Below are 142588 nucleotides of genomic sequence, written 5' to 3' on the forward strand. Positions count from 1 at the left end.
CAAAGTTCAGAGCAAACAATGTTTCCTGGGACTTAGACGGTGTCTAATACTTTGAAGATTCAAAGTTAAGCTTAGTTTTCCAGTCCAGAGGCTTCTGTGCAAGAGACTACATCCATCAGCCAGCAGCAGACGCACACTGCATCTGACCGAATACCTGCTTCCCTTCTCCTGAGAAGTACAGGAGCACCGTGTGGGGTGGATAATGAAGGAGATGATGTCCTGGTGTGTGTGTGTGTGTGTGTGTGTGTGTGTGTGTGTGTGTGTGGTTTAGTTATAGGTGAATAATTAGATTACGTGATTTCAGGAACTCTTTGGGAAATAGAAGAAGGGTGGCACAGTGAGAAGAATGAAGCTGGGGTCAGTAAATGCAGGGTCTTGACTTCAGTCTGTGTCTAACCATTGCCATCTCTTGCCTGGACTATTGTAGTCTCCTAACTGGTCTTCCAGCTTCACCCTCGGCCACCACCCTGTGTTCTCCATTCAGAGCCAGGGTGGGCCTTTCAGCCCAAGTCAGCTCATCACATTCCATCACTCAGAGTCCTCTAGGGACCCACCCTCTCATGCAAAATAAAAGCCAAAGTCTTCCCCATGGCCTGCAAGGCCCTCCATGGCCTGACCCCTCATCCTCTCTTCAACCTCCACCCCTGCCACTCCCCACCTCACTCCCCTGCTGCAGCCACATGGGCCTCTGTGCTGCTCCCCCAGCCCCTTGAGAACCCTCCTGCCTCAGGGTCTTTGCACTTGCGGGTCCCTCTGCCAAGGCTGCTCTTCCCCAGATATCTGCCTGGCTCATCCTCTCACTCCAGGCTCTGCAGATGTCACCTCCTCCAAGAGGCCCTCTCTGGTGCCACCTTCTAAAGAGCACCCTGTTGCTGCGTAATGACTCAGTTTACCCTATGCTTTTTCTCAATATGCATATATATGTCTAATATCTATGCGTCATTGAGTAAATGAGGGGAAAATGTTCTCAGAGGATGCAGAAGAACCTGAGCATGATACTGGCCTGTGTTAGCGGTGGGTGGGGAATGAAGCGCTTTGTGTTATTTAAATCTTTAAAGAACAACTGTATTACTCATGTAATGAAGAATATTGGGGGACGAGTCAGAGAGGGGAAAGAAAACAGCCTAGAAACAAGTAAATCTGGGTAAGAACCAAGATGAGCAAGGACTTCCTCCCTCCTCCATGCCTCACCCCCGAGGAGCAGCACATTCCATATGGCAGAGCCTGAGATGCTCACGTGGAGGCTCTGGGCAAGGACTCGCCTCTCTCTGCAGCAACCACAAGTGACTCTGAATATAAAACAAGGTCACAGGTGACTCACAGATCCAAAGAAGTGTTTTGCTGGGTCTCTATGGTGCTTTAAAAATTAGATGTCACCCAAACATCTGGATTTCTGCTTTCTCTTAGACAAATGAGTAGCCACAGCCACTGAGAAGTAGCAATGCTCTTCAAATGGGGCCTGGGCTCCCCGCTTCGCCATAGCCCCCACCTCTCCCCACTGCCTTCTCAGCCCCGAGACTGAGTCAAAGTCACCTTTGTTATTACACTCAGCTTGCTGCATTCCTTCTTGTAAAGTTCAGAGGGAGTCGGAGTATTTATTGTACTCATGTCTTTATAAAAAAATGGGAAACTAAGAGGACCACGTGGTTCTAGATTTTTTAGAATTCTGGAAGACCAGGAGTTTTCTGCTTGGGCTGCCTGAGTGACTCTGAGCCAAGCCTCTCCAGGCCTGTGAGTCTGCCACTGTTAGGTCAACCAGCCAGGATGCTAATGGGGATGAAGTCAGCACAAGCTAGTTTTCTACTGGTGGCCCAGAAACCCAGGAGACACTCTCAGCTTTGGCCCAGAATTCATCTGCCACATTTTTCCTTGATGTGCTCCAACTTTGCGGGGGGTTCCTTGGGCCTAGGATTCCTACACCGTGTTTTCTCCTCTCTCTTGGATTAAGGAGCAGGATCTCAGGGGCAACCTGGCATGGGGCAGGCAGAGAAAGAAGAAAGCACAGCTCGAGGCCTGCTTCTTTCCAAGCATTTCCTTTCTTACCCGTGTTCTTTAGTTTCCTCTTAAGGGTTGAACTGTTTGCTTACTCTGTCTGTCTCTTTCTTGCTTGTTTGCTATTGCTCCATCTTCATCTCTATCTCGGTCTCTCATATAGAGAGAGAAACAGGCTCGCAACTGAACCACCAGCCCCACCCTCATCTTTGTACTTGCAGCGTGCCAGAGCACTGGATTAAGAGTCTGAAAAATAAGGCAGGACACACACACCCCAGCCCCCAACCACTAGCCATTTCCACAGTCTTCAATAAGCCACGTACTTCTCATCTACAAATGTATATGTCATAGGTTACTTTAGGTCTAACATTTAACTATACATTTCTAGGATAATTCCAGAATATTCTAAGTCACCAAACCTAGGTCAGTGGAGAGGTCAGGGCATGGGCGCTCAAATTAGAAGTCCCGGGCTTGAATCCTGACTTGCTACTCTCTTTGGGACCTGTGCAAAGGACTCAACCACCCTGTGCCTCAGTTGCCTCATCTGTAATATGGGGAGAATAACAACATCACCCCTTCTGAGGTTGTTCTAAATATTGTGAAAGAGGCAGAATTTTACCTCCACCCGGTTTTTAGCTGGGCCTGAGAATGAAATTGACATAAGACTGATCAACAGAAGAAACACACACACATTTACTCTATTTAATTCAAGTTTTACATGGTACAGAAGACCCAAAGATACAATTAGTTAAATACTTATATTTCGTATTGGACAAAGAGCAGTAATTGGTAGAAGAGCAACTAAATTATGTGGGAGGCTAAAAAAAAATTATTATAACAAGGTCTGTAGGGAATTCTCTAATCTCAACTTGCAGCCCTTGTTGATAAGAATGTGACTTTCCAGCTGGGCGTGGTGGCTCACGCCTGTAATCCCAGCACTTTGGGAGGCTGAGGTGGGTGGATCACAAGGTCAGGAGATGGAGACCATCCTGGCTAACAGGGTGAAACCCCATCTCTACTAAAAATACAAAAAATTAGTGGGGTGTGGTGGCGGGCGCCTGTAGTCCCAGCTACTCGGGAGGCTGAGGCAGGGGAATGGCGCGAACCCGGGAGGCAGAGCTTGCAGTGAGCCGAGATCGCACCACTGCACTCCAGCCTGGGTGACAGAGTGAGACTCCGTCTCAAAAAAAAAAAAAAAAAAAAAAAAGAATGTTACTTTCCTTCTAGGGATATAGGGAGGGCATCGCTCACATAGGAATTTCACCTCCTACTTTTACAAAACAGAATGAAGGTCAGGATGATCTTCTTGTGCCTGCTGTGTTGGAAGCACCTGTAATTCAAAATAGCCAACATGCCAGAGCAGCATATTTCAAGGCAGCATATTCTTAACTGCTTCGATACCAATTCAGAAAATACACATAAAGCCTATGCATAGTGCAACGCTGTGCATAGCAAGCACTTAATATATGTTAGCCTTCTAGAAGTTTACATCTTGTAGTTCACACATATAGTGCAACAATATAACAGTCTGCCATCGGGATCCTTTCTACAGATGAGTTTGTTTTGGGTCCTTCCCCCAAGATGTTAACAAATTTTTTTCTTTAATTAGCTACCAACTTCTTTTTTATTTTATTTATATATTTTTGAGACAGAGTCTCACTCAGATGCCCAGGCTGGATTGCAGTGGCGTAATCTCAGCTCACTGCAATCTCTGCCTCCCCTGTTCAGGCGATTCTCGTACCTCAGCCTCCTGAGTAGCTGGAATTAAAGGCACGTGCCACCACACCAGGCTAATTTTTGTATTTTTAGTAGAGATGGGGTTTCGCCATGTTGGCCAGGCTGGTCTCGAACTCCTGCCTTCAGGTGATCCACAAGCTTCAGCCTGCAAAAATGTTGGCATGAGCCACCATGCCTGGCCCCAACTTCCTTTCTAATTGGGAGATTTTACTTTTGGCTATGCTCAAAGAGTTGGAAGACCTGCTCATACTGTTTCCCTTTCCACATGGGGAGTGTGTAGTGAGGGCTGCTTTCTAGACTGAGCACATCCTCACCTGTCCACCATAATCCCCTCCACACCCAATTCTCTAATTGACATTAACCCCACTCCCAGCCCCTGTAGATGCTGAGTTTGCAACCTCTGGCTCCAGCTCAAGAGATGAGATAAATAAACCTGCAAATAGAACTTTCGAGTGTGGCACAGAGAGAAGTTCCAAAACAAGCCTGCAGGTGTTCATAGGAGAAGAGGGGCTGCAGGTCTGGCGTGGTGAGAGGTGGTCTCAGGTAGAGGCTGGGGATAGACTATGAAGTGGAAAGGCAGGGGTGAGGGGCAGTGAGCACCTGTGGGGAAGCAGGAAAGCACCTGTGTCCTGCACCATCCTCCTGCCCTGTTGTCCTCCTGCCAAGCTAGAATTCACTCAGCAGCGCTTGCCCAGCCTCAGGTGTCCCTAGAACATCCACAGTCCATGGGATCGGCTTCTGAGCTGTCCACGGTGCCCATGGCCACACCTGCTTACCAGCCGCAGCAGACTGGGCCCCATCAGGCCTGACCACCCACCCCAGAATAGCACTGTCCCCAGCAGGGGTTTTGAGAAAGGGCTGGGGGACAAACAACAGCAATCAGAAACCACATCTGGGCAGAGCAAATCCATTGTTTTCCACACAGTAACGTGCTCACTGATGTGGTGGCAACTCTTGGTGTTCCTGTAACTCAATCCAGAATGAGGACACTGGATTCCCAGGACCCACTTATCAGATGAGGCTTCCTCCCAACAGTGCCAAGGCAAACCATTCCTGACTCTCAGTTATTACCAAATCAAGTCAAATGTCATTGCTAGTTTTAGCTCCAAAAAGCCAAGGCTCAAAATTGGTTCCTAAACTCAAAATCAATTAAGCAGATGTCGAAGAGGGGGAATTGAATTTCATTAATGAACATTGGACTGAAAAATCGTACTGTGAATTTTTTCTCCTCCACCTTCTGCTGGCTGTAGTTGTAGAAGCTTCTGGGAGAAAATTCTGATATGGTCATTGTCACTGGAAGGGAGATGGCAGCAGGCCCCAGGGAAAGGGCAGGACACAAAGGACACAGGTATAATCAATGGGACTCTGAAGCCATTGCTCATCTCCTCTCTGAGAAGCTCCACCCAGAAACTGTCCTTTCCTGACGATTTTACTTGTGATCCAATAACGCTTTGTCCTTGGCAGCAGGTTTTCTGTTCAACAAGGCATGGCCTATAAGGTGTGTTTCCAAGTTTGGGGAGTTGGCCAGATAGAGCCAGTAAACCAGCCACTGGCCTAGGGGGCAACGTCTGCAAAGCAGCTTAATATCCACCCTTCCCCACCTCTCCCAATCTGTTCTTCCTCCACCTGCCTTCCCATCTCTGTAAATGGCACCACCATCTGCCCAACAGCTCAGCCAACATCCAGGAGTCATCCCCGATTCCTCTTCCCTCACCTGCCCACCTGAGATCCATCAGCAAGCCCTGCCGATCTTCCAAGCAGCACCGCAATCCACTCACCTCTCTCCCTCTGCAGCGCCCCGTCTGCTCCGCGCCATCAGCCTCTCCCACCTGGCCCACTGCAAACACCACCTGATCTCCCTGCTTCCACTCTTGTCCCTGGGCCACCCTCTTCACCCAGGGGGTGGGCCTTTAAGAACATGAAGGGCATATCCTTCACTTACTTAGAATGCATCAATGGCCTTTCATCGTTCTTAGAATTAAATCCAAGCCCTCTTGCAAGGCCTCCTGGTCCTCCATGATCAGCCTTTGTTGCTCCTCTGTTCTCATCTCCCATCCCTTGCTACACACGCTCAGAGGCTCAGAGGCGTGTGTGCCTGGGGAGCAGTGATTGATCAGGCCCTGATCACGAAGTCAGTGTGTGGCCTTCAATATAATAGATGGAGATGTTCTCATTCAACAAAATTCTGAATGGCAAATAATTTTTTTTTTGCTTTTAATCTAGTTTGGTGGGGGCACACTTGAAATGCAACAGTCTGGGATATTCTCTAAAAAGCACCTGATTTCTACCTGGTGTGGACCCTCAGGGCAATGAGCAGTGGCGACTCCACCCCTGATGTTCCGGGGTTTGAGGATTGACTGTATCCTTAAGCCTCAGACACAAGAGCCACTGACTGCCACATAGCACTCCTTAAATGTCATAAGCATGGCCCCAACATTAAATGCCTGGGACTCACTCTTGGCAATGTTTTTCCCTTTTCCAGCCTCCATCCTTAACAGTCAGGGAGAAAGTCTCAGGGGCTCATTGCCTTGAACGCCTCTCTCCTACTCACGCTCGGAAATAGGCACTTACAAACCACCGTGAAGGCAGCAATGTGCTGAAGTTTAATAACTGCACTGTGCTTGGTTTTACAATGGCCTCTTACTTACGTCAGTGGATATTGCTTTCCTATTCACAGTCCAAAATTACTCAACCATAGAAATACAAACCTCAGGTAATTCTACAGATGGCATTGCGTTATTGAAAAATGGTGCAACTGTATGTGCATAGCTGATATTGGGAACCCCTGAGCTACAGCGGTTGCTCCTCAAGGCAAGAACCATGAATTGCCATCTGGGTGCCCCAGAGCCTGGCCAAATCCTGACCTCCAAAGAGGCTCACCAAAGGTTTGTTTGGGTTGAATTAAGCCAGTCACACCTGTTCACAGTGTATTTCTAAAAAATCCATTCCTGCCATAGACTTTCTAGCCAAAGGACACCGTTCAGACAAGGTCCCGTTTTCACTGCGTTTCTCTCCCCGTAGAGAAAGGGAGAATCTATACAAGGTACCACTCTCCACCTGTACCCCACAATTTGGAAACAGAATGGGCTTCTCACCTTGCTGTGTCCAGCCCGAGTCCTCCCAACCAGATGCAAGTTAGGGTTGTGAAAGTTGTCAGAATCAAAATGGAGTCACTGGTGTTTAAAAAACAAACCAACAAAAAACCTGGACAAATAGAGCTGGGGAAGGCCGTGAAGAGAGGGTTCTCAGGCTTGTATGCCTGATAACAAAACCATCACAAAAGACTGTGAAAACCACAACCTTGCAAAAAGGTCACCGCAGCCTTACACAAAAAATACTTCTGCAAGGACATCTGCCTAGAAACTGCCTGTCCAACCTTGGACTGAGGTCACCCTTGTTATTGGTCTTTGCAGTCAAGGATAATTATTTCAAAACAATTCTTTAATCTTTCTCATTTTTCCCTCTAAAAACCTCTGTCTGCCTTTACCTCCCTGAATTCGCACATCGTTTACAATGGCATCCATATTCTCATTGCAAGGCTTGATTCCTGAATATGTATCTTTTCCTTTTAGAGAACTTCTCTCTGTAATTTAGGTTGACAGGGTGGACACCTATACACCCTCTCTAGGACAGGGAGGAACCCTGGGATTATCTTGGTGGAGAAATCTCCAGCACAGAGAACTGTCAGAACAGTTGCATGGATGAGCAGAAAAGAGCAGATGCTAAGTTTTTCCCTGACCCCCACTGCTGCATGTCGGCTGTAATTGGATGCAAGAAAATGTGTTAACTTTTTTGTGGACAAGCATCATTGACCTGGGTTGAACCAGACATACAGAAGGCCCATCCCCCTTCTCATCCACCATCTCTTGGAAGGAGCTTGGTCACCTTCAAAGGCCAGTTTCTTAGTTGGAGAGGAAGGTCTAGTTCTTTGCAGAAAGAACACACACTGTGTGTGTGTGTGTGTGTGTGTGTGTGTGTGTGTGTGTGTGTGTGTGTGTGTGTGTGTCTGTCTGTCTGTCTGTCGGTCTGTCTTGCTTTCTGTAAAGAACTAAGGCTCCTTGGTGCTGATCTAGTAGGGAGAGTCACCAGGGGTGGAAGCTGACAGAGGCCACAGATGCCAGGGACTCTCAGACCACTGCATCCACTCCCTGGCATTCATCTCCAGAAACACTCACTCAGGGTGCAAGGTGCATGTAGAAAGACATCTAGCAACATTATTTATAACAGTGAAAAATGAACTTTCAAATGGGAACAATTCAATGTCTTCTCCCAGAGACTGGCTAAATAGCACAGTCATTAAGGACCTGGGCTCTGAGTTCAAATCTTGTTTCTTCCGCTTACAATATATGCATACCATATACACACATAAATTCACCTACACATCTACCTATCGTACGTCATAAACACACATTCGTAGAGTCTCCACTTTCTATGGCCTTCCTAGCTCTGCCCTCCCCTGTGTCTTCATCTCACCTGTAGCTTCCTTTCTGATGCCAGCATATTCTGTTGGTTTTCATCAAGATTCATCAATACAAAATTATAATCCAGGCCTAACATTTAGCTGACTTCAACCAAGGATTCTACAGTAAGCATTTATTGATCCCAAGTGAGAAGTTCTGGGGTTCAATTACCAACCTGGTGGTTCAGGTGAAAAGCCTGGAAACCTTCCCCTTCCCTTTCCCCTTGACCTCAGTCCCCATTCTCCCTGGAGTGGGGCAGTGGCCCCAGCTCTACACAAGCCCCTTCATCATCTCTCTCCTGATTATCACACTGGCTTTCTCTACAGTCTCTGGGCTTCTACCGTTGCCCCTGACTGCCTGTCATCCACATGAAGCCAGAGGGTCTTACTGGGACCTAAGTCACATCATGCCTCTCCTCTGCTTAAAGCCACCTGATCCACATCCCTAGGAAAAAACCCAAACCCTCACCACAGCCTATGAGGCCCCATATAACATAGCCCTTCCCGACTTCTCTAAGCTCAAGTCCACCTTGCAAAGTTCTGCCTAGAAACAAGACTCCCTTAACAGTATCCACAATCTGGAAATGCCCATCCGTGGCCCATGCGACCCATTCTAAATGCCACCATATTCCCATGTGTCAAATCGTCAACGCAAGCCCTGGGCTCTGTTTGCTGCCTGGATGAAAATTCTTTTTGAAAACTGCCTGAAAATCATCTATATGCCTGATGATTAATGCACACTGTTACACGAGGAGCAACTTGGTTTCATCCAAATTATCTATTCTTGGCAACGAAAAGACTGATTCATGTTTCTAATAATGAATTCCAAAAGGCTACAGATTTGCAATTGGATCATCACCAATTTAAGAGTCGATGGCAATTGGATCATCACCAATTTAAGAGTTGATTGCAAAGTCTTGCCTTGAAGATCTTTATATTTGCTTCTAGCAACAATGTTCCAAACTCTGTTGTCCTTTGACAGTGGACAGAGGCTTAGGCCCACCCCTAACCTGATCAATGGCTGGCACTTCTTAGCAGAACCCTTGAGAGCCTCCAGGATCCGTATCCCACCTTGCTCTCCAGTCTCAGGTCCTGCTGCCCTTCCCCAGGGTCACTATGCTCCAGCCACACCTGCCGCAGGCCCTTTGCACATGCAAAGCTGGTCCCTCTGGAATCTGCCTTTTAGGCAGTGGTGTGACAGGAGCATCTAAATTCCATTTAGCAGACAGAAAATAGTGTGGAGGAGATAAAGAAGCCAAGCAAAGAAGAAGGCTGGGAGAGAGGGAGTGTGTTTGGTGATCTGTTGCTTCTTTCAGGATGCAGGATTCGTGCTTCATGCTTTTATTTTTTTCCTCTTGCCTCTAAATTCACAGATCTGAAGGAAAAGAATTAAGTGGATATTTACACAAAGGCAGACCCGATGCCAGCTCACAGATACTGATCTGTATAATGTCTCCTGGCATGAACAATGAGAGCGTTTCTTTGAACAGCAGAAGCTATAGCAGAGCAAAAACTTAACTGTGTTGAAGTCAAAAGAAAAATATTTGCAATTTGCTCAGCCAATAGACCGGCAGGAAAGCCCTTTGAGACCGCTTCTGCAGATAGAATTTCTCCCATGGGCCCAGCTGAGTGTGTTGGTGGCAGCCCAGGACCCGAGTCAGATAATCAGCCTGTCTGTAAACAATCCTTCCAATTCAACAGACAACCTGTCCCCAGGGAAAGGGACAGCCGCAGCCCAATCTGAGGGAGTGAACATTTCTGGTCTTCTCCTATCTGCCAGCACACTGGGCTGCAGAGGTGGGTGAGAGGAAGTTCCAGCTCTCAAGCCATGGGGGACTCAATGAGGGCTTTGTTTTGTTGTTGTTGTTGTTGTTGTTGCTGCTGTTTTGAGACAGAGTCTCACTCTGTCGCCCAGGCTGGAGTGCAGTGGCACAATCTTGGCTCACTGCAACCTCCACCTCCCAGGTTCAAGCCATCCTCCCACCTCAGCCTCCCAAGTAGCTAGGATTACAAGTGTGTACCACCCATGCCCGGCTAATTTTTGTATTTTTTTTTTGTAGAGGTAGGATTTCACCATGTTTGCCAGGCTGGTCTCAAACTCCTGACCTCAAGTGATCTGCCCTCCTCGGCCTCTCAAAGCGCTGGGATTACAGGCGTGAGCCACTATGTCTGGCCTCAGTGAGGGGTTTAAACCAGCTGGGGGCTGGTGCTTTGAGCTGTTTCAGTCCCAGATCCTCCACTCACTAGCTCAGTTTCCCCATGAACCAGCCAGTGAGGAACCTCTGTTTCTTCCACTATGAAATGGGGAAATGGGACTGCTATAAGAACTCAGTCTAATAGGGATGTGTGTGAAAGCCTCTTGTCAAAGGATCCCATAACAAAAATTATTCATGTTAGTTTTAAATGGCAAAATAAACAAAATGATAAAAAAAAAAAAAGAGAGAGAGAGAGAGAGAGAACATTCCACTGTGATGCCTGAACCATAAGAAAGGGTGGGTGAGGGAGGCCGGGACAACCAACCTCCCTCTGCTCTTTGCTCTCTATGGTAATTTTTCTAGTTTTTGGGCGAAGTGAGCCTTCAGGTCCTGCGCAGATATAGACTTTTGGTGGCAATTTGTTTTAAATGAGAGAGAGAGGCGTTGTGAGCAAGCAGGGCCTTGGCTGCGTCACTGTCGCTGTGGCCTTGAAAGAGCCTGTTTGTTGCTGCCATCTGTGGGGGAACCCGGACACCACCCCAAAGTCATGATGCAAGGACTCAGAGAGGACTCCAGTTTCTTCAGGGGGGGATGGGCTGACTGTGGTATCTCTCCTGGGAACTGTAACAGCAGCCTGAGGGGTCTCCCCATGTCCCCTTGCCCCCATCTTCCATTCTCCTCCGATAGCTGGAGGCCTCTTCCTAAAGTGGCAAATCACATCACAGCACTTAGCAAGGCTGGCACTGGGGGAGAGCAGTGAAGAGCAGGGGGGACCAAAGTGAAGGAGACCTCGCTCCCAGATTGTGTAAGTGCCAGGCACTCACTTTGCCTTAGGTCCAGTCCGGTACTCACCTGCTCATACCTCCCCGGCTTCTCAAGGCTCTCAGAATAAAATGCAAACTCCCTGCCAGAGCCATCCGGGGAAGTGATACCTGGTCCCTGCCCACCCCTCTCCTGCTTCTCAATTCCCCTCCAGTCCCACCAGCTTCTTTCTGTTGCTGGGACGACTCAAACTTTATCCTGCCCAGAAGGAAAAAAGTGTTTTCCTGTATTTTTCCTGTATACGCACAATACTTCTGATACCAAATATATGGGTTTTCCGCTGGCATTCAGCAATTCTTCAGCTCCCTGGTCACCAACTGGGCATCCTACAATTTAATTCTGGCACTAACTACCTACAGTGAGTGCAGACCCACAGGGTAAGGGCTCAGTCCCACAAGACTGCCCCCTACTTCAGACACCAGCCACAAGTCCTGGATTGTGATCCACGCTTCTGACCAAAAGGCTGTAAATCAGGAGTTTCCACGACCCACTCCTTTCAATAATTTGCTAGGACAGCTCACAACACTGGTTTATTATGAAGGGAATCACGAAGGATACAGATGAACAAACAGATGGAGAGACAACCGGGGCAAGTGTAGATAGAGGCCCAGAACTTGCTTGTCTTCTCCCAGGTGCCACCCTTCTAGCACCTGGATGTCGTCACCAACCAGGAAGCTCTTGGAATCCCATTGATTAGGGTTTGTATGGAGGCTTCATTATGTAGCCATAATTGACTAATTCATCGACCTTCAGTGATTAGTCAATTTCCAGTCCCTTTCTTGGACCCTAGAGGTTGGGGGGGATGGAACTCTCCTGGTTGGATCCTCCGGCAACCAATCCCCATTCTCCAAGGGTAACCTCATTAGCATAAAGTCAGGTATGGTTGAAAGGAGCTTATTATGAAAAACAAAAGATACTCCTCTCACCTCTATCACTTAGGAAATTCCAAGGGTTTAAGACCTCTGTGACAGGAACCTGGAGAAAGACTAAATATACATTTCTTAATATAATATATGTCAGTATCATTGCACCAGGGTCTTTGCACTTTTTCTTCCTTATCCCTGGAATAGTTTTTCCCCAGATTTTGTATGATGAGCTCCTTCTTCTGTACTAAATCTTAGCACAAATGTCACCTCCTCAGAGAGTCCTGCCCTGGCTACCCTACCTAAGATGATGCCTCTAACCCAGGCACTCTCTGTATTTTATATCCTGTTTCATTTCTCTCTTAGTCCTTACTGCAGCCTACAATTATTTAGTACCTGTCACCCCCACTGGAAGGTCAGCTCCACCAGGGCAGAGACTGGGTCTGGGTTGTGCACAGCTCTCTCCCCAGCACCTTGTCCAGCACTTGGCACATAGTAGGCACCAACTAAATATTTAGATAATTAAAGGAATGGAGATTCTGTTAAGGTCCTTTCAGTTCTGCAGTGAGGGAGGCTCAGCTCGGCAGGGCTGGGCCATAACCCAGGTCTACACGGCTCAGAGGCCTCTATCACTGACACCCTTCCCCAGCCACCCTCCATGGGTCACCAAGGAGTAGCTGACCTCTCTGAGTTTTCTGTGCCAGAAGCTCTAGCAGCAGGGGTGCTATTTGGAAGACCATGACAATGGCCCTAGGGTATGATGCTCTGTTTCTCCCACCTCCATCTCTTTTCCATATTTTTGGCTCTGCCCTAGCATTAAGATAGCCAGTCACCCAGTCTCCCCAGGCCTGTGCTTTCTGCTGTGTTTGGCCAATAAGAGCAGAGAGGGGCAGTAGCCTCCCACCCTCCTTGCTGGGTCCTGATGCAGCTGTGGCTGTTGCTATGGTTTGAATATTTGCCCCATCCAAAACTCACATTAAAATTTTATCTCCAATGTGACAGACAGTATTGACAGGTGGGGCCTCTAAGAGGTGATTGGGTCATGAAGGCTCTGCCCTTGTGAATGGATTAATCCCTTCATTGATCATGTGAGTGTGACTGATGGTTTTATAAGAAGAGGTAAAGAGATCAGAGCTAGCACATTAGTTTGTTCAGTTCTCCATCCCCCATGTGATGCCCTGCATACCTCAGGACTATGCAGAGAGTCCCCACCAGCAAGAAGGCCCTCACCAGACACAGCACCTTGACCTTGGACTTCTCAGTTTCCATTATTATAAGAAAGAAATTCTTTTTCTTTATAAATTACCCAGTTTCAGGTATTCTGATATAAGTATAAAGCAAAAATAAAATCCAAAGCTTCTCCAACCAACTGAACAGACCCACTCTGGGCCAAGGGGACCCTAGAGAAACCTGAAAAACTGAATTCCTGGCCATTGGAAAAAGAGGTTGAACATACCCCATTATACTCGCTGCCTTTTGGAGTTTAGGCACAATTGACTAGCATTAACATTAAAATAGAGATCATAAAACTGACAAAACAGACTCTTTGTGAAAAAAAGACCAAATTCAAAGCCTGACTCTAGTATAGCATCACATGACAGATAGCAAACTCTGAAGGAAATCAAAATATTTTACCCCAAAATATATTTCATTGACATATTTTGAGATGGCCTTGCAAGGCTGTCTTTTGTGGGGGAGATTTGTATGTGTAGAGTATCTCCAGAAATGCAGCCAGGCTTTTCAAGGATCTAGGAGAGATTAACTAAGAGTCTGACACATTTTAAGGTCCAAAAAGTGATATTTACCATCTATTCTCTCTGAAGCCCATTACCTGGAGGCTTCATCTACATAACAAGAACCTTGGCTTCCACAAACCCCTCTCATCTTTTTTTTTTTTTTTTTTTTTGAGATGTCTCGCTCTGTCGCCTGGGCTGGAGTGCAGTGGCCTGATCTTGGCTCACTGCAACCTCCACTTTCCAGTTCAAGCAATTCTCCTGCCTCAGCCACTCAAGTATCTGGGATTACAGGTGCCCATTACCATGCCCAGATAATTTTTGTAATTTTAGTAGATACAGTGTTTCAACATGTTGGTCAGGCTGGTCTTGAACTCCTGACCTCAAGCAATCCTCCTGCCTCAGCCTCCTAAAGTGCTGGGATTACAGGCATAAGCCACCGCACCTGGCCCCTCCTCTTATCTTAACTCAAGCATTTCTTTCTACTGACTTTAAGTGTTTAGACAAAGCCTAACTTTTTCAACTAATTGCCAATCAGAAAATCTTTGAATCCACCTGTGACCTGTAAGTCCTCCCTCCCCTTCAAGATGTCCCCACCCTTCCAGGCCAATGTATACCTTACATGTATTGATTTATGTCTTTGTCTGTAACTTCTGTCTCCCTAAAGTATATAAAACCAAACTGTCACCTTACTGCCTTGGACACACTTTCTCAGGACCTGTTGAGACCGTTCTCCAGGCCATGGTCACTTATATGGACTCAGAATAAACCTTTTTAAATATTGTACCGAGTTTTTTTCTTTTAACATAAGCAACAGAAAATGGACGAAGACAGCAGTGTTCCTCTTCCTGTGGTCTCAGCATCTCATGGGCAATCCTCTCTTACAGCTGCAGTTCTCACAAGCTCTAGTAACTCCCTTGCTCCCAGCGCCTCCAGTCCCAGGGCTGGTAAGGGTTCCCATCTGTTTCTAGTCCCTGGGGTTCTGGGAAAAGTACTTAACCCCTCTGTGCCTCACAATCCTCATCTACATAACAAGAACGATAATGGCACCTACCTCACTGAGCCATTGGAACAATTAAATGAGATAATATGAGGTAGTGCCTAGAATAGTACCTGGTATATAATAAGCATGATTATTATTGTTGTTATTATTTTATTACCATTATTGGCTATTGCTGTTATTATTTTATTACTGCCATTTCCTGTGTTAAGCACTAATCTCATAGTATCTCATTGGATCCTCTTATTATTTCAATTTTACACTTGAGGCAACGGCAGCTTAGGCAAACCCAGCCAGTTTTCCAGCATGATCCAGTTAGAACATAGCAGAATCAGGCCTCAAGTTTTCGTCTGACTGCTCAGCCTAAGATCTTGACCACCAAGACAGGTTTCCCCCTGCCCCTTTATCTATTCAAAGTCCATAGTTGCGTGAGGGGGCTGGCCTGTGCATTGCAGGATGTTTACCTATATCCATGGCCTCTATCCACTAGATGCCAGCCATCCACAACAAAGAAAGATCTAACCAAAAATGTCAGTAGGGACAAGGTTGAGAGATCCTGGTATGACGCTTATGCAGATACAAGAAAAGCCATAATTATGGAGGTAAGTGCTCTACATTTGACTCAAACTGATGAAATGATGACATCAGTAGACTAATTTACATGTATACCTAGAATAACCACTAAAAAAGCTACCTGGAGAGATACACTTAAAAATACCATAGATATATCAAACCAGAACTCTAAAAAATATTCAAATAACTCACAGGAAGACCACAAAAAAAGAAAGGAAAATAAAACAGAAAAATTAAAACCAGAAGAAGCAAACAAAAAATAAAATGGCAGACTTAAGCCCTAGTATGGTAACGACATTAAATGTTGATAGTTGTATTAGTCTCTTCTCACATTGCTATAAAGAAATACCTGAGACAGGGTAATTTATTTTAAAAAGGGGTTTAATTGGCCTACAGCTCTGCAGGCTGTACAGGAAGCATGGGTGGGAAGGCCTCAGGGAGCTTTTACTCATGGCAGAATGCGAAGCCAGAGAAAGCATCTTACGTGGCTGGAGCAGGAGGAAGCGGGGTGGGGAGATGCTACACACTTTGAAACAACAAGATCTCATGAGAACTCACTCACTATACAGTACCAAGGTGTATGGTGCTGAACCACTCATGAGAACTCCATCCCCATGATCCAATCACCTCCCACCAGGCCCCACCTCCAACACTGGGGATTACAATACAAGATGAGATTTGGATGCGGACACAGACCCAAACCCTATCAATGATCTAATTAAAACAAAAGATTGGCAGAGTGAGTTTAAAACATGACCCAATTATATGTTGTCACAAGAAACTCACCTCAAATGTAACTAGATAGGCAGTAACAAACCAGGAGCAGAATTCTTGAAATTCCAGAAAGAAAACAAGAATATTGTGAATGGATAAAAATAGGGTAAACATAAACGATTTTACTAGTTTTCACCTCATGAGTTTCTTATATTATATGTGTTGGTTGAAACAAAAATAATAACATCATGTGATGTGATTCTCAATGTATGAAAGCAACACTTAAGACAATTATATTGTAAAAGCGTGAAGGGGAAAGGGACCTAAGTAGCAGGAAGGCCTGGATGCTTCAGGCTAAGTGTTGAAACAGTGATAGCAGTATTTACAATAAACTGTGTATGTATATAGGCAGCCACTGAGCAAAATATACAAAGCAATATACTCTAATACATAAATAAATCAAAATGGAATTCTAAAAATCATTCAGAAACCCACAGGAAGGCAAGAAAAGAGAAACAGAGGGTAAACAGAGAAAATAAATAATAAAATCTCAGTTCTTAGCTCTAACATATCCGTAATTACTTCAAATGTCAATGGTCTAACTGTACTGATTAAGAGAGAGAGTGGATTGAGAAATACAAGTCAGGTACATCTGCATACAAGAAACTCACTTCAAATATAATGACACATAAGCTGAAACCTAAAGAATGGATAAAGTTGTATCATGGGCCAGGTCCAGCGGCTCATGCCTGTAATCCCAGCACTTTGGGAGGCCAAGGTGGGTGGATCATCTGAGGTCAGGAGTTCAAAACCAGCCTGGCCAACATGGTAAAACCCGGTCTCTACTAAAAACAGAAAAAATTAGCTGGGTGTGGTGGTGCATGCCTGTAATCCCAGCTACTTGGGAGGCTGAGGCAGCAGAATTGCTTGAGCCTGGAAGGTGGAGGTTGCAGTGAGCTGAGTTCGAGCCATTGCACACTAGCCTAGGCAACAAGAGTGAAACGCCATCTCAAAAAAAAAAAAAAAAGTTGTATCATGCGGATATTGATTTAATAAAATGGAGTGTTTATATTAATATTAGATTAAATAGACTTTAGAGCAAAGACATTAGTAGGGTCAATAAGAGACATTACATAAGTATAAAAGGATCAATCCATAGAGAAGAATAGTGATCCTAAATGTGTATGCACCAACCAATGGAGCTTTGAAATACATGAAACAAAAACTGATAGAGCTGAAAGGAGAAATAGATAAATCCACAATTACAACTGGAGATGTCAGGACCTAAGATATCAGCATTTGACATTTTCTATCAGTAATTGACACATCTAGTAGACAGATCTAACAGGAAGGAAATCAGTAAGGATACAGTTAAACTGAACAATATCATAAATCAACTGGATCTAATTGACATGTATAGTTTACTTCATCCAACAACAACAGAAATGTACATTCTTCCTAAGCTTACATGGGACATTCACCAAGGTAGATTGTCTCCTGGTTTATAAAGTAGAGTTTAACAAAGTTTAAAAAATTGAAACCACAAAGAGAACACTCTCTTACCATAATGAAATAAACTAGAAATCAATAATAGAAAGACAACAGGAAAATCTTCAAATGTATGACTATTAAACAGCTCAATTCTACATAACCCATGAGTAAAAGAAGAAGTCTCCAAGAAAATAAAAAAAAATACATAGAACTGAATGATAATGAAAATACGACATATCAAAATGTGTGAGATGTAGTTAAAGTCATGCTGAGAAATAACTTTGGAGTACTAAGTGCCTACATTAGAAAAAAAGGAAAAAGCTCAAATCAATAATCCAAGTCCTACCTCAAGAAAGTAGGTAAAAAGAGTAAAGTAAACCCAAAGTGAGCAGAAAGAAGGAAATAATAAAGATAAGAACAGAAACGAATGAAGTTGAAAACAGAAAAGCAAAACATAAAATCAATGAAACAAAGAATAGGTTCTTTGAAAGGCTCAATATAATTGACATATGTTTGCAAGATTGACAAAGATAAAAAGAGAAACAAATCATTAATCCCAGGAACAAAACAGAGGATATCACTACAGATTCTATGGTCATTAAAGGGATAAAAAGAAAATGCTATGAATAACTTTATACTCATAAATTCTATAATTTGTAAGAAATTGACCAGCTTTTAAAAACCATAAGCTACCAAATCCAATCAAGATGAAACTAATTACCATAGTAACACTATAAGATCCTGAAAAAGAATCTCCAGGCCAAGATGGTTTCACTGGAGAATTTTAGCTAACATTTAAAAAGAACATTTTATACCAATGTTACAGTGTCTTCCAGAAAATAGAAGAGAGAACACTTCCCAGCTCATTTTATGAGGCCAATACTATTTTGATACCCAATCCAGATAAAAATAGAAATAGAAAACTATATAAAAAGTAAAAAATTGAAAACTATAAAAATAGAAAACTATAGACAAATATCTCTCACAAACTTAGATATAAAAATCTTCAAATACATTACAAAATTGAATTCAACAATGTATAGAAAACACTACATGACATGACCAAGGAGGATTAATGCCAAGTATGCAAGGCTAGTTTAATATTCAAAACATCAATCAATATAATCCACCGTATCCACAGGCTGAAGAAGAAAAATCTTTTTAATTGATGCAGAAGAAACACTTATTCATGATAAAAATGCTCAGCACACTAGAATTGGAGGGTAATGTTCTCAATCTCGTAAAAATCATCAATGAAAACCTAAACTTAACATCATGCTTCATGGTGAAAAACTGAATGTTTTGCCTCTACCACCAGGAATGAGGCATCAAGATAGATAATATCCTGCTTGGATAAAAAGAAAAATGTCCCTTTTCACCCCTTTTATTCAACATAGTACTAGAAGTTCTAGACAATACAATAAGGCAAGAAAAAGAAATAGAAGGTAAACAGAAGAAATGCAGCAGTCTCTATTTGAAGATGACATCATTGCCTACAAAGAAAATCCCAAAGAATCTACCAAAACAAGGAACCCTCCTAGAATAATTTAGTGAGTTCAGCAAGATTGTGTGATACAAGATGAATATACAAAATCAATTGCATTTATATATCCTAATAATAAACAAATAGAACCTGAAATTTAAAGTGCAATACCACATACAGTTGCTCCAAAGAAAACGAAATACTTAGGTGTAAAATCAGCAAAACATGGAAAAGATTTATATGCTGAAAATTATAAAATCTTGATGAAAGAAATTAAAGAACTAAACAACTGGAACAACTTTGTTTATGGACTGGGAGACAACATAGTGAAAATGCCAATTCTCTCCCTAATTCATTGATGTTTAATGCAATTTCTGTTAAAATCCCAAATGGCTTTTTGGAGACATAAACAAGCCAATGGGCTTCTCACTCTATCTCTGCTGGTGCCACAGGGGAAGGAAGCTCCTACCTGGCCTTCTTTTGCTGCTGGGTAGAGAAACAGATGTTGAGAGGTCCCAGTAGGTGACTGCCATGAGTTGAGGGTGGAGACTCAAAGCCTGGTTCACCTTCTTCTGCTGGGTGGAAGCCTCAGGGACACCAGGTCTAAGTTACCCTCTGCCATTAGATGGAGGGGCTGGAGACTCCAGGTTTTCTGGTACCACAAAGAAGGGATGCATGTGTCCAGTGAGCATGGGGTGTGGGACAGGCCAACTAAGCCCTGGAAGCTTTGCTGGAGCCACTGCTGCTGCTATGTGTGGGCTCCATGACACTGCCCCCTTCCAGCTGTTGCATTTGGTTTTGAGTTCATGTATCCCTATTTGTGGTTCCGGGTTGCCGGCCTCTCCAGTGCCTAGTGTAGGGTGTATGGGAAGTTACAACAACAACAACAACAAGACAAGTAACTCAACTTAGGTGTCATTATCAAAGTCCTAAGGTTCTTAGCCAGTGCATCTTCTTCATTCCGTCTTTCAGAGCGCTTTATGCTTGTCTGTTAAATTATTTCTAGGGCATTTAGTTGTATTATGAGGGGAAGAGTAGGGAAAAGTGAACCTGTACTATCTTGTTCCATAACTATAGGACGGTTTCTTTTAAAGCTAAAAATAGACTTACCATAGATCCAGAAATTGCACTTATAGGCCTTTATTCCACAGAAATAAAACATATGTTCATGTAAAAGCTTCTACAGAAAATTTCACAGCAACTTTATTCATAATGGCCCCACACTGGAAACTATACCAATGTCCTTCAATGGGTGAATGATTAAACAAACCCTGGAACATCCATAATGTGGAATATGTCAGCAATAAAAAGGAGAAATTATTGCTGCACACAGCAACCAAAATGAACATCAAGGGAATGATGCTTACTAGAAGAATAAGCCAACACCAAAATGTTACATGCTGTATGATTCCCTTTATATAACATTTTTGAAATTTAAAAAATTCTAGAGATGGAGATCAGTTAGAGGTTGCAGGGGGTTAGGGACTGGCTAGTGTGGTCCTAGAGGGAGGCAGAGGGACCCTTGAAGTGACGGGACAGTTCTGTAGCTTGACTATGGTGGTGGTTACTCAAAACCGCATATGTGATAAAATTGCATAACTGGTGAAATCTACATAAGCTCTGTGGATTGCACCTATGTCAATTTCCAGCTTGTCATATTGTACTTTAGTGATGCAAGATGTGATGATTGGGGGAGGCTGGGTGAAGGGTACATAGGACCTCCTTAAACAGTTCCTTGCCACTCTCTGTGGATCTAAGTTATTTCACAGTAAAAAAAAAAATTTAAAAAGCCAAAACAAAACAATATTGCTAATTTCCAACCACAAAATATTCCTTTTAAACTACCCCTGGCCCCATCTTCTCTCTCTGTCTCTGTTTCTCCATCTCTCTCTTTTCAGGCCACTGTGAAGACCTATTTGCACCAACCTGGAACTTTCATTTTTACCTTTTTTTTTGAGACGGAGTCTTGCTTTGTCACCCAAGCTGGAGTGCAGTGGTGCCATCTTGGCTCACTGCAACCTCTACCTCCCAGGTTCAAGTGATTCTCCTGCCTCAGCCTCCTGAGTAGCTGGGATTACAGGCACACACCGCTAAGCCTGGCTAATTTTTGTATTTTAGTAGAGATGGGGTTTTACCATGTTGGCCAGACTGGTCTAGAACTCCTGACCTCAGGTGATCGGACTCCCAAATTGCTGGGATTACAAGAGTGAGCCACTAAGCCTGGCCCAACCTGGATCTTTCTATCTGAGGTTCTGGGAGGGCTGGCAGAAAGTGGAAAAGGGGATAACTTTTTAGTGCCTGATTTGGTGGTATTTCATGTGAACTACCTTAATCATGGAGCCGATTCTCTAATCCTTCTGTTTATCAGTGGCCCCTGCCCCATCCTTTGGGAAACGTTCCAGGATGTTTGGCACTTAACACTGGGTACAAACTCCCCACCCAACAGCAGCCGTTCCTGGTGCCTTCAAACAAAAGGACATGGAATGGGGTAATATTATTTGGATAATTTTCAAAAATGCCCTACAAACGATAAGTGGATCAACAGATAGATTCCAAGCATCATGGGTATCCCTTTGGGTTGGCAATTGCAGCTGCGCATTAACCAGGTCCTTGGGATGATGGTTGAATGTGAGTTGTATCCTGGGCAGATAGACTCACAGATGTGCACACAAATGCACACACACAGGACACACATATGGACGCTTTGTGCTCCTCCAAGCTGGGCATTTTACAGTCAATTCATGGATCAGTCAATACATTTGGAAACTTAGTAGGTTATTAGAGTTTCAGAAAAAGTCTCAAGTTCAAATAAAATGTGTGTATGTGTTTGTGTGTGCATCTACTCACAGTCTTATCCACCCAAATCTCAGGTGCAGCAGTGGTGCCAACATCATGACTTTATGTACATAAACTTGGCCAGGGAAGGAAGGGACCTTAATGTGCAAATGTCCCACGTGCCATCGGTCAAGCCCACCACCTTCACCTTTCAAGTTTCTTATTAGAACTCTAGACTACACGCCTGACAGGCTGTCAGGTTGAGTTTCCTCTTCTGTATGACATGGGACAAGCAAAGTGGGGAGAACATCTTCTACAGGGTGAAATGTCTTCATCCTGTCTTCCTCACCCCCTTTGCCACTTAATGATTAGCTTTAATCTAACTAGAACCTTTTGGGGTTTCTGTAATGGGAGGCAGAGGTGCAGTAAGAAATCCCCTTTACTACCCAGTGAAATACAGGGGCGTCTCCAAGGGAAGCCCGTCTCACCTGCTTCCTGTCTCCCGCCGAGAACCTGCTCCAGCACAGCCTCCCAGTCTCTGCCCCAAAGGTGAGGGTGGGCCCTGTGGGAAAGAGACAGGGGACAGATGGAGGGGCAAGAGGGCAGGGGTCCCAACCTGCACAGAGGAGCAAACCTGCACCAGATTGAAACGTAAGCTGAATGTAATTACTTGGTTAATTAAATACTGACTTTTAACTCAAAAAGTGATTAAAACAAGCTGCAGAAAGACTGTCCAGAAGCGGGGCAGGGAATGAATCAAAGCTTTCAAGAAGAGGGAGGAGGAAGAGAGGGTTGTCACAGGCAGGTCTGGCTTGCTCTTCCTACTGTGTACTGGGCCTACTGCATGCAGGGGGTGTGGTCTTTGGTCTCTGAGCAGGTGAGGAATTTTGGACTGAGGCCAACATGCAAAGTAGGATTTCAGACTTCTTATATCTTTCCACTTCAGACCCCATCTCTTTTCCCAGTTGTCTGAGAGTACCAGGAGCTGCTGGTGCCTAGGAACCGGGTCCTGTTCATCCACGTTTCCTTGGAACAGAATGCAGTACCCGGCACGAGGAGGTGCTCCAGAAATGCTTGCAGAACAAATGAACAAATGACTACACAGTAGTATTATGCACATGTGTGTTCCGATGAGCACGTGTGCGCGTGTGTGTGTGTTCACTGTAGGCAGGAGCTGTGGGTCATGTGTTGTAGGCTGGTCTTAACTCACCAGCTCAGACACCCATGATGTCAGAGGATCTGTAAAACTCCCTGAGCCGTGTTTCCTCCCCATAATTCCCAGCAAACTCCCTGGTCCTCTGTATTCAAGGCCTCAGCCTGTTTTCCAGGTCCTTCTAGGCAGCTGGGGATGGCTGGCCCCATTCCAGAGCTCGGTGTCTGCCTGGGAGACTTAGGACCTTTAGAGCCTCAGATGTCCCCAGCCTGGGAAGTCACTCAGCCATGACTCAGCCGGGCCTGGATGGGGCTCAGCAGAATCCTCAGGACCCCCACGGCCTCCCAATGCTCCAGTCCCTGCCACCTCCACCCACAGCCTTTCTCCTCCCGTGTCCTTCGTCACCCATGACATCATCTTGTGCGATCATCCTGGCTGCACAATCAAGCCTTTCAAGCTCCTCACGCCACCCCAACTCTCTCCTTATTGTTGATTTAACCTCAAGGGGACCATTCTCTTGATGCTTCCACACCTCGCTTCTTCAGCCTGCAAATTCCTTGGCAGCCCTTTTGTGCAGAACACCCCCTGGTTCCATCTACCTTGCAAAGCTGGAGTTGCTGTTTTATTTCCTTGACTTATAGGCAACAACAAAAAAAAAAAAAAAGGAAAAAAATCACTCAGTGTGTATTTTTTAATCTCCATCAAGAGACTATAATACAACCTGTACCATTTTTGTCTGAGCACTTTCTGGCTGAGTTTGGGTTGTAGCAGATGGGATTTTATGAAGGTTGTAAAAGTCAAGCTCTCAGCATGTCAAACAAATCAGTGTGTGAAGGAGAAACATTAAAAGTAGGAAAAATGGCTGTGGCCTGGGATGCATTCGGAGGCTTTGGAAAATAAGCCCACAGACCTGGAGCACAGGTGGCCCCGAAATTTGGCTGAAAATTGCCTTTCAAGAGCAAAAGTTGCTGCAGTCACCCTCAAAGGATCATGATCTAAATTCTCTACTCCTGAGTGGGGACCGTGGTGCTCTGGGTTTAAAAATACAAATTCCAGCATCAACTATAACTATATAGTCTTATGGTTAATTCTGCTTGAGTTTTCACCTAGGCATAAGCTGTCTTGTATGTAGAACTGCAATCGCATTAGGAGAAAGGGATCTGTGTATGAGTCTTGAGAAATTATGGTAATAAAAAATGGCAGCATAACCACCATTAAGTCAGAAGAAAGATAATTACTTCTCATGCTGCCTCCCTGGGTGAACACACTGACACGGAGATGAATTCGCTTCAGCAAAACAGGACTAATCTCTGCAGCACGGTATCTATTCCATTACCCCCTGCTTAATTACATGTGATTGTAGCGTCTAATTTATACTGATACCCAATGCCCAATAGAGCACCTTCATGAAGAGTGGGTTAGTTGGGAGGTGGGAAATTTATAAACTGGTTTAATTGCAGTCATCTTTGAGCTGTTTTATGTGTGACCTCAGGGAGTGATGGTGGTTACTCTAAATTCTCACTAATGAAAGACAAGAGGGTTATGGCCAGTTAATATCACGGTTCTGAGAACACAGATAAAGGTGACAATTTGTCTGTTTGCTCTATAATTCACTAATAGTTATTTTCTGGATAAGTGGGCAGGGAAGATTGAACATGGGGATTTCACTGTGTGATGCAACAGAAGCATACAAGCAGCATTAGTATACACGTAAGTGAATATTAAAATGACTAAGGTGCCTCCAGGAAGCACAGCTATAGATCTCTATGGACAAGGTAAAGTACACGGATTTTTGGTGGACGAGAGTTTTCTTATTTATTATTATTATATGTATATATTTTGAGACAGAGTCTTGCCCTGTAGCCCAGGCTGGCATGCAGCAGCGTGATCATGGCTCGCTGCAGGCTTAACCTCCTGGGCTCAAGTGATCCTCTCACTTTAGCCTCCCGAGTAGCTGGGACTACAGACATGCACCACCACACCCAACTAATTTTGTATGTTTTGTAGAGACAGGGTCCCACTATGTTGTCCAGGCTGCTCTCAAACTCCTGGGCTCAAGTGATCTGCCCACCTCAGTCCCCCAAAGTGCTAAGATTACAGGTGTGAGCCAAGCACCTGGCCAAGAGTTTCCTAAAGGGGAAAGGCAGGATCCATCCTCCCATATGTGCAATTCCATTTAGGGCTCTTTTTGGGACAGCACACCTGGTTTTACAACTCCTTTCTAGAAAGTTCACTTATGAGCTGATTAATGGCAGTAATGATTTAGTGTAAGCAGAGCGCAGTAGCCCTAGGGCTGAGGTTCTAACCTGGGCTCTGTTCCCACTGGCTGGTAAATCCTTGGCTGACCTCCCCAGGCTTCCATTTCCGCATCTTGAGAGTAGTGATGATATCAGCGACACTGCAGGGACATTGTGTTGGATTGAGTGAGATGAAGGAGAGTATAAATGCACAGCACAGACCGGTTCTGAGCCTCCCATTTCAGAGCAGGAAGCCGGGCCTCCCCCTCGAGGATGCACTGAGAGAGGCCACTGTGAGATCTGGCAGAGGGTGTCTTGATGTCAGGTGATCAGAACACATGGCAGCCTTGGACATCTCTGATACGACTCCTGCTCATGGAGTCATTCATTTGACAGATGTTATTAAGTTAAGTACCAGATCATAGCAACCACAGGAGTTATAAAGAGGACATGTCACCTGCTTCAGGGGAACTTAGAGCCTAGGAGGTGAAACAGATGTAACAAGTGAACATGACAAAGTTTGCAGCAGGAGCTGCTGGTTGCTTACCTCTTCTTTGCTAATAAAAATGGGATCTGTTTGGGCAGCAACAGGTCCAGTTCAAGGGGAGAGAACAACCCTGTCAATCATGACAATCCCACAGGTGGGCACTTGAGCACTGCTGGCCAAGGAGCTGGAAGGGCCAGTCAGCTGGAGGCTTCTGGGAATATTTTTGTCCTTGCTAAAATGGGAGAAAAGTATTCTGATTTCTTTTCAGAGTTATTGAAAGCTGGAAAGAGCATAGCTCCCAACCCTCCAAAGGAAAAAACCAGACAAGCAACAAGTGCATGCCTTTTCCAGAGCCCAACAAAATCCTGAGGTTGCAGAGCAAACAACAGTCCCCAAATTTACAGAGAGAGAGAGAGGCACTTGTGGGGAGAGAAGAGCCTGGCTTATGTGGGCAAGATGTAGCTAGAAACAGTAAGAACAGTCCAGCAAAGGTGATGGTTCCCAACAGGGGCCAATTTTTTTCCCTAAGGGGTAGCTGGGAGTATCTGAAGAAAGTTTTGATTGTTACAACTGGGTTAAGAGTGTTACTGGCATCCAGTGGGCCAGGGACACTGCTAAACATTCTGCAGTGCACAGGATAGCCCCTACGACAAAGAATTATCTGGCCCAAAATGTCCACGATGTTAAGGCTGAGAAACCTTGAGCTAAGTCAACATTGTCTCTAGCCTGGACAACTACAATACACTAACAGGTCCCCCAGGTCTGCCCTTGCTCCCTACCATCCATTCCCCACATGGCCGCCAGTTGGCTTCCATGTAAAAGAAACCAGATCGTGCCACTCGTCTATATAAAATCCTCCAATGGCTCACATCTTGAGACTTCACCATGGCTTCACAGCGTGCAGCATCTGTTCCCTCCATGGCCTTCTGATTTGATAACATGCTACCCCCTTCTGTCACTTCGATCCAGCCATATAGTCTCTCTGCATCCCTGGAAGACACCAAGAACACTCCCATCTCAGAGCCTTTGTACTTGCTCTCCCTGCCCGGGATGCTCTTTGCCCTTCCAATGCTCATGGCCACATCTCACTCCCATCTCTGCTCCAACATCTCATTTGCAAAGAGAAAAGAAAGAGCCCACCCACAGTCCCACACTAGGATAGTGCTTGGCACAAAATAGGTGCTCAAATAAATATTTGTTGAAGGAATCAATAAATAAAATGAAGACCTGCCCCCTTGAACTTTCGGTTAACTCACCCCAGCCTCAAATTGAAATCAAAGAAGTTATTAGAAACCTGGAAGAGAGCAGAAAAGGGAACTGAGGGAGTGAGTCTGGGACTGGGTGTTGGAGCTCTGGGTTCACATCTGGTTGGGTCAGCAGCTTTCAGATGTGTCCCTGGATAGGTATTTTCCTACTCTAAGTCTCAGATTATTTGTAAAATGGGCAAAGAAGCCATTCATTCAGTCATGTCTTCATTCAATAAAAATTTATTGAGCAACTGCTGAGCCAAGCACTGATGCAGGTGATGGGGATCCACTAGGAAACAAGACAGTTCCTTCTGGAATGAATGACCACACATTTATCAGCTTTAAACAACACACGTACATGTGACAAACTCCATAGTTCTGTAGGTCAGAAGTTCAACACAGCATGGCTAGATACGCTTCTCAGAATCTCATTGGCCCAAAATCAAGGTGTCAGCTAGAGATACGGTTCTCACCTGGAGCTCGGAGTCCTCTTCCAAGCTTCTGGTATTAGTAGAATTCGTTTCCTTCTCACTTTCCACATGGCCCAAACAGAAGGCACATTGAATCCTTCCAGAGCTTCAAATCTCTCTGACTTTTTGGCCATTCTTTTCTGTTATTCAAGGCTAATGAGATTCCATTGTATCCTCCGAAATAACTCAGGTTAATCTTATTATATTCCCAGGTTCCAGAAATTAGAGCATGGACATCTTTTAGGGGCCGTTCTCCTAATTTACATGTGGATGCATGTGGAGCCAGCATTCCAGGCAGAGGAAACAGCAGAGGCAAAGGCCATAAAATACTAATGGGCTTGATTTGTTCAAGGAGCCTCAAGCAACCAACATGGCTGGGCAGCAGAGCATGGAAGAGGGAAACAGGTGAGGAGGCCAGGGAGGTGGTGACTTCTAGGCCATGTGGTGCTTGGTAGACAGCAGGAACCAGAATGGGTTTTGTTCTAAGTACTTACGGAACTCATGGGAGCATTTTAAGCCAGATTGTAAAAATACCAAACCAATGTTTTTTAAGAAGATAACTTTGACTTCTGTATGGCAAAAAGTAAATGTGGAAGCAGGAAGACCAGTTTGGAGGACATGGCCATGGGGACAATGGCTTGGACTAGGACGTGGGGGTGGAAGTCATGAGAAGTGGTTGGGTTCTGGATCTCTTTAAATGATTTTTTTAAGCTGAATTTTCTGATGGAGTAAAAGATTTGTCAATTTCCTTCTAGCTGACAGCAGAAGGGGTGGCTTTGATCGGCTTTCATCTCCCTCTCCAGGCCTCCCCATATCGCTCCACCTGGAATAAAAATAAAAGCTAAGAAAAACCCATCTATCGGCACAAGCACAGCATCCAGACTAGTCACCTTGGCTTGTCACAGCCCTCGCCACACTGAGACATAGACATAGACATTGATAGATAAAAACTTGATTTTATAAAAATCAAAAGACAGTAATAATGAGGACATTCAGAAAATGGAGAACCATTTAGCTGGAATCTGAAATAGTATAATACAGCAGCAGCAGTTACCATCCTTTGAGTACAAAGTGTGAGAATGCTGCTTGAAGTTGGAGATTGGAGGCTTTGGGGAGCAGTTTCTTTACTTCGCTGACATCCTGGACATCACACATGGGCCTTACAAAGTTCACACACAAGCCTCTGCAGCCTCCGTCTGCTTGTTCTGAGATCAAACTGGGCGGCCTTCGGCTCTGGCTTTGATTAGCTATGCACAGCCTGACTGCCTGAAACTCATGCAATAGAGATGAATGGAAAATGAGGCTTGTAATTATTTTCAAAAGACGTGCAGCCTGACTTCAGCCCATGAAGACTTCCAGGCCCCTGGAAAAGCCTGGCTCTGTGGACATGCGAGCTGTGCAGTCTCATGGTGCCTCCGTTTAGAAGGGCCCCATGTTAGGTTTAATGCTTGGCTCTCTTGAAATTCTCAATAAGTTTTGAATGAGGGGCCCCATGTTTTCATTTTGTGCTTGGTTCTGCTTTGAAACTGCCTAGAAACCATCTTTCCCATTTTCATTCCAGTTGCTCAAACCCCTTTCTCAAACCTTTCAGAGAGGAAGGTAGCACAGGGGATATTCCTGGGACTGTGGTGTGGAGGGGTGTAGGTTGGTTACAGCAGCTCCTGGATGGTTGATGATGAGGATGCTGCAGATATGAGCAGGGCGTTAGCTGAGTGAGACTTCAGGATAAACCAACCTGGAGGTCCATCTTCCAAGGATGGAGGTATCATTTTACCCGAGTATGGATAATCTGGGGCAAAGAGCAGAAATGTCCCTAGCCCCAAACCTATCAACAGAGTAGCAAGGGCCCAGTGATAACCTCATCAAACCCATCTTGAAGTGGGATGGGCAGGGCCAAGAAATAAAAGAGGAAGAAACTAACCAGGAGCCTCGGCCACACTCCAGGCTTGTTCTGTGTCCAGCCGGGCTCACTGCAACTTGGTTTTCAGGGTATGAGCTGAGCGGCAGTACAACCTGTGTTGTTTAGCAACACAGTACCTTCCCCGTTTACTGCTGTAAGGTGTTAACGAGGAGGCAAATGAATTACAACTGACAGTTTACAAAGCAAAGGGGTCCAGGCATGGTGGCTCACACTTCTAATCCCAGCACTTTGGGAAGCCAAGGTGGGAGGATCGCTTGAGTCCAGGCATTTGAGATCAGCCTGGGCAACAGAGTGAGGCCCCATCTCTACACAAAAGAAAAACAACAACAACAACAACAACAACAATTAGCCAGATGTGGTGGTGCATTACTGTGGTCCCAGCTACTCGGAAGGCTGAGGTGGGAGGATTGCTTGAGCCAAGGAGTTTGAGGTTACAGTGAGCCGTGATTGCGCCACTGCACTCCCACCTGGGTGATAGAGAGAGAGAGAGAGAGAGACCCTGTCTCTAAAATAAAATAAAACATACAAAGCAAAGAGATGCCATTGCTCTTGCTGCTTCGTCCCCACTCCTCTGAGATGGAGGAAGAGTAGCCGCTGTTTTAATAGACGGTCACTAAGAGTTAGCTGCTCCTGGGTGTCTATCTTTGTGCACACGTGATTTCTTTAAGGCTCTGAATTTCCTATAGTGCTCTGCACAGAGCAGTCTTTAGGAGAAGAGACATCTGGATATCTATGAAATCAGTATTAAAAATATATTCTAGGTCACCCAATTCCCAACCGTAGTTCCCAGGTAAGGTGTCAAGGGTGGAAACATCCTGGTTGATGTCATACTGTCTGCAGTGAATGGAGCTAGGACTTGGACCTGGCCTTTGGGCACAAAGGCCACTGCTCTTTCTCCATCCCTCTTGACTGCTCAGGTGAGTGGCTGCTCTTACTGAACAATATCAGTGGGCAGAGGATGGGAGAAGTCATGGTTTTCCCCAGGACAGAAACTAGGGCTGGGGCTTCTCTGCTCAGAGGCCTTGTTGTTACTAGGCAAAAGGGGTTCACTGACTGATGCACTGGAAACCAATACTATAACACCAGGGTTTTGAGAAAAGAAAAGCTTTTCTATTGCAATTTAACCAGCAAGGACACAGGAGTCCAGCTCAAATTCGTCTCTCTGTGCTGGCTTTGAGGCAGTCATTTTCTATCAAAATAGAATTACTGCCTTAGAAAGGACGCCCTCCCAAGGACCCACTTTACTGTGTTTTGCTTTTCCTTACAACCCTGATCACCACCGATGGAGTGTGTTCCTCACCTGTCTTCTTCAACACAGCCCACTGAGGCGGGTTTAGGGGGTGGATTCTGGGATTAGAAGGTGATTGGTGGAAGGAAAGGAGAGGGCTGGAAGTCTGTGGGCATGCGCAGTTACCCCTTCATGCCGCCTCATGGGTTCCATATACAAATTCGAGGAGAGTTAGCGTGAAACGTGCGGTGGAAATTCATGCTGTGACATCAGCAAGCTCATTCTGTGCAAACTCCAGGTGGCCATATCGGTTCCAACCGATTTCAGCCAATTTAATCTCGCAAGCACGGGGAGTTTCTGCCATCCTGTAAACTCAAGAATTTGTGTTAGTTATTGGTTTCTTTAACTCTTTGGGGCACGGTTTCATTCCGTGACTTCAACACAGAGGAGTGGGGAGGCAATCCCATTGATGCACTCTGGAAAGCCTGTTGTGGGTGAGCCATGGCACAGGGCTGGACGGTCCAGGACCTTGGTCCCATGACACATGAGGTCTGTTCTGCGGAGCCCCAGCGTGTGGCCCTGTCCAGGCCCCGCCACTGTGTGTGTGGCGTTTTATTGTCAAGCTGTCCTTCTCTATCAAGGTCTTCATTTGCATTTGGCCAGGCACTGGCAGCTCCCAGAAGACACTGGGATTTTTCCAATTTGTTTGTTTATTTCATCAACAAAAGCTGGATTCCAGACTGAGATGTTAAGTCCTGGGGATGCTGCAAGGGGTAGGACAAACACAGGCTCAGCCCTCCAGAGTTTTCTGGTCTAACGTGGGCAATACATTCCCAGGGTCCATGGTGGGTAGGGGCCATCCACTCTGGTGGGGAGGAGTGTTTTACCACTGAATTGTAGCCAGTTTTATTATGGGCTTTAAACTTTCTATAGATAATGCACCCCCTTACTGCTTGCACCTGGGAAGACTGCTCGCCCCACCCCTTTGCTCTCTTACTGTACCCCTGAATGAAGGACTCCAGGAAGTACACACGTGGTCACTTGCTATTTCCCCCAACATGGGAGACATAGTCCTGCCTCAGGGCCTTTGCCCTGGCTGTGCCCTAGGCCTGGAGCTCTTTCCTCATCTCGATGCTCAGCTCACTCCTTGATTTCCTTCAGGTCTATACTTGAGCATCACTTCCCAGACAACTTTACAAAAAGGATCCTCTCCCAAAGATCCACTTTACTGTGTTTTTCTTTTCCTTACAGACCTGATCACCACTGATGGAGTGTGTATTGTTCCTTGCCAGTCTTTCTCAACACAGCCTACTTTGCAGTTTTGTTCATTACTGTGTCTCCAGTGTCTGTCCCTTGAAAGAAGCTCAAGACATTTTGAATGGATAAATGAACAGAAGAGAATACCTGTGTGTGAATCTTGTTCCTGCCCTGTGCCAGCTGTGTGACCTTAGGTGAATTATTGCCCCCTCTGAGCTTCAGTTTCTTTATTTCAAAACCACCAAGTGGCTGAGAAAATAAACCCAGGCAAGAGAAGAAAACACCTGCCCTGCCAGGGGAGCTGATGAATATCTCCTTCTTCCTTCTTTCTTTCTCCCATTAAATTTGACAGCCTCTGCTTTACTGCAGGGAGAGAGCCAGGAGCCTGTTTAGGCGGTAGTAGGACTCCTTTCCATTCACTGCACTCCCAGCCTGATCTCAGAGGCTCATGTAGTCAGCAGAGCAAGAGAAATGGGCTGGGAAACAGGCTGGATTTATTTCCTTCCTTTCCAGCAAAGTACTCTAAGGATGTGCCCATCCATAACCTCGTTGCTCACATGAAGACCGAGTGACGACTCAGATGGATGGAGATGTATGAACCTCTCTGCACATGTGAAAATCCAACCCTAAGCCATGCAGGGGAAATGGGCACCAAACTCAAGGGCAGGCACATTCCAGAGCATGGGGTCTGCGGGGGATGGCCTCGCCCAACCCAGGCATGGCTCACACACCATTTATTTCTTTACTGAGCTGGAAACTCAAATCCAAAGTTTTCCCGATGGCCCCGGAGGAATAAAAGAATTGGGGAGAGGGAAAAGGTGGAGAAGAAGGTGAAAGAAATGAAGGAAAAGAAGGAAGTGAAGAAGAAAAATAAGAGGGAAGAAAAAAATGAGAAAGAAAGACACATTTTAAACTAGAATAAAGTATATACCCTTTCTTAATTGACTGACCATGAACCAAATCAGAGCTTTCAAAGAGAATCTGACCAAATTGTTATTTCAGTTTACTTTAGAGTGTGATTTGATGTAAAGAAGTCAGTCTGTCTTGCCCCACTAAGCCTTGTTTAAATGAACTGCAATGTTCTGTAAGTTTCTTCTGGAACCTTAGCCCACCCATATGCTACAAATATGTGTTACTAGGGTGATCAGCCATCCCAGTTTTCCTGACACTGAAAGGAGTCCGTGGATGCAGGACTTTGGTGCTAAAACTGAGAAAGTTCTGGGTACACGAGGACAAACTTGTCACCCTAATGACAATGTCATGGCTTGAACTATGGCCCCTAGAAAGATGTATCTCAGTCCACATCCCTGGAAGGTGTGAAGGTCACCCTATTTGAAAGAAGATCTTTGCAGATGTGTTTAAGTTAAGGATTTTGAGATGAGATTATCCTGGGTTACTCAGGTAGGTCCTAAATTCAATGGCAAGTGACTATATAAGGAAGAAGAGAAGACACACACAGACAGAAGGGAAGGCCACATGAAGAGGGATGCAGAGATTGGAATGATTTGGCCATAGCCAAGAGATGCCTGAAGCCACCAGAAGCTGGAAAAAAATAGAGAAGGATTCTCCTCTAGAGCCTTCCGACAGACCATAACCCGGCTAACATCTTGATTTGGGACTTATGGCCTCCAGAACTGTGAGCACATAAGTGTATGTTGTTTTAAGCCACCAACTTTGTGGTGATTTGTTGGAACAGCCCTAGGAAAGCGATACAGGCAGTAAAGAAATAAAAGGCAAGGTGGACATATCTGGAACTCTCAGGATGCTTTCTGATTTGCTCTATCTCTAGCAAAGTTTCTAGAATACATTTCTGGAGAAGTAGAAGTAGCATGCATAATTTTCTAAAATTCTAAACACCACTCCCAAAACTTTCATATTTACTTAACTCCTGTAGGCAACGTGGCATGTGGTCCTAGCATCCCAGTTCCCTGGGAGATGGCCCTCCTGGCCAGGGTGGTGCCTTTCTTTAGCTCCCAGGTCCTGCCCCCTGGATAAAGGCTGTCTGCATGTCATGGTCCTAGAGCTGGGGGCAGGGAGGGCATTTGCAAGGAGGGAGGCCTGTTAGAACTGTGAGCACATCTCAGCACACAGATGGGCATCTCTATTAGTCCATTCTTGCACTGCTATAAAGAAATACCAGAGCCTGGGTAATTTATAAGGAAAAGAGGTTTAATTGGCTCATGGTTCTGCAGCTGAACAGGAAGCATGGCTGGGAGGCCTCAGGAAACTTACAATCATGGGGGAAGGTGAAGGGGAAGCAGACACATATTACTTGGCTGGAGGAGAAGGAAGAGTGTGTGGGAAGGTGCTACACACTTTTAAACAACCAGATCTCATGAGAACTCTTTCACGAGAACAGCACTAGGGGGTTGATGTAAACCATTAGAATCCACCCCTATGATCCAATCACCTCCCACTAGATCCCACCTCCAGCACTGGGGATTTCATTTCAACATGAGATTTGGGTGGGGACACAGATCAGGGTATATCAGTATCACATCTGATGTTGGATGAGCATCGCATAGTATATCAGCGTCACATCTCTGCTTGACACCCAGCGGGCACTGTGTTTTCTTAGATTCTGTGTTTGTCTTTTGGCATCCATTAATCACAGGGCCAAACTAATGCCCAAAGTTGTTTATGTCTCCCCTGCAATCAGCTTTGGAGGGTGTTTGAAAATCATATTACAAACTCTCCAACCAAGCCAGAGCACAACCCCCCAACTTCTTCCTTATCTAACTCCCACACACCAAGCCAGTATTTCGCCTGCCTCACATCACCCGGGACCAGGGACAAGACAACTAAGACCTCTCCTGTAGCCCAGAGCCTGCAACATTATTCACATCAGCCAATCTCAAGCTGTTTCCCCTGCCCTACCCTGCCCTACCCTGCTTTCCCCTTGAGAAACACAATAAAGGTTCCTGCCCAGACTTTTCTGTGGCTCCTTCCACTGACTCCTAGGTGGGCTGGTGTGCCCCTTTCTCTTGGGAAACGCAAGTAAAATATTCTTTTGATGGCACCTGCTTCTCCCTGCTGTCACTCAGTCACTTCCATAAATTGAAATCCATTGGATACAACTGGGACAGTTGGCATCACAGGTGACTCAACATTTGATAGAGCTGCATGCCCCTGGGCTGCTCTTGGCTTACTAACTGGCTTCGCCAACAATGAGCACCCCTGGCTGTGGACATACCTGCACTTTAGCGCCTCCACTCTATGCTATGTCTACCATGTGCTGCCATGATGTTCCACCCTAAATTGTAAGAGGACCTCAAAGGCACATGCCTCCATGGTACACCTCACTTTGTATAGTTTAGTTTTTAGGAAGGCTAAAACCATCATCTTGGATATGCAACAAGATCCACTGGGTCTGTTTGATACCCAGGCACCCAGGAAGGAGGGAGTGCATTGATTGACCAGCATACAAGGCTCCTCTCAAGGGAACAGGGAGAGGATTCTTCCAGAAGGACTGTATTGAATCTGATCCACATGCCCATCAATGCCAAAGTCAGTGTAAGGCTCATTCAGCCTGACTTGAGTTCTTTTCTCTGGGTAAGTGAATTATTGCACTAACCTGCCCTTTGAGAGAGCATTCCTGGCAAAATTCTAGGTGCAGTATCCTCTGGTAAACCATAGGGATGCAACACCAAGTACTCCTCTCATGGAAGCCATTGGCATCCAAAAATTTTCAAGGACAAATCTCTGTTGTTGCTTGCCTTGCTGCTGTTGCAATTCGTCTCCTAACTTAGCAGGATATAAAAGATCCCATCCATGGAGACAAGTGGCTAAATATTTAATGGAAAAAGGAAAGAAGGAGCATGTTGTTCCACTCCCCTTAAGACATCTGAGGACGTTCCTCAGCTCATGCAAGATTGTAAATCTCCTGACCAATGTGTCCGGGCACTCCTGAGTGCTGCTACCTAATCAACATGCGAACAGCCTCCTTCTTAAGAGTAAATTGTCACAAAATCAGGATGTGACATCATTGTTCTCTTGAATGTGGACCCCAGACCTTCTGAGGTTGATTGGGACACCCTAGAGAGGGAGGCTGCTGCTCACAGCAGAGGTCACTCAGGACTACCAGGAACTTATCAGGTAAACACCCAAAGGAAAAAAAATGTCTGGGGAAAGACAGGAGACATAAAAGGGGGGAAAAGTGGGAGAGGGAAGGATTTTAACCACTTAGAGATACAAGCCATTCTAAAAAGATTTAAGAGAAAAAAAAAAAAGCCAGGGGTAGAAAAGAGACTGATTAGGGTGGGTACATAATCAGTTGCAGGGGAGTGGCTGCTGCTAGAGGTCCTGTGTCACTTCCCTCACCCCCTTTTCTCTTATCAGCCAGAGACAAAAATAAAAAATAAAAAAAAATTAAAAAGCAGTTTCAGGTGGTCAAAAGCCTAAAACAAAACAAAAATAACAAATAAACAAGGATAACCCTTAGATACAGAGGGAGGAAAAAATGTCAGATTTCTTTTTTCTTTTTTTTTTTTTTTGAGATGGAGCCATACTCTGTTGCCCATGCTGGAGTGCAGTGGCGCAATCTTGGCTCACTGCAATCTCCGCCTCCTAGATTCAAGCAATTCTCCTGCCTCGGCTTCCCAAGTAGCTGGGATTACAGGTGTGCATCACCACACCTGGTTAATTTTTGTATTTTTCGTAAGAGATGGGGTTTCACCATGTTGGCCAGGCCGGTGTCGAGCTCCCAATCTCAGGTGATCCACCTGCCTCAGCCTCCCAAAGTGCTGGGCTTACAGGCATGAGCCACTGCATCCCACAAAATGTCAGATTTCTATCCCTGTCTGATCCTCTCCCACCTCTGCTTGCTGCTTCTCTAGTGTGGATAAATAGGAGATGCAGTGCTGCATCTACATACCACAGCTTCCAGCTCTGCAGGGAGATACTGTTCATTCAGGGACAGTGTATTAACTACCCTACCAGGACACTGACTGTGAAGTCACTGTAAATGGTTACTGTTGTGTAAATGTGAGAAGAAGCTGGGCATTAATGTGCTGGGTGACTCTGAACCAGGCCCCCACCTTTCTGAACCTGTTTCCCAGATCTGAGTCTTGGCTTGGCTTGGTCTAGATACAAATTCACATGTTGTTGTTGTTATTTCTATTTTCCTTTATTTTATCATATTCATTTATTTAACACAGCACTCTCTCTTCAAATAAAACTTTAGCAAGGGCCCAGGTATAAAGCAACTGAAGCAGAACCTCTCTGAGTGGGCCCTCATTCTTCTGTCCCCGTTGCTGGACACTGCTTAGGACCCCTGAGACAGAGATTTATAACAGAAAACCACCCTCAAGAGGGTGTGTCTCCTTGCTTTGCAGTTCAGAATCACAGTCATATTGGGTCACTATTTCTGAGTGTATATTTTTAAAGATCAGATCACAGCTGAGTGATCTGAAGGGTAATCACTCCCTGGCTTAAACCTTTCACCTATGTTCCTTTGCTTATTTTGTTAACTTCAGACCCTTCCTCCCATGAGGCCCTGTACCTCTATAGGAGCACTCAGGCACACCAGAAGACCCCTCTCCTCCTCTTCTGTGTCCTAGCCTGGTTGCCTCCTTTCTCTTCCTTGACTGAACCAGATACTTCCCTGCTTCAAGGTCTTTTCCCTGATTATACCCACTTCCTGAAACGCTCTCTTGGAGCAAATTCTTTGGCTGTCTCTTTCTACAGTGTCAGCTTAAATGTCCCCTCCTCAGAGAAGCCTTCCTTGACCCCCAGTTTGAAGTGGCCACTCCTATTCCCACTTCAGCTCACCTTTTGTCTCATTTCAATAACAGCATATGTTGAACCTATGCATTTGTTTGTTTATTTATCTATTTACTGGTCTGTTTATGGTCTCCTCTACCAAAATGGTCATACCATGAAGGCAGGAACCATGAATGGCTGCCTCATTAAATTCCATATCCCCAGCACCTACAACAATGCCTAACATCTGAGGGCTCAAAAACTGTGTTGAATAACTAAGAGAATTAATTAATTAATAAATGAATGAATGCACTCTGGGTTTGAGAAGAGGATTTTTTTTTTTAACTACTGCCCTTGGTATCTGTGAAGCACAATTTGAAAGCTCAGTAATTTGTCAGTTGTCACAAACCCAACTCAGTGGTAGTAATTCTTACATTCATGTATATTAACAATAAGTACTTATTCCTACATTCAGGTCCATAGGTCAAGCACGACTTGGCGGATCCAGGCTGGGCTCTGCTGGGCATGGCTGCAGGCTGTGGGTTGGGATCAGGTCTGCTCCATATGTGTTTATCTTGGGCATAGTCTAAAGGGAGAGCAGCTCCTCTCTGGACACACTCCTCATGGTGGATCCCTGGGGACAAGAGCAAGCAAGCTTCATGAGCACATTTAATGACTTTAGTCTCGTCACTTCCTCTGACACTCTGACCATCCTTGGTCAAAGCAAGTCACACAGCCAAACCCACATCAATGGACCAGGAAGGCCCATTATCTGCTGAACAATAACTCAAACTATCACTAAACTTATGACCACGAACAGTGATTCAAGAAACCAAAGTTTAATGCAGGATTGTTTGTGATCTAAGAGGCTGTCTGAACAGGGATGGCTGAGATTATTAGAGAGAGAAAGAGAGAGAGAGAGAGAAATTCTTGTATCTGAATTACTCTGAAGGAAAGGCTCTGCTGCTGGCAGTTAATGCAAACACACCCACAGCCACTGCCAGAAGCCTCCAGTCTCAATGTGATGACATAGTGAGCAAAGGAGCCTGGGGGTTTCTAGCCCAATTCAGTGCTGGGAAGCAAGAGCTCACTCACTCTCCCATCCCCCTTTCCCACTACCCACCCCTCCCCTCCTGCCAGCAAATGGAGGCAGCACATTTTCACTCCAATTTCCACTTAAAGCTGCAGCTGCTGTCGCCGCCTGGGAACCCCTATCTTTTTACATGTTATTGTGGATCAGTTGCCCGCTGCTGCAATAAAGAACTCTCAGTGGGTTGCCTGGAATTTCTAACTCAGTGCCACAGAAAACCTGGTGGATAAGGAAACAAGAGGCTGCGCTTCAGTGGTGGTAAGTGCTAGACTTAAGCAGGCAACCCTGGGTCCTAGCCTCTTCTGGTCAGTCCTCTCCCAGACATCAGCTCCAGGAGGGAATCTGCTTCCTCAGCCATGAGGGCAATGAGGACCCTCACCATAGCTATCTATATGGGATCCTCCAGCATCCTTTAGCCTCGATGGCAAAACACTCACTGGCTGTTTTCAGTAAGTTTTAGATTCCCAATATTGTTCTTGCAATCGTGGGGTGGAGGACAGAAGGGTGGATGGTCAGGTATTAGATCGATCAAATCAAATTGCAGTACTCAGACCCTGGGGGTACACAATGACTTTCTAAGGGTTCACAGGCAACAGGCCATTTTGAGAGAATCACTTTTCAGATTCTCAACTGACATGGGTACTCTGTGGGCTCTTCATTTCCACATCCTCTTTTGGTAACACTCTTCTCCCACTTTATAAAACAAAGATTGATCAGTCAATGTTCTGGCAGGAGACAGATAGCGTACTTACATTGGCTAATTGGAGGAAAGTTTCATAAAGGTATTATTTAAAACTTGTGATCCGGATGAAGGGAAATAGCAAACAATAGTGCCAGGCCCTGGCTAGTAACAGTGGGGCCCTGGGGAGGGTGAGGGGAAAGAGCCTTCTGGAATCTGCAGACAAAAGGAGACTCTAGGCGGGGGCTGTCAGACAGGAGCTGTGACCTTCTGCAGTGGAGGCAGGCAGCCTGGGCTCCCCCACAGTAGGGATAAAGAACCCCTACCTCACTCATCTCTCAGTCTACCATCTCTGCCTGTTCTCGCTATCCCATGGCAAAACCCAACTGTTACAGGAAAGGGGTCCCGGTCCAGACCCCAAGAGAGGGTTCTTGGATCTTGCACAAGAAAGAATTCAGGGTGAGTCCATACAGTGAAGTGAAAGCAAGTTTATTAGGAAAGTAAAGGAATAAAAGAACGGCTACTTCATAGAGCAAACCTGAGGGTGGCTGGCTGCCCATTTTTAGGGTTATTTCTTGGTGATATGCTAAACAAGGGGTGGATTATTCATGCCTCCCCTTTTTAGACCATACAGGGTAACCTCCTGACATTGCCATGGCATTTGTAAACCATCCTTGTGCTGATGGGAGTGTAGCAGTGAGGATGACCAGAGGTCACTCTCATGGCCATCTTGGTTTTGGTGGGTTTTGGCAGCCTTCTTTACTGCAACCTGTTTTATCAGCAAGGTCTTTATAGACTTGTAGATACAGGCCAACTTCCTCTCTCATCTTGTGACTTAGAATGCCTAATTGTCTGGGAATGCAGCCCAGTAGGTCTTAGCCTTATTTTACCCAGCCCCTACTCAAGATGGAGTTGCTCTGGTTCACACGCCTCTGACACAACCACAAGCCAGAAAGCAAGGGAGCTCATTTTGATGGAAGGCATTCAAACAATTGCATAACATGTAACAGAAGCTCTTTAATCTCCATCTGTTTATTTACGTGAACAAGATTCACCCTGCTTACAGCAACAAAATCAAAATTTTTTCAAAAGGGGGATAATGTTGAGGCCGAAACCTGTCTCCTTATGATAGTAAGCAACAGTCATCCACGAATACATGAATTAATTGAGAAAACAGCCCCACGGCTGTTATGTTTCTCTGATCAATGGTGCACTACTCACTATCGTTAATGATAACTAAATTCAGAATCACATGTTTAACATTTAAAGCTTTACAGGAACAGAACTCTGGATATTATCCGTTTTTAATTTATACATGTTTTTGTTGCAGTATGATCAATACAAGACTTCCAAGCATAAAAGTAAGATACACTCCCATCAAAGTTGGCTAGAGGAGTAGAAGTTCTAGGAGAAAAAGGCAAAATTTCCAACAATTAGAGCTGAGTTTTCATGCATTTTTAAAATCAATCGTGGTGGGTATCAATCATTATGGTATTGAGTTTCCACTAGACACACGTTAAAATTGATGTAATAGTCTTCTTTTAGAATATAAATATTCAGTATTTCTGATACAATGATTTAAACTTATGATTAAAAAATAAGGTGTTAAAAATGTGAGAAGGTACATGGATTTTTAAATGGAGGAGAAAATGGAAGGGATGAGTGTGGAAAACCTAGTAGGGGCAGATATTTACATGGGCTTCACTTGCTGTTCATGTGGCTGGGACGTCAAGGGATGAAATAAGATAAGATTCTAGAAGGTGTCCTCGACAGCCCTCATCGAGTGCCTGATGACAAGGTAGTAATGTGCCGTTCGAAGAGAAAATTGCTGGGTGGTCAGAATAGGCCTCCTAGAGCCAACTGGAGATCCAGGGCTGGGCAGGCACAGAGGTGGATTTGAATATGTCGGGAGGAAGCTGCCTGGACCTTTAGAAAGAGGAAATTCACAAAGCCCTAAGAGGCTCTCATTTTCAACAACAACAACAACAACAAAAACAATAATAACATTGTTGTGATTCAATACTTATTGAATACTATTACTTTCCAGGGACTGGGATAAGCAGTATATATTGATGTCTACATTGGTATCTCACTCAACCTAATCCTTAAAGAGAGAATCTCTATCATGATGGTTATCATCACCAACTTATAGATGAGGAAACTGGTTGCCTTGCCCAGATCACTCACCAGCTGCTGAATGGTAGAGCTAGAATTTCAACAGTAATCCTCAGTCCTCCAATTCCAGCACCATCCTTTAGTCACCGCACCGTATTACTTGCCTCTCTTTTGTTTGGTTGGTTGATCACTTATATAGTCATCCAATCTTTCTTTTGTGGCCACAGGTGTGTGAACCAGAGCGACTCCATCTTGAATAGCAACTCCATCTTGAATAGGGGCTGGGTAAAATGAGGCTGAGACCTGCTGGGCTGTATTCCCAGGAGGCCAGGCATTCTTAGTCACAGGATGTTTACTGTTAAGGGAACAGAAACAGACCCAGAACTTAACAGATGCAGGAAATGTTTTGACATCCTGATATCTTAAGAACAAAAGCAGTCCTACTTTAAGAATAAGTCTTGCTTTAAAAATAGTAATATAGACTCTTGGGAAGGACAGTAGTTACACAACGATTAGCAATCCTTTATCACAAACCCCTGTAGTGGAGCATATCTTCCCCATGATGTTTGTTATCTTATATCTAATCAAGCCTTGCACCTAAGGTGGGGGCATTCCACCTCTTTCAGGAATGTCCTGCTCTGTCTCTGGTACAGCCACTCTTTCATTCCTTTACTTCCTTAATAAACTTGCTTTCACTCTACTCTGTGGACTCACCCCAAATTCTTTCTTGTGCGAGATCCAAGAACCCTCTCTTGGGGTCTGGATTGGAACCCCTTTCTGATAACAATAAGGCAAATAATCGTTGAGCACAGACTGTGTGCTGGGCACTTTGCAAGATAGCTTTGTCGATACATCTTAATGTTGGAGAGTCCTCATCCGTACTTATTTCCTTGTGGAAGCCTGCTTTAATGCTGTTAAATTCTTTCCTTCTGTCTTGGGAAGGAAGGCAACACGCCTTTCAGAGCCTTGGAAGATGAGCCTTTTTCTCTTTGCTTTTCTTTCCCTCATTCTCCAACTTCAGGGCCCAGCTCCCAAGCCCAGTCTACCCCGGCCAGTCCCTGAGTGTCTGCCCCCACTCAGAACCCTTTTCCACATCACTCAGTCTCCAGCCCATGGAGCTCTGGCCAATCAGCACCCACGTGGAGACGTCTTTCTAATCAGACTTTTCAGTGCAGCTACACATTAACCTCAAGTCTCTCTTCCTCTGCTCAAAGATTCTAGCTCAGTGCTGAGCAAAATGGTCTCTGTGTTCATTGAGATTACATTCTGCTGTGAGTTTCCAAATAGGAAAAAATGACAGTATTATATTAATATCTTAAACAGGATAAAAATATATTTCTATGTTCTATAAATGTGGACAGTCCAGGGCTGGTACAGTGGCTCCTGTGATGTCGAGGATCAGGCCCCTTCTAGCTTGCTCTGCAATGCCCTGCAATGCCCTGCATGAGGCTTCTCACTCATAGTTCAAGGTGTCTGCTCCAGATCTGTCACCCAAGTCCATGGGCCAGCCAGCAGATGGAGGGAGGGGATGCTCTGTCTCTTTAAAATACTTAGAATTTGAACACAGCACCTAGGTTTATATTCCACTAACTAGAAGTTGGTAATCTGGTCACAAATACCTACAAAGTCAGCTAAAATGTGTTCTCAGTGGCTAGATAAAGGTCTAGGATTCTATGACTATAGACAAAAGAGATGAAGAGATAATGGATTTTTTTTTTTTTTTTTGAGACAGGGTCTTACTCTGTCACCCAGGCTGGAGTGCAGTGGTATGAAGATGACTCACTACAGCCTCTACCTTCCAGGCTCAAGCAATCCTCCTGCCTCAGCCTCCTGAATAGCTGGGACTGCAGGTGTGCGCTACCACGTCTGCCTAATTTAATTTTTGGAGAGACAGCATCTCACCATTTGCCCAGGCTGGTCTCGAACTCCTGGGCTCAAGCAACCTTTCCGCCTTGGCCTCCCAAAGGGCTGGGATTACAGGTGTGAGCCACAGTGACCAGCCAAGAGATTTTCAGGGACAATCAGTAGGGTCCACCAGAGCAGCCAATGCATTCTGTTCACTTTACCCTGACATTGTCCTCTACCCCTAGCCCTCTGGTCTCACTTCCCATGGGTTTCAGGGACCAGAGCACAGAGTCTCTCTGTGAGCAGCCCTCCTCCCTATCCCTCAGGAAAATCCTATCTTGGTAGTTACTAATATCAATATCAAGTATTATACAGAGACTTGTTCTCTTCCAACTTGTAACATTTAGAATTGGTGAGAACATGGTCACAGATGGGTTCTTCATTGATTTATAATCAAATTCTCTTATTGTCAAGCAAAAATGACTGTTTTCTGCTCAGTCTGTCAGTTGCTGCAGGGAAGTGATAAGGAAAGGCTCTTCTGTGTCAGTCACCTAAGTGGTGGCTACGCAGTGCCCACCACCTGTTTAGACGAGGAAGAGATGAGCACCTGTCTCAGGGTCCTCTGTCGAGAGGGTCCACTCTAGCTATTTAAGCAGAAAAGGAATTTAGGAAATGGCACTGGGGAGGTCACAGACTCTCCAGAAGAGACAGCAAATCAGGATTCTTGAAGTCTGTGCAGCTGGGAATAATGTCGGAACGACACCATGGAACCCACCCTAGAGACCACAGATGTGTGCTGCCACACTCAACTAACTTTTAAATTATTTAAAATTTTTTGTAGAGATGAGGTCTTGCCATGTTGCCCAGGCTGGTCTCAAACTCCTGGGATCAAGAGATCCCGCCTTGGCCTCCAAAGTGCCAGAATCTCAGTCTCTTCTAACTCTAGAATTCTATGACCTCTAGGACCAGCATGTGGAGACCTGGAAAAGATAGATTTAGAAGCTGGCAAAAGAGCCAACTCTCTGATTTCCTCTTGCGTTCAGATTTCATCCAACCATCCATCCCCCAGGAGACGCTCATCAGTCCTTGAAGAATGCACCTCCTGATTACAATCAGATATTTTCCAAGTGCCAGCTGGAGATTAACTGATGGGAAGTCTCAGGTCATAGAGGATATTGGGCCACATCTGTCACTCCATGGGGAATTGTCATTTCTGCTCAGTACTGAGGAGCTACGACCTGGGGACAGAAAAACCGGAGGAATTGCAAATTTAAAACACACACAGGGAGCCTAACTGGTGGTATCTGAATTAGAGCACATTTTGTCCCTATAGTCCAAGTTGGAGGCACTGATGAGCAGCCCAATTTTGTAAGGGTCTCAAATATTTACTTAAAGAATAGTATAGTATAAATACCTGCATTAAATCCAATTGCTGTCACTATTAAAAATGTCATACGATTGTTTATTTCTACTGCTTGCTCAGAAAGCAACCCATGCTTGACAAAGGCCTGCTATTTATAAGAAGGTGCACAGAAATGAACAGTATTAAATTTGGTGCCTGTTTATTCCTCCAAGCTACCCATACACCCTGCTTTACACTGAAATGCTTTCTCCATGTTTATCCACATTGTTTCTTTCCAAGTAAAACTTATTACACAGATTCCTCGGGGTATTTTTTTTCTTTTCTTGATTCTGGTTAAATAAACTATTGATTTTGTTTTCAAGGTAACTTAAGGGGGAGTAATACAGTTCTAATTTGATAAGTACAATTGTAATGCATTCAAAGTAAACACACTTTAGGGGTTCAACTAGGACTTATTTTAAAAAGAAAGCAAATCAATCAATGATTGGCTACTATGGCGATTTTAGGGTGGGCTGGATGGGGATGAAACTGCATTGGACATTAATACTGCAGAGACAAATTATCAAAAGGAAAATTGACATTAGAGGCCATGGAAAGCTCTTCCAAAGACATGTACCCTTCAAGGATGAATTAACACTGGGTTTCTTCGGGAGCACGGAAGTAAACTGCAATTTTTGAGAAGCTAAAAGAATTTTTTCTAGATGGACCAGGAAAGTCTGCAAGAGTATTTGCAGGGTGGCCAGTCTACTTTTCCACTCTAAGACAATGAACATCAGTCTTCAAAGAGGCACATTCTAGCTACCAGGATACACTTGGTTGTAGGTGGCCAGAAACCCAAGTCCACCTGGCTTCAGATAAGGAAAAGAATCTATGGCCTCCTGCCAAGGAAAAGCCAGTGATAGAGCTGGCCTTGGGCACATCCAATTCCAGAGGGTAAAACCTTGTTATCACATTTCTATCTGTCTCAGAGTGACTTTGCTGGATTGAAATTGCACTGAGACAGATGCCATCCCCTGGTGGCTCAGAAGCCTCAGTTTTACACCTCCCACCCTGTCCCCCAGCAGAGGTCCAGGATGAGGTCTGATTGGCTCTGACTCGGTCACGTGCCATTCCTGAACCAATCATTGTGGGCAGAGTCATGTGAAACCTCATTGGCCAAGCCTGAGTCACATGATCACCCTGGCACAGACCGGAGACCAGCAAAGCTGTGTTTTCTAGAGCAAGCTCAAGAGTGTGGCTTCAGAAGCATGGGGGTGAATGCTGGGTGTGTTAGTCCGTTTTTGCATTGCTGTAAATAAATACCTGAGGCTGGGTAATTTTTAAGGAAAAGAAGCTTAATTCACTCGTGGCGCTGCAGGCCGTACAGAAAGTGTGTTGCCAGCATCTGCCTCTCACGAGGCCTCAGGAAGCTTCCAATCATAGGGGAAGGTGAAAGGGAGCCGGGGCATTACATGGTGAGAGAAGGAGCAAGGTGCGGGGGACGTGCCATATTCTTGTAAACAATCCATTCTCAGAGCAAGAACTCGCTCATTACCAAGGGGATGGCGCTCAGCCCTTGGCAAGATATCCACCCCCATGATCCAGTCACCTCCCACCTGGCCCCACCTCCAACATTGGAGGTCACATTTCAACATGAGATTTGAAGGGGACAAACATCCAAACCATATCACTCCGCAGGTACAAGGCACCTGTCCACTCACGCCCATCCGGGCATGTCATCATCCAGAGTCAACCCGAAGTCCTTGAGCCCTTTGACTCTACTGACCTTTGGGTGCCTGGATCGCAGTAGTCCCGACCTCTGCCCCCACCACCACAAATGCAGGCTGCTCTCAGAGCCTCTGCTACCAGAACTTGGCTTCTGCCCACATCCCTCCCTTTCTCCACACTTCAGCTCCGACACCTGTCCCACGTGCCCTCTACTGACCTCAACTCATTCTGCTTTCCTCTCTCATGTACTAACTGGGGTTCCAGCTGTGTCACCATTCAAGCATCTGAGCTCCCTGACCCATGTGTTGTCTCTGACATCAGCCAGCCGAGGGCCAGCTAGCACGTGGGCGAGAACTGCCTGCCAAGAACAGCCCTGCTCCCTTGACCACATCAGGAAATACCGAACATGAACCCATTGTTTGCTCTGTGAATTGTGCCTCTGGACTCAGGCTAAATGCAGTAAAACTGTATGTCAGTCAGGTTTCGTGGAAACAGAAGGAAAGAGGTACTTTGCATGTATATTTATTGTATTACGTTATACTACAGATGCTCTTCAATTTACAATGAGGTTACATCCTGATTAACCCATCATAAAGTTGAAAATATCATTAAATTAAAAATGTATTTAATACACCTAACCTACCAAACATCGTAGCTTAGCCTAGCCTACCTTACATGTGCTGAGAACACTTACATTTGCCTATAGTTGGGCAAAATCAGCGAACACAAAGCCTATTTTGTTAAAAAGTGTTGAATATTTCATGTAATTTATTGAATTTATTGAAGTGAAAAACGGAATGGTTGTACGGCTACTCAAAATGCAGTTTCTGCTCAATGCATATCACTTTCATACTATCATAAAGTTGAAAAATTGTAAGTCAAACTATCATAAGTTGGAGACCATCTGTACATTGAATATGTGCATATATATGAATATGTATGTGTGTATATATACACATATGCCCTAAAATTATAGAATACAGCAAAGAGTATTCTTTCTACTAGTATTGAAGATTCAGCCACGTATAGATTACAGGACAGAACCACAGTATGAGATCACTCTTAAACATACACAAAGATTTATTTATGGATTTATTTATGGATCACTCTTAAACATACACAAAGATTTATTTATCATCTTCCTCCTTCTCATCATAGCTAATATTATTGAGCACCTTTCTAAGCCCTTTACATTTTTAATGTCATTTACTTCTTTTATCAATCCTCTGAAATAAGTGCCACATTTCTCTTCTTGATTTACACATGAGGAAACTGAGGCACAAAGAAATTCAGTGACTTTCCCAAAATCATGTGGCTGGTAAGCGATGGAGTCAGGTGCATGGTAAGATTGACATTTTTTCACCTTGTGAAGTTGGGGGTGGTCATGTGATCTGTTCTAGCCAATGGAATGTGATGGGAAGTGTGTATGTTGCCTGGGGAAGATGCCATTACCATCCAGTACTGTAAATGTTTTGCATTCTTACCTTGCTGACACATCCTAGATAGCGGAGGAGCTGCCATCACAGGCATATGAGTGAAAGTGTTGTGGAGTAGACATCCCCACTGTCCTGAGATGGATATGGATTTGAACAATAAATAATCCTTGTTTCTTGAAGCTACTGAAATTACGGCTTTTCCCTTTTATGTTACTGCAGAATAACACCAGATTTCAAAGAGGACTTGAGCCTCATGCAAATGTTTTCATTATTTTTAATAAGGGAAATGTATTCATGTGTCATTTGTGTCATTAAAGTGGCACTTCATAAAAAGGAACCTAAGGTGTTATAATGGCAGTAGAATTAATCCTTAGCCTCTGTCCCTAATGTCTTACTCCATTTTATGTTGCTGTAAAGGAATACCTAAGGCTGGGCAATTTATTAACAACAACAACAACAAATAAAACATTTATGTGGCTCCCAATTCTGCTGTCTGGAAAAGTTCAAGACTGGGTATCTAATGAGGGCCTCAGGCAGCTTCCACTCACGGGGGCAAGTGAAGGAGAACTGGCATGTGCAGAGATCCACAGTGGGAGAGGAAGCAAGGCGGAGGGGAGTGTCAGACCCCTTTTAGCAACCAACTATATGGGGAACTAATAGAGGGAGAACCTACTGTCCTCCCCAGGGAGGGAATTAATCTATTAATGAGGGACCCACCCCCATGACCTAAGCACCTCCCATTAGGCCCCACGTTCAACACTGAGGATCAAATTTCAACATAAGGTTTGGAGGGGACAAATATCTAAACCATAGCAACTAATAAATTAAGACATTCCACATATCTGTGTGTTCTCAATGGTTAATGATTAATCATTAAAACCTCACTCTGTATTTAAAGAATTGTGGCTGTAAAACTTTCTAAAAGGTTACACCAGTGTTCATTGCTCTATTCTTTTAAGCCTTCTAGTATTTTTTAAGGTAAGATATTCAGCTATGTCTTCTTAAAGTGTAATTTAACTTCTCCACTGTTGATGTTAAAGAAAATGATCTTTTATGATCAAAAGCTTCTATAGCAGCTGCTCTGTGCCAGGCATGTTGTGAATGCTTTACATATATTAACTCTTTTAAACCTGACAATAGCCCTTTCAGTCAGGTATTATTATTGCCTATCCCAAAGTTAGTGAGTTAAAGAGCCTGACTTTGGTCCTAGGCAGTCTAGTTCAGCGTCCTCACCTTTAATGACCATGTTACTCTGTCTATCTACACCCCAGGGATCAAGAACAGTGTTTGCTCCAAAATAGTTCACTAATGATTATTATTTGAGTTAATGAGCAAGTGAATGAATGAACTGCACTTCCCAAAGTCTTTTCATTTACATTATTTCATTTAAATGTTGCAGCAACCCATTGTTCATTGACTGTGTGGCTAGTATCCCCAGGTTACCAACGAGAAAACTGAGTCCTGGCAAGGTGGAAGGTCAAGTTACCCCACTGGGAGGTAGCAGAGCTGGGCCTCAAATACAAAGCATTTTAACTGCTAGTTCATTGCTCTTTCCACTTCTATATAATTAAGGAGACTGACTGAGTGCAGACCATAAGTCATTGACATTATTTTTAATCAGTTGGGAGATTCCAGATAAACCATTCAGATTTCTGATTTGTCTTTAAAGAAGAAGGAGGAGATTTGGCTGCACGGGGCATCATTCCCACAGGCAGCCATCTGTCCCCTGGAGCTGCCACCTCATGGCCTGCAAGGGTTCATCCACCCCCACAGCAGTCTTCAGAGAGGAGAAATTATCAGGCTCTCTTTACTAAAGAGAAAACTGAGGTCTGGTCCTAATGCTAGAGGCAGTGGGGTCAGCTCCAGAGCCATCCCTTAAATGTCACCTGTGCTGAGGCTGAGACTGGGGCCTGCAGCATGGACAGGGGAAGGCACAAAACAGGCCTCAGAGTGAGGAGTGTTTCCTTTCGACTGAGGTTCCTGAGAATGGAGAGAAATATTTTCCCTTTTAAAGGAGATCTGTGCCCGCCCTAATTCTCCAGCTTGCCAGGAAAAAAAGTGCAGCTGCTGTTCCAGGCCTCAGAACAAATGAAAGCAAAGAAAAGGGTTTCTTTCTTCCCTTGCAGGGGACAGATGACCTTGCTGCTTCCTCTGAGATGACACCCACGTGGAGGTCTGCATTGGTTCTGTATTTCCCTGCTCTCTCTTGTTGCTTGAGGAAAGTTCTGAGCCGTCTCTGCCATAATAAGGCATAGAGGAGGCCTCAAATAGCCTGTCCCGGGCCCCTGGCTGCTTCAGGAAGGACACATTCCTTCTAGAAGAGCATCCTCTTGGCCAGAGTTGCTAAGAGCCGGCATTCAGACCTTGACCCTTACGACACAGAGAGTGCGCAGAGGGCACAGCTTTCCTGCCTGCTTCCTGAACAATTTCTATTTGCCTCTGCACACAGCATTCTGCAGTGGGGTTTAGCAAGGAGAGCAGCTGGGAGCTTCCTTCTTTCTTTCATTCTTCCCTCCCTCCCTCTTTCCTTCCTTTATCCACAATGTCCAATACACATATTCACTAAGTAATTCCTATGTACTAGACACAGGGGTTAAAGCAGAACCTAAATAGAGCCTGCCAGCCCTCATGCCTGGTGCCACACTCCATGGGGTAGACAACATAAACAAGTTAACAAATAGCACACTGCCACCTGGGGCTAATGGTTTTGAAAGAAAAACAGTAACAGCGATTGTGGTAGAATTATGGTGAGTTCTTTCTGAAAGGCATTGGAGAAGGTTTCTCTGAGCTCCCTTCCCCCTCACCCCCCGAATACACACACAGATGGTGAGAAGGAGAGAGCCAGGTCAAGACCTAGGGGAAGAACATTTCAGGCAGAAGAAACTGCTTGTGCAAAGGCCCTGGGGTAGGAGTTTGCTTTGCCTGTGCAATGAATGGCATGAGGCCCAGTGCCTAGAGGGAGGTGGGAGGGGTGGAGAGGTGCCTTGCTGTTGACACCGCCACCCTCGGGGCTTAAGCTGCATTGGAGGCTCCTTCTCCTCCGTCCTCCTTCCTTTCCCTGTCCTCTCTTTTGGGTCTTCTTTGGGCCTCCCGGCCTGTCTTCATCTCTGTGATTCTCTCCCACTCTCACTGTGTCTGTGTGCATCACCCTCTCTCTCTCAGCAGCACAGAGAAACATACTCAAGGGTCAAGGGAACGCCTAAGGCACTAATAGGAATTACTGAAGGCCGGGCACGGCGGCCCACAACACTGTAATCCCAACACTTTGGGAGGCCGAGGCGGGCAGATCACTTGAGGTCAGGAGTTCGAGACCAGCCTGGCTAACATGGTGAAACCCCCTCTCTCCTAAAAATACAAAAATTAGCTGGTGTGGTGGTGCACGCCTGTAATCACAACTACTCGGGAAGCTGAGGCAGGAGAATCACTTGAACCCAGGAGGCGGAGATTGCAGTGAGCCGAGATCAAACCACTGCACTCCAGCCTGAGTGACAGAGCAAGATTCTGTCTAAAACAAACAAACAAACAAAGAACAAACAAGGAATTACTGAAGTCCCACAATCTATCCATTCAATCACCTATTCATTCACAAACATTGCTGAAGTCCCTAACCTGTGCCAATCCCTGGGAATATAAAGCTAGTCTGTCTTCTCAGGAAGCTAGCAGGCTACAGGGGAGATACATGTGCAGATAAAACTTTAAGCACCATTTGACCAGAGCCCCGAAGAGCAAAATGAAAGAGCCCAAGGGAGTCCTCGGAGGGAGTCCTGAACTCTGCCAGGAAGGTCAGGGGCGTCTGCACAGCGGTGGTGACATTTGACCTGGGGTGGAGTGCGGTGGTGACAGCGTGGGTGAGAGGTGAGGTGGCTTCCATTCAAAGGGGACCCAGGTGAGTAACCAGTGAGTGCATCACTCTGTGACTCAGTTTCCACATCTGTAAAATGGGAGATACCAAGCTCAGAGCACCCATGCCCTGGAATTGCTGTGAAAGTTATGAGTTAGGTCACATGGTGCCCACATCAGTACTTGGCACATAGTAAGTGCTCCACAAATATTTGTTGCATGAGGAAGCACACAAATGGATGAGTTGAAAGCACCTTTCCATGTTTGTACTACGGGTGAGACCAGAACAGAACAAAATTGGTGTTTTCCCTCCTTAACAATCTCCAAATATGGATCATTCCTCTGATCTGCTCCACTTCCTTTGTTTTGGACAGTCAGTGGAATTCCAGCAGCTGGCATGATGGGAGGCAAGTTTGATTTTGTTTTAGCCAAAGGCAACACAGGGCAGAATTGAGCATGCAGCTTCTGGGGCAGGCTCTGCCACCTCCCAACTATGTGACTTGGGAGAAAATACTCACGTGCCTGCCTCATTTGTCCCAAATGGGAATAGTCACAGGGTGAAGATTTAAGTAAGTGTAAGGAAGGTGTTGCAGATTCACAGGGTGAGTGTGCTATAGTGTGGCTGGTGGAATAATGGCCCCCCAAAGGTGTCACGTCCTAATTTCCAGAACCTATGACTCTGTTACCTTATGTGAGAAGGAGGAATTAAAGTTGCTAATCCACTGACCTTGGGAATGGGGAGATGTCCCTGGATTATCCGGGTGGGTCCAATGTCATCATGGGGTCCTTAAAGGTGAATGAGGGAGGCAGGGGACTCTGAGTCAGAGATGTAAAGATGGAAGCAAGGTGACAATGTCACAACGGCGGAGCTCAACCTTCCACTGCTGTCCTTGAAGACAGAGGAGGGGCCGGGAGTCGGGAAATGTTGGCATCCTCTAGAAGCCAGAAGAGGCAAAGAAACGAATTCTCCCCTGCAGCCTCTGCAGAGGAGGACAGTCCTGGAAACATCTTGATTTTAGCCCTTTTGAGCTTCTGACCTGCAGAACTGCAAGAGACAAATGAAAGTTACTCTAGCTGCTCTTTGAGTAATTTGTTACAGGGGCAATAGGAAATGTACAACCAACCATTGCATCCACTTCACGACCCACAGGGATTTCTGTCTTTTCCGCCACTGATTTGCCGTCGCCTAGAACAAACACTGCCTGCAGCTTGGTACCTGCTGGGTACACATTTGTTCAAATAGTGCATAGATGAAGTCTAGGTCAGTCTATGCATTTCATCCCCGGGCCATCTTGTTTGGTTTGGAGGGTGCGTGTGATCTATTCCTCCCTGTTTAAGAGGATATTTGGGGATTATTGCTGGAAAAGTTAGGGCAAAGGAGCTCTCCCTGTGGATGGGGTGCCTGGTGGCTCTGAGGACTGGGACAGTGGCAGTCACTGGTGCCACCCTGATGGGGACCAGCAGGGAGAGAAGCATGAATAGTGGGGGTGAGTGACTTGTTTGGCAGAGCAGAGAGAAAAAAGGGCTGAAAATGCCCAGGATTTGAAACCCAGGAAAATATCGAACTGTCTGCTGATCGAGTAGCAAGGAGGAAGAGCTGGGTTTAGCGTAAATGAAAGATTGACTCTGAAAGCTGAAGACTTTGGAAACCCTGTGTTTCCCAAGCAAGATTCTGGACCATCAGCATACCAGCCGGGAAAACACAGGAGGAAACCAGCGGGGAAAACGCAGGCTGGCTTTCTGGCCACAGTCATTCTGTCTGCACAACCCCTCGGTATGGAATGAGAGGAACACCAACTCACCCCGTGCATAGGACTTTACATTTTGCAAAGCATTTAAAGATATTTTTAAAATGTACTTCTCAAGACAACTCTTATTAACAGCATCTACCTGGGACAGATGAGGAAACTGGGGCTCAGGGAGTTCGTTTATTTAGCAGACATTTATTGAGCCCCTACTTTGGGCATGTTCTTGGCTCCAGGGATACAGCAGAGAACAGAGCAGGTGAAGAGAAGGCCTGCCTTGGTCAAGTGGTTACACTAATAGGGGAGACAGATAATCTGTGTGAATGAAAGGTGCGGTTGCTCAAGTCATTTGGCTGGAAGAGTTAGGACCGAGATTCCCAGGTCAGCTGGTTCAGTGGCTTTGGTCTCACTCCAGATGGTAGCAGAGATGCTTGGGCGAGGGACAGCCTCCTCCAAGGTACCCCAGACCTGCCTCTGTGGTCACAGATTGGCCCAGAGATTCACTCCCATCCTGGCACTGCCCTACTTAGGAGAAAAAAGAATAAACCAAATACTGTTGATTTCTTTTGATAAAAAGTTTTGATCCTCTATTGATGGCTCTGGAATTTTCATACAAGAGATGGTAATTTGGTTGGAAGAGGATTTCAAAGAAGCTTTTATTGTTTATAAGTGTTCTCTCCCTTCCAGGAAGAAAGGGATATCACTTCCCCTTTGTTTTGTGAAACTGGGGAGGGTGGCGTGTGGGGCTCGTTCTATACAATTGGATGGAGGAGGCATCGTGTGTTACTCCAGACCTACGTGTTTCTTGGCAGGTGTGCAAACTCCAGGCCGTCTACCCTGCACTGTGATGGTGGAGATCGGTGCTTCAAGGTTAACAGAGCAAGATGAAAACCTCCAGGATGGCTGAGTCCACGCGGGTATGCTGCCTGCAAGGGTGAGCTGGAAAAAACAACAAAACATAAATAAGCACGTAAGTTAATACACAAACAAATTCTTGGTGTGATTGCCACTGAGATTTGGAGACGATTGCTGTTAGAGCGTAAGCCCAGCTTTCTATGTTCAATAAGGGGCCATGATGATAGGCATAGGACACTTATCTCAAAGCTGCCTCAGCGGAGCATTCACAGTTTCTACTTGGCATGTATATTTCAGATAAATAAAAATGGAACAGTTTCATAATGCTTATTTTTTACTTTATGTATGTGTTTTCTTAGTGGGACACTAATGGAGATTCAGAGAGGGGTGGATGAACTTCCCTTTCTAAGCCGTTTCTTGGCACTAACACTAGTGAAGAATATTAAACCAAGAACTCAGGTGTTCGGGGATTTCTTAAGGGGCAACTCTTATTGCGACTTAATTAAGAAGCTCAGCTGAGAAGCATGAGGCTATTAAACAGAGGTTGACGGAGCCCTAGTTGATTCAGGGCTGCATAGAGACACAGCCTTTATTAGTCTTCTTTGCTTCTATGAAAGCAAAGTAGGTTTGTGTTCCACTTGGGGGCTAATCCATTAGTCGCTGCAAAATCTCAGAGGACAGGCAGGTCCATTTCAAACCTCATTTGCAGTGAGCTTTTCATTTTAGTGGTTTTGGAAAGGAATTCATATGCCTAAACCCTAGAGTGTTTGGTTACCTCATGCAAATATTTAATACCCACAGCAAAATTTCAGTATAACACCAACAATTTGTTTTCCTTGATATCAGCCTCATTTGTCAAAGCTATTGACCCAGGCCCGTAAAGAAATGCCACTCTTGGCCCCTTTGTAATGGTTTTATGCAAATTGCTTTCAAGATTTAATTCTGTGGAAATGTTTAGGAAGAAAAAAGATAGGAAGAGAAGCTAGACCAAAACTGAATATGAATAGAAGGATGGAGGGGAAGGAAGGGGCAGAGGAGCAGAGGTGGGGTCCTGGAGAGAAGGGAGACAGAAGAGGAGGGACAGGTAAGAGTGTCCTGACATGTTAAACTGGACTTTCTCTGCAACATGGAGAGGGTTGGGAGCTTAGGGAAGAAGATCAACTCCTATCCCGTACACTTGATAAATAAGACACTGACTTTGAAAGTACCAAATGCAACTCACATTATTTTGGCTCTGTCTGTATCTTTGCTCTATTCCTATTTGAGCAAAGACAGAGAGAAGCCAGAACAATAATTTCATGAGTGGGGCAAAGATGGCCCAACAGAGGAAGGTCACCTGAGGACCCACAACACTTTCCAAGGGGCAGAGGGGCAAGGATGGCTCATACACTTCCAACTACTCTCATCCCCTAAACTGATCTGCAGAGAGCATGCTTGCTGGGTGGTCAACACGCCTATTGTCTTCTCCCGTCACCTTTTTCCGATTCTCCTCCTCCCATTTTGCCAAAGAGAGCGTAGTTTCCCACCCATCCCTCGAGGTGCTCCGCCTCGAGGGTATCAAACAAAGGGATGACTCAGAACCTTGGGATCTGGGGCCAGGGCTCCTTTAAGCAAAATTCCACGATGCTCACCATTCAGCTGTTGGAGAGATGCATTTTCAATATCAAATTCTTTTCATTTTGAAAGATCATCACGCGTCACTTTTTATTTATATTGTTTTCATCAAGTGGGTACTGTTGATAATTCCAATAACTTAATTCAAAATAAATTTTTAAACCCTTAAAGATTTATATTCACAGTACTCTTTAAAATTACATGTGTGTGTGTATGTGTGTGTGTGTGTGTGTGTGTGTGTGTGTGTGTGTATGTAGTCATCTCTCTGTATCTGCAGATTCAACCGAGGATCAAAAATATTCAAAAATGAATTGTGTCTGTATTGAACATGCACAGACATTTTTATTGACATTATTCCTTAAACAGCATTGCATAACAACTATTTACATAGCATTTACATTGTATTAGGTATTATAAGTCATCTAGAGATGATTTAAAATATACAGGAGGATGTGTGTAGGTTATATGCAAAATCTACACCATTTTGTATCAGAGATTTGAGCACTCATGGATTTTGGTATCCAAGCGAGGTCCTGGAACCAATCCCCCATGGATACTGAGGGACAACTGCATATACACACACACACACACACACACACACACACTCTCTCTCTCTCTCTCTCTCTCTGTCTCTCTCTCCCTGTCTCATATATATTCAGAGACCACAGGAGCAGAAGAGCATTCACCAGCTATGTTTGACTTTAGCATCCAGGCCTTCCAACCGTGCAGACACTCTTTCCATGTGCGGTTGGACTCCAGCTCCAGGGACCACTGGGAACTCTCTGTGAACAGTTCTGTGGTCTACATTACATCTCACATAAAATGCAGCGATTTCACAGGCTGCAGCCCCACCAAAACAGTCTCATAAATGGTTTTTTAAGCTTCCATTCAGCATATAATGCGGTCTCATCCATTTCATTAATCTTGGTTACATTCACATTTTACAGTTTTGTTTTTCTGGCTAAGACCATTGAATTTTTTTTTTTTTTTTTTTTTTTTTTTTTTTTTTTTTTTTTTAGATTTCTCCATTTCTAATACGGAAATTTGGATTTCTGCTCAGAGATCATCGTTCACCAAGAATCTGAATTTTTAATCAATTTCTTATCTATTTGAACACAACATGGATGAGAGACATGTCCAAACCTTTCTGGGTTGCAAATACTGAGTGGGAGGCCAGCCTTCATCACCAGGCGAGAGGTCTTGTTCCACCCCCGAGCTTGACCGCATGGGAATCAAATTCATGACTCAGCCAAGCTTGGCATGGCTGCATGTGATGGGGTATGGTGGCCATCAGTGCTATTTGCTAAATATGTAAGGGCTTCCTTCCTGCCTTTTGGTAGAATTGCACTTCCCTGCCACCTTGCCGTTTGGTGCAGTCATGTGACTGGTGTTGTCTAAGACATGTGAGTGGAAGCAGCGTGTATCATTTTTGAGCCAATGTTCATTAAACCACTTTAGCTTCCACCTGTCATGGTGATTTTCTAGAAATGTGTCAAGATGAAGGCTGGGGCCCTGAGCAAATACAATGTGCAGACACCACTGTATTCACAGAAGGGAAACATAGCATTTGAGAGAATTAGCTGTTTCTTATTTTAAGCTGCTGAGATTTGGGGATCTTTTAACTGCCCATAAGCCATCCCAATTAACACACAGAGTCATTTACAAATCATTAAAGCCTCTGATGTTAAATCTGTGAATTGAAATGTTCTACAATGTGCAAATCACTTTGGTAACTTTTTTTTTTTTCATCTAGAAAAACTCAGTCCTTCGTCAGCTCTGAATTGTGGTGGTAAACTCCTGGGTTCTATCTGAAGTCAAATACCAAGGAGAAGGTGCAAGCTTCGCCTTCTGGAATAAATTCAGTGAACTGCCAAGCTTCCATTCTCTCTCCTTGGTACTTGACTTCAGACAGGACCCGGGAGTTTACCACCACGATGTTTCCTGCTGCCTGCTGTAGCCCTCTGAGCCCTGGGTCTGTGCTCACTATGCTGATCCTGGCGACCATGACCTCAGTGACATTTCTCAAAAATCCCATTTTCTGCTTTGACCTAGGGTCAGAGACACACTCAATAAGCAAGCCTGGTGTCCATCAAACGTTGCTTTAAATAAGAACATAAACTTAAAGGTCTTTACAAGAGAAATGGCATGTGCAGCTAATGGAGACCAGAGAAAGAGTTATTAGTCCAGGAAATCAGGAAAACTGATTAGCAAGACGAAAGGACATGGCCTGAAATCCAACTAAGCAGTGACAGATGCAGATATTATTCTGCAGGTGTTAGTTCATCCTGCTTAAATAGCAAGGCCTGAAGGCTGGTGGGATCCTTCACTCCTTTACGTTGACAACAACAACAAAAAAACACCAAAACTCAAATTTAGATAATCATCAATTGCAGAACAATTAAAAATTATCTTTGTAACCAGAAAACTATTTTTCTCTCCCTGCATGTAATTGTCTGCCCTTTGTCTGAGGCCTTAACAGATCAGAGGTCAAGCATTCTTAAGCTTTGAGTGGAACCAGAGCACTCAATCCAGCATCAAAGTCCTGAATGAGGTCGGCTCCTCCTGGAAAATTTTTGAAAGTACACGTCATCGCATTCCGATGATTCTGGCCTTAAATTTTCCTTCCATTTCTTAGCTGAAGGCCTAATTGAAAACAGCCAAAGCTAGTTGGGTGCTCTGTCTTAAAGGTAAAGAAGGACACCTTCAGGAGAAAGGAGGGAAGAGAGCTGATAGCTTGATGACTCTTCTTGCTGAACCAGCTGAATCTAAGGACTGAGTAGTAACCGGCCACACAGTATAATTTTAGGGACCCTCTAAGTACCACTGGACTGCTGTGTGCCTTCAATACTACCATTATTGCTCCTTTCAGGTGAAGGCACTGAATACTCCTTTTAAAGTAAAAACATCATATAATTGGAAGATTTAATCAGTCAGCACTCTTGGTTGCATGCAACAGAAAACGAGTTAAATAGCTTTAAATGAAAGAATTTTATTACATCAGGTGACTAAAATGTGCCAGGAATGCCTTGTTCGTTGCAGGCACAGCTGGATCTAGAGGCTGCAATGATGTCATCAGGTCCGGACGAGTGTCTCCTGGCCTCTTGGCTCTTCTTTTTCCCTCTCAGGACCATTCTTAGAGAGTATCTCCTGTCATGGCTGAGGACAGATTCAGCCCGGCAGAAAAGAGCCTCTGCTGCTCTCAGAAGCCACAATAAAAGGCCTGTTGCATCTCATTGGCCCCAAGTGTGTCACATGCACCCAGGCACTGGAACATTCATGGCAGCTTTGTTTGTCTGTGATCATGAAAAACACAGAGCCAGCCCGGATGTCCACCAGCTGGAGCTCATGGCGTGGAGTACTCTACAGAGGTTAAAATAAACTGGAAAAGTGGTCATACATGAAAATGCAGTGAAAGTGAAATACACGAGCATAGTAAACCTAAAGTTCAGGTGTGATTCTCAGAGGGAGGGAGGCAAACATGATGGTGGAGAGTTACACTAGAAGCTTCCACTGTGCTTGTAAAGTTTGATATCCTTTGTGAAATGGTTTGTTGCAGAATAGTTTTCTATGCACCTAAAATGCTTTTGAAAATTCAAGCCACAAATACCCAACCCACACTCAGCGTATCATCTTTGCCCTGAAATGATGTCTGTCCCACGTGAGTCTGTGCATCTTGTTAGATAACCTCAGAAACATGAGAACACTCGACTCGTTCTCCTTAGCAGCAGGCTCCTGCTAGCTCCGTTCTCCTGGATCCCTTTGGATTTGTCTTGCTGGGTTGTTGGGGAGTGGAGACGCCCTCCTCCCTGAAGCGTTTCCTCACATGGTGATTTGTCTATTGTGCATCAGTCAGGATCCCGGGAGGACCTGCAGGTGCAGCCACCTCCCCACAGGGACAGAACCAGATCCAGCTGCCGAGAACCAGGAGACCCAATGTCAGGTGCAATTCTGTGCTGGGATCTGAGTGGAACCACAGGTCTGTGCAGCAGGAGGTGAGAAGCTCATGACTACAGAGAGAGGCATGGCTGGGGACCCAGTGCCTCTGCCCCATCTCCATCTCTGCACCTCGGGGCAGCAGAACACTCCAGGCCTCTCTCACAGTGACCAGCATGGAGCAAGGCTGCCCATCTCCCCACCAGCCTGCCCTGAGTATGAAACTCCAGCATTGGAGATTCCTTCCTTTTTGGTTTTCCTTCTTTCCCTTTTATAACTGAGCAACTTCTAGGCAGGATGGCTGAATGAGCCATACCAGTCCACCTTCAGCAGGGGCTTCTGGCTGGCTGATGGAGGCATGTCTCTGGGGAACAGCAGAGCTCAGGGTAGGGACAGAACAGGGAGAGCTGGGAGGAAGGAGAAAGGCCCTGCAGCAGACGCTGCAGAAGCTTTCCATCCTCCTTGCCTTAACCTGGGGCTCACCCAAGTCTATACTCGTGGTGAGGGCAGGGGGAAAATTGCTTTTTCTTAAAGTCAGTCATTGATGACACCTCCTATCACTGAGTATTCTTGGGGCAGGCCTGCCCCAACCAGCTAGACCAATGGTTCCTACGGAATTTTTAAGGTGGACAGAAGGTTCCTCTGGGGACGTTAGTCAGAGCTGGGTGTCTAATGGAGCCCTCACCGCCAGTTCAGCCAGAGCAGCTTGTTTTTGATCTGTTTGACAAATAGAACTTTTCCATAAGGTTCCATTTGAATGAAGTCTTCACACCTAAACATTTGAGAATGGCTGCTTCAGTCTAAGCTGGGATCATCTGGTTTCAAAACCGTCAAAGAAATTTCAGCAGGAAAATTTGGTCAAATAGTATTGCCCTGGGCAGGCTTGTATGCCCACCCACTTTAGCCATGGGCATTAGTTATCTATTGCTAGATAGCAAGCAACCCCACATTTTAGTGGCTCAAAGAAACATGTATTTGTCATCTAGCAGTTTCGTGGTTCAGGAAACTGGATGTGGCTTGGCTGAGTTCTCTAGCTCTCAAGGCTGCAAACAGTATCAGCTGGGGCTGTGGTTTCATCCTAAGACTCACCTGGGGCTGGAGGACCTGCTTTTGAACTTATTCAAGTGGTCTTTGGCAGGATTTAGTTCCTCAAGACAGCGGACCTGAGGCCTTTGGTTCTTTGTGGCTGTTGGCTGGAGGCCTCCCTTGATTCTCACCCCATGGGGAGCTCAGCACTTGGCATCTGGCTCCCCCAGAGCAAGCCGGTGATGGGGAGAATAAGACATTACATCAGTCTTTTTTCTACCCTAATTTCGAAAGTAGCACCCCATCATTTTTCCCATATTCTATTTGTTTGAAGCAAGTCCCTAGGTCTAGCCCACATTCAACGAGAAGGGATCACACAAGGGCACAGATACCAGGAAGTGGGGACCATTGGGAGCCCTTTTTAAAATCTGCTCCCCACACTGTCTCTGGCTACATTTTAGATAGTTGTTAGACTAAACTGTGAATAATTGACAGACTGCAATTTCTTCTATTTCCCTATTTTAGAGGTATCTCTCTCCTGGAAACAGCCCTTGTTCACACCAGAGGTGTGAACAGAAATTCTTTTGCTTTGCTGGCCTCAAACTGATAGAAAAATGTATCAGTTCAGGCAAAGTGTTCCTCACTGGTTTGCTGAATTATGTCTCTTCTTTTTATCCCTTAACTTATAATTTTATGGACTGTGGAGGAGGATGGGAGAATTGGGGTTGGGTTTTCTATTTTCTTTTTTTCCCCTTCTTCAGGGAGAAAAAAACTTGGCTAGAGTTGAGTGCCTCCTAATCCCCAGTAGGAATCTGACATTTTAATTTTGCTTTCTCGCCCTCTCCAGTCTGGCCTGAGGTGCAGGTGGGGACCTCCCAGCACTGTTATCATAATCCCAAACAGCCATGACAGAAGCCTGCCTGAGGGCTTCAGGGGAGACTGAAGAGTCCCAAATGCATCTCTTGTCTAGGATGATGAAAAGTTGATTCGGGCTTGCTACCAAATGTTACTTATCAGATGCCAAGTGGCATTGTCTATGCATGGCGCCTGGTCCTGCCGGGGAGCTGATTGAGGGTGAGCTCCATCCAGAGAGCAGGAGGGGTATCTGGGCACTAAGCTAGGTGGATTTAGGACCCCCAGCACAGTTTTTGGCTGGGACCATTGTTTGGTTCTGACAAACAGCAGGGCACCATGGAGACAGGAAAATAGGCAAAGAAAATGACTCATCTGGCTGGAAGCCCAGAAAATGTATGCTAATACCTTCACGCAGACAAAAATAAGATTATAAAGAGACTGGTGGCAAAAAAAAAAAAAAAAAGCCAGCCTCAAATGATGCTTCTCTTTAATCCATCCACTTAGAAGCCCAACAAGTTGCCGAGATCCACCGTGCCAAAGAGAGAACCATCATATTAGTGAAGTTGCTTTTCATGTCAATTCTTTCCTTTCTGTAACTAAAACTCAACTATGGGAGACATACTCAGCAGTCACCAACATTCTAGATTCCCCTCCTCTTCCCATCCCACAAAAGGTTTACAATTCCCCATCCTTGAAGTTATGTATGGACATAAGATCTTGCTTGGCCAAGGAAATCTGAGGAAGTGACATGTGTTGTTTCAGTATAATTATTTAAAAGCTGGTATATGATTCTCTATGGTCTCTTGCCATGCCATGGTGATCATGGGAGCATGTATTGAGATGCAGATACTGAAAGATGGTGGAGCTTCTGTTCCTTTAGATCTCTGAGAAGTTAAAATAAACTGGGCCTCCCTAACAACTCATGTGAGATATATAGAGTGTGTTTTGTTGTTTTAAGCCAAGGGGATTTGGGTACTGTTGTTTGTTGCAACATTGCCTTGCTTATCCTCATTAGTAAGTCCACCATCCTGCATCCCAATATACTTTCTGTAGACACATTAAAAGCTTACCACTTCCCGGAAAGGCACAGTGGCTCGCGCCTGTAATCCCAGCACTTTGGGAGGTCGAGGCGGGCAGATCACCTGAGGCCAGGCGTTCTAGACTAGCCTGGCCAACATGGTGAAACCTGTCTCTACTAAAAATACAAAAATTAGCCAGGCGTGTTGGTGCCCGCCTGTAATCCCAGCTACTCGGGAGGCTGAGGCAGGAGAATTGCTTGAACCCGGAAGGCGGAGGTTGCAGTGAGCCGAGATCACGCCACGGCACTCCAGCCTGGGTGACAGAGTAAGACTCCATCTAAAAAAAAAAAAAAAGCTTACCACTTCCCTTAAACTTACCCTCAATTAAAGACTTATTCTCTGGCCCTCCTAACAAAAATACAAACTTATTACTGACAAGGCAGCACCTGGGTCCAGCAAACAGGGATTCCGGCGCCCAAACTTGCATATCATGAAAGGGAAAGGAGCATTTAAAAGCTCTGACATTGGGGACAGACACTTTAATGGTTCTGTCAATGGAGATTAAAACTTGAAAATAGCCAAGGGTACACTTTTCGAGGTCTATATTTTAAATGAAATGACAAGAGGAATGAACCTGCGGGACTAAAGTGCTTGGCACCATTTGGGAATTATTTGAGCCAAATAATTGCTGTCATGCCTGGTGTGATGTATATTTTATTTCAATCTTTTAAGAAATAGGAAGGAGAAGGTGAGAGAAAATATGTTCTACACAAGAGACTGGACAATTGATCATTAACCACAGACTCAGAAATCAAAGGAGCTCAGATTGCTTTTGCTCCCATAATAAGGGAGTTGTAAAAAGATAGGAGATGGTTACAGGTTATATTTATAAAGCATTAAAACTGTCCTTCTACTAGAAAATACAAGCTTAAGCTCAGCATTATAGGCAAATGTTGCTTTTGTGTTCCAGCATCCCTTCACATGACTTTTAATAAGGTTATATCCCCCTTTTTATTTTCCTGGATCAAACCCCAGTTCACACCAGAGAACATTGATTCTACCCTCAGTTCCAGCATGAGTCTTATGGGCTTAGGTCAGAAACCTACTTTATCCTGTCCATTCTCAGTGATTGGTTTAGTGAGGGATGTGTAGTTCAACAAAGCTTTGTAACAAACAGCCCCAAAATCTTGGTGGCGTATTTAAAAAAAAAACAAAAAACTTCTTTTTCTCACTCACGAGTCTGCAAGTCAACTGGTGCATCTCTGCTTCAGAGTTCAGACCAGATCCACCTCCACATATCTCCATCCTGGGTTCATAGGATGCTTGGAGCCTGCCCTTCTTGTGCCTATACCATAAGGGCAAGATCCTAAGCATCCCACACAAGCATATCTAAAGCCTTCTCCCATGTCACGTCCACTAATACCCCACTGGCCAAAGAAAGTCACATGGCCAAGACCAAAGTCCTTGGAATGAGGATGTCAGGGAAGAGAGGAAAGGGATTGGGTACAATAGTCCAATCTACTGCATCCACGTGGCTCAGAAATGGTCAGTTACATGAGTCAACATCTTCCTTTTAATATTGAGTTGAGTTTTTATGATATTTGCAATAAAGCGGGTGCTAACTGAGACTCTTAGTGGGCCTTGTAGTGCCTGGACACAGTTGCATATTTGTCAATTTCTCCTTGAGAAGAACCTCAGAAACTCTCTAAGTGAAGCAGAAAGTTGGTGAAAGATCTATGACAGATGACAACAGAGGTGAGGACAAATTTCTAGGATTCAGCCCCTTCTGATTTCTGAAGTAGATTTGGGCACCGGCTTCCAGCTATGAGCAATAACATCAGAAAAATTCAGTCTGGGGTAAAGGTCACCCTGAATTAAGGGAGTGACCGAACCAAACATTTACAAAATGAGATGAGCTGCCATTCCTTTCAGACATCCATGGTCACTAAAATACACAGTCCTCTTGTCCCCTTGCTGACACTATTAGTTAATGTATGGGCTTAAATTAGACAGTTGAGCCATGCCTCCAGATGGGAAGGACTTGGTAACTGTTACTCATCTTCTCTTCTCATCCTCAACACACCTTCAATTTAAATGGAGTTGATCCCATTAACAACTGTTAGCCAAGATCTTTCAGGGCTGGGCCCTGTGCAATTAGGGAAGCACCTGGTAGAGCTATCCAACCAGAGTCTGATCCCAGATCCTTCCCTTCCAGGCTGTGAGATCCTGGCCAAGTGGCTTCACCTCTCTGAGCCTCAGCCTCCTCATCTTTAAGATGGACTATCACCCCCATATCATGAAATGTGGCTAAGAAGATAAACTCTGGGACCAAAGCACCAGGGTTTAAATCCTGGCTTCTCCACTTCCCAGCCATGTGACTTGAACAAGTGATTTCACCTCTTCACTCCTCAGTTTTCTCTTCTGTAAAATGGGAATAATGACAGTCCCTACCTCATGAGGTGAGTGTGAGAATTAAATAGCTAACAAGTAGAAGTGCTTAGAAGAGTTCCTGACACATTGATCACTCAGTGTGTGTTACTATTATTAAAACTGGTAGTAGTAGCATTTTCCTTCCTCTTAAGGAACTTAGAAATAATCTTATTGTCATAAGTGTATAGACAATTACATATGGTTCAGACTCCAACCTTTATAAAGTGAATGTGTTCTATGTGCCTGGCACCCTGCTAAGCAGCTTATATACATTACCACATTATCATATTTATTCTCACATGATGGTGATGACAATGACGATGATGCATCCTCCATCACAACAATGAAAACTGTGAGGCTCAGAGATACCCAGTGACTTCAGTGATTAAGGTCACACAGTAAATTATGCTTAAATCCAGGATTTAAATGCAGGCCATTTGACTCCAGAACCTGAGTCTCCCCATCTGACTATCCGGCTTTCACAGGAAAAGAAACGTAAAACACAATCTCATTCATCTGATTGTTCATTCATTCAATAGTATTTATTGAGTCCTTCCCATGTGCCAGGCATAGAAGAAGGCAGAGAAGGTGCATTCACCTATTCATCCATCCATCTATCCATCCATTCTTCATCCATCCATCCATCCATCCATCCATCCATTCTTCATCCATCCATTCATCCATCCATTAATCTATCCATCCATCCTTTCTTCATCCATCCATCATTCCATCATCCTTCCATATGCACATAACACCTAATAGTTCTAGGATGTAATGTCTCCATCACCAGCAGAGTTTCTATCATTCATGGGATGAATTCTGGGTTTTCACTAGAGGCTTCCCCATATTCACTGTAAATTTCTATGCCCAGAATCTATTCTTAGGAAATTAGGCCAGTCTCTGCTTCCCCAGATGCTAAGATTCACATCCTACTCTCCAAAACACAAGCATCCGTTGGATGCCCAGCTGGTCCATTATCAGATTCATCTGGCTCAGTCTCCAGACTGGGTGAGTTGTCTGTACACCCCAGGATGTGGATGGATGCAGGCTGGATAGCGGGGGTGTTCACATCTTGGTATTTACAAGATGATATTTACATCTTGGCTTCAGGCATGTTAGCATGTGAGTCTTCATTTGAAATACCATAAATTAATAGCGACTAAAATTTTAACATTTATTTGGTTTAAATTGCGCTCTGGATTCAGAAATATATTTGGACTAGGAGCTCTTCCAGGAATATTTAAATGATCATATTTTGCTAAAGTTGAATCTTTAAAGAAAATATACATATTCAACTCTTTAGTGAGCTGGATTCTGAGCTGTTTTTATTTCCTTTCTTAAGGAAATAATGTGTAACATTTAGTTTTGATTCTGTGATTGGCATTCCAGTCGATTAGCGTAGCTCATTTGGGTGTTTGGTTTAATTCAGATGACTAAAAATGCTTATTTATATAAGTAAACATATCTGTAAAGTAGTCACATTTCAAAAATTTTGGAAAATAAAATTTTGAAAAAAATGGACATGTTTGATGTACGATGCAGCGTTTTCCATTGCAAAGTTCTGAATCTTCAAGTTCTGCAATCTTTATGACTAGTCTGTTGTGTTTATTGGGGATAAGACCACAGGTCTCTATAACCCAGAACCCATTTGATACATATGGGGGACAAAGAAAGGAAGAGAAGTATGACATGGATATATTCTATCTCTTGTTTTCTTCTAATGGAAGATAGGAGATTAAAAAGAATAAAAAAGAAGAGAGAAGGAGCATCAATGATGAAGAAAGAAAGAAGTCAAAAGCACTACCCAATTTTAGAGAAAACTCTGTGTACAGAGACACAATTAGGTTGTGTCAGAGAAGCCTAGTTGCCTACTGCTGTGTGGGAGCTCCTAGAAAACAAGCCCTCTCCTGCTTTGGGAATCTCAGTAGATGTGAGGATGTGGGCATTGTGGCCACTTTCCCCCAGTAGGTCTCTGAGTGTAAAACCAATACAACGATATCCCTTCTTTCCTTCTTTATTTGTAACTGAACCCTTATTTTGTATTTCAAGAACCTAAATAACCAGCTAAAAACATTTCCAAGGCTCTCTTTTATCCTGGAGTGGTACACAGATCTAACCAATGGTTATTAAACATAAGCTACTAAATAGGACTTCCAAGAAAACTCTTTAAAAGGAGTTGACGAAGTGCTCTTTGTCACTGTCTGTCTTCTGAAACTTGGTCATGTTGACTGGAGCAGTGGCAGCTATATTAAGATCATGAGGATGGAGCTCACAATAAAGATAGGGGAGTAAAAAGCCAGAAGAGACTGCCTCTAGACTTGTTTAATGTGAGAAAAAAATAAACCTCCAAGGTTTTTTTAGGGGGGAGGGAGAAGGGAAGGGTCTCTGTAATTTTTAGCCAAAGCAAGCCTCAGAAACCTTGACCCTTATTTTAAACTACACATAACATACCACCTCCTGATGTGGCAGTGTGCCAATTTCTTCTTTCTAGGTGGGTTCTTTTTTGAACTGAGATGACAGATATTTCTGCGACTTTTCCATTTGCATGGAAAATGTCAAATTATAATGTATCATTTTCATTTCACCATACTAACAAATACTCCCTTGAAGTCAATAACTAGAGAGCTCATCCCAGAAGTAATTTCCTGTTCATCAAATTTTTGAATATATATAATTTTTATTTGCTACTCCTGCTGGGAAACCTGTTGGCATCTATGCTAAGCCCTGAAGATTTTATTGCTATTTTTCTAAAATTGATACAAGTCAGCCCTCAGATAACCTTTGCACGTATGTGTCAAGAGGCATCACAGAATCATGAAATCAAGAGTTGGAAGGAACGTGAAGAATCATTAGAGTTGAGATTTGCTTACGCAGTAGGGTGAAAATTTATAGACGTTGTTAGGTGTCAAGACACATCAGAGTCTTGTTCACTCCTAGAAAAAACTGCTCCTCCACCCAAATCTTTCTGATCTAAGCAGATCAGAACGTTCCATTCTTCCCAATTATTCAGTTTGGGTCAGCCATGGGTCTCACTGAAGGTGATCCAATCAGAATCAATCCCAGATCTTTTGTGGGAGCCAGCCCCTTTCCCCTTTGAGGCTCTCAGTGGATTCGAGGACATGGACACTGGAGCCACTTTAATCTGATAGGTCTTTGAGAGTGACAGCCAGTCGGGTGCAGTGGCTCACGCCTGTAATCCCAGCACTCTGAGAGGCCAAGGTGGGTGGATCACAAGGTCAGGAGATTGAGACCATCCTGGCTAACAGGGAGAATCCCCGTCTCTACTAAAAAAATACAAAAAAATTAGCCAGGTGTGGTGGCAGGCGCCTGTCGTCCCAGCTACTCGGGAGGTTGAGGCAGGAGAATGGCGTGAACCCGGGAGGTGGAGCTTGCAGTGAGCCGAGATTGCGCCACTGCACTCCAGCCTGGGCGACAGAGCGAGACTCCTTCTCAAAAAAAAAAAAAAGAGTGATAGCCATACCAAGATGTCCCAGTGACCTCACGTGAGCACTGAATCTATCTGGACTTGATGTCTGACTGCAATAACCATACAACTTACTGTCCAACCCAAGGCACTTGTCAAAGTGAGTTGGAGTGCTATTAATAATTATTACAGTTATTAGTTAACAAGCATAAATCAGAATTGCTGTAGGCAAATTCTTGAGACAAGAAATCTCATGAGACAAAAAATCTCCGTCTTGATAAAGCCATTCAGATTCTTGGAGTACATTTCATCTCCTTACATTAGCTAGAGAGCAGTTCTGTGACTTATTGATAAGGCGACAAAATAATTTGTTATTCAAACAGGGTCACTTTGGAGAGTGAAAGAGACTGCTATTAAGTAAAGAAGCAAACAGGCACACACTGGGACTCCCCTATTCAGAAAAGGGCTCATCCTACACATTGAGTGACTGCCAGGTAGAAAGCACTGCTCTTATCAAGAAGTGAGCAATGAACATTGTGGGGTGGGGATAGGATGGGATGATGTCTTGTCTTTTGCATCTTGATTTACAAAAGCACAAGGACTCCCTGGTTCTGTCCTCTACTGATTCCTGATACATTTGTGTTCCTACCACTATTCTTGCTTACAAAATAGGGCCTGTTTATAAACCATTGCTTAAGTTTTTGCCAGGTAATACATTCAGATGGCTTAACAATCAAAGTAATAGAAGAGGATTCATTTAATGGGCTCACTCCCACTCTGAGCACTCCACTCCCTCGCAGGTAACCACTTTAATAGTTTCTAATGTGTCCTTCATTGCTTTTTCATGCAAATATAAGCAATATAAACACATAGAACCTTACATTTCTCCTTTCGTACATGAAAGCAATATCCTATGAATACTGCCATGCCCCTTGCTTTTTCTCATATGCTAGATCTTGCATATATTCAAGAATAACTACCCCATGGGCCAGGCATGGTGGCTTACACCTAGAATCCCACTGCTCTACAGGCTGAAGGCAGGAGGATTGTTTGAGCCCAGAAGTTTGAGGCTGCAATGGGCTATGACCATGCCACTTTGCCCCAGTCTGAGAGACAGAGCAAGTCTCTGTCTCTAAAAAATAATAGTGATAATAATAATGGATCTCATTTCTATTTTATCCATTTCAGTATATAGACATTCAATAGTTTTTACTAGATTGCCTTTGTTTTTGTTTTTAACTAGTGTCCTACAGAGGAATGCTGAATTGTTTTCTCTCTTTGGTTCTCACCAACAATGTTGTGATACACACCCTTGATCATAAGTATTTGTAGACAAATGCCTGCAGCATAAATTCCTGGGAGTGGGATTGCTGGCTCAAACACTAAATGCACTTGTCATTTTTAAAGATTTCTCCAAAATGACCTCCACAGAACCAGTGCTGCATCACCCCCCACCAGCAGTGTTAGAGAATGTCTGCTTCTCCACAGCCTTATTGACTAGGGTATCATCACACTTTGGAAATTTTGCTGATAAGGTAAGCAAGAAAAGGTTTATCAGTCTAATTTGTTACAATCAAAACCATCTATGTTAAAAAGACGCCCAGGAATCTATAAAGCAAGTAGCCCCACCTGACATCACTGATCACGCTTGCGGAGCAGAAGAGAATGGTGCCGACTCCGCCTGGGCTCCGCCCCGCCCCGCCCAGCTACCTAAGGCAGCGGGAACAAAATGTTCAACATTTGACCTAGTCCTCTGCCAGGACTGCCTCCTGGAGCGGGAGGGGGGACCCCAATTCATGTTTTTATTTGTTTTATCAACTGTTGTGTGGAAGGTTTTTGGGGTTTTTTTGAGACAGGGTCTTGCTCTGTCACCCAGACTGGAGTGCAGTGGTGTGATCTCGGCTTACTGCAGCCTCCACCTCCCAGGCTCAAGTGATCCTCCCACCTCAGCCTCCCTAGTAGCTGGGACTACAGGCGTGTGCCACCATGCCAAGCTAAGTTTTGTATTTTTTTTTTTTTTTTGTAGAGACAGAGTTTCATCATGTCTCGAACTCCTGAGCTCACGCGATCTGCCCACCTCGGCCTCCCAAAGTTCTGGGATTACAGGCTTGAACCACCATGCCCAGCTGTTTTTTTTTTTTTTTTTTTTTTTTGAGACAGCCTCGCTCTGTCACCCAGGCTGGAGTACAGTGGCAAAATCTCGGCTCACTGCAACCTCCGCCTCCTGGGTTTAAGCAACTATCCTGCCTCAGCCTCCCAAGTAGCTTGGATTATAGGTGCGTGCCACCACACCAGGCTAATTTTTTGTGTTTTAGTAAAGACAGGGTTTCACCATGTTGGCCAGGCTGGTCTTGAACTTCTGACCTCAGGTGATCCACCTGCCTCAGCCTCCCAAAGTGCTGGGATTACAGGCGTGAGCCACTGCGCCCAGCCTGTGGAGTTTGTTTTTTGTTCTTTTTTTTTAACATTACAGAACACTGTGCCAATGACCTGCCCCCATCAAATGGTCACACATGCTGTTGCCAGCACGGCAATGCTGGCATCTCTTTTTAAACTCGCCACATGAGGAAAAGTGGAGATATAATTTCTCTTGGCTTCCTGAGTGGTACAAGCATGTGTCAAGTTACCAGGGAGATTTGATGAAGTGTAATATACCTGGCCATCTGACAGTTAGTGGCCTTGTTTCCTTTCCCTGCGATAATATTGGATTTCATACTGAGAGCATCAACAAGAGAAAGGCTCATACCTAACAGCTAATATCTGCAGAACATGTGTTTCTGCTCAATTTCTGCACCTTTATGGCTCCATCTGACACTGCAATTCTTTCTGCTGCAAAACAGCCTGATTCGAATCATCTGTCTTACATCTAATTCAAGTTGAAGTCTATTAGGCAAACCAATTCCTGGCCTATTTGTGTCCCTTCTCACAAATTATTCTAGCTGATTCTCTGGCACTAGTTTTGTTTTTGTTTTGTTTTTTGTTTTTTTTTTTTTTCCAGGAACCAATAGCTGAAAAACTTCTGATGATGTTAAAGGAGATCTCATATTCTTTTTCATGTTGTTTTAAATGACAGATGACAATTTGGCATCCTCACAGGACAACGTGTCCATCTGACATAAATAATGTGCTCTGATTTTTTTTTAAAGAAACACAAAGCAGGAGAAGATGTCCACCTTTACATTTTCCAGCACAAAACCAATTCTTTGGAAACCTGTATGTTTCTTGATCATCTCTTGCCAGGTTCTGACAGCTCAGTATTCAAGTTGCTCACGGCAACAGCCTTGACACCATGCTGAGACACGTGTTGTCTTGTTCTTCACACATACCATGCCCAATACACATGACAAAGACTGTTGGCTCGACCTTAAAAATCTCCCCAGCTTCCCCTAGTTCTCCCAGCCCACTGCTACCACTGTGGTCCCAGCCGCTGGGGAGACTCTGTCCTCACTGGCTCCTGGGTCGGCATTTACCCTCACCATGGCCCCTTGCCCCCTGCCCTAATAAAATGGTCAGAGTGGTCCTTTTAACCACAAGTCTGATCATGTCATTCCTCTGCTCCTGCCTCACACAGATAAAACCCAGATCCTCAGAGCGGCCCATGAGGCTTTGTCAGGGGTCTGGCCTCCTTGCCTCTCTGGCTTCTCTGTCCACGAATCTCCCCCCACTCTGCTGTGGCCACACTGGTCCCTCGCTTCTGTTTGAACATGCTCCTGCCTCAGGGCCTTTGCACTTGCTGTTCTCTCTGCCTTTCTCTCAGATATTAGCCAGTCTCCCCCTCTCAGGGCATTCAGGTTTCTGCTCCATGCCAGTGTCCTCAGGGAACCTCCCTTGCACCCCGACCCCTCTTCCTGGCTTCACTTTCTCTCTCAGCATCAGCCTCCTCCTGGTACACACGAGATACATTTTGTCTTTATTGATTGTCCTCGACCACAGCATGAGCTCCTTAGCATCAGCACCTTGGTTTTGGATCCCCTGCTTTAGACTTTGAGCTGAGAACAGTGCCTGGCACATTACAGACACAGTAACCTCTTGAATGAATGAATGAATCAATGAGGGGTCAGCTGGGAAACCAAGCAAAACAGAGCATTCCTTGGAGTCCCAAACACCAAGGGAAATATGGCACATGAACCTCAGGATGTCCAAAAAGCCAAAACCAGAGTTACATGAAACTATACATTTTTTTTTAATTTTAGCACCTCCCAATCTTTGTTCTTTCTGAAGAAACCAATTCAGGCCCAGAGTTTCTGCCTTGGTGTGTGTATTTTTAATCAGCCTTTCTTTGCCTGCTCAGCAGCTACTGGGGCTCCTGGGTCCACTGGATGGATGCCCCATCTGGTCATGGAGCCATTTTCCCTTTGGAGAAAATGAGGCTGACATGAGCACTTGCTGCCTTTGTCAGTCAGGACCAAGATACACAGCACCAAACGTCAGCCAAAGATGAGACTCCTGCAACAAGGGGCTACTCAGTTGAAACATTTTGTATAATTGGAAGATGAGGTTAACGGCGATAGGGAAAATTCAGGTGGACCTACAAGGGTTTATGAAGCAGATGCTGAAAAATAAACAGATCAGGGGGTGTCCAACCGGCCCCGCCTGACTCTGCTATTTCTTGGCGAGGGATGGCGCGACAGCCAAGATGTGTGTTTGCTTAAAATCAAGGGCTGTGGAATTGGGTCAGGGACTTCAGTTGAAATCCAGCTGCCCGTTCTCCAGCTGTGCGACCTTGACAAGGCCCGCCCCTGACCTTTCCCCAGTCTGTAAAGTGGAACAACATTCATAAGAAGCGTGACTGCCTTAGGGGCTGCTGGCGGGTCCAGAATCCACAGGAGACCAGACAACTTGGGGGTTTCTGGGCCACACACACACAGGGCACTTTCTCCCGCAGGGCTCTGCTGGCTGGATACTCACTTGCTCCAGGGAAGCCACTCGTCCACCCCATGGGGTGGGTACTGCCGCTCTCCTACTTTCCGGAGGAGGGAACCAGGCATGCAGAGGGAGCCTCTTGCCCATGGCACACAGCAAAAGCCCCAGCGTCCTGAGCTCAGGGGCCGGCCCTGTCCCACTGACAGGTTTGATTCTATGAAAGGATCATTTTCCCTCCTGCTGTTGGCTTGTGTGATCATTGGTCACTGGTATCTGGGCCATTCCTTGAGCCCTAAATCTGAAGAATGCAAAAGTTTGATGCCCAGGCAGCTTAGGGGTGCCATGAAGACCTTGTTTCCCCTGACAGCCCCCAACCCCAGACCCAGCGCATGGTGAACTGCCCTCTAAGGACCCAGTGCCAGCCAAACCAAAGGCACCGTGGCTGATGGAGGCCACACAAGGGGTCATTGGTCCAGCCTGAGGCAGGTGACAATGTCACATGATGCAAAAATCACGGGATAGTGGAAAAGGGAATAGGGATTCACCACAGGTCATGATGAAATGGGAAAGGTTCCCTTGTCCCCCTCACAGGGCGTGGAATGGAGGACTGCGGCTCGCTTCTTCAGTGCCCTGCTGCTCAAACCTCTCTAAGGGAGCATATAGATGGGCAGGTTGTGGGGCTCGGCTCCGACCCACGATATGTCTAGAGTTGAACGTTTACAGCTCCTGAAGTGCCAGTTGGCGTGTAGCTAGAAGGCTGTCTTAGTTTGCCGTCTATAGGTGGCTTGAGTTAACCAGCACAATTACCTCTTTTACTTTGTCACAAGGACAGAGGGTTTTCTTGTATCCCAGGTTCTTGCCTTGGTGTACCTGAAGAATCGGATCACACATAGGCTTGGAGAATGAGTATCAAGTTTTATTGAGTGGAAGTCGCTCTCAGCCGATGGGGAGGCCAGAAGGGAGATGATCTTCCCCTGGAGTTGGGCCGCTCAGGGGCCCTGGCTCTCCTCTCTCCTCCAACTGCCCAGCCAAACTCTGCCTCACCCCACTGGTTGATGGCTTGCCAGCCTGGGTGCCTGTTGGTGTGCTTTTCTGCTGGTGTGCTCCTCTCGATGCCCTCTCAACGACCAGCCGTTTGTGCTTTCTTCCACTGATGTACTACTCCTCAGATGTCTGGCCGCCTGTGTGTCTGCCCACTAGGGTCTCGGGTTTTTAAAGGCCCCGGAAGGGGGTGTGGCAGGTCAGGGTGGTCTTGGGAAATGCAACATTTGGGCAGGAAATGCCTTTCCTCACCTAGGTCCGTGGGGGTGGAGCCCTAGCCAGGTACCACGCCCTCCTATACCCAGCACTTCCTTCCCCACTTCCATATTATTTAAAGGGACCATGCACTTCCCTTCCCAGCACGCCTGTATCAATGTCAGCTTCCCCTCCTTCCACTTCCCAGAATCCAAATATGTAGGAGAAAGAAGTGGGGCCAGTTTCCAAAGTATTTAATTAAAGGGCCAGTGGAAGAAGTAAGACTACAATTATACAATTATTGTGGTTGTTTCTCTTTAAGTCCCTGAATTTCTACAATGTTTTTCCAGCTAGGCTTAAAGAAAAACTCCTTGGGCTTAATAGAAAGAGTTGCATTCCATCAGCATCTCTAGGTCAGCATGTTTCCTACTCTTCTGAGACTGTTAGGATCATTTTCAATCTGTCTGAAATCAAATTAAAACAAGTCAAAACTGTGCCGTGGACTCTGCTCTGAGTACAGTCCTCAGTTACTTGCATTCATTTGTCCAGGAGCACCTACCCTATTGCTTGTGGGCCCCTTTGAGTTTGGAGAGCAAGTTCAGGTACCACTGTTTTAGGAAGCTTTTTCTAATGGAGGTTGTGGGCTCCAATGTCCTTGGCACAGAACAGTTGCCAGACAGGGAGAGGTGGGGGGTAGAAGGGACAGGGGGCTGGGGCTGCACACAAGCCCCCTCTGCAGTGACAGCTGTCCAGTCCTAATGACCATCTCCCAGTCCTGGGCCTGACCCCCTCCCCAAGAGTCACCTGTGTCAATAACAGTGTATCAGCTTCTGGAAGTGATTCCAAAGTACTACAGTTATGACTTTCCATAGAAACTAGACCATATTGGCCAGGCGCAGTGGCTAATGCCTGTAATCCCAGCACTTTGGGAGGCCAAGGTGGGCAGATCATGAGGTCATGAGATCAAGACCATCCTGGCCAACATGGTGAAACCCTGTCTCTACTAAAAATACAAAAATTAGCTGGGTGTGGTGGCATATGCCTGTTGTCCCAGCTATGGGAGGCTGAGGCAGGAGAATAACTTGAACCTGGGAGGCGGAGGTTGCAGTGAGCTGAGATTGCGCCACTGTACTCCAGCCTGGCGACAGAGACAAAAAGAACCCCAAACAAACAACAAAAAAGAAACAGCAAAAAACAACAACAACAAAAAATTAGGCCATATTTTGGTGCACACATGTTTCTATAAACAGCTTCTCACATCACATAGGGTCTAGCATCTTGCTTTTCCCCCCTGAACCATATGCACTAGAGACCTGTCCACCTTGCTGCATACAGATACCTCTTCCCTTATACTGCTGTGTTTGTATGTGTTAATGTCTAGGGGTGAAACTCCCAGTTCATATCCCCTTTCCCCTAAGGATGGACACTTAGGCTGTAAGTGGTCATGAGTATGTTTGTGAACTAGTTCTAGTTCTCTAGAACTAGATGGTGCAACTGTCTTTCTCTGCCCTGCACTGAAGATAGTCATGGTCATGGGACTTACACTGACCAATGGAATGGGAGCACAAGTCCCATGTGTCACTTCTGGGTAGAAGCTTAAGAGACCCTCCCTGATTTGTCAGAGGCCCTCTGTCCTGCCTGGGCTGTCATAGGAGCGTGAAGAAGGAGCTGTCCTCCACTAGATCCCTGAGTGGAGATGACGTAGAGCAGAGGCCCAGCCTCCCTGAGACACACAAGCAGCATGAGCAAAAAACAACTTTAGCTGTTCAGGCTCCTGGGATTTCGGTGTTGTTTGTTATCGCAGCAGCATCTCATCTACCCCAGTGGATGCAAATTCTTCCTCTGTTTCTCCAACACAAACAACGCTGCAATGAACAGCCTTCTCAACTTTTCCTTGACCTGTGTGAGTGTTGCTTCAAGTTAGATTTTTAAACAAAAAAGTGTATCGTACAAAACTGTATTTTCTTCTCAAAGAGTAAAAATAAGCTTTCTGCTAAATGAAATTTCATTGGAAACTTTGAAAATGCCTGAACTTAAATATTTAATCCATCACTACCCATTTAATATGAAGCTCCAGGTAATTGGCATCCATTCTCCACATCTGGCTTTTTGTTGAATTAGGCACAGTTGTAATTTGTGGTTAGCCCAGGGATGGTGAAATTTTGAGTCTCTTGGCTGGAAAGGACTCACAGAGAACCTCTTGCTGAGAAGAGACAAATTCAGCATCCTTTCCCCAGTCCCCTCCCCTGTGTTTATTTGTCCTGACCATAAATGTGCACCCTCTGCTGTGTGTAGATCTGCAGCTGCAGGAAATGGCAGACAATCACCTTGCAGGGTTTTTTCCTGGTCTCAGAACCCCAATGTCATTTTGCATTTTGCTCCCCTGTATTTAGCCCAGGAAGGGGGTTAGGGAAAGTCACAAACTGCCCATGCAGTGAAGTCTTCAACCTTGCCAACCTTTGCTCAGGCCTGTCTGCACATTCCCTGCATTTATGGTTAAAACCCCTTTCCTTTTCCCCATTATAATTTCTCCCTAGGACCCTAAGATGGAACAGGCCTGTGGACTAGGCAGGATTCTTCACAGCTGGTTTGATTGCTCAAGGCTGAGCCGGTCTCTGTTTGGCTGCAAAGATTAACTGAGCTCCATCAGCAGATCAATTAATCACTAACAAATTCAGGCTGATGAGTTTTTCATTCCCTTTCAGGCCACAGGACATGTTATAGACAGACTGCCAAGTCATTTTAAACCTGTGAACATTCAAATTGCTTCAGAGCTGAGCCTATTCTAGAACGTAGCAATTTTGAGCCTTTGTGCAGCTCTGATTCTTCATAAGCCGATAATGGGTATGTGGGGAGCATAAAGCGAGATTGGATGGCTTCCATTTAGGATGGCAGAAATGGAAATCTGAACAGAAGTAGAGGAATCATCATTAACCTTCACAATGGCGTCCACACCTCTAGAGGTGGGAAGCAAGAACGTTTAAGCAACTGTGCTGTTTACTGGGCACTCAACTTGGCCAGTAAGACACTGGTCAGGCCAGGGATATCTGGGTTCCACTAAAATAAAGATCGTTTCCAAATGGGTGATGACTGGCATGGCTAGGGGGTGGGGAGGCATGGGCAGTCCAGAGAAGAAGGAAAATAGTTCATTTACAAGTCCCTTTTTGGGAGGGATGAGAGAATGATGAAAGCTAAGGTTTGTCTAGCATTGGCCAGAAATTAACTCCCAGAAATTGACATGATCAGCAATAATGATTATTCCATGTGAACATGGCTTCTTTGGTGTAAATTTCCTAATTTGAGTTTCTGGCATCCATTTTCCCATCTTGCGGTAACCAGACCCTAGTAACTAAGCAGTCACTCTCCCATTGCCCATCACTGGGTTCAGGAGGAGCTCCATGTTTGGATCTAAGGGTGGAGCATGTGACCAGGTCTGGCCAATCAGCTGGTAAATCCCCGTGACCAGGAAGTGGTTCAGGATGAGCACGTGACATGAGTTAATCCAAGCAGAATGAGCCTTGGTTCTAGAGCAGGAGTGACCAGGAGAGATGCTCCCTGGGACAGGCGGTGTTAGATGTCCACCCAACAGCTCCCCACCCCTTAGTTCCCCAGTCCACAGGCTGAGAGTGCCCGTTCCTTGCTTTCCCATCCTCCTTTGCAGAGAGGGCAGAGTCACATGACCCAGTCCAGCCAGTGGAATCTGAGAGAGCATCTGGTGGGGTGTGGGGTGTGGGGTGGGGAGGTGGAGGGTTCTGGGGGGGATTTGCCCCATCTGGTAAAAGAGATGTTCTTGACAAGAGGCTTCCCTTTCTACCTGTATTGGATGCTGTTGGGTGAATGCCACAAGCTTAGAGCTAGGGCAGCCATTTTTTCATAAGAAAGAAAAAGTACATATATACTCAGAGTGCTTACATTTGGAGTTACTGAATCACTCTCAGAGCTAACTATACTTTCAGGCTCCTTGTGTAAAAAGAAAAAAGAAACTTCATAAGTAAGCTACTTTTAGACAAGATTCTGTTACTTATATTGATGTGTAAACAGAGCTACTGGGAGCCGTGTTGCTATCCTATTGAGCCCTGGAATGATGCTATCATAAAGAAGAGCAGGACTGAAACTGTCTTGGTGGCTTTCTTTGAGCCCCTAGATCCACCTGTACCTGGAACCTTACCTCTGAGTTGTTCCATTACATGAGCCAATGCATTTTCTTTTTGCTAATTCGATGGTGGGGGGTTATGTACCTTTTTTTTTTTTTTTTTTTTTTAAGACGGAGTCTCACTCTGTCACGCAGGCTAGAGTGCAGTGGCATGATCTTGGCTCACTGCAACCTCTGCCTCCTAGGTTCAAGCGATTCTCCTGTCTCAGCCTCCCGAGTAGCTGGGATTACAGGTGTGCACCACCATGCCCGGCTAATTTTTGTATTTTTAGTAGAGACGGGGTTTCCCCATGTTGGCCAGGCTGGTCTCGATCTCCTGACCTCAGGTGATTTGCCCACTTTGGCCTCCCAAAGTGTATGTGCTTTTTATAATTAAAAACATCAAAACTTATAACTTCGGCATAACAAAGGATGGCATAAACGAAGACAAGGAAGAGCTTTCCGGCTCATACATTACAAAGGATTAATTTAATATGCTGTAAAGCAACAAGAAAAATACAGATAATTTGACAGAAAAATGGATAAAGGATATGAATGGATTGTTTACAGAAGTGAAATGCAAATAACCAATAAACACAACAAAGATGAGAATTTGACCTTTAATTAAACAAATGAAAATGACTATTAAATTCACCTATCAGATTGGCAAGACAAACCCTTCAAGGCTGTGGGTAAACAGATACTCCTATTGTTCTAACTAAATAGGTACGGGCAGCTTGGCAGGTAACTTGTCAATAGCTATCAAATTAAAATAAGAATGCTCAGACCTTTTGTGTAAATCAGGTTCCATGCAGGAAAATGGGAACCACTCCAATCTGAAAAACAGAGAGCAAGAGTCAGTTCCACAGGTGATGGAAAGGCTAGGGGCCAAATGGCAGAAACTGAGTCAAGACAGAGAAGAAGGAAGCCTCTAGCAGCTCTAGGCATAATGAGAAAATGAAGAAGTGTAACTCCTGGCACCCACATCTGGGGTGACCCAGGAGAAGACAGAGAAGCACACAGGGGCTCTTCAGAAGCTGAAGCCACGGAGGAAGCATGGTTACTGTTTGAGGCAAAGTAAGAGAAGAGAAAAGAAGTGTTCAGATCTTCACTTCCAGAAAGAGAGTGGATACATTTTTCCTCCTCTTCTTGCTAAGTACAGCTAAAACCCCTGCAAGTATGTATAAAACAAACCTAAGCCTCTGAACAGTGGAGAGAAGAAGGCAGACCAGCAGGGCCCTCGGGATAGGAGAAATGACAGGACAGTGAGTTCCTGGGGTTTTCTTTTGCCTTCTTTATTGTGGACTGGGTGCTGGAGAAGCTGACAACCTGGAAATGCCAACAAGCACAGACAAAAGGGAAATATCAGGAAGAGCCTGTCTTCTCTACCTGAAGGGCAAGAAATAGGGCAGCCTAGCAAGACACAAAACTTTTGGACAACCACCCCATGCCGGACAAACGACATGGAAAAACCTCAGCCCACCCTCATCCATGCCAGTGAAGAGCAAGTGAGGAACCTGAACTTCCACCTCCACCTAGCTGTAGCAAGGCACCCAAACCCCGACTGGGGTGGTGTTGGAGAAGGCTGGGCAGGAGCCTAGACTTCCACTCTCACCTGATGTAAGGAGCCTCCCACCCACATGGTGCCCAGTGGAGGCTGGTGAGGAGCCCTAATGAGATATCATTGCACCTCCAAACCAGGGTGCTCAGAGACTCGTTGGGACACTGAGTCCTCACCCCCACCCAGCAGTAATGCGATGTGCCTCCCACCCCAGGGTATAAGTGGAGGCCAAGTGGGGAACTGGGGCTCCACCCAACCTGGCAATAACGAGGCGCTGTTGCTGAACCCCCACCCCCAGTGTGGTATGAAAGGACGTCTGCTAACACCTGGAGATTTGGGTAAGATCTCGAGTCTCCTAGCATGCTGCCCAACATGGCAAGGAGTCCATCAAAAATCACTCCTACCAAGAACCAGTAGCAGCTTAAGTTAATGGGAAAAGACAAGCAACAGATGCCAACATCAAGATAACACAGATGTCGGAATGATTTCATAGTTATTTTAGAATGGTCATTGTAAAAATACTTTCATGTGCTGAAAATGAGTCAAAATATAGAAAGTTTTAGCGAAGAAAAGAAAAGTTTCAGTAAGGAAATAGAAAATATAACAAAGAACCAAGTGGAAATTTTAGAACTGAGAACACACAATAACCAATTTTTTAAAAAAATACTAAATACCTGGGCTCAATAGAAGAATGGAAAAGATGGAGGGAAGCTTCTGCGAGCTGGAAAATCGACCAGTAGAAATGAGTTATCCTGAACAACAGAGAGAAAATAGAAAAAGGATTGAACAAACAGCGCTCTAAGCCTCCGCAGGAAAACTGCAGACCCCGGCCCCCGTCATCCCCAATGATTTCTGCTCTCCAGAAAGCACCACTTTTTATCTCTTCTAGCTGTTTATCATTCTCTTTCTTTCTTTCTTTCTTTTCTTTGCTTTTCTTTTCTTTTCTTTCAGATGGAGTCTTGCTCTGTCTCCAGGCTGGAGTACAGTGGCACGATCTCGGCTCACAGCAACCTCTGTCTCCCAGGTTCAAGTGATTCTCCTGCCTCAGCCTCCCAAGTAGCTGGGATTACAGGTGCCTGCCACCACACCCAGCTAATTTTTGTATTTTTAGTAGAGAGGGGGTTTCACCATGTTGGCCAGGATGGTCTCGATCTCCCGACCTCGTGATCTGCCCGCCTCAGCCTCCAAAAGTGCTGGGATTACAGGCATGAGCCACAGAGCCCGGCCCTATGTCTATATTTCTAAGTAATATGTTTCTGTTGCTACCAGTTTTTTTCTGTAAACATTATCTATCGCCTATCTGCTATGATCAATGAATATTTGCTTCATAGAGGTGCTCCTCTACCCATTCTCCCTGGCCCATCAACTGGTAGAGTTACCGAGACTTCATGCAGTGTCCACACTAATGTAATGGAGTAAAAAGTCTTCATAGTTGACTCGTGTGGTGTAGACTTTAATTGCCTTGTTTCTATAGCATTTTTGCTTTCCCTAGATATAAACGATCTACTTCCACTTCTTTAGTTTTCTCCATAGCTGTCACTAATTCATCCTTAAATTCTTAGCTCTGTCTATAACCCATGTCTCAATGTGATCACACCCTCAGGTTAGGGGGATGGTTTTGTGTTTCACTGGCAACACTCCTCGGAGTAACGGCTGCTCTTTGGATCTGCTTCAGAACAGTGATCTAGACATTTCCGTGGTGCTTCAGATCCATCCTGGGGACCCTTTCCTACATCCTGTGTCTGGGATCCCACAGCATCTCCATTCTAGATCTGTCTCTCCTTTGGGTGGAACACATCTTCCTCTCACAGCTCTGAGAAAGGGCCCAAGAAGCTGGTTCTCCATGACCCTGCAGGTCTGCAATGTCCTTATTCTGTCCTTGCCCTTGATCTAGTGCTCCCCATTCCACATGGGAAGTAAATTTCCCAAGAAGTTTGTAGGCACTGCTCCATTCTTGCTTCCAGAGTTGCGTTCTCGGTCTTAGTCCTTAATATGAGATCAGCTCCATCACTCTGGAGGCTTTGAGGGTTTTCTCTTCTTCTTGGGTTTTTATGAATGCATGATGGTGTCGCCAGTGCTGGGTCTTTTAAAATTAATTATTATGGTACCATGAGGGCCCAGAAAGTACGTCTATCTGTTAATTGTGTCATTATAAATTAATTGTAAGATTACAAAAATGGCAAAGGGGAAAATCACACATAGCCCACTTTTTTTTGTTTTTTGGCAAAATTAAGCAAAATTAGCATGGCCAGATTCACCTACACCAATGCCATCCTGGACTGGATCTTGGACCTTGGACCACCATGCTGGGTGCTCCCTCAATGCTCCTCCAAACCCATCAGACTCCGGAGTAACTCAGACCCCTGGGCATGTCACCTGGGCAGCCCGAGGCAGAGCACAGCTGCGCTCCCCACCCCTCGTGGTCCTCTGCCTGAGATGGCCCCTATCCGAGCAGCTTTGTGGATCTAGAAGTAGAGCCAGCCCTTTCTGGCTGCCACAAAAGGACCTTCCAAGCACCTTCAAGGCTGACACGAGCCCCCTCCCACCTTGGGATGTGATCCCTGTCCTACCTTCCATTGCTGAGGGCAGAGAACCTCTGAGAGACCAGGAGCAGGAGGTCAGCCAGCTGCAGTAGCCCCTGAAACCACAGCCCTTCCCTGTGTAGCCCTCACCTCCCATGTTCTGTGGCCAGCAGGGTCTTGGCTCGGTGCACTCATGGGCCTCAGGAAGTCAGTCCTGGACTAGACGGAGCCTCACAGATCCACAGGCAGTGTCAGGCTTCGTCTCCCAGTCAGGGCCCAGTCCCTGTTTTTAACTTTCTTTGCTGGAGCTGCATAAATAAATAAACACACGAGTGTGTGGACGGATCCTGCCCTGCTTTGGATTCCTAACCCCAGTTGGTCTGCTCCCGAGTTGCCAAGATCTGAATAGTTAAGATAAGGGAAATCCTCTGACTCTTCTCATCTGGGCCATTTGCAGGAGGGCAAACGTCCCTCCCTAAAGACAATTATTTCACAATTTCTTGCATTTGTATTGATTTGTGTATTGGTATCAGCCCCTTGCTAAGCTCTAAGCTCCACAACAAGTAAAGCAATATGTTAACAGTTCATCCCTCATCCTGATCCTTCCCATTCCATAGGAGAGGTCATTCTTTCTCCAAGAGTGATCTGGGTGCATTAAAAAATGCAGGTTCCCAAATCCCACCCCTAAATGATAGAAGTTGGGCCAGGGAATCAGATATCTTTGCTGGCTCTTCAGGTGACTTATGTGCATATCTACCTTTGAAACACTTTGAAGTAGATAAGAAACAGATCTATGCTTTTCTTTTTTTTCTTTTTTTTTTTTTTTTTTGTATTTTTAGTAGAGACGGGGTTTTGCCGTGTTAGCCAGGATGGTCTCAATCTCCTGACCTCGTGATCTGCCTGCCTCGGCCTCCCAAAGTGCTGGGATTACAGGCATGAGCCCCCGCGCCCAGCCAAGAAATAGATCTATGTTTTTCTATAGAAGAAAAAAAGACTGGCCCTTCTCTTTTGGAATTTCAACTGTTTATATTTAATGTAATTAGTCTTATCATTTCATGATAACTTCTTAGGATTTGTTTTCTATTTGCATCACCTTTTCTCTTCTTTCCTTGTTTATTTTGCATTAATCAGGTATTTTTTAAAATATATATATATATTCCTATTTTGTAATCTTCCGTGAGTTTGTCAGTTTGACTTCTAGTCTTTTTTTTTGGTTTGAGACAGAGTCTTGCTCTGTCACCCAGGCTGGAGTGCAGTGTGATTATCTTAGCTCACTGCAACCTCTGCCTCCTGGGTTCAAGCAATTTTCATGCCACAGCCTTCCAAGTAGCTGGGATTACAGGCATGCACCACGCCTGGCTGATTCTTCTATTTTTAGTAGAAATGGGGTTTTGCCATGTTAGTCAGGCTGGTCTCTAACTCCTGGCCTCAAGTGATCCGCCTGTCTCGGCCTCCCAAAGTACTGGGATTACAGGCATCAGCCACCACGCCCAACCCTATTATTCTTTAGTAAACATCCTACAGATGACAATATATATCTCTGATTTATTGGAGTCTCCGTAAACCACAACATTACTGCTTGGGCAATGGAAGAGCTTCAGAACTCTCTAAAATCATTTAACCTCCTTCTGACTGTTGTATTATTCTTGTCAAATAATTTAATTCTATATATAAATTTCCACAGCTAATAGTTACTGCTGTTTTGTATACTCATGGTTAATTTAAATTTCCCAATATATTTGCCCTTTCTATTGCTCTTCATTTTTATTGCATTTTCCATTTAAAATTATTTTTCCTTCTAACTGAAGAACTGCACTCAGTATTTATGTGAATGCACATCTGCTGACAATAAATTATCCATTTTTGCTTATATGAAACTATTTATATCACTTTCAAAGGATATTTTTTAATAAAATAGAATTTTAGATTGACAGTTGCTTTCTTTCAGCATTTAAATGTATCATTCCATCATCTTCTGGTTTAATTGTTCCTGTTGGTGAGTTAGCTGTTTTCTTACTGTTTGTCTTTTAATAGTCATATCTGTAGTTCTCAGCAGTTTTACTATAATGTGGCTAGGTATATATTTCTTTCTCTTTATCTTGCTGGGGTTCTTGATTCTGTGATTCTGTGATTTAATGTTTCATCATCTTTGAAGAATCTTCACTTGAATATCTTCATATAGCACTTCTTCCTGGCTTTCTCTTTCCATTCTTTTTAGAATTTAAGTTACATATATGTTAGACCGTTTTTGTTTTTTGTTTTTTTTTTGAGACGGAGTCTTGCTCTGTTGCCCAGGCTGTAGTGCAGTGGCGTGATCTCGGCTCACTACAAGCTCCGCCTCCCAGGTTCACGCCATTCTCCTTCCTCAGCCTCCCCAGTAGCTGGGACTACAGGCACCCACCACCACGCCCGACTAATTTTTTTTTTGTATTTTTTAGTAGAGACGGGGTTTCACCGTGTTAGCCAGGGTGGTCTCAATCTCCTGACCTCGTGATCTGCCCGCCTCGGCCTCCCAAAGTGCTGGGATTACATGCGTGAGCCACCGCGCCCGGCCTAGACCTTTATAAAATCATGCTCCCTGTGGTCTAATGCTGTTTTGTGCATTTGCAATTCTTTCTGGTCTTCATGTTTTAATATGGTTATTTCCAGCAAACCTGTTTTCTGCTTTGGCTAATCCGCTGTTACACCAACTGTGTTTTCACTTACAGTTATTCTACATTTCATTTAGCAACTCTTCAAGTAATTCATTTTTAGATATTCCATTTCTCTAATAAAATTCTCCATCTTTTCATCTTTTTATTGAACATGTTAATAATAGATTTAAAAAAATTATCTGTGATAGTCTCATTAGCCAATCGTCTGTGAGTTTTCCTTGTCTTTTTTTCTTATGGTTTTGGTTATTTGGTCTTATTTCTGATACGCCTCATAATGTTTGTATGAATGCGGGGCATTCTTTTTAAATATTGCATCTCTGGATGATGTACCTTTCCCCAGGGAAGATTTAATGTTTTTTTTTTTTTTTTCCTGACAGCTACTATAGTGAGGCTAGATTACCATAACTGTAAGGATTCAAGGCTGATTTTTCATCTTTCTGAGATCTGTTTTATTTGGTTTGTTGTTCCTTCCCTAGATCGAGTACTTTGAGGTACTCAACAGAAACCACTGTTTATTTTCCATGGCTCCAATTATTTAATGATGAATCCCTGAACTCTAAGTTTTGCTGCTATGGCATCATTATACTGGGGAAAACCTAGCTTTGTTTTTTAGCCTCTCAGCTGCACAGTTTCAGATGGGCTTCAAACCTCTCACTCTGTCTCTGTGCAACTTAGGAATGCATAATTGCTGCAAAAGGAAAGTACTGCAGAAAAGCAGACTCACTGCTAGAAGTTCTATTTTCTTTAAGATCTCGGGGTCTCAGACCCTGGCTTTCTTGGTAGCCCCAAACATCAAGTTTTGTGTCCCCAGAACCATAACTTGCTGAAAAGCTCAGTTCTTGTGACTCGTAGCTCCCCTTATTTACAAACTGGCAAACTCCCAAAAGGGAAAAGAAGCCGAGAATGTCAGGCTTAGATCAATGCATTTCCCTTCTCTCTAAGGCCTTGGTCCTTTAAGTCCTGGCAGCCAAAATTCCTCCCTGATACTTTCAAATAGGTCTTTTCCTCAGTATACTGCTAGTTGTTCTATGGGTCTTTTTGAAAGATGAGATTATCTTTTCGAAACTTGCCATCTCTCAAAACAGATAAGTGCTAAATCACATCAGTTATTAGGGCCTCGTGAATGTCCAAAATGGAAATATTCCAGAGATGGACAAACACTTAAGAGCACCTATGCAGAGCTCCCATTTTTTCAATTTGTAAGTTCTAAGTTTATAGAAAAATATGAATGTTTTAAATTTTGGTACCTACTTACTCTTGAAACACGGTGCTTGAAAAACATAATCAAAGTTAAGAAATTTGAAGGATTGCAGCATGGATGTTAAAGCACAGATTCTGAGGTCACACTGCTTGGGTCCAAGTCCTGCTTTACTCCTGCCTAGCAGGTGACCTATAGTAAGTTATTTAACCCCTCTTGGTCAGTTTCCCCATCTCTAAAATGGAAAAGATAAGTATGCCAATCTCAAGGGATGCTGGGAGGATTAGACAAGTTAACATACATGAAACACATAGAACCCAAAATCATGACTGCTAGGAAAACATTCACTAAACAAATGAACCAAACAGTTTGCTGGACAGAGGCCCTCTCTAAGCTGATTTCAGCCCACAGCCCACCATACTGAAGCCTCTGCCCTGGTCCAGCCCTCCATGCTCTACAGATAGGGACAAGGGGAGGTATAGAAAGAAGGGGCCTGCTCAGGCATTCGCACAGGTGGTTAGATGTAAAACTGGAGGTAGGACTGGAATTTTCTTTTGATGCATTTTATCAATTAAATTGTGTGCTCTGTAAGTGAAGTAGCTAATTTCCCTTGAAGGCAGAGGGGTCAAATCTCCCTCAAACTATAGATAATTCTCTAATTGCTGTGTCTGCCCCAAATCCATTGTGATCATTAGCAGAGACCCTTGTGCTCCGGCTGAGAGAGGAGAGGGAGGCTCAGGCTCATGATTGCTCATCTAAATGTTTAATAATGCTCCAATCTGCAGATCACTGGGGCATCAAACCTAAATTAGCCTGATACTCAAAGCCACGAATAATAAGGGGAATGAAAGGGATAAAGTTTATTTAATGAACATTTCATCAATGCAGATTTCTCATTGAATATTAAGGTTTTGGCTTGAAGACAGCATCAGAGTGGAGTCTGCTGTGACATTGACCTTTATCCCTCAGAGACACAAGTGCAAAGTCAGGCTGGTTTCACTCTCTGAGTGACAGCATGGTGGATCGTCCTGGCAGTTACAGTGAAGGAAGGCCCTGAGCCTGGGGTAGAGCTGGCTCAGCCCCCTTCTTTTCAGGGGGTTTCTCTGCAGGTCCCGGCATCTCTCTCCACCAAGGCTGCCCTTCCCGGACCTCCCACTCCTCATTCAGGAGCTCCTCCCTTCTTCCAGCTGTGCAGCCCAAATCCTGGGAGTCCTCCCTCATCTATGCATGCTGTCCTCTTACTACTGCTGTTCAATCCATCCACAAGTGCAGTCAGCCTGACCTCTGTGAAGACCTGCTTAGAGGCTCTGGTCATGACAGTGACAGCCAGCGCCCTTTCAGCGGCATGCAAGGTCACGCACAGATCCAGTTGTGTCCCCTCTGACCTCAGCCCCCAGTGTCCTCCTTGCACATCTTCCTCTAGACACATTGCCCCCTGCCCCTCAGACACACTACACACACCTGTCCAGGCCCACACTGGCTGTCCCTCTGCCTTGGACCATCTCCCCTAGAATCCATGAGACCTCCATTCCTTCAGCATCCTTGCCCCATGTCACCTTCTCAAAGGTGCCTCCCTGAGCGCCTGCTTAGACTCCTGCCCATCCCCCTTGTTCCCGTCATCCTCTGCAACTTTCCTCCTGGGGGTCATCAGCACCTGGCTCCAGACATTGCTATTGTTTGAAGTTCATCAGGTGCTCAGCAGCAAGACTGGAGGAAACAGACATGAATAGCAAGGACCTGCCAATTTCTAACAATAAGTCCACCAGGAGTAGTGTCAGGCCGGGTCTAGGTCCTGGGGACACACCAGAGGGCAAAAGAGCCAGAGTCCCTGCCATCCTGGGCTGCCCCCCGTGCACCCACGGACCCTGGACCTCCAGCAGGAGGGGGAGGAGCCTCGGCTGCAGACACGGCTCTCAGGGAAGCCCTTTGGCGGAGGGGCTGTTCGAGTTGAGCTCTAGACAGCAGAACAATCCACCCAAGTGAAGACTGATGAAGAGTGCAAAGAGTCGGAGATTTCCGGAAACGGGGGAGGGCTTTGCCTCCAGCCAGGGTGACCGAGGAGGACAGTATGAGACGGCAGGGTCGTGTGGCCCGTGTGATGATGCTGGGAGCCGATGCGCATTGATCCGTGCGCCACTTTACACGTATGTTCTCTTTTAATCTTCACAGCCACCTGCTAATCTGTTATTAGCCCATTGTACAGATGGGGAGACTGAGAGGTCAGTCTGTGCCCAGCATCACATTTCTGTACTACTCAGCTGTTGTCACGGTAATACCCCATCACAAACCATCCCAAACTCAGTGACGCACAACCGCCGCCACGTCTCAGCTCCTGGGGCTGCAGGTCGTCGGGGCTCAGCTGATCTGAGCTGGGGTCCCTTGGGCTTGTTGGGCTCCATCGGGGGACTCTGCTTCCTGCTGAGAGGCACGGGGGCTGGGCCCCGGGATCAGGTTCCCGTCCACCCTGCGGAGCTCTCCTCAGCCTCAGGGCGGCGGCTCCTCAGGGTCCTTTTGTAGTGAATGACAGAAGCCCAGAACCAAACCAGAGCCCCAGGCGCATCCCCAGTCCCCGCCTGCATCAGAACCACAGGGGCTGCATGTCCAAAGCAGGTCACTTTCACTGCACAGGGCAAGGAGGGGGCCCTGGGACAGCACAGGGCAAGAGAAGGGGGTGTGCCAACCTATAGCAGGGAGTGGACAGCTGGGACCCTGACCTGCTGAGCACAGGCAGATGGGGTGGTGACCAGCTGGGCCCTCACCTGGGCATCGGGCTCTGCACCTTCACCCACATCCGCCCTGTAGCCTCAGTCATGGGAGGGGTTTGGATGCTAATCGGGGGGTAAGGGGAAGCTGTCCTGGGTTGAAGAGTGTCCCCTGCAAGTTCAGGTCCATCCAGAACCTCAGCGTGCATCTTAGTTGGAAACAGGGCCTTTGCAAATGTACTTAGTTAGGTAAAACTGAAGCCACACTGGATTACAGTGGGTCCTGGGTGCAGTGATTTGTGTCCTTGTAAGCAGGCCGCGTGAGGACACATGGGGAGGACATCATGTGACCACAGAGGCAGAGATCAGAGCCAAGCATCTGCCAGCCAAGGATCCCAAGGTTTGCAGGGACCGGGACCGCGGGAGCTTGGGAGGAGGCGGGGAACAGTTTCTCCCTGGAGCCTCCGGAAGGACTGACCTTGCCAATACCCCGACTCCAGCTTTCTGGCCTCCTGAACTGTAAGGAAAAGTGTTCTGATGGTTTCAGCCACCAGTTTGTGGTTGTTTGTTAGAGCGGACCCGGGAAGCTAATACAGAAGCCGGAGGAAGGGCCTCGGCCGGGAACACACACTCGGACTTGTCTTTGGAAAGACCTCAGGCCCCGAGGGCGGTCTGTGAATGTTTCTGTCGGTAAATTAAATTCTTGAGGGTTTTGCCTTGGCTGAGTCCTTGCCTATGGCCTCCCAAGAGTTGAAGGTCACATTTGGGGCTCACCCACCTTTCAGCCCCTTCTTATCTCCTCATCCTCAGGGCGGCATTTCTGTTCCTCTGTTAATCCAAACAACAGCTCTGTCTCTCATAAATGAGGTTGCCTTCAGTCATTTGCATTTTAACAAATTTGTGCCTTTTGTCCCTATTTTCCTAGGCAATGAGTCAAAGAGCAGAAGAAGCCCCTTCACCCTCCAGCCACACATCACCCTTACACACACAACAGCACAAAGTGGGGCCCTCTCCCATCAGAGCAGGGAGAAGACCCTTGGGCCTTGGGATGTGGAGCAAGTCACTTTTTTCTCCTCAGCCTCAGTTTACCCCTTTGCAAATGAATGGGTTTGCCTAAATGGCTTCCAAGGGCTTCTCCTGAATCCAACATTCTAGGATTCAAATATTTATTGTAGAATTCTCAGTATTCCATTCTCTGAGTCTTTCCCTCATCCAATTCTTCAGCAAATCCTCATGCAGAGCTCACTCTGCCACAGGCCATTTTCTTACTTAGAGCAGGGATCCAGCAGCGAACAGACAGATGAAATTCCACACTCATGTGGGTGACATTCCTGTGGGTGCAAATGACAATAGCAAAACTGCAAGAGAGGGCATCAATTCCAGATGGTGACAGTCCTGTGCAGGTCACGGGGACATGGCGTCGGAGTGCAGAGGGCTTCCTTGGGAAGGTCAGGGGTGTTCTCTGAGTGGGTGACACCTGGGTGAAGAACAAAGGGCAAGAGGGCGCAGGTCAGAGGGCGGCTGTGGGAAGAGCATTCCAGGACGCAGGAGCAGCAGGTGCACAGGCCCTGGGGCAGGAGGACTGGGGCGTGGGAGGAGGAGCCAGAGGCCAGTGCGGCTGGGATGGGGGAGTGAGGGGAGGTGGTGGGAAGTGATCTGGGGAACCAGCAGGACTCTGCTGGGCCTTGTGGGAGGTGATGAGGAGGTGGAGTCTGCTGTTCCCAGTGCAGTGTGAGCCGCTGAAACATCCGCTCAGGGCCACATGACCATTTTCAGGAGCTCACTCTGGGTGCGTGTGGAGAGTAGATTTCAGGCGTGGGAAGAGGAGTGGGAGCAGGAGGTCCCATGGGGGCTGTTGTAATGACCCAGGTGAGGACAGAGGTGCAGACTTTGGGACAGCAGCAGGGTGTGGACAGGAGTGGACAGACGGGGTGCATTTTCAATTCAATAGATTCCATGGCAGCTGGAAGATGAGGGAGGGCCTGAGGATGCTGCCTGCTCACTGGCTTGAGGAACCGGGCGTTTGGTGGCGCCACCAACTGAAAGGGGACACTGAGTCTTTGGTGGCTTCATTGAAAACTTGCCAGATATGAAAGCCTGAGACGCTCCGATAACTGAGCCTCCAGGCTGTCCTCCCAAGGGCCTTCTGGATAGGAGGCCATGGGTACAAAGGAACTGGCATCCTGGTTCCCATGTCCCAGGCCCAACCCAGGGACTGAGCCCCAGGAAGACCACAGAGCAGCACAAAGCCCAGATCTGCTGCTGCCTGGGCAGAGCCAAGCCCAGGATTTATGAAGGAAGCTGGCAGGAGCGGAAAAATTCCTTCGAAGATTGCCTCACTCATCACCATCCTCGGTGGCACCCTCAACCACAGGATGGAGAATCATTAGAAGATGGCAGTCTCATAGGGTCCTTCAAAATTACCACTTGCATTTGAACAAAGCTGTGCTTTCTTAGCCCCAACCCTCCCCATAAGCCTGGGCTATCAACTGGAGATAAATTTAGCTGCAAAAAAATGTCAAGATTCAGATACCCAGCTTAATCAAGGACACATTCTTCATTCCTCGGACTGTTGTACTTCTCAGGAGACCCCAGGGATTGCATGAGAGACTGAATCATCTTGTAAGTGAAATTAGAAGGAAGGAAGGAAGGAGGGAGGGAGGGAGAGAGGGAGGGAGGGAGGGAGAGAGAAGGAGGGAAGGAGGGAGGGAAGGAAGGAAGGAAAGAAAGAAGGAGGGAAAAGGCAAGAAAGGAGAAAGAGGACTCTGAACATTCAGATAACAAAAGATTTACAGATCTGTTCTGACGTTCTGTTGACGGGGCACCCCATGTTCAGCCAGTTTTGCCTGTTTCAGTTTTTGTGACGAGTGCTCCTTGATGTTGGATGTTGGGCACAAGAGCACCCTCCTAAGCATCCAGCCTCTGTCTACTTTTTCCCTTTTGTGGGCACTGGTAACTTTCTCAGATCAGCACTAGAAACTCCCCTTTGGCTAAAATAATTACCAATGTGAAAATAACTGAGACAGGGTAGCCCTACCACATGCCAGTTTGCAATGCTCAGCACGCACCAACCCGTTCGTGCTTCCCAGGACCTGTGAAGACAGAGCTGCTTTTAGCCCACTCTCTGCTGGGGAAGCACAGGAGGTGGGGAACTTTCCCAGGTTAGAGGTGGGCCCTCAGGGCAGGTTGTGTCCCCAGGGCCCCCTCCCACAGGCCTTTCTCCAACAAAGCAGCCCCCCCATTTATCCTGGCCAGATAACTGATTCCTTCCTGGTTGGCCTTGGTCTTTGGAGGACTTGCACCGAGTTTGCCAGGAGGGTGGGACTGACTGTCTTTGGTGAATTCATGGGGAGTTCCAGATGGAGCCAGCCCCTGGGAACCTGGCAAAGCAAAGCTTAGGTTTCCTGGTAGGGGAGGCCCAGAGACCATGTGCTCCCCCTGCTGGGGCCTCGTCCACCAGCCCCCAGACAGCCGCCTGCTCTGCAGGACCCAAAGTCAGGAGACAGAGGTGGACAATCCATGTTGCCTCTTAAATGTTGCAGCCACAAGGCAAGAGGTCCTCAAGATGCGTCCCAGCAAAATCTAGAGATGAAAGTCAGCCTGTGTGAAGAGTGTCAGGAACCTACTATGGGGTCATTGTACATTTTCCCTAGCTAAAAAGAATGGAAACCAAAAAAATGAATTATAAATAGACACTGTAGGGCTTCTTTTATTATTACACATATACAGTTTCACAAAGCAGTGAGTCACCCTTATTCACATTAAGCAAAGTTCCAGCTTCCATGAAAAGGTCATTTTTCTATGCTTTTCTAAGATCCTGCCTGAAGGTGCCTGTTTCTCTCATGGGAAGGATGCAATGCTGCCTCTCACCATTGCAGCTCCTGACAGCCTATGAATGCCCGAAGGCCTTTTCCTCCTCTGTGATAGACACATTGTGATATGGATTTTCAAGGTCCATTTTATTCCTTCCAGAAGAAAAAGAGGCTTCATAATCTCAGAGCAGATTTGTCATATATATATGTGCGTGTGTGTGTGTGTGTGTGTGTGTGTGTGTGTGTGTGTGTATATATATTCAGAGGTTATTGGGGAAAGACATAGGAATTGCTTTTTTCTTTTTAAATTGATTTTTGTTTTGTGGCAGCAAACTATGAGATGAACAAGAATGAGCATAAACCTAACTCTAAAACAGAAGAAAAATCACTGATTTTTAAGGAGAAGTGCAAATAGTAAGAGAATGCATATCAGCATGCGTTTATGAGTTCTAAATCTTGCCAAAACTAAAATCGTTTTTAAGAAAATTTTTTAAGCATTGTTACAAACATTGAATGCATCATCTTCAAATGTCTTTAGTAGACATGGAGGCATGGGAGAATTAAAGCCAGTCTTTAGGAAGGAATAAAAAGCTACACTAAAGTTAATTATTGATCTCACAATGGATGAGAAGAAAACACTTGGATTATAAAAAGGAAGCCCAGACAAAATAATATCACTTTGTAATGTCGAAAACTTAAGATTTTAACTTTTATCTTATGTATCTGTTTCTGATGAACATTCATAATTATACATATTGTATTTATTTTCTTTGTCTTATAAGAAAAGATAAAGGATAAAGAGACGAATGTGTTTCAGGCGTGGTTCAGCCTATGAAGTCTCCATATTCATAGGAAGCCACTGGATTTATACAACATCAGGGGATCATAATGAACACCACGGTCTACTCTGAGTCTTGCAAAAGTGAGAACAATGTTAAAATGAAAACCCCAATTAGCCTGAATTAAGAGGCACTATTTTGTTCTGACCAGAGAGGATTTTCTCTGTGTGGTCTTATAGTTGAAGTCTCCTACCAGTAAGTTAGCATGTATTGGAGAATCTAAGATCTTTCCCAAGTTGGTCTGTTTTAGTCAGACTGTCCTAATTCCAACTGATGGCATCTAAATAAAAATTTATCTTATTAAAAAAGGCATAATGAGGAGTAATTGGCTCATGTCATTAAAAAGTCCAAGAGCAATAGCTTCAGGCATGGCTGGATCCAGGTACTCAAATGATGGTATCAGGAAGTGACACCCACCCCCCCACCTCCTAGCTGTGACTTGTTCTCTGTGAATCCCATTCTCAGGCAAGCTCTTCTGTCCTGGCACCTATTCACATCCTCAGGAGCTCTGAGAGAAAAATAAATTTTCTGTCCCACAGTTTCAACAAAAGTCTCAGAATTGAGTCTCACATGTCCACCTATGATCCAATCTCTGTCCAAGGGCATAGAATTTTCTAATGGCTCAAACTCACTGCTGTTACAGCAAAAGATAGCAAAAGAACCCAGACTCAAGCTTTTCAAACAATGTTTTGCTGTTTAGAAGAGCCATGCTGCAGGAAGGAAGGAGGACAGAGAACTCACCAGTTACTAGTGGCTTTTCATGACCTGGCAAAACAAGGAGGTGACATAGCAAAACAAGCCCATTCAGATTGAATGACAGGGTACCTAGACCCACCTTTCATGGGAGGAGTGTTTAAAACCATGCAGCATGTTTTTAAAACCACCATAGTTGGTAGTCAGCTCAAAACACATCCTAGATTGGCTTTTCCTCTTCCCGCATTTTATTCTTGCCAGTCCCCCAAATCCAGATCCTGGGATCATTTCTGGGAAATAATCTACCTGCTCTTGTCTCAGGTCCTGCATGTGGAGGATCCCAGGCAAAGACACTGTCCATAGCCCCTTCAGGCTTATCGGATATGGTTTGTTTTAGATGGAAATGAGTTCTATACTGAACCTGCTTCAGGTGGAATTTGTGATTATCCTTGAGATAAAGGAAATTCACCCAGGGGTAAATTCCAACATAAACACATATTCTGCTTTCTTTCAAAAGACTACTTTACCTTCTACTTTTCCCATCTCTTCCATTAATGGTTGCCTGCATTCCCTGAACTTTGCATAATTGGAAGAGCTCTTTAATTATCTTTTAATTCTTTCTCAATTTTCAGATGCATTAGCATGTATAAAAGGGAGATGAAACATTGCTCCCCCCTTTTTATTTAACTTTATAATCCTTTTGTTACAACGTGGCAGGGTCTGGTTTGACTCAAATTACACATCTGAGTAGCTCATTAAAAAGAAGTTGCCTGGGAGTTTGAATTTGCTTTCTCTGCTGAGTCACTTTACCTCCATAAACCTCAGACAAATAAAGTTCAGAACTGGAGGTCGCATACAATGCTGGTTTATGTTAAAGTATTCACCATTTACCTGGGTCATACTTAAGCCTTGATTTTTTTCCCTTTCCTAAAAGAAGCAACCTGCGACTTTTTTGACCAGAAGAACAGTTAGCATGCTTAACATCTTTGCTGATTTAGGAGTTATTTCAAAGAGGTCTTCTGGTTGATTTACTTTATCTTACTTAGGGGATGCTATTTTGTTATCTTTTTAAATTTTTTATTTTAGAGACTGGGTATTGCTCTGTCACCCAGGCTGGACAGTGGCACAATCGTAGCCCACCGCAGCCTTGAATTCCTGGACTAAAGCGATCCTCCCCATTCAGCCTCCTGAACGGCTGGGACTACAGGCATGCATCACCATACTTGGCTAATTTTTAAATATTTTTTTTGTAGATACGGAGTCTCACTATGTTGCCCAGGCTGGTCTTGAACTCCTGGCTTCAAATGATGCTCCCGCCTCAGCCTCCCAAAGTACCTGAATTATAACTGTGAGCCACTATGCCCAGCAAAGCTGTTTTTAAAATGGGTTTTTTCATAAGTTGATGATAGTGCTGGGACACCCCAGGTCATGAAGACCCCCAAAGCTCCTCAAGTAGACAAGTAAAGCACAAGATAGACTGTCGCCTTGCTGGTTGGATTCTCATACAACCAAATGGCACTGTGGGTTGAGAGGATGCTATCTTGTTTACATGTCAGAAAACCTGAAGTTTATCAACAACATCAAGTTGGCTGTTTGCTCTGTGCCTAGACAGTCTTCTTGTATATGTACTGTATACCCAATAACATATAAACAATTCATCTGTTTAATACTTTCAACACCCTCTGAAGAAGATATTATTTTCTACCCCAAGCACAAACAGGAGAAAACAGAGGCCCCAAGAGCTCATGTAACTAGCTTGTAGATGGTACAACCTCATCTTGAACCTAGAACTCCAACTCCAGAGCTTGGGCCAATAACCATGCATCACCTTTGCAAGGGAGTCTTCTAGGGTGACCAGATTTAGCAAATAAAAGCACAGGATGCCTGCCCAGTTACACAATGAATATCTAAATATTGCATGGTCCTGGAATGAATCTGGCAATCTTAGATTCTCCTGGCTGAATCTCCAGTGCTGACAACATGGCCCAGCACAGAGTCCTCCACAGATGACCAGAGACAAAGCAGGAAACGTGGCCCGTGGGACTGATATCGTCACCATGAGACCTGTGAAGAGGGTGACGAGGCACACCAAGAGGACAAAAGGAACAGGTTGAAATGTGTGGCTACGTCTAGAAGGAAAATGATAACAGGCATCCTTGTGAAGAGACACTGGTCATCTAAATTCATGGCACGTCTGCATAGCGTTCAGGAAAGTGTTTCAAAAACGTCCTCAAAAATTTTCCCTATCTATACCCCACTTGTACTATGTTTTACTTTTTTCTTTAATTTGACTCACTGTTTTACATAAATAAATATATTCAAACAGAACACTTGATATCACCACTGTAAAAGTAAAACTATTATCATTTGCTGTAAGTTGAAGGTTACTATATGATATGGTTCGGCTATATCCTCACCCAAATCTCATCTTGAACTGTAGTTCTCATAATCCCCACATGTTGTGGGAGGACCCTGGTGGGAAGTGCTTGAATCACAGAGGCAGCTACCTCCATGCTGTTCACGTGATAGTGAGTGAGTTCTCATGAGATCTGATGGTTTTATAAGGGGCTTTTCCTTCCCTTCACTCTGCACTTCTCCTTCCTGCCACCATGAGAAGAAGGACATGTTTGGTTCCCCTTCTGCCATGATTGTAAGTTTCCTGAGGCTTCTCTAGCCATGCTGAACTATGAGTCAATTAAATCTGTTTTTTTATAGATTACCCAGTCTTGGGTGTGTATTAGCAGCGCCAGAACAGACTAATACACTGTAAGGACATATACATAACTTAAAAATTGTCCAAATAGGCCAGGCACGGTGGCTCACATCTGTAATCCCAACACTTTGGGAGGCTGAGGCAGGTGGATCACCTGAGGTCAGGAGTTCAAGACCAGCCTGGACAACATGGTGAAACCCCTTCTCTACTAAAAATACAAAAATTAGCCAGGCGTGGTAGCAGGTGCCTGTAATCCTGGCTACTCAGGAGGCTGAGGCAGGAAAATCGCTTGAACCCAGGAGACAGAGGTGGCAATGACCTGAGATTGCGCCATTGCATTCCAGCCTGGGCAACAAGAGTGAAACTCCATCTCAAAAAAAAAAACCCCAAAAAACAAAAAAAAAAAACCCTGTCCAAATAATGCCTAAGGTTATTTTTCGTGTTACAGTGAATGGGTACTACCCATCAGGAAATATTGGTTGAAATAAGGGACATTATGCATATAAATTTATACTAATGGATACAAAAATATTCATTTTAATATATTAATTTGACTCCTTAGGAAATTCATTTATAATTTTAACTCTGTTGAGCTATTCTTGAATAATCACTTAAAAATCTTAATGAGAGAAAATCAACCAGCCAGAAACAACTCCCAGCTGAGCCCTGACAAACCCATATGGCAGTCACTTCCAGGGCTGGGTTCTCTTTAATGGGTGTTATAGGAGTGGTTCTCATGGAGATTTCTGTTACTTTAGTTCAAAGCCGCTCATGCCATGAATTGCAAACAATTGAAGAGGATCAGTTATGAATTTATTTTGGGAAAGGCCTTCTTTGTTGAAGATACACTGGAGGCAGATTTTTGTGGCATATCCGGTAATTGATACTAATCCTGCATGCCTCTGTAAGAGGGTTATACACTGTGACCTTTTGTCATGTACCTCTGCAGGGCCCTCCCACATGGGCAGAGTGGATCTCCCACCCCATACACTTTGAGCTTGGTCATGTAACTTGCTTTGAGCCATGTGAGAAGACTTTGCATAGAATCCACCTGAGCAAAGCTTGTACATCCGACACAAATTGCACATGTAAGTATTTCTTCAAGCAATTGTTCCTCTTCTAGCCAAGGTCCCAGAACAAGAGAGGCACAAAACTGAACTGAGATCATTTTACAGGCTGTAGCCAAGCCCAGCTGGTCTGCAGCCTGAGCCAACATCAGCCAAACCCATCTACACTATAGGCTCTTGAGTGTGAAAATAAACATTTGTTGTTGTAGGTCACTGAATTTTGGGTTGGTGTGCTACATATTACCATGATGGCAAAAACTGATATATCTCTGTATTTTAAAACTGAGCCCTTCTTTGTCTGCATTTATTGGAAATGGGCTCCTAAGAAGTATCTCATGCTGTGGATAGACAAAGGCACTAGGTCAGGGGCACATTGAGAGAATGGTTTTCTCTCGCCATCAATAGCAGAAAGCACAGGTCTTCGTGGTTTTCTCAGTCCTTCTACCTTAAAGCAGGTCAGCCAAGTTCACCACCCTTGAGCCAGGCAGTGTCCAGCAACCTCCTCCAACAGTGGATGGCCCAGGAAGAAGAAGAGAATAAAGAAGAAGAGAAGAGCACACTCCTGAGCTCACTCCTTTCATCTTCCTGCTCTTTGATTTCAAAGTAAATAACTTGTGAACATTTTCACCCCGATCATCTGAGATAAGATGGAGATGGGTATAGAAATGAATGTATTGATTAGGCACCATTCACAGACCTGCTCCCTTTTTTGTAAGAGGCTGTAATTTGAGCGCTCTGATTTTTCAAGTCAGTGAAATGCTAAATGGAAGCCCATCAGCCAGTATAAAAGAGATTTCCAAAATAACATCACAGGGAAAAGATCTTTTGATAATATATTCCTAAAGAGTTTTAAGCTACATAACATTTTCTGCCCCTAAATTGGCAGCTCTTGCTTCCTTCGCTTTCCAGTTTTCCAGATTTCCATCCCAGAATGTTTTTTATGTTGCAAAACGTGCTTACCACTTACCTCCCCACCAGGCGGAATTGTCTCTTTCGCATATTGCAGTTAATTTTAAACCCGAGATGGGTGACTTCTTCACTGCTGAGTCACTGGAATGGGAATGGCCTGATGTTCGGCATACATGTGGGCAGAGATATGGGGTCTGTTAGTAGAAAAGCAACACTCAGCATATCCCTGAAGAGACCAAAATAACAGACAAATGAATCTCTGCTGCTCTCCAAGAAGGATCTTCCTTTAGTAGAACTTTTCCCAAAAACAGAAAAAAGGAGTCTTTCTGGCCACCTGTCAAAATCTAGACAAGTCAAGAAATAAGTGACATGCAAAGGACTAATATCCAGAATCTGCAAGAAACTCGAACAAATCAGCAAGAAAAAAACCAATAATCCCATCAAAAGCAGGCAAAAGATATGAATAGATATTTCTCAAAAGAAGATATACAAATGGCCAACAAACATATGAAAAGAGGTCCAACATCACTAATCATCAGGGAAATGCAAATTAAAATGACAGTGAGATACCATCTTACTCCTGCAAGAATGGCCATAATTAAAAAGTCAAAAAACAATGGATGTTGGCATGGATGTGGTGAAAAGGGAACACTTTTACACTGCCGGTGGGAATGTAAATTAGTACAGCCACTATGGAAAACAGTATGGAGATTCCTTAAAGAACTAAAAGTAGGACTACCATTTGATCCAGCAATCCCATTACTGGGTAACTACCCAAAGGAAAAGAAGTCTTTATATGAAAAAGACACATGCACACACATGTTTATAGCAGCACAATTTGCAATTGCAAAGATATGGAACCAACCTAAATGTCCATCAACCAAGGAATGGATAAAGAGAATGTGGTATACCATGGAATATTATGCAGTTATAAAAAAGAATGAGATCATGTCTTTTGCAGAGACATGGGCGGAGCTGGAAGCCATTATTGTCAGCAAACTAATGCAGGAACAGAAAACCAAATACCGCATGTTCTCACTTATAAGTGGGAGCTGAATGATGAGAACACACGAACACATGTGAAGGAACAACACACACTGGGTCCTGTCAGAGGGTGGGGAGTGGGAGGAGGGAGAACATCAGGAAGAATACCTTAGGGATATTGGGCTTCATACCTAGGGGTGCTCTGTGCAGCAAACCACCATGGCACACGTTTACCTATGTAACAAACCTACACACCTGCACCTGTACCCCTGAACTTAAAATAAAAGTTGGAAAAAAAAATAAAGTATGGATTTCATCTTAAAAAAATAAAATAAAATGTGGTATATATACACAATGGAATACTACTCAGCCATAAAAAGGAATAAAATGATGTCTTCTGCAGCAATTTGGATGGAGCTGGAGGCCATTATTCTAAGTGAAGTAACTCAGGAATGAAAAACCAAATATCATTATGTTCTCACTTATAAGTGGGAGCTAAACTGTGAGGATGCAAAGGCGTAGGAGTGATATAATAGACTTTGGGGACAAGGGGGGAAAGTTGGGAGGGGCTGAGCGTTAAAAGACTACATACCAGGTCCAGACGGGGTGGCTCACGCCTGTAATCCCAGGACTTTGGGAGGCGGAGGCGGGTAGATCACGAGGTCAGGAGTTTGAGACCAGCCTGGCCAACATGGTGAAACCCCGTCTCTACTAAAAATACAAAAATTAGCTGGGTGTGGTGGTGCACCCCTGTAATCCCAGCCACTTGGGAGGCTGAGGCAGGAGAATGGCTTGAACCCAGGAGGGGAGGTTGCAATGAGCCAAGATCGTGCCATGGTACTCTAGCTTGGGTAACAAAGCAAGACACTGTCTCAAAAAAAAGAAAACAAAAAACAACAACAAAAAACTACATACTGGGTACAGTGTACACTGCTTGGGTGATGGGTGCACCAAAATCTCAGAAATCACCACTAAATAACTAATTCATGTAACCCAAAACCACCTGTACCCCAAAAGCTATTGAAATAAAAATTTAAAAAATTAAATTTAATTTAAAAAATTTCTCAGAAAAGAATAAGTGTCATGGGAACATTTTAGAGGTTATGAAAGAAACACAAAGAGAAGTGTCTCTCTTCAGGGAACCCTCAAGATGTAGACAGAGACAAGATTTTAAAATGTACAAGAAGGACGTATGTGTGATGTCACGGTGCCAGATGAACATGCTAAAAATTCCAATTCCCTGAGTCTCCATCTACAGAAAAGTGCTTCCATTATAAATGATGCATTTTGCTGTGGTTATACCCGCGTCTTCTGAAAAGTATGTGTTTTAATTAAGTATTCTTCCTTCTCCTGTAGATGTTAGAATTCCCAGTCAGTCTAAGTTTTGATGGTCCAGGCATCATCTACCACCGCTCGAGCCGAAGAATAAGAAGTCCTCAATCAATTTTGGTTGACAACCTAGCGACGCTGGGAAGCCTGGGAAGACAGATCTCACTTTGGGCTGGGAGGGTTACAAAGAAGGGGCGTCTTCATTTTGTGAGGAATCGTAATGTTCCCTTGCACATGGGCTGTATTTTCTCAGAAGCTGACACTGTTTTCGGGCAGGAGGCCCATGCATGAAATATGACTCACACTTCGTATCACAGCTGAGAGTGACCGCAGTGTGAACCTAAGATCAGTTCTCAATTTGTACCTGGTCAGATGCAGCTGCTGGAAAATTCCCAGTCCCTAACAGTCTAAAACGATTCGTAAACTCAAATAGAGAGAAAAGTGGAATCATCCTTCAATATTACTATCTGGACTCCCCCCAGCTCCCCGCCACACACACAAAGCCTGCCAGGTCTCCACACTGCGTTCATCTGAGCAGAATTTACAAGCCCCACAAAGGAGAACTCAGGCCACGACAGCTACCGGGCAGGGGACACAGATGGGCCAGGCAGTTGGTATTGTACAGACCTTGGCAACAAGAGGGTGTACACTGACCAAAAATTAATGCATCACAACTAGATTATTAGAATAACCCATGTTCACTTCACGCTGAGCATGAGCCCACTCATTGCTCCTCAGTCACAGCTTCCCTCCCTCCACTCCCTCATCACAAACCTCTCTCTCTCCTTAAATCTCCTCCTCCCTGCCTGCTTTACCAGGGCTCCAAAGCTCCCTCTCCTCCCCTGGCTGGTACCCGATGTGCCTGCAGCCAGGGGCACAAGTGTGGGGACAAGGTGCAGATGCTTCAGCTGGTCATTCCCCTTCTCCCTCTCCAATACCTGGACCCCTTCTCTGCCTGGGGCTCCCTGTCCCAGAACTGGCCCCTGAGAACTGTATCTCCTGGGCTCCCTGCCCTCTGGCATTCAGTTGGGGTTCAGCAAAAGGGAGGCTCCCCTAAAGGTTAAGGACAGGAGGGGAAAGGTTGGGGTGCCTCTTCTTTACTCTCGCTGTGGTGTGACCGCAGCCCTGTGGGCAGCCCCTTCCCTGCAGGAGTTTCCCAGGGTTGCCCATGCACTCCCCTCCACCTGCCCCTCCAGCCCTGGGCTCTGGGCAGCTCCCTCACTTGCTGGTCCCCAGGTGCTCCCAGTTTCCTTAATTCTGCCCCAAACCCCTGCCTTGCATGCCTGTGTTTCCCACCGGGACTAGGTGCGAAAGAATCTGCTAGACCAGAGCCCAGGAAACAATCAGGAACCGAGTCGCTGACCCAAAGGAGGCTCAGCAGAGAGGAACCTAAGTCTGCAGCCCTGGGTGCTGCGACTCTTCCTACCACAGAAACCAGCAACGCCGCACATGGCCACCCACATCCCCAGTCCTGCGCCTGCGCCTCATTGGCCCTGTGCACACATCGCCACGGGGTGCCCCACACCACAACCTGCCCTGAGGCTTGGCTCCTGCAGCTGAACCAGGCTACAGAGCAGCAGGGAGGGGTGCAAGCTCTCCTTGGAACCCTGGCTCAGCCCCTTCCAAGCTGTGTGGCTGTAGGGAGGTTATTTGCCCTCTCTGGCCTCAGTCTCCTCCCCTGTAAAATGGGTGGCATGATGGACCTGCCTCGTGGGGTGGGAGGGGGCTTCAGTGATATGCTGCAGGCACAGTGTTCAGATCCAGGCCTGCACAGGACGGGCTCAGTAAACCCGAGCTCTGGGGATTTTCCTGTGCCTGGGATGCCCTGCCCAGCTTGCCTCCCGCAGCCCAGGCCTCTCTGTAGACTATGCACACTGCACAGGTTTCTACCCTTCCGTATTCAATCTGCCCTCTGTATCTGTGGGTGGGTTCCACACCCATGGATTCAACCAACTGCTGATCAAAAATGTTTGAAAAAAAATGTGCGTCTGTACTGAACATGCACAGACTGTTTTCCTTGTCACGATTCCCTAAGCAATACCGTATAACAACTATTTACATAGCAGTTACATTCTGTTAGGGGTTATAAGTAATCTAGAGATGATTTAAAGTGCATGGGAGGATGTGCGTAGGTTATATGCAAATACTAGGCCATTTTGTATTAGGGACTTGAGCATCTGTGAATTTTGGTATTTGCAGGAGGTCCTGGAAGCAGTCCCCTGTGGATGGCGAGGGATGACTGCATATACATTTTCCTCAAGTCCCCCTGCAGCCCTCTTCCCTGCCTTTAAGGAAATTCCATGTCTCCCAGGCAGTGTCCACACCTCTGCCTCACCACCACTCACCCCGGCCCTCCCACTGGGCTTCCCAGCCCTGCTCCCCAGAGCCTTTCCTGTGGAGCTCCCTGTGCTCCCCACAAGGACCCGCCCAGTCCCTCCTGGGTGTCTGCAGAGGGTGGCCCTGGGGCCTCTTTCCTCCTTGTCTCCTCTCCTTCCTCTCTCCACCTAGCCAGGCCTTCTCAGCAACTTTTGTCATCTCATCCTCCTGCAGGGGGCCTAAATGCGGGTGTCCCTCAGGTTCCGTGGAGTCTGCCTTCTCATTCGCTCTGTTCCCCCTCCTGGGGGTCTCAGCCACCCTTGGGCCACAGCCACACAGGGGACTCCTTAGCCACACCAGCCAACCGCTCTCCTGGCTTCAGACCTGCAGGTCCACATGGCTGTCCCACGGCACCTTCAACTCAGCCCAATAAATTCACCCCCAAACGTAGGCTCTTTGGGGGTCACCACCTCAGTGACTGGTGACCCCGTCCCTCCAGGCCCATCCAGAACCCTGGGCAGCTCTCCCATCCCCTGTCCCTTCCTCTCCCTCTCGTCTCAAACCCAAGTCCTACTGAGTTGACTGCTAAATGGCTCTTGGCTCTGTTCCATTCCTTCTTCCTCTGCTGTCACCCTCCTAGCTCAGCTGACCGTCCTCTCTCACCCACATGATGGCTTCACCCACCTCACAGACCACCCTGGCCCTGGGCAGCCCCTCCTCCCCATTCCCCATACCATGGACAGAGGGACCTTCTGGCCACATCACATCCCTGCTAACCTCACTGAGGTCTCCCACTGCATTTAAAGACACCCCCCGTGCCACAACATGGCTGGAAAGGCCCTGCACTGTCTGCTCCTCCAGCCCCAACCCCTGCCTTCTTCCCTCGTCATCCTCACCCCAACGCTGCTTAAACCCCACTGAACTTCATTCAGTTTCTTCACTCTGCTGCTCCATCTTGCCTCCAGGATTTTGCACGTGCAGTTCCCCTGCCTGGGACTCTTCCCTGCTCTTTTCATCTGCCTGAGTCCTCATCATCACAGCAGCACACCCTCCTGGAAGTCTGTCCTGGGTTTCCTGCTCCTACCTGCTCCCATAACACCTGAGCTGCCCAAACACACAGATAAGCCCTGTGGTGTCACTGCTGGGTGCTTTCTCATTTCCATGAGCAAAGGACGGTGACCCCCTGGCCCACTGCCCAGGACAGTGCTTGACACAGTGCGGTGGGAGGAGGTCTCAGCAAGTGTCTGCAGAGTGAATTAAAGAATTATTTTATCCTCTGGGCTCCTCAGCTGGATCACGAGCTCCTGGGGAAGTTACTGGGGGCAACACTCTCCGGGCTCCCCTCAACAGCTCACAGTTCGCAAACATTTGACTGAGTGACTGAGTCAGCTCAGGCCCTGCAGTCTCTGGCTGTTTCCTTCCAATCGTGGTGAAAGTCACCCTCGAAGGCAGCCCTGGGGAGGATAGAAGGCAGCGCCTTCCCGTCACTGAGCCCATGGCAATCAGAGCCCAATGTCACCAGCGACTCCTGTGAAATTAGCAGTGACTTCACGCGTTGAGGGCATGGGGCAAATGCCACCACCTGTCGGTATTTCCATCGGGTCTACACCCAAGAAAGGGGGAGATGCTGCCTTTCTGAAGTAGGTTGTGCCTGAGGCGGCCTCAGCAGAGAGGAAATGTGTAGGCGTCCACAGCCAGCCCAGCCTGCTCAGAATCGCACCCACACTGAAGTTCTGGAGTTGGTGGCAGTGATTCCTCCTCCAGCTTCCCAGAGCCTTGGAGTGCACTTAGGAGATCAGCGAGGCCTCTGTGCACTGATGGAAGCTGGCTTCCCCAGAAATCTGCTGGAGTGAGGGCCTGTCAGGGGCCCTCCTGGCCGACGTTGACCAGGACTGGCCCAGGGACCAGGTGGACACGAGGGCAATGATGTCACAGCTGCCCCGACGGTTGATGCCCCGTGGCTTGCCACGGCCGTGGCCTTGGAGACAGGGTCTCCGGCGCAGCGCCTCAGCTCCGCCCATACTCGCTCCGCCCTGGTGGGCTCCAGCCTTTCCCTTTCCCTGGGGCTCAGCCTCCCAATCAGTCAAATGGGCAGATTAACACCCATGGCCTTGACTCCGTCAGAGACTGGGGGAAGAAATCGTGAGTCAGGGCAGCGAGGTCTGCGGGGAGCGTTGTGAAGGTGTGAAGTGCTGAGCTCCCAGGTCCCTGGCTGCCACCATGGGCTCGGAGCCGCGTGGTGAGTTCGCTTTCATTCCTTAAAAACAGGCAGCCGCTAAGTGGAGAAACTGGGACACCCTTTGCATCTTCTCAATCTTAGTTCAGTGCTGTTTCCAATAAACCACGGCTATCCTTTATCAGGGATAAAGTCCTTTGGATCATCCAACTTCAGCTTGGACAGAGTTTCCTGATAAATAACAACAACAATCATAGTTGCCTGTGTTTCCCAGAAAACAAAGATGAGGCAAAAGCTTATGTGCTTTAGCACATAAAGTGCATTGTTGGAAGAGTGCATTCCCAGGCTGCAGGAGTGAGGAAAAAGGAGAAGGAGGCAGAAAAGGATGAAAAGAAAATACAAGGAAGCTTCTATCAAGCTGGGCACAGACTGGGGACAGCCTCACTGCACGGTCTTGCAGAACGTTCTCAGAGATGGGACAGGAGCTGCTGTAGGTTCAGTCTACCTGGGAAAGAGGGAGAGGGATTTGCTCACCAAATCCCATGTCCCATTCGTCAATGTCTGCCCCACGAGGTATTAATTTCCAGCACTCCCGGAGCTGCCTGAATGTGGGCCCCCAAGGGTCCCTTGGAGTTGAGATCTCAAAGGTAACAGGGAATCCCTGACATGTGCCAGGATGGTCCTCTGCCAGAATCCCCTCCCGCAACATTTCCCCTGGGTCTGGAGAAGCCTAAGGAAATAGAAGTGGGAGGGGCCAGCCCTCGAAGCCTCATTAACTAAGGCTTCAGCGTGGGACAGTTACTATTTCATCTGATGGACTCCTATCTTAGGACTTCAAGTGCCCTTTCTTTTCTCTCCTCCTAGATAACTAGTACTCATGCTCCAAGGCCCAGCTCAGATGTGATTTCATTCCTGACTTTTCAAGGCGGAATTCTTTACATTTTCCCCTGGGGCCCCCACAACACTTGGCTTACCCCTCTTTATGGCATTGTGATGGACACTGCCATGATTTTGCGCATCAAGCTCCTGCCTTCTGTTAAAATGGCTGGGCTTTCCTTTGGGAACCCCCTCAGTTAATCAGATGTGAGTGGGACTGATTTCTCCACCACCCCTAGTCACCCCATCCAGAGAGTGGAGGTCATTGGCAGAGCTATTCCAGGACCAGGTCTGGAGACTCTTGGTCCACGTTACCATCCATCTCATCTCAGGCTGTTGATTTGTCTATGGGTAGTTATCTCATAGTTGGTACAAGCAATACTGTTGCTTAGCTCACCTATCATCTGTTCTTAACCCTCTCTCCCTAGCTACCTTCCAGCTAGGCATTGCAGGAAACAGAGTCCTGGACAATGAAATATAAGTAGAAGTCTGCTGTGGGTTTCCTGAAACTGTTTTGCTTTCTTGATTTAGTCACTGTCTTGCCCTCTCTTCCCCATCTTCCTGCAGTTGATGTGATGGGTATGATGGATGTGAAAGATGGAGCAGCAGCAGCCGGTTTGCAGCCTTGAGGGAAAGGCCAAGAGGCTTGTGGAAGTCTCGGTGATGCCATCTCCAAGATGCTGAACCACGACCAGCAATTTCCTACCCCAGATTTCTCAAGATTTGAGGAAAACAGTTATGTAATTAAGTTTCTATAGCTACGCTTTCTGTTCCTGGAAGCTGAAAGCATTCCTGATTAATGTGGTTAGTTTTCTGTTCAACTAGCAAACAGTACAGTGGTAATGACAGAGTCCTAGACTATCTGGGCTGAAAGGAACCTCAAACAGAGGTCAACCAGTGACCTGTCCTTTCATTTCACAGGGACGAAAAGGGACAGGAAAGGGGTCCTTTCTGGGGTGCTTGTCCAGGGTGCTTCAGGGAGAGAGGGGTGGAACCAGGACTGTTTTCTGCATTTCTCAGCAGCTCACGGTTGCTTTCACCACACCTCACTGATGTGTGCTATCTTCCAGGCAATAATGACAAGAGCCACCATTTACTTATTAGGCCAGGTGCAGATTAAGTACTTTGCCTATATCAATTCATTACATTCTCACCAAACTCCTCCAAGGGAGACAGTCTTGTTATCATTTGCATTTATGAGGATGAAGCCAAGCACAGAGAGATCAAGTAACTTGTCCAAGTATCCAAATCCAGACATTGTAGTGATGATGACTCCAACCTCAGGAGTCTGGAGCCTGAGCTCCCACATGGAACCACTAGGCTGTACTGCCTGGGTGGGGTTTCAGAAATGCTGGTATAAGATTCCAGGCTGGTAGGAGCTTCTTAGGGTGAGACGAGTAGGGGCAAATCAGCAGGGCCACCTCTCTGGTAAAGTCCTTGGGGCACTGCTTCCGGGAAACACAATGTCAGTGGTGCCACTGGGCTGTCCAATGTGGTGGCCCCAGGGTTTTGTCCCTGCAAGTGTCACACTGTGAGTTCCTCAGGAACTAGATGACAACATAAACAAATGAAGCCAGGTGACTATAGTGAGGGGTGTGGAATGAGGCCAATTGGGGAGCCCAAGCACCTTCTAAAGGAGCATCGGCCCCTCAGCTTCAGCCTCTGTTACTGTGGGAAAATATGGGTCCACATTTTACAGTTTTATAGGTTTTCAATGACTGCCTCAAATCTGGACCTTTTTCTCTCTCTCTGCTTTAATTTAATTTAATATATCTCTCTTGGTTGTGCATCATTTAATTTTATTCTTAGGTAATTTTTTTATTGTTATGTCATCCATATACCCTAAAATTCACCATTTTGAAGTATGTAGTTGAATGGTTCTTAGTATATTCACAAACTTGCATAGCCATCACCACTATCTCATTCTAGAACATTTTATTTATTTTTATTTATTTAGAAGTGGAGCTTTCCTATGTTGCCCAGGCTGATCTGGAACTCCTGGGCTCAAAGGATTCTCCTACCTCAGCCTCCTGAGTAGCTGGGATTACAGGCACAGGCCACTGTACCTGGCTTCAATTCTAGAATATTTTAATCATCCCCAAAAGAAACCCCACATTCACCGGGTACAGTGGCTCATGCTTGTAATCTCAGCACTTTGGGAGGCCGAGGCGGGCCTATCACAAGGTCAGGAGTTCGAGACCAGCCTGGCCAACATGGTGAAACCGTGTCTCTACTAAAAATACAAAAATTAGCTGGGCATGGTGGCACACGCCTGTTGTCCCAGCTACTAGGGAGGCTGAGGCAGGAGAATGCTGTGAATGGGAGGCAGAGCTTGCAGTGAGCTGAGATCATGCCACTGCACTCCAGCCTGGTGACAGCGAGACTCTGCCTCAAAAAAAAAAAAAAGAAAGAAAGAAAGAAAAAAAGAAAAAAAAAAGAACCCCCACATTCATTAGCAGCCATCTCCCATTCCTCTCCCCACCTCCCAGCCCCAGCAACCACTTACCTATTGTCTGTCTTTATGAATTTGCCTGTTTTGGATGTATCACATAAATGAAATTGCTCACTATGTGGCCTTTTGTGACTGGTTTCTTTGACTTAGCATAATGTTTTCAAGGTTAATCTATATTGTGGCATGCATCAGTACTATATTCCTTTTTATGGCTGTATAATGCCATTGAATGGGTATACCACATTTAAATCTGTTATCTATTACCTATCCATATTTAAATATGTTATCTATCTGTTATGAGTTATTCATAAAATGATGGACATATGTGTTGTTGCCACTTATTGGTTATTATGAACAATTTGCTATAAACGTTTATATACAAGCTTTTGTGTAGACATATGTTTTCAATTCTTTTACGTATATGTCTGGGAATGGCATATGTTGCTAGATCATATGATATGTCTATATTTAACATTGGAGGAACTGCTAAACTGTTTTCCACAGTAACAGTACCATTTTACATGTTCATAAGCAATGCATGAGGGTTTAATTTTTCCACATTCTTTCCAATACTTGTTAGTGTCCATCTTTTCTATTACAGCCATACTAGTACATGTGAAATGGATTTCATTGTTTTAACTTGCATTTCTCTAATGACTCACAATGTCGAGCATCTTTTCTGTGCTTAGTCTCCATTTGTATGTCTTTTCAGAAATGTATTTTCAAGTCCTTTGCTGCTTTCAAGATTTTTTTTTTACCTTTGTCTTCTGACAGTTTGATTATGATGTGACTAGTGTGGATGTCTGAGTTTATTCTACTTGGAGGTCATCGAGCTTCCTGGCTGGTTTTTATCAAACTTGGGAATTTTTTTGGCTAGTATTTCTCAGTGATTCTTTCCTTCCCTTTCTGTCCCTCCTTTCCTCCTAGGACACCTATTATGTGTATGTTGTCACACTTGATGGTGTCCCACAGGTCTCTGAGCTCTGTTCACATCTCTTCATTCTTTTCTCTTTCTGTTCCTCAGACCGTATTATCTCAATAGACCCATCTTCAAGTTCATTGAGTCTTTCCACTGCCTGCTCAAATATATTCTTGAGCCCCTTCTAGTCAATTTTTATTTCTATTATTGTACTTTTCAACTCCAAGACTTCTAACTAGTTCTTTTTTATATTTTAAGAATAATTTCTGTATTTTTATTGCTATTCTTAATAGCAAATATCATCTTCCTACACTCTTTAGTTTTTTAAACATGGTTTTCTTTAATTCTTTGAACAAATTTAAAATGACTGACTTAAAGTCTTTGTCTAGTTAAGTCCTATGTACGGACGTCCTCAGGGACAGTTTCTATTGGCTGCTTTTGTTTCTTGTGTGTGGTATATACTTTCTTTTTTTATTGCATAGCTCATCAATTTTTTTGTTGAAAAATAGATTGTTTAGATAATATTTTTTGGCAACTCTTGAAATCTGGTTCTTTTCCTCCCCCAGAGTTTGTTGCTTTTTGTTTTTTGTTGTTCATGATGTTTGTTTAGTGGCTTTTCTGAACCAATTCTTTAAAGTCTATATTCCTTGTCATGTATGGAAACAAGTCTCTGCGTGATTGAAGAAAGACTTCCTTAAATGCCCGGAACTAATGTTTCCAGTCTCTGCCGAGGACCTCTATATCTCTTGGGGTATATCTTCACTCTCAGGCAGTTGACAACTCTGGCAAAGCCTTCACTTCTTGCTTGAGCACAGCTTTAAGGCCAGCCAGAGGTGAGAGTTTAGGACCCTCTCGGTTCTTTCCTGAGCATGCACACAGCCCTGCACATGTATGTGCCCTTCTAGATTAAGAACATGGGAACTTTTCAGATCCCCCTGTGGGCATCTAACTCCCTGGATTTCACATTTATGCTTTCTGATTAGTCTATTGTTTGCCCCAACTATTACTACCACTGTAGGCAGCTGAAATGCTAAACAATTGCCTCTGATTGTTTTGGCAAATGTTGCTGGGGGAAAAGGCTGTTTATGCTCATTAAAAATCAAGTCCAGTAAAGATAGCCTTGAGACTGGGGTTTTTCAGGGAACCACCAAGCAGGGAATGGGGCTCAGAAGGAACTCCAACCCTGTTCTGATCCCTCTAGTAGTTGCCTGGCTGCTGGTTCTCACCAAAATTGTGGGCTATTGGTTTTTAAAAAGCTGGGACAAGGGAGGTGATAATTGGATTACTTTAAAATCCATAAATTTTGTTAATCTTAACAAGATTCAACCATTTTTGTTAAATAAACATCCCTGGGTTGCTGCAAGCCTCTGGTTAATTTCCTAGAGTTATAAAAAAAATGATTTGGACAATTTTGGCAGTTTGCTCACTGAATTGATGAAGGAGAAGATTTTCAGGTCCTTATTCTGCTATTCCCACTGATGTCCAGATCATTTACGTTAAATACAGTGTTGCATCTTATTTTTAAAAAATCAGAAAACTCTTGGGTGGGCCAAAGAAAACTTGTGCACCGGCCAGATATGCCCCAAGCACTGCCAGTTTGCAATCTGCGGCTTAAGAAACCATACTTTTTTTCTCATAAGCAATTGCTTTCTCTTCTCAGAATTGTAGGTTACTCAGATGCTACTCAGAGGGGCCTTAAAGATGTTCAGTTCTAAGCCCATCATTTTAGAGGAAAAAGAGGCCAGAGATGAGCAGGGTCTTAACCAATGGAACAGAGCTGATCTGCAATTTCTGAAGGTCTCCATAAAAGCTGTGCCTCCTGAAAAATGGATTCACAATCAGCAACAGGGAGTAGGAGTGACCTGCTTGCATCAAGAGGATTGCTTATTTTGATTGTGGTTAAAACTACAGTCTTGTAGTTTGTTTATTGGCATTTTTCCTTTAAAAGCACTCCAGGAGTCTACGGTGATCAGCAATAGAAAGATAATTAAATTGTGATTTTCCCCATAATAGGCCAGTATAAAATAATGGAATGAACTAACCACAACTGCACACAAAGCATGGGTAACAAACATAATGCTGAGTGAGAAAACGAAACACAAAGGGTACAGACTGTGTGATTCCATTTGTACAGAGTCTAAAAATAGGCAATGCTAATTACTGAGGATGGAAATCAGGACAGTGATTATCCCTGCGGGGGCAGGGAGTGACAAGAAGAGAGAAGGGAAGATTCTGGGTGCTGATTCCGTTCTCCTTCTAGATTTGGATGCCCTTTCATGAATGTGTTCCATTTGGGAAAATTCAGTGAGTTTTACACTTATGAACTGTGCATTATTCTGCTTGTGTACTATATTTACTAAACAGTTTACTTAAAAATGGTCTCTCTCCTACGGGTTCCCACAAAGACTTTAAACTTACCTGATGTATGCCCCCAGCCCTAGGTGGACCTAACACAGATTTCCTGCAAGTTGCTCTGGAAGAATCATCTCATTCCAGCCCCGTGATGTTGCTGTGTGGCTCCTGGGTTTGGAAGCACAAACACTTCACAGGAGTTCCTGGGTTTTGGTTTATTCACAAACACAGAGATATGCTCTGACTGTGTTCAGACTTAGGGATAGTAGATGGCCTGACAGCGTCATATTGATTAGTATATATGAAAGCAGTTGCATTTTACTTCTATTCCATGGCTGAAGTCTAGCCATGGGGTGTTCTTAGATCTGGGCTGGGAGAGGAGAGGTTACTTAGCAACCATTAGTTGATGGCATGTGGGTGGAGGCGTTGACTCTACTTATAGCAGATACAAGAAATATCATTAAGCTTCATGAAGCCAGAACAGAGGAACTGAACTGAATAGTAATTATGATTAAACAAAAGAATGCGTCCTAGCAAGTCCCATGTTGTCAGTTTACGCCAACATTGAGGCCTCTAGCTCAGATAATTTGGACCTGCTGCTGGGTAGACTAACGCTCTAGGGTAAGTTGCAGTGACTGCAGGCAAGACTCCATGGACCTGGCATGCTCCAGAATCACCAGCAGGAGGTGCTGCTGCAAACACTCACCAGCCAGGCCAGGGCCCTGGTCCCTGTAGTTGCCATGGTGATGACCCAACAAAATGGAGTCAACAGGGAGAACTTGGCAGCCACTCTGATCTTGGTGATGTGCTTGAAGGGCTCTGCCCTGCCCTCTTCAAGGTCAAGCCTAAACAGTGAGGCAAACATATTGAAGCATTTGCTCTGCTTCCTCATTGGTCAAGTTGTTTCTCTGGTCAACAGTAGTCCAGGAGCTTCCTCCATAGACCACGGGTGCCCCATCCTGCAACAAGAAGCCAAGCATCCTCCCTGGAAGTGATCAGGCCCCAGCTGGGTTCATGGAACCTTCAGCTCACAAATTGCATCTAAGCTGTTCTTCCCACCAGCTTGGCTGAGGTTTGAAAACCATATTCCTTTTATTCCTTTAATTCTCTGTATTTTGCCTCTTTTAATATTTCTCTTACATATGCATATAAATATATAATTAAATATCCTTTCTAGGTATACCAAAATGGTCAGTTTAAGCTGGAAAATACATACTCAGATGCACACACACACACCCATTTTCCACTGGTCAAGTGGCTTTTGTCATGTCATTGAGTTTGAAGAAACCTTACCAAGCTTTTAGCCTGATCTTCAACCCATGACAGAAATTCCTTTTTCAGCATCCCTGGAGCCTTCTCAGCCTCTCTTTCCTTGAACACCCCAGGGGTGAGTACAGTATCACTTAGTAAGTTTCGGGTTGCAAATGGCAACAAAAAGTCAAACTGAACAAAACATTAAAGGGAATGTATTGGCTGCTGAAATTGAGTTGGAGGAAGCTCAGGCAGGCTCCACAGCCTTGGGGTCAATTTTTTCTGGTGGTCTTGCTTTGTCCTCAACTCTGAAGCCTCTATTCCCACTGGCCTTCCTCATGGTCACATAATGGCTGTCACTGCCCCAGATTGTTGTCTGCACTCCCCATTCTCCAGGTGGGAAAAAGTTTATTTTTTGGTCAATTTTTATTGTATTTTATTTATTTATTTATTATTTTTAGAGATGGAGGCTTACTCTGTCACCCAGGCTGGAGTGCAGTGGCACAATCATAGCTCACTGCAGCCTCAAACTCCTGGGCTCAAGCAATCCTCCCACCTCAGCTTCCCAAGAAGTTGGGACTACAGATGTATGCCACTGTGACTGGCTAACTTTTAAATGTTTATTTATTTATTTTTGTTTAGGGATGGGGTCTCACTATGTGGCCCAGGCTGGTCTCAAACTCCTGGCCTCAAGCAATCCTCTCACCTTGGCCCTCCAAAGTGCTGGGATTACAGGTATGAGCCACTGTGCCTGGTCAGAGGAGGTTTCTATTCCAAAAACTCCATGCATGCATTCAAAGTCCTATCCACTCTAAATGATTGACTGTGGGTCACATGCCCAGCTCTGAACCAATTCCAGTGGTCAAGGGGAATACCACATGCTCACTGGCCTAGCCCTGGGTCACGTGATCACCCTGAATCAATCACAGTGGTTAGACGAATGTGATCCTTTTGTGGACCCATCTTAAGATTGCTAAATGTTTTCATGATGAAGTATTTCTTTTATCTCAGCCACTTTTGATGATCCAGACTGAGAAACTAATTGACTCTTCCTCCAGTTCATCTTCCCACACTCCTGAGTTCACCAAACACCCTTAAGTCCTAGAGGTGGGGGCTGCAGGACTCACAGAGGAAATGGATGCAGAGAGCTGGCCTCCAGGCCCTTCATGGTAATAGAGGAGTAAAAATGCACACATGTGTGTGACCACATAGACAAACACACCCCAGTACATGCAAACACCCCAGCACACCTGCCCACATCTCAATACACATGCCCACATGCACACACATGCACACATACGTGGGCATACACAAATACCCCAGTATACATGCATACATCCAAGTACACCTGCCCATGTGCACACACCCCCCAACATACCCTCCCATGTGCACACATACCCCAACACACCTGCCCATGGGCACACACACCCTAACACACCTGCCCATGTGCACACACACCCCAACACACCTGCCCATGTGCATACATACACCCCAGTACACCCATACCCTGGCATATACCCCAGTCCATAATTGCCCATGTACACACACACTCCAGCACATCTGTCCATGTGCATATACATATCGGCACATGTACACTTATGCACACACCATGGCACACACACCACCAGAACATATGCGTATGTGTACACACACCCCATCACACATGCAAAGATTGTTGTAAAGCCTATTTTGGAGAATGCGCTCAGGATAAAAGCTACTTTTCAGCTTCCTTTCCTCTCTGCCCCCAAGATATATTTCCCGACACTTCTGGGTCACAGCCTTCAGAGGGATATAGTTAATACCCAAGGGTCTCACCACTGATGAGCTCTAAAGAATTACTTAGAAGCATGATTGTGTGCCAATAAAGAGGATAACTATCCTATTCTCTGAGGGCTGCAGGCAGTCTTCCTCCTTGTCCCATGACACACTTGTAGTTAACAGATAGAATTGCCAATTGTCAGAAAATAGGCAGCCCCTCTGAGATCAGCTCTATGCACTTTGCCAGGATTTGCTTTATTCATTAAAGTGAGTTTTTCTCTCATGGGGTGTCACATCCAGGTTGGCTTCTCAGCCTGCTGCTCTTCAGCTGACTCCCTGAAACAAATTTCCTAAAACTGACTCTGTTGAGTCCCAATCCAGAACTTTCCCTCATTTCTAAATGATATAAATTTCCTTAGGAAATGTTTAAATTGGCTACCAGTATTATGGTTTTATGGCATCCACATTACACATTTCACAGATTTCCAAACCTGCATGTATCAGAACTGAAAAGACCTGAGCTTAAAATCAAAAGAGCTGAATCACTGTGCTCTCTGAAGCTTAGAGAACCATTTAATTGGAGCAATCAATGTGCAATAATAAAAGCACTTTTGCAGTCGTTTTACTTTTTTCACTTGTAAGGACAATGGAAACTGTTCAATTGAAAAGTGACTAATTGATCAGTTATATGGTCATTCAGCAAGAATTTTTTGAATGACTTCTCTGTGCAAAACACTGTTAGGTGTGATGAAGTGTAAAAAGAAGTGTAATACAATTCAATTAAATGAGGCAAATAATGATGAGTTCCTGCCATGCATCAAGAAGTCTGCTAGATTCTGAGATGAGGTAGTGAGCAAAATGCAGATCTTATCACTGAAGAGATGACAGAGTCAAGTGGTGCATCCACTAAATCAGTAACTCTCGTTTAGTAAATGCTTTGTGCTAAAGAGGAAATGAGTTAACATTGGACACAGGCAAAGTCTGGGGCATGCCTTCATTTCCTACAAGTTACATGCTGCATGGAGAATGTGGGTGGGTGCTCAGAGAGATGGTGGGCTGTGGTGATCTGTGAAAATTATAACTGTGGGCACTGGCTCTGGACTCAGGCCCCTCAGGACAAAGCCGTCTCTACCCTTACTCACTCTGGATGTGCATAGGACATTGAAATGCTCCATGCCTCAGTTTCCCAAGCTCTAAAAACTGGACACTAGTACCTAATTCATTGTGAATGAGACAGTGCATGTAGAGAGCTCTTGTGAGCCATTCCTGGAGCTCAGAGGGTGGGAGGGGGTGGCTGTCACTATTGGAGAGTCACAGCAAGTTTTGGTTCCTACTGGGTCCAAGGAGAACGCTGACAGGCAATGTAGCCAGAAAGAGTGTCTACAGCATGATAAAAGAAAAGCTTCTTACAAATTAACAGAGTTTATTTGAGCAAAGAACTATTCATGAGTTGGGCAGCACTCAGAACCAGAAGAGGTTCAGAGACTGCCACCCAGTAGTCTGGACAGTGAGCTTCTATAGGTTAAACATGAAAGCAGATAAATCACCTGATTGGCTACCACTAGGCATCTGCCTTATTTAGGCATGGTGTGATGAGTGGGCTGCCAATGATTGGTTGAAACTTAGCTGTTTCTGATTGCCTGAAATCTGGCTATTTGTTACAAAAAAAAAATACTCCTAAGTTAGGTTTCTGTTTGTTTACTTACCAAGTTAGGTTGTAATTTGTTACTTAGGAGCTTAAAGTAGGGGGATAGCCTTAGGCTAACGGCCTTCTGCTTATTTAATTTATCAAGTACATAAAGATCATCCTGCCTCAGGAATATGGCATTGCATCCAGACCTGGTACCAAGCTGTGAGCCTCCCAGTCTGGCAGAGGCTTTAAAGCCATCAAGCCCAAAGCATGTGGTCTGCCATGCTCCTTTGCCCTGAGCCATCCCTCCACAGTGTGGGAGGCAACTTAATGTAGGGTTGTGGGTTGTAGCAAAACTGGCTTCTCTCTGGCTGGCTACAGTCTGTGAAGGCACTAAGCAGCAGCGAGAAGTTAAGTAAACATCACAATGTCATTAAATTGCTATGGCAGTAAATCTTAGGGTCTCAGGTTCAGAAAATGGGTGGCTCTCAACCTGGGCAATTTTTCCCTCCAGGTACACTTGCCAACAGCTGGACACAGTTTTGGTTGTCACAACTGGGTAAGGGCATAACTGGCATTTACAGAGTAGTGGCCAGAAATGCTGCTGAGCATCCTACAATATGCAGGGCAGTCCCACAACAGAGATTTCCCAGCTGCAAATGTCAATAGTTCTGAGGTTCAGAAACCTTGAGACAGGGCAGCAGCAATGGCTGGTGCTTGCTGGGGGAGGAGGGTGGTTTAATCTGAGTCTTGAAGGACCAAGAAAGTTAGAAGAGCAAACAGGAGAGTGAAGTATTCCAGGAAGGGTCCCAGCACAAGCAAGGATGGGAGAGAAGGATGTTTGAGGGGCGATAAACAGGCTGGCTCGGCTGGAGGGGTGTTTGTGCAGGCGATGTGTGGAGGGCGTGTGGGGTTTGCTCTCCAGGCCTGAGCAAATCCTCAGGCTTCCTCTGAGAAACTCCCCATCCCTGTCCATGTGGTCAGGAGGGACTTTCAGTCAAACTACAACCTCCCGCAGTCCAGGGGGTAACATGTGGCCAAGACAGGACCATCCCGTCCTCCTCTGGGGACCTGAATCATGAACAGTGACAAGAGGACCCTAGAGGTTGCAGTGGAATCATTGCCAGCACAGGGGAACCAGGAGCTGCCCTGATGCCCCAACCCTCTGAATTTGGCTCTTCACATTTAATTTTCCTAGAGTTCTGTGACTTACCTCATATCTTGCCAATAAATGTCTTCAAAAAATTAAATCAAGGAATCCAGAGGTGGTTTCTGTTGCTTTCACTCAACATTGGTTGGGAGTCTGTGGCTCGGGCCTTCTCGTGCCTGGACCCTAACTCTAGGGACAGCTGGTTTCACCAAGCAGAAAAATAGTCCACTGAATAGAGGACTGTGGTGTGCTGTGCACTGATGGCAGCAACACACACATACACACACACATAAACACACACACATGAGAGAGGACACATAGGGACAGCCAGGTTCGTGGCCGACACTGAGCAGCCACTCTCCTTTCTTCTTTTTTTTTTTTTTTTTTTCTTGAGACGGAGTCTCACTCTGTCACCCAGGCTGGAGTGCAGTGGCACGATCTCGGCTCATTGCAAGCTCCACCTCCCGGGTTCATGCCATTCTCCTGCCTCAGCCTCCCGAGTAGCTGGGACTACAGACACCTGCCACCATGCCCGGCTAATTTTTTGTATTTTTAGTAGAGATGGGGTTTCACCATGTTAGCCAGGATGGTCTCGATCTCCTGACCTTGTGATCCACCCGCCTCGGCCTCCCGAAGTGCTGGGATTACAGGCATGAGCCACCACGCCTGGCCACCACTCTCCTTTTTTCCTTGGTAACAGAGCCCTACTTTTGTTCACCCCTCCAGTAGAAAACAATGTGCTGAGGAAAGGTGGCCCTGCCTCAGCCCTAAGGGACAAACATGATTGCTCAATGGTTCAAGGCCAATCAAAGCATAGTAATCCTCTTCCCCTTTGTGATTGTTTTGCAAGCAGGCCTGTCATCCAGTTCTAGCCAAAGGGACTTAAGGGACATCTACTAGAGGCTTCTGGGAAAGAATTCCCAAGCCACACAGGAGAAAAATCCCCCAGCTCTCCTTCCCAACCTCTGTTTTGGACAAAGGCTGGTGATGCTTGAGCCATGGCAGCCACTGGAAACCTCAAGGCAAAGGCCAGAGAATCTCAGAGATGCAGAGACAGAGGCCTGACATTCTAGAGCTAGAGAGTAAACCAAATTAGAGTTGTCTTTTCTGGGCTTCTTGTTAAGTGAGTTAATAAATATCTTCTTAACTTAAGATGGTGCTTCTGAAACTTCAATGTGGACATGAATCACCTGGGGCTCTTATGCAAAATGCAGATTCTTATTCTGTAGATCTAAGGTAAAATATAAGATTCTGAATTTCTAACAAACTCTTGATGCTGATGTTGCTGGTCCATGGACCCCACTTTGAGTCATTAGACTATAAGCCACTTTTAGCTGCATATTCTGTTACTTGCTGCCAAAAGCATCCTAACTCTTTTGACCATTTGCATAGTAGCCCCACCCACTGGATGGAACCCAGAGTCTCATCTTCCCATCAATCAGATTCACCCTCCTCCACCTGTGGGAGGAGCCGAGAGACAAGTGCTTGGGGAGAAGACCATCCTCCTTCCAAAAGGCAAGAGCACTTCCTGGTGTTGTGAGCCTGGGTGAGAGAGAGATGGAGGAGGATGGAGGTAGAGCCAGATCGCAGGGACAGATGCTGATTTGGGGATGTTCTGGGTCTTCGATTGCCTCTTTATGGTCTGTTTATGAAACCCAGACGCCCTTTCAGTGAGAAGCAATTCTGCCATGTTTATTTTGGGAAAGAAGCCACAAAACCCAAATTGTCATCTATTTCCCAGTCTTTTCCAGTTTCCAGGCATATCATCCTTTTCTATGCCTTGGAGAACATTTCAAGCCTCCTGGAATTTTTCACCAAGGAGGGACCTCAGGGTCACTGCAACAGGATGGCCTGCTGAACCACCAAGAGGCCTAGGATTCTATCCTGAAAATCAGGGATTCCATGTGGGTCTCTCAGGCCCAGCTCTCTTGTGAAATTGAGAGCTTCAGATTAGTCATATTCGGACGTTGAGAGGTGGAGGGAACACTGGAAATGGCTCTGCCGCTCATGTGCTGTGTGTCCTTGGGCAAGTGATTTGGCCTCTCTGAAAACCAGTTTCCTCCCCTGTGAATGGCAGAAGTTGGGTCAGGTGATTTCTTAGGGCCTTGCCTGCTCTAAGCATTTCATGGTCTCAACATTCTCATAAACAGGACTTAGCTTAGGTCAGTGGTCTCCATGTTGGCTGCACATTTGAGTCACCTGAGGGACATTATCGACTCTGGTGCTTCTGTGTTCTACCCAGATGATCTGATCTGATAGATTTGGGGTCCAGCTTGGCCATCAGGAATCTTTAAACCTTCCCAGATGTCACTAACATATAACCAGGATTGAAAGCCACTGGGCTACGCCTGATTTTATAGAAGAGGAAACTGGGCTCACATCTCTGGTCAGCAGGTCAGCCACCAGCAGAATCCAGTGACTCCCGCTTGCAGGTGTGGGACCTCACAGCCACCCTCTGCAGTGCAGCGCATCTCTAGGACCTGGGGAACATTGCACCTTTCCATTCTTCAATAAACTTCTCCTCCATCTCTTTCCCTCTCTGCCCCGCCCCTCGCTCCAATGAGCTAAATCTCTCTCAAGTAGCTCCTGCCTCTGTCCTGTGAACGTGCCTGCCAGGAGGAGTCGCCATGCCTGGTTACCTCCTTGAACTAGGGAGGAAGGAGGGAAATATGGGCTTAGACACGTGGAACTCAGGGTCTCCCATGTCACTCTGACTACCACCCAAAGCACCTTGCTCTGGGTTTGTCACAGGACAAGGGGAAGCTGCTGTGATGTCACTGAGGGTAATGAGAAAGTTGAAGAAGAAAGAGGAGAGAAATAGCACATCTGTAATTAGACATTCTTCCTGGTTGCTTCTTTGCATGTTGAAAATGGCTTGCTACAATCCAGTCATGTTTAGCCCCTTGGGGTCCCTGGTGCAGTGAGTCCAGGACCAGGACTGGGGGCTTTACTCACAGCTGCCTTCCCAAGTCCTGTTGACCTTTGAGCATCTCCTGCCCCAGGGCCCAAGAGAGCGCTGCAGCAGCCACACACAACATGAGATGCTTCTCTGGGTGTGCCTGGCTTCACCCTTCTGTGCTTCTGATGGCAGAAGATAGAAAGTGTCTCTTCCTTCCTTGCAAGCATTTCCATCTCGGAAGACTCTCTGGGGAAAGAACACGAAGGGGGAGAGGCTTCCTAAGTCCCTTCACTGGGGGCTTATCCGTGACCGACGTTCCTGGGGAGACATACATTTCATCAGTCACTTTCCATCTCACTCCACTCTCCCTCCTCCTCTCTGCAAGCTTACACTGCAGCCCGATGGAATTACACACAGTGCCCTGCATATGCCAAGGTTCTTCCACCTCTAGTCATGCTGCTTCCTGTCCTGACACCCCCTTCCCAACTCGATCCTGCTGAGCAGCCTGGGATCTGTGTACGGGACGCCCCTCAGAGTCACCCAGACACAGGGGAAGCTGGGGTGTTTATTCCCCGCCCCTCAGTCACAGGTGCAGGCCTGCTCCTGGGGCACTCACCCCAGCATCTCCAACGCTAAGGCAGCTCAGAGAGCCACTTTCCTGTCCAAGGAACCCTTAGAGACCATTCCCAGGAGGAGCGAATGTCCACCTGTGTGGCGTCCTCCTGGGGCGCTCCTTCTAGGGGGGACCCCAGTCCCTCCTGCCCTTCCACCCAGAATCCTCCTGTCTCCTGGGTGAAAACTGGAGCCCAGATTCTAGCTCTGCTGTGTCTCTCAGACTCTGGTGAGTGTCAGAATGTTTTGGAGGCCTTGTTAAAACTCCGATGGCCAGGCCCACCCTGAGGTTCTGATTCAGGAGGTCTCAGCAGAGCCCAGAGCTGGCTTTCCCAGCAGGGCCCCGGGGTGCTGATGCTGCTGCCCCTAGGACCACCCCTGAGAGCCCTGGCTCTCCACCAGAGCCTGCTCACCTGGAGACAGTGACCACAGGCCACAGGTCACCCCTCACTGCTTCACTCCACGCCCTCTCCTGTGACCTCATCTCCTCCCACCTCCCCCTGGGTCACGTGGCTCCAGCCACACCCACCTCCCTGCTGTTCCTCACCCAGGATCACCAAGGTCTCTCCTACCCCGGGGCCTGTGCACCTGCTGTGCCTCTGCTTGGGGTGCTCTTCCCAGGGCTTGCCCACCTCCTCAGAGAGGCCTCCTGACCCCTGACACGGCCTTGCCCTTCACCTCTATCGTCCTTTAGAACAGCCCCCACCTCCCGCACATCATGCAGTTGCAGGTTCAATGGCTACTGCTTGTCCTCCAGACTCGTGAGTAACTCGTGAGGTGGGGCGGGGCGGGGGCGGGGGCGGGGGCGGGAGGGGTGGGGGTGTTTTGTTCCCTGCTCTGTCCCGGCACTCAGAGCAGTGCCTGGCAGGGGTGGGTACTCAGTACACACCTGTTAGCAAGTGACTCCGATGCAGGGACCGTTCTCTCTAATCTCCAAGTCCACCTTTCTTATACTAAGGATTTTCAGTGTTTTTTCATGCACCATCCAATCTTTTTTGACTCTTAGATCATATGCCTCAGAGCCCATCTGGGTACAAAAACACCCGTTTTCAAAAAAGGAACCAGAAAGTGGTTTCATCTCGCTTTAGGATGTGAATGAAAGCCTCTCCTTCCGTCTCCCGAGAAGGGACTTTCAGAAGCTGCAGGTGCCCAGGTCCAGGCCCCACGCTGTGGCCCCGCAGGGACTGTACTCACTCTTTATTTTTCTCTTTTCCAGCTCTCCACAAGCCAACAGCTCTCTCCTGGCTTTGATTTTCAACCATTTAAGTTGAAAAAAATTCAAAACAAATGAAATGCACTTAAGAGAAAGCCTTGAGGAGTTCAGCAGGCCACCCAAAGTGAAGGGACTCCTTTGGGGGTCTTTGTTGTTATCAATTATTTATTGAGCCCTGATGTGTTCCTGGCGCCACCAAGACCGAAAGGAGACAGGGTCCCTGCCCTGGGGCATCCCAACAAAGAAGGGAGAGTTTGTGAAGCTTAAAAATGTCCCAGATGGTAAAACAGTTACACGTCATACCTCAAGGCTGCTCTATACTTTTATTATAGTTTTATTCTTAAGGCTGTTTATTTATTTTCTGATGTAAAAGGTAATAGAAAGTTTATAAACTATTCCTAGAATATAGACAAAAAATAAAATTCGACTTCGTCCAGCATTTTTAATGCACATGTAAGAACTCTACTTGGTTTATGGCCGGGCGCGGTGGCTCACGCCTGTAATCCCAGCACTTTGGGAGGCTGAGGCGGACGGATCATGAGGTCAGGAGATCGAGACCATCCTGGCTAACATGGTGAAACCCCATCTCTTGCTAAAAATACAAAAAATTAGCCGGGTGTGGTAAGCAGGCGCCTGTAGTCCCAGCTACTCGGGAGGCTGAGGCAGGAGAATGGCGTGAACCCGGGAGACGGAGCTTGCAGTGAGCTGAGATCGCACCACTGCACTCCAGCCTGGGCAACAGAGTGAGACTCCGTCTCAAAAAAAAATAAAAATAAAAATAAAAATAAATAAAATAAAATAAAAAACTCTACTTGGTTTATGAAACTGGGATTTAGTTTGAACGTGTACTCTTCAGAATCTGCCTTGAGTTGACATCAAATTACATCACCTACATTTATTCATTTTTCTTTTCTTTCTTTTTTTTTTTTCAGAGTTTCGCTCTTATTGCTCAGGCTGGAGTGCAATGGCGCGATCTCGGCTCACTGCAGCCTCCACCTCCAAGGTTCAAGCAATTCCCGTCTCAGCCTCCCTGAGTAGCTGGGATTATAGGCGCCCGGCTAATTTTTTGTATTTCTGGTAGAGACGGAATTTCGCCATGTTGGTCAGGCTGGTTGCTTACATTTCTTTATGTCATAAAGCAGGCTTCAAAACAGAAATTTTAATCTCTTCAGAATATTCCATCACATAGATATATGATAATTGCCTTCAGTAGTCCTCTATTGCTGGATGCCAGTTTTTTTTGTTTTGTTTTGTTTTGTTTGGTTATTATAAATAACACTGCCATGAACTTCCTTAGTTTCGAAAGATTTGAATCACTCTCATTATAATTTCAGTTTATTTGTTAATTTAATGTATTTTTTGAGACAAGGTCTCACTCTGTTACTCAGGCTACATTACAGTGGCGCAATCGTAGTTCACTGCAGCCTCAAAATCCTGGGCTCAAGCGATCCTCCCACCTCAGCCTCCTGAGTAACTGGAACTAAAGGCGCACCCCGCCACACCCCACTAGTTTTTAAAATTTTTTTGTAGAGACAGGGTCTCACTTTGTTGCCCTAATTTCACTTTATAAACAGGAAGAAAGAAAACCTAACTTTAAGTTTGAAACCAAATCCTAATGCTTTCTCGCAGTTCTATTTGCTGAGGTTAAGGTGGGTATGAAGGATGTTGTTGAACCCACTAGGCTGCAGTTGCACCGAGGAACTGCGGGTCTCCACCAGGAGTGAGCGCGGGCTCCCAGTGACCCCACCAGCACCTCCTGTTTTTTTGTTGTTGTTGTTTTTTGTTTTTTTGAGGCGGAGTCTCCCTCTGTCGCCCAGGCTGGAGTGCAGTGGCGCGATCTCGGCTCACTGCAAGCTCCGCCTCCCAGGTTCATGCCATTCTCCTGCCTCAGCCTCCCAAGTAGCTGGGACTACAGGTGCCCACCACGACACCAGCTAATTTTTTTGTATTTTTAGTTGAAACAGCGTTTCACCGTGTTAGCCAGGATGGCCTCAATCTCTTGACCTTGTGATCTGCCCATCTCAGCCTCCCAAAGTGCTGGGATTACAGGCGTGAGCCACCGTGCCCGGCCACTCCAGCACCTCCTCTTTCAAGTACAAATCCAGACCAAGGCACAGGGCCCCTGCTGGGTCTGACCTTTTAGCACAAAGAGCCACCGAACCATGGGAAACACTAAATAATTTGATGCAAAGTAATTTCTTTCTTAAACATAGGGCATCCCTACAGCTTTCTGTCTTATTTTTTAGCTCCATATGAAAGAGTCTGCTCTGGGGCAAGTCCACGAGGCCCTGAGTACCACTGGGAATGGAAGCTCCACTGAGGCACACATAAGCCTCTGGTGCTTCCGTCTCTGCCATGAGAGGGTGGAAGAGACACTGGGCCACTTCAAAGTTGTTAGGTGGCCAGTTGCTGGGTGGGCATTATGTGAGGGACACTTCACTTTCCCATTTCTTTGTACCAGACAGAAAAACAGTGGAAAATCAGTTATCTCCAGTTTAAAGTTGATGGGTCAACTAAGGCTCTTTGGGCTTAAGAAATCAGTTCATATAGGTTTTTGTTTGTTTGTTTGTTTGTTTGTTTGTTTTTTGAGGTAGGGTTTCACACGGTCACCCAGGCTGGAGTCCAGTGGCACGATCTCAGCCCACTGCAACCTCCACCTCCAGGGTTCAAGAGATCCTCCTGCCTCAGCCTCCTGAGTAGCTGGGACTACAGGCGTGTGCCACCACATCTGGCTAATTTTTGCATTTTTGGGAGAGATGAGGTTTCGCCATGTTGCTCAAGCTGGTGTTGAATTCCTGGCTCAAGTGATCTGCCCGCCTCGGCCTCCCAAAGTGCTAGGATTACAGATGTGAGCCACCCTGCCAGGCCCAGTCCATATAGTTTTAAGCTCATTTGGATTTAATATAAAAGTTTAAGCTTTTGGCCTACTGTTTAATATTGAATTGTTCCTTTCATGGAATCATGAATGATTTTTCACAAGTTTCTCTTCTTTTTATAAAAAGTGACTCTGGTGGCCAGGTGCAGTGGCTAACACCTGTAATCCCAGCACTTTGGGAGGCAAGCCGGGCAGATCACGAGGTCAGGAGATGGAGACCATCCTGGCCAACATGGTGAAAACCCATCTCTACTAAAGATACAAGTTAGCTGGGCGTGGTGGCACGTGCCTGTAATCCCAGCTGCTCAGGAGGCTGAGGCAGGAGAATCACTTGAACCCAGGAGGCAGAGGTTGCAGTGAGCCTAGATTGCGCTGCTGCACTCCAGCCTGGTGACAGAGTGAGACTCTGTCTCAAAAAAAAAAAAATGACTCTGGCTCTGGCTCTATATCTAAGGGGTCAACTGCACCATTGTCACCACAATGCCATTTTCTGGAAGGAAAAGCTCTATCTGACTTCACAGTCCTTAGGAGCCTTGTTATGGAACCTGGTGGACAAACCATTTTAACTGGACATGATGTTGCTTTTTAATCAATGACTCCTGAAATTTTAGGTGAGTATGAGTCTGGAGTTTTAGATTACAAACAACAGGAAGCCAATTCAACCCAGCTTTTTAAAAGAAGATTTCTAATTAAATGTGTTGATTCTGTTAGCAGAGAACTCTGGGGGCAGTGTGGGTTGCAGGCATGGGTAGATCCAGGTGTCAAATGACATTCTCAGGACCCATGCTCTCTCCATCATTGGCTCTGATTGCTCAGGTTTGGGCTCCATTCTTGGGCCACTCTCTTGCTCTGCAGCAAGATGGTCAATGGCAGCTCTAGGCTCTCACCCTCATCTTCACATCTCTAAGTCCAGAACAAAGAGCTTTCCACACCTGCTACAGATCTGGGAGAAGATGATCCTATCTTTCTTGAACCTGAGGCTAGTCCTTACTCCTCCCTAAGTTCTAACATATTTACTTAAAACAAGGCACTAATGAAATGACTATATAAGTGCCCCACTGCCTCAGTAGGCAAAAAATGTGTTTTTATATATAGCTTATTCTAACAGTATTCAAACTGTGGCTTGATCTTACTGAGCTCCAGTGGCCATAGAGAATATGATTCTTTCAGATGTTTTCACAACAACTTTTACAGCAACTATCTTTACACCTGCCTTCCCTTTCTCCTCATCAGATCAATTAGTCTGGTTTCTTCTATTTCCTGCTTACTTTCCGTTCCCCCATTACTGAACTTCTGATTGAAGAAATATACAGGACTGGGCACTGAGGCATTGAGGATGCTTTCAAGTTAGCAGTAAAGAAATACCCACAGGGTCATCCTGCCATCCCAACAATTGTCTTCTTTCTGCTAGGATAGGCCTCATCACTCCTCAGATGATTCTCGAAGGATAACACACAGGCCAGTGGGCAGCCCTAGGCCAGGGGGATTACCAAGACATGAAGACTTTCTTTCTGTCTCAGCAACCTTCATGCTTGGTCAAGCAAAGGTGTTGCTTAAGTCAAACCCAGGGCAGGGGAGAGCAGTTGAAGCAAAGTGAGTCTTTGGAGGCCCTGTGGTTGTGGGGTCTGGTGTGGAGACAGTGAGAACGGAAAAGGTGGGAGAGGAGCAGTCAACCCGTGAATGGCCCCATTCAGACGCCTTTACCTGGAAGACGTGGCAGGTGAGCAGCAAGTGAGCGGGAGAGTGGGAGAGAGAATGAGGAAGTGAGGGAGAGAATGGATGAGTGAGCACCTGCTTGGATGAGCCGACACCCACCAGGGATCATGAGAACACCGAACAGCTGAGGCACGGTGGCGTCTCTCAGCAGCCTCCCCAGGCCTGTGCCCCTGGGTCCTGACATGAGAGCTGATGACCATTTATTATCACTGGTGATGTCAAGAGGTGGCTTGGAATGGTTGTAACCGTCTGTTCATTTTCATCTCACCTCCACATCCACCACAAATACACAGTGACGTTGCTCTGCAAAAGCAGCAGCACACAGCCCCCCAGAAGCCCCTTCCAGGTAATTGCCAAAAGTTTCTTCCATATGGAAATTCTGTAGTTGTGTGACCTCAGGCTAGTTACACAACCTCTCTGAGCTTTGCCATCGTCTTCTGTCCTATGGTAAGAATGATACTGAGGTACTAGGGAGCTGTGAAGCATATGCTGTGAGACAACACAGCTGAGCAGCCCAGCCAGAGCCCCCTGGGGAAGCCGTCAGAGGTCAGCAGCTCCCGTCTCCTTCCCTCTTGACTCCTAATAGTCTAGGACAGAACTTTGCCCTCCCTTCTTCCTGTCCCAAAGATGCACAATGATAATGATGCTGATGGTTATTTAGTAAGAAACTTCCCAACAGGAACAGTCATCAGGAGGGGGCACAGTTGGATTCTCTCCAGTGAAGATGTCAGGATGGACAGAAATGTCAGCGTAATCCAAAGAGGACACAAACACCCCTGCTATTTTCTTGTCACCAGGAAAAGGCCAGCTCTAGGTTTGATGAATGTTTAGTGAAAGAAAGTTTGCAAAAGTAGAAAAGAAACTGACATAATGGTAGCCAAACAGGCTTTCTCTGCATTAGAAGAGCTAAATATACCCTTGCATGTCTGATTAGAGAAAAACAAAACAAACAAGCAAAAGCTCCTCCGATGCACAGAGGTACTGCTCCATTGAACTAGACCAGAAGAGCTTGGGCCTGCCCCTTGGGAACAGGGGTCAACATGATGCGGTGGGCAGGGACCCATCATCTGACAAGAAGATGCCCTGAGGGCAATGGAAAGCACGGTGTGTCGGGAGAAGATGGCCCTGAGGGCAGGTGCATTCAGGTGCTTGTGAACGCTGCAGCATGTTGGGTCTCTAGTTTTGTATCAGTCAGCTACTCTCACAACAATGCTGTGTAACAAACCACCCCAAACTCAGTTGCAAACAATGATATTTATTTCTCATTCTCATGTCCACAGGTCTACTGGGGTTCATCCCATCTGAGCCAGGCCTGGCTTTTCTTGGCTGCAAGCTGAGAGCTGGGTCCAGGTCTGCTGAACCAAGGTTCTCCCATCTTCCTTGAGCCAGTGACAATCAGAGGCCTATTTCTTTCATGACGGAAGGCAGGAGAACAAGCAGGCAAGACCAGCTGTGCTAGCACATGGCACCCCTTTCCCACATCACACCTGCTAACATCCCATTGTTCAAAGCAAGTAACACAACCAAACCCAATATCAACAGGACAAGAAAACAGACTCCACCTCTAGGTGCACAAACTACAGAGTCACGGACAGAGAACACAGATCTAGGGAAGGAAGCTGGAGAATGAGAACAATGACCCTCAATAACACAACCTCCCACAGGTTTCCAAATCCCCAACCTGAGCATATTTCCAAGGAAACGGAATCATGGGTTCAGGGTTTTAGAGCAAGCAATTTCTGCTCTCCCAGCTTAGTTTCCATACCCTTAACACAGGGGCAATGACGTCGCATCGAATCATATCTTATAAGTCTGTGATGATGTTTCAACAACTGAACGCCAGAAAAGTGCTTAGAGCAAGGCCAGGTAGGAGGGACAGAAGCCAATAATAATGAGTAGCATCACTGTTAACCCGCAAAATTCTGGGAATTTCCTCGAAAGTCTAATTAGAGAATCATGTCCCCAACAATTAACAGTTATTTTGTTTTTTTTTTCTTTGAATCTGAGAAAATACTAATTGTCACAGGGTAGAATATTTATCTGATGAGCGTATAGAAGTTAAGGGCTCTTTGGAGTCACGGTGCTGGGTTTGGGTCTCATTCCTCCTCCTACCTGCCTTTCTGAGCCTTGGTTCCTCATGTGTAGAAGGGGTACAATCCCAACCTCATGTGTTTGTGGCAGTCGGGGTTAAATGGGCTAATGATTCTGAAGTGCTCCGCGCAGGCCTGGCAGGTGCTGAGCAACCTCAGGCCATAGAGAGAGCACTGATTTTGGAGTCAGGAGCTGGGACCTCAGGTCCTATTCCCTGGGGATCCGGGAAAAGTCCCTTGGCTTCCCTGAGCTTCATCTGCCCCACGTGCTAGTGAGGTGGCTGGACCAGTCAGGCTAAGGACGTCCCTGCAGCTATCTAACTTCCCCTTACTCCCTGTTCAGCAAAGGGCAGGAGCTGGGCCTGGCCAGGCTCCCACAAAGCCCAGGCGTGGCCGTGCTCAGCTCACGGACGGGTGTGGGGGATGCGTTTCTGCCCTCAAAGGACTGAGCTCCAGTTTCTTTCTTCACTGAGTCCTTTACTCTCTGCCTGCGGGTGGTTATTTAAGACATCTCCCGCCTGCAGGGGCCTCTTAGAGAACAAACAGATCGTTCCTTCAGCTGCAGTGCAGGCTTTACTGGGCTTGTTCCTGCATCAAGTAGACAGATCCTTCCTGAATAGAGTCGCCCCACAGGCCCCACACCCAGAGAGGGGCAGCCAGGAGCCTCCGAGGCGGGCTCTGCCCAGCTCTGCCTTGAGCTCTGCCTGACTGCAGAGAAGGAAAGTTCTCTTCTTGCAACCTCAAATCTTCCAGATAAGAACCAAACGACATCCGGCCTTTGCGTTCTCTCCACCAGCTCCCGGCTCACCCACCCAGCAGCTCAGCACCTGCGAAATCCGTCTCCCGATGCACACTTGCTAACCGCGTGGGTGTGAGCACAACGATGGGAAACAGCGGAAGTCCCCGGAGTGCAGACTCAGGAGTGAACCTGCCTGAAGAGTGGCGTCTAACGCACACACTGTGGTCAGCTCCACCCCACTATGGGTCCCGGGAATAGGAGCAAGTATGTATTTTGCTTGCAGGGCAGGTGTTTCATCCACATTATTGCAGGAACAGATGAATTTAATTAAAAGAACACCACAGTGGGCACCTCTTCCAGGGATGTCTCCCTCTAAGAACATGACACTGAGATGATCAAGGTTCTAAAAGGGCGATCAAATTACTCTCCGAAAATGAAACTGCTCAGACAGAATGACAATTAAATTAATAACAACCAAGACAATGCCCAGATTTCATCTCCGCTCACAGCCCCTCCTGTGTGCTGTATGATCAGGTTCTTGGGGTGGCTCCAGATACAGCAAACAGTCAGGATTAATCCACAAGAGTGAGCTGTCAGCATGAGGTTCCCCTACAGTGGAGCTTGCCAAGGTCCGTGCCTCCCAGGGCACCCGTTCCAGGGCTAACAGATGAAGCATGGAAATGCTGTGTGGAGTGAGCTAAGCAGCCGTTCTCAGGAGAAAACAGACAAATCCTCCTGCATCCTGGCAAACCAGCTTTGTGGCCTGTTTTATGTCATCTTTGCTGAGCTCCACCGGGTCACCCCTCCTGTTGGCTTTGTGATACTGACATTTCAGGCACTGGCACAGATACATTGGCCTTCCTGGCTGGGATTTCACGGACGGAGTGAGCAGTGCTGGCTTGGAGGAGCCGTGGCGGCACAGGGCCTGTGCTCTCAGCTGATCAACGCCTTGATAGCCAGGAAAGGCCTGTCCTACCCCAAAGGGCCCTCGCAGCACTGTTTGAAATTGCTCTTGCCATCTTTGGAATGGATTCCTCAGTACATTTCAGACTCGTTGTTGTGACTTTGGTTTTAATCCAGGGACACACCGTGGCCAGTGGAGTGTCTCAACAGCATCTATGATCGCTGTTTCCCAGAGACAGCATCTCAGATACCGATGCTGAAAGAGAAACAGCAGCCTGTCCCCAAGTGGCAGGAAATAGTCCATTTTAATGGCAATTTCATAAGTGGCAGATGATTTTTATTGTAATTTTCTGGTGAGCTGATTAAGTGGAGGCAGAGTCAGTTCTGAGGCGTCAATGTCTTTAACAATTCGGGGAGACGGAGGCCACGCTCAGCAGGAACACTGAGTCCATGGAAAACAGGCCCTGGGCCCGCTGATGTGCATAATTCCACGTTTGCCCCTCATGTAACCAGGATGGTAAATTACAGGTGTCAGATAATCACGCTCTGGAGTGGCTACTTGAGGATGCGATCGACCAATTTAAGCTCCGTCTGACACATGATCAATAGCCCGTGATGCTGCATGGAATTGCAGGCACAGTGTCCAAACCTGCAGAGCAGTGGCTCCCAGCTGGGGCAACTTTGCCCCCCAGAGGACATTTGGCAATGTCTGGATATGTTTGCAATTGTCACAACTAGGAAAGGAGGTACCCATAGGATACACAGGAAAGTCCTCACACAGTTGTATCCTGCCCAGACTGTCCGTAGAGCCAGGGTGAGATGCTCTGACAGAGCCACAGTGAACATTGCATTCCATCATCTGGGTATCTCCAGGAATGTATGTAGCTGGATGTCTGGCTTTTCATCTGGGTTTCACGAGCCTCCTGCAGAACTGAAACCATGTGCAAATCAGTTCTCATACTTGCTCTCCTGCCTCCTTCCTATTGTAATTTTTTCTTCCCACCTTTTTTATTGTTACTAGAGAAATGATGAAGAAAAAGAATAGGCTGGAGAGTCACTCAAAATTTTGTTTTCCTCAATTAAAAAGAAGTAATTTAGAAGTTACTCAATGATGTTTTCTTTAATTAAAAAAAAAAGTAGTTTGGGAAAGCAGAAAATTAATGAAGACAGAAAACACAGGTTTCATGAAAAAGTTCAGCATCCCAGGAAAGGAGCAAAGAGAAGTCTGCAGATGAGAGTTGCTCAGTGTCAGGACTCAGAAAACAATACCCCAAGATAATGTTCAAACCTGAGTGCTTTGAACAAAGGATATTGAAAGACCTCAGAAGAGGGCCTCAGAACTCACATGTCTCTCTGACCTTCTCCTGTCTCTCCTTCACTTCCAAAGCATGATCTTTGGCCAGGGGATCTCTCTGGGATTCCCTTATCTGCCTGAGGGATGTACTTCCAAAAGAAATGTGACTGGCATGACCTCCTCCCTAGGAATCTCTTCAAACAGCCGGGAAAGACTGGTCACCTGAGAGGAGATTGGAAGTCCTCACTGCACTCAGAAAGGCTGTTGTCCATTCTTCTAGAGACTTTATCTGAATAACAAGGCAACTTTTGTTTACCATTCAGTTCCTCCCCTTTCCTTTCTAACTTGTCACCACCTCCCCCAAAAGCCTCAAGCCTCCACTCCTACAAGCTATAAAGACTTCAACCATCTGGCTTCTCCATGAGTCTCATGTTTTGTGTGGCTCTTAGGCATATGTGCATGGTAATACATGTGTATGCCTTTCCTCCGGGTAATCTGTTTATTGTCAGTTTAAAGCAGCCACAGAGTTAAAGACGGAAGCCTTCAGAAGGCTTTCCCTTTGCCCCTGCATCCATCACCTGAGAGCCCACCCATGACAGACTTGAACTATGGACAGAGGCTGCAGTCAATAGAGCCCAGGGTGAGACTGACTACAGGAGAAGCTGGGCCTTGGGGGATAAGCCCAAGCTTCTCAATTCTCAAACTGCAGGTTAAGCCTCTATAATGGAGCCTGAATTCCATTCAGTGAGTCTTGACCAGCATTTTAAAATGTGAAATAACAGAACTCAGTAGAAAATATCAAAGGGCATTACTTATAGTGAGGTAAGAATATTCTGCGAAATTTTAGTTTTATATTGAGTGTGTGTGTGTGTGTGTGCACGCGCACGCCAGGCCTTGTTGTAAAATATACTTCTTATAATGGGTTGTGTTCAAAACAGCTTGTAAAATATGGGAGCAGATGAAATGATGGAGGATTTGGTAAGAACTAAATATTTGTAAGCAAATTTTGCAGTGAAAAGAACAAGGAAATTATTAATTCAAGAGAAATCAAAAGTAGTATAAGAAAGAAAATGCAACCATATTGCCATACTTGGCTCTGCTGTAAATAACATCTACTTGGCCACATGACATAAATGCTGATTATGATGATGTCATTGAAAACGGTAATTTAGCCATGCAGGAGGCTGTGAGTTATGGTGGCAAGTGGAGGAAGAGAGCTAATCCCTCCTCTGGGGGCCGGCATTGAGAGATCACAGAGCAACTTGAATCCCCGTGAAGCACTTGCTCTTACAAGATTTGGAAGAAACTTGCACAAACAGTAAAGTGTCTTTACTTGTGGATGTCTCTGGGAAAAGATGGGCAGGGAACAGAAAGATTCAACGGTGTTTGATTTGGTGACCATATATCTCTTTAATTTAAAAAGGGATCATTCAGGACCAGTGAGGCCATGGTGGTGTTCATTGGAAAGAGCCCAGGGACCCAGGTGGCTCTTGGCTCCATCACCTAGAACCCCATGCCCTTGAACGAGTCCCTCTCCAGCTTTTGACACCAGTTGGCCAACCTCTAAAACAAAGAGGCCAGGCCAAATTATTTTGACTTGTCCTTGGAGCCCTGTGAGTCTGTCTCACCACGGAGTGACTTGGGAGTCTGGGTACCACCCACCCTGACTCCATGTCAAATACCGTGCACATCTCAAGCACAGTGCCTGGCTCAGCACAGGCAGCAGGAAAGCTGTGTGGGTGTGCATCAGGGTTGGTGGACACAGTAGACAGCCTTTGCTCTCCCAAGATGGGGGAGGTCCGGTACCATGACTTAGGGAACTGCTGGTTCCTAACCAACCCCCCCACCCACCCCGGACAGTAGTGCAGAAAGGATGCTTTCCTAATCAGCTAATTTTCACAAAATGTGGGATGCCCTGGTGGGATCCCGTGGTAGGAGAGTAGATGACTTCCAGGAGCACATAGAGGGGGCAGAGGCTGCGGGCTGACCCTTGATACCCCTCATCCCCTTCATTTAACATTAGAAATCCCAAAGTTTAGTTGCCTGGACCGGAACTGAATTTCCCATCCTGCCTTGCAGCTGGTGTGTACCTTCCCAGTGTACCCTTAAATGCATGAGTACGCCCCACTTACCCTTTTCCTCTTCCCTCCTGCCTGATGTGACTTGCACCTCCTTGGACCAGGTGGACAAGAAAAGCCTCCGTCAATGACAGAGCCCAAGATGGGCAGGTCGAGGATCAGCCCCGGGAGCCGCCCAACTAGCTCGCCCCTCGCCCCCGCCCCCCAGCCCCCACAATCCCCCGATGGCGAGGCTGTCATGTGGGAGAAAAGCAAACCTCTGGTTCATGAAATTGCAGGTATTTGGAGCCTCTGCACAAGCTAGTGAACTTGTATATCAATAAGTAGGGGGAGTACATTTTTTATTTCAATAGTTATTCACTTTAATGTGTATTAGAAAAAAAATTCCAACTTATTAATCAAACCTGTGATTTCATTATGGCGACAGAGGACGTTAAAGTAGGTAACACATTTTTTACTTTTACCATGAGTAAAAATGTGAGCCGGTTTAGTTTAAAAGAAAACGCCAGAAAACAGCATGGGCATGACAAGGGTTTGGCAACAATCACGATCATCCTGGAGTGACTGAAGCTCGTCCACTTGGGACAGGTGACCATGTGGGGGACTCTGGAGCAGCAAAGCAGTCAGGGTGAGGGGTCAGAGGCACCAAACTTCCTCTTAGAAAAACACGAGGGAACCGACGAACCCATGTCCAGGGAATGCTGAGGACGCTCTTGACTGTAGGGGGACCGAGCACAAAGCCCCCGTCGCCGCCCGGCGGACCCGAGCTCCTGGACTCAGCCTTGACCGACACTGACTCTGTTCCCACAGCGGCCGCTTTGTTCGTCTCCTTTGTGGACACTTAGCTCAGCGCCTGTGCTGCTCGGCTGTGACCTGACCTTCGAGGGTCACCTCCTGAATTCAATCGCTGTGACCTGTGCTGCGGACCCCGTCAGGAAGCTCCTGGTCTCCTCCAGTCCCTCCCCCGCCTCATTCGCACAAAAGGCCTCATTGTTCTGCAGGGTCTGATTCAGACCTGCCCTGGTTTCAGTTTCGGCAAACACCCAGCACTGGCTTTGGGTCAGGGGTCACTCTGGAGTGAACGGGGCGCCCTGAGCAACCCCACATCGCTGTGTGATCCCGGCTCATCCACAGGAAGCCCCGGCCCAGGGACCCAAATGGGTCCCAGAAGTGGACCAGATGCAGCGCCGACGGTGATGTGGGGACGCCGGCATCTCCAACAGTGGGAAAGAGGAAACTTTCTACTTTTCATTAAGCCCCGTCCTCTTCTCCCCCAGGGTTACGGGGACACAATGTCTTCACTGGCCATGTTGGAACGTTCTGGGGTGTGAAGGGAACGTCCCCAAGAGCAGTGACTTGACCTTCGCTTTGGCTGAGATTTGAAATTCTCTTCTTACCGATCTTTAAATCTGTACACGCAGGAGTCTGTTTTATATCCAGCCGTCCCTGTGACCTCGGGCGAGTTCCTTACCTTGTGTTTCCTCATCTGTAAAGTGGGAATAATGACCGCACGGCCTCGTGTGCTTGTCAGAACAAAATCAGACAATGCACGAAGACCCGTTGGCCCGGAAAGCTGCAGCTGGGCCCTGACGATGCCACGCTGTCCATCTGGGGAGGGGAAGTTCATTGCTAATTCGACTCAAAGGAGAAAAATGCATGTCCCCCTGAGCTGAAAGAAGGAACGAAGCCAAGTCCACCAGGCCACCGGGTCTCCTTAGGCTGAGGAAATGGACAAGGAGGGCAACATGGAAACTGCAGAGAGCAGCAAAGCCCTTCACTACTGCTGCCCGAACCCTGCAGCGGCTCCTACAGCCACCACAGGTCACTGGGCCAGAAGCAAGTTAGGGAACAGCCACATCACCATTCAGGGAAGCCGCTCCCAGGCGCTGATCCCCGGAATGGTGGATTTGCTAACAGCAGCCACACAGACACCTCACCTCACGCCAGGCTGCTGAGCTCAGCGGGGGGCACGATTGCCCAAGCAGGGGTGGGGCAGGGCAAGGCAGACCCAGTCACATGGTGGGAAAAGCCAAAAAAAACCTGCCTGATTTGGTAAAATGCCAGAACTGGGCATTTTAAAGTTAGTTTTTAAGGCGTAGCCATTTGTTGGGGGTTTTTTTGCCTTGTACTCTCCTGTCTCCCTCCTCGCCACACAATAAACTGTCTCCAAGGCAGCCGCCCTCCCGTTGCCAGGACGTGCGAGGCAGGGAGGTCAGGAGCTCTGCTGTGAGGGCGCCACCCGGCTTCCGGTTTGTGCATGAAAACCCGGCTCAGCTTTTCCGTTCCATGAAGACTGGGCTTCTCCAGGCTGCTCGGTAAATAATCACGGATTCCACTGGGAAGAGAAAACATCCCCACAGCCCCTTCTCCATTGTGCACCCAACCTCCAGGTGTTTTCAGTCTCTCAAAGAGCCCCGACGCCTGAAATTTAACAACTAAAACCTTATTTTTCATTTCCTGAGATTCTCTTGGTGGAATCAGGCAGCCTGGCAGTGCGCAGCACCTAGGGTGGCTCATGATGAAAAATCCAGAGGGGACTTTGCCTTCCTGCATGTCCTTTTGTCACCAGAACCCGGGGACCAGCAGGACCCAAAGCTCCCTGCGGGATCAGCTGGGTCTGGGAATCACTGTCCTGGGCCCATTTGGACTTTTCGGATGAGGCCGGTGTTTGGCCAGCACCTGGGCTGGGCAGGTGGGAAGGACAGAGGCGCTGATGGAGAGAGGGAGGGGAAGGGGATTCACAGCCGTCCTGGGAGCCCCACGGGTGCCTTTGGCCTCTGGCTCCTCTGCCTGCCCCTCAGGCTGGTTAAATTCCCCCCTGAAAGTTCCCCATTGGGCAAGTCCAGCAAGCCTGAGCCAGGCCTGTGATCTCAGGGTGGGTGGAGCTCTAGAAGGCCTGGCCCTCGCTCCTGGAGTCCACGTTCACCCTCAAGGCAGTGAACGGCACCCCACTGCGCATCTACTCACTAACCAGGCACGGGATGGTTTCCATGGTTCCTGTGTCTTAGACCAGCTCGCTCATGGTGACATGGGACACGCTGAGACCCCACCATGGTGCAGAGTGACATTAATGCATTAAATTAGCAGCCTCTGCAACACAAACACATTTGCATGTGGAGCCTGTGACGTTCTTTGGTAAAAGGAATCCTTACATGTTTGCAAACATTACACTCGCTGAGGAAGGGCCTCGGGCTCTGACAAATGATAAATGGGAAAATTAGACGCTTCAGGAAAATGCAAATATCATCCTTCGTAAGTCTGTCCGTTGGCAGGAAATTTAAAAAAAAAAAAAGGTTTCCCCAAAGCAGTGAGGCATTACTTCTCCTCTTTTAAATGCCAGGAAGAAGGGCTGTGATTCTTTTAGGCACTTGCATGGATCTTGATTTCTCTTCCACAGTCTCCCCAACGCCCTGGCAATGTGTAGGGGAGAAGCCTGTGATTTCAGCAGACTGTCCTCTAATTCAGCGTTTCTCAAGCTTTATTTCATAATCACCCCCTAAGGAATCTTTATAGGCAATTTTTTCTTACTTGCCCCCCTATGAATTTTAATACTACATAATTACTGCAGAATGGTTTATGCACTGTGTGGACATCTACATTTTTACATAAAGACAAAAATCTTTTCACCTCTGGGAGCCAGCTCTGGCCCCCATGGGAGCAGTATTCTCCGCTAAGAAGGCCTGCTCCCATTCCTTCTTTTGTTGATTTTGGGAGGAGGTGCAGGAGCTGCCTGGGGCCTTGGGGCAGAGCGATTCGGGAGAGGGGACAGAGAGGACAGAGTCCGGAGAGGGGAGGGGAGGGATGAGGCCGAGGAGCAGCCAGGAGCCCCGTGTGGCTGGGGCCAGGGGGAGTTGAGGGTAGAGGAGTGATGGGTGACTACAGGGCAGGGGCCGGGGGTGGGGGGCGGAGATGGATCATCTCAGGCCTTAGGGGACCCTGTGAGGACTTCAGCTTTTACTCTGAGGGAAGTGGGAGCCATTAGAGGGTTTCAGCAGAGACAGGACATGGTCTGGTTTATTTTTTAATGGATGATCTGTGTGAGGACAGGTTGGGGTTGTGGGGTCAGAGCTGGAGAAGGAGGCCAGCGGGGTCTACTGCAATGGTCCAAGCAGGAGATGATGGTGGCTTGGACCAGAGGGTAGCTGTGAGGGAGGTGGGAAGTGGCCGTATCCTTGATCTGTTTTGGAGGTAGAGCACTGGCACGGTTTGCTAAGAAGGGTATCACCCCAGAGCTGTCAAAGGCTCATCAGGTACCCCCTCTTTTACTGGTATTAACTTCTTATCCTCCCAATGAGGCTATGAGGCAGTTATGCATTCTCTTAATGGGAGACTGAGACACAGAAAGGCTAAATACAGTCCTCAGAGATTACACTACCAAGAGTCAGAGTCAGGGTTTGAACTTGGGCAGAGGCTACACTCATGACCACCCTGCTGTGATACTTGGGTTATTTGGGATATAAAAGTGTAAACTGGAGTGCTGGCTACCTCCTGGTCAGTCTCTCTGCAGTAGCCATTGCTTTACAGAGTAGCCGCAAGCTTTCTCAAATACCGCTGCCTTAATCCTTGGCCAGCCCCTGAATCTCACCATTTCCTCCACCAAGCTGCAGCCCCTTTCATCTGCGACACCAGTGCTCTGGGATCCCTGCCTAAGAACTCGGTCTGCCTTACCCAGCTAAACACTCCAACCAGGTCCTTGGAGCTAAGAAAAGTCAAAAGCCTGGATCTTAGCAGTGATCATCAAAATAGTAACAAATATAGTAAAATAAATTTTAAAATTTATTTGCTTTCATTTTCTAAGCAAACTAAACTCTGATAAGATACTTCTTAACTAAGAAAGATATAAGCTGTGGCACAAATCACTCATCCAATTTGTCACTAATTTGTCGGTTGTCTGTCGGTTTTTAAACATTGGTGGTATAATGTGTTGTTTGGCACAGCCGCCACTAGCTAAGCAATGCTCCTATCTGAAACTAATGGATGAGGGAGCCACAGCCACCTCTTCCAACCACCTCTTGATTAAATGAATGGTCATTAGGTCCCTGGCACCGAGGAGTCATTACAGACAAGGACAGGTGGCTATGCCACCAGCACATCACAGCCAAGTGCACCCTGGAGTCCCACCTTCCCACAAGACCCCCACCGAAGAGCTCACCCTCCCCTTGGCCCTGCTGACAACAAGCAGTGGCAACCCTCAGGCTCCCTCCCCCCTCATGCAAATATCCAGGCTCTGCAGTAGCAAAATGCAGACAAATTCTCTTTCTCTACCCCAGTTCGGTACAACCTATTGTTGTTACTCATGGTAGATATGTTCTATAAAGTCACGCAAACACTGAATTGGCAAATACTAAGCCATTGCTCCTTCAGGGTTAGGTCCCCATGAGCCTGTGGTCACAATATTTTCATCTACTGATCAATACATAACCTTGTTTTATGTGTGTTTCTGTTTAAAGGCACTTTATTTAATAGATGTTGTTTCATTAACATTGAACTCACGGCCAACAGTGCTACAACCCATGACTGAGCCAAGTTTATCCAACCCACGTTTCTCCCACCCGAGCCTTCCCACCCTTTGGAACACCAGACGGCACTCCAGCACTACTCTTGGGGGCCATTTTAGAAAGCAAAATCACCCCAAAAAAAAGCACAAAAATGCCAAAAAACATGGCACTAAATATACCATGAAAAGATGCTCGTTTAGTTTAAAAGCTAAAGCAAGGCAGAGCACTGCCTTGTTCAACCTCAGCATGTTCTGCGCTTCCAGCAGCTCAAATATTCTCTGCTCTGCTTCTGTTTGCAAATGACCACAAAAACCTGCCAAGTATTGATTTTGAGGTTACAAATCAATTTTAGCAAGCAGGCAAATTTACAAATATGGAATCTGTGAATATTGAGGATGGACTGTATTTCACTAAGGTACTGGTGCATCCTAGCTGTGTTTCAGTCCTACCAAAGATACATTTTTCCCAAGGTGCTGCCTATAAAGCTGCCAGCTAGCCTCTAGCTTTGCCCCCACACCTGGTGGTGGTCTGTACTTCCTGTCTTCACCTTGTCCCTTCCTACTTGAGACTTACTGGTATCTCCTCCAGGTGGTCACCCCTTTGATATAATTCGGATGTTTGTCCCCTCCAAATCTTGTGTTGCAATGTTATTCCCAATGTTGGAGGTGGGGCCTGATAGGAGACGTTTGGGTGATGGGGGTGGATCACTCATGAACGTCTTGGTGCCATCCTCATCCTCATGGTAATGAGTGAGTTCTCACTCACTATGTTAGTCCCCCTGAGAACTGATTGTTAAAAAGAGCCTGGCGCCTCCCGCCCCTCCCCTTCTCTCTTGCTCACTCTCTCACCAAGTGGCTTGCCAGCTCCCCTTGCCTTCCACCATGAGTGAAAGCTTCTGTGGCCCTCACCAAAAGCCAAGCAGATGCTGGCACCATGCTTCTTATACAGCCTACAGGACCATGAGCCAAGTAAAGCTCTTTTCTTTATAAATTATTAGATTGGTGCAAAAGGAATTGTGCTTTTGACATTAAAATTAATGGCAAAGACTGCAATTACTTTTGCACCAACCTAATACCCAGTTTTGGGTATTCCTTTATAGCAATGCAAGTGGACTAAGACACCCTTCTATGATGAGCCCCTCTATCCCCACCACTTTGTACCCCATGTAAGGCTTAGTTAAGATGCCTCTTGTCACGCTGACCCCATGCCTCTCTTTCACTGTGTCCTTCTCATTGTGCGGCCCCTGATGGATTTCCCATTGGTCCCACACTGGACCGTGGGTCCAGGAAAGCAAAATCTACGCGTCCCCAGTTTCTTGCATGCTTCTGATGCTCCATAAATGACTCATAAATACTGAGTGAACAAATGAATGAATTCATCCTAAACAGTTTCATCTGTATTTGGAATATCTGCAATACTACAAATAGTCACCCATTAGGAGATTCATGGGTGGGTCTTGACCACCATTTACAAATGAAATAGACTAAAGAAAATGTAAAATATGAAATGCATTGTACAAAGTAAGAGTATTATCTCTTGAAATGTTAGTTCTATATAACTATGTTCTGGGTCACTAGGTGTGATGGTTAATTTTGTATTAACTTGACTGAGTCATTGGGTGCCCAGAGATTTGGTTAAACATTATTTCTGGATGTGTCTGTGAGGTTGTTTCTGGATGAGATTAGCATTTGAATCTGTAGACTGAGTAAAGTAGTCTGTTCTCCCCAATGTGAGTGGGCCTCGTCAAATTCACTGAAGGCCTGAATAGAGTAAAAGGCTGAGTAAGAGAGAATTCTTCGTCTTTGCATGACTGTCTCTGAGATGCAACATTGGCCTTCTTCTGTCTTCAGACTCAGATTCAGACTGGAACTCACACGTTAGCTTTCCTGGTTCTCACACCTTTGGACCTGGGCTAGAACTTACACTGCCAGCTCTCCTCACTCTCTAGCTCATCACCTGCAGATATTGGATTTCTTGAGCTCCATTATCACATGAACCAATTCTTTATAGTAAATATCTTTCTCTCTCTCTCTCTCTCTCATATATATATATATATATATATAT

General features: G+C 45.9%; 2 long non-coding RNA genes across 2 annotated transcripts, besides 14 other annotated features; both read left to right on the forward strand.

Annotated features, from left to right (window-relative positions):
* Window positions 4465–4964: an enhancer, noted in NCBI's record as "H3K4me1 hESC enhancer chr20:46870479-46870978 (GRCh37/hg19 assembly coordinates)". NCBI's record gives its function as "activates a minimal SCP1, AML or CMV promoter by ChIP-STARR-seq in primed H9 embryonic stem cells {active_cell/tissue: H9 hESC(primed)}" and the evidence as "EXISTENCE:reporter gene assay evidence [ECO:0000049][PMID:30033119]".
* Window positions 22814–23314: an enhancer, noted in NCBI's record as "H3K4me1 hESC enhancer chr20:46888828-46889328 (GRCh37/hg19 assembly coordinates)". NCBI's record gives its function as "activates a minimal SCP1, AML or CMV promoter by ChIP-STARR-seq in naive H9 embryonic stem cells {active_cell/tissue: H9 hESC(naive)}" and the evidence as "EXISTENCE:reporter gene assay evidence [ECO:0000049][PMID:30033119]".
* Window positions 27636–28835: an enhancer, noted in NCBI's record as "CDK7 strongly-dependent group 2 enhancer chr20:46893650-46894849 (GRCh37/hg19 assembly coordinates)". NCBI's record gives its function as "activates an origin of replication core promoter dependent on BRD2, BRD4, P300/CBP, MED14 and CDK7 cofactors, with strong dependence on CDK7, by STARR-seq in HCT116 cells {active_cell/tissue: HCT116}" and the evidence as "EXISTENCE:reporter gene assay evidence [ECO:0000049][PMID:35650434]".
* Window positions 29237–29764: an enhancer, noted in NCBI's record as "NANOG hESC enhancer chr20:46895251-46895778 (GRCh37/hg19 assembly coordinates)". NCBI's record gives its function as "activates a minimal SCP1, AML or CMV promoter by ChIP-STARR-seq in naive H9 embryonic stem cells {active_cell/tissue: H9 hESC(naive)}" and the evidence as "EXISTENCE:reporter gene assay evidence [ECO:0000049][PMID:30033119]".
* On the forward strand, window positions 38576–44926 carry LOC124904924 (uncharacterized). Its single transcript, XR_007067634.1, has 2 exons — window positions 38576–38885; window positions 43154–44926. It is a non-coding gene; the product is annotated as an uncharacterized LOC124904924 (long non-coding RNA).
* Window positions 55143–55887: an enhancer, noted in NCBI's record as "NANOG-H3K27ac-H3K4me1 hESC enhancer chr20:46921157-46921901 (GRCh37/hg19 assembly coordinates)". NCBI's record gives its function as "activates a minimal SCP1, AML or CMV promoter by ChIP-STARR-seq in naive H9 embryonic stem cells {active_cell/tissue: H9 hESC(naive)}" and the evidence as "EXISTENCE:reporter gene assay evidence [ECO:0000049][PMID:30033119]".
* Window positions 57377–58122: an enhancer, noted in NCBI's record as "OCT4-NANOG-H3K27ac hESC enhancer chr20:46923391-46924136 (GRCh37/hg19 assembly coordinates)". NCBI's record gives its function as "activates a minimal SCP1, AML or CMV promoter by ChIP-STARR-seq in primed H9 embryonic stem cells {active_cell/tissue: H9 hESC(primed)}" and the evidence as "EXISTENCE:reporter gene assay evidence [ECO:0000049][PMID:30033119]".
* Window positions 58123–58866: an enhancer, noted in NCBI's record as "OCT4-NANOG-H3K27ac hESC enhancer chr20:46924137-46924880 (GRCh37/hg19 assembly coordinates)". NCBI's record gives its function as "activates a minimal SCP1, AML or CMV promoter by ChIP-STARR-seq in naive and primed H9 embryonic stem cells {active_cell/tissue: H9 hESC(naive and primed)}" and the evidence as "EXISTENCE:reporter gene assay evidence [ECO:0000049][PMID:30033119]".
* Window positions 58867–59611: an enhancer, noted in NCBI's record as "H3K27ac-H3K4me1 hESC enhancer chr20:46924881-46925625 (GRCh37/hg19 assembly coordinates)". NCBI's record gives its function as "activates a minimal SCP1, AML or CMV promoter by ChIP-STARR-seq in naive and primed H9 embryonic stem cells {active_cell/tissue: H9 hESC(naive and primed)}" and the evidence as "EXISTENCE:reporter gene assay evidence [ECO:0000049][PMID:30033119]".
* Window positions 82797–83375: an enhancer, noted in NCBI's record as "H3K4me1 hESC enhancer chr20:46948811-46949389 (GRCh37/hg19 assembly coordinates)". NCBI's record gives its function as "activates a minimal SCP1, AML or CMV promoter by ChIP-STARR-seq in naive H9 embryonic stem cells {active_cell/tissue: H9 hESC(naive)}" and the evidence as "EXISTENCE:reporter gene assay evidence [ECO:0000049][PMID:30033119]".
* Window positions 102145–102194: an enhancer, noted in NCBI's record as "active region_18014". NCBI's record gives its function as "activates an Ori minimal core promoter by ATAC-STARR-seq in GM12878 lymphoblastoid cells {active_cell/tissue: GM12878}" and the evidence as "EXISTENCE:reporter gene assay evidence [ECO:0000049][PMID:35858748]".
* Window positions 102305–102414: an enhancer, noted in NCBI's record as "active region_18015". NCBI's record gives its function as "activates an Ori minimal core promoter by ATAC-STARR-seq in GM12878 lymphoblastoid cells {active_cell/tissue: GM12878}" and the evidence as "EXISTENCE:reporter gene assay evidence [ECO:0000049][PMID:35858748]".
* Window positions 102725–102814: an enhancer, noted in NCBI's record as "active region_18016". NCBI's record gives its function as "activates an Ori minimal core promoter by ATAC-STARR-seq in GM12878 lymphoblastoid cells {active_cell/tissue: GM12878}" and the evidence as "EXISTENCE:reporter gene assay evidence [ECO:0000049][PMID:35858748]".
* Window positions 102875–102924: an enhancer, noted in NCBI's record as "active region_18017". NCBI's record gives its function as "activates an Ori minimal core promoter by ATAC-STARR-seq in GM12878 lymphoblastoid cells {active_cell/tissue: GM12878}" and the evidence as "EXISTENCE:reporter gene assay evidence [ECO:0000049][PMID:35858748]".
* Window positions 113396–113645: a silencer, noted in NCBI's record as "fragment chr20:46979410-46979659 (GRCh37/hg19 assembly coordinates)". NCBI's record gives its function as "represses an EF-1alpha promoter that drives an FKBP-Casp9 reporter gene in an ReSE screen in phorbol 12-myristate 13-acetate-treated (for megakaryocytic differentiation) K562 erythroleukemia cells {active_cell/tissue: K562(+PMA)}" and the evidence as "EXISTENCE:reporter gene assay evidence [ECO:0000049][PMID:32094911]".
* LINC00494 (long intergenic non-protein coding RNA 494) lies at window positions 122640–133367 on the forward strand. Its single transcript, NR_026958.1, has 5 exons — window positions 122640–122879; window positions 127618–127926; window positions 129203–129362; window positions 129465–129788; window positions 130809–133367. It is a non-coding gene; the product is annotated as a long intergenic non-protein coding RNA 494 (long non-coding RNA).
* Window positions 133368–142588: the final 9221 nt, after the last annotated feature.

The sequence above is a fragment of the Homo sapiens genome, chromosome 20 (genome assembly GCF_000001405.40).
Source record: "Homo sapiens chromosome 20, GRCh38.p14 Primary Assembly".
Lineage (NCBI taxonomy): Eukaryota > Metazoa > Chordata > Mammalia > Primates > Hominidae > Homo > Homo sapiens.